This window comes from Vulpes lagopus, chromosome 20 (assembly GCF_018345385.1).
Source record: "Vulpes lagopus strain Blue_001 chromosome 20, ASM1834538v1, whole genome shotgun sequence".
Lineage (NCBI taxonomy): Eukaryota > Metazoa > Chordata > Mammalia > Carnivora > Canidae > Vulpes > Vulpes lagopus.
The window spans coordinates 6,752,454-6,896,632 of NC_054843.1; the positions used below are offsets into that span (position 1 = coordinate 6,752,454).

The following is a 144,179-nucleotide window of genomic DNA, read 5'->3' on the forward strand; positions in this document are numbered from 1 at the left end:
TGTTATTTCTGTCAGACTCTCACAGATTGATAAGACTATACAGGAAAAGTTGTGGGACATGCCACAGCTCTGTAAGAATGGGATTGGTGATGCTAATCACACATGGGAAGAGGATTTATAAAATGCTCCTTGGCAATATCTAGATTAGTCATGTGGTCTCAGGCTCCCTTTAGTATAGAATTCGACTACCAGCTTTGGTATCATCTGGGAACTTGTTACAAAAATGAGGGATCTCAGGACCCATCCCAAGTCTAGTGAATCAGAATCTTCATTTCAACTAGCTCCCTAGTGATTAACATGTACGCTAATTCTTTAATCCTATTTATTGTGGTAAAATTAAGATATAATAACTTCATTCACTTAAGTTGTCCTGGTGTGTGTGTGGGGTGTGTGTGTGTGGGGGGGTGTTTAGCTTATTGAGGTATAATTGACAAACAAAACAGTACACACTTAATGCATATGTCCATGAATTTGAACACGTGCACACACATGATACGAACACCACAACCAAAATTCTAAACATATCCATTATTTCAAAAAATTTCCTTATGTTCCATTTTGTGGAGATTTTTTTGTAAGACTATTTAGCCTGAGATCTATCCTCTTAAAATATTGTAAATTATAACAATAGTTTATTGTTATAACAATAACAATAAATATTTGTTATAACAATATTTATTTGTTATTTATATAAATATAACAATATTTATTGTTATAACAAACAATAAATATTTGTTATAACAAATAACAATGTTATTATAATAAACAATAGTTTATTGTTAATAATAGGTACTATGCTGAACAGTAGACCTCTAGAACTTAGTTTTGAGATTAAAAAAACTATATCATCACAACAAAAATTCTGAACATTTCCATCATCCTCAAGAATTTCCTCATGCCCTTTGCTTTCTGTTTCATTCTCCACCTTTGACCCCAGGTAGCATCTGATTATCCTTCTGTTACTGTAGATTATTTGGAATATTTTAGAATTCTATATGGAAAAAGCAGTATGTATTCTCTTTAGCTGTCTTCCTTTGTTCATCATAATGACTTTGAGATCCATCTATATTGTTGTCTTCATCAGTAGATCTTAATTTTTATTGTATCCCATTGTACAAGTAGATCACATTTTGTTAACCTGCTCACCAATTGATGAACATTTAGACTGTTCACAGATTTTCCAGCTATTATAAATAAAGTTCCCATGAACAATGATGTTTAAGTCTTTGAATGGATATATATTTTCCTTGCACTTGGGTAATGTCTAAAAATAGAATTGACTGGTTCTCTGCTTGGCTGTACGTTAGGCATTTATCATTATCCCCCAGGTCCCTGGGCTTTGTCAACTTTGTAAAGTCCTTTTTTTTCCACTCTTTTCTTTAGTTTGGCTACTTCTGATATATTCAATTTACCTATCCTTCCCTTTTTCACTTCCATTCTGCTATTCAACCCATTAGTAAATTTTTTATTGCAGATATTTTATTTTTTTTAGTTCCAAAATTTCAGCTTGGTTCTTATTTATAAATTCTATATTACTAGTGAGTTTTATTTTTTCATTCATCACCATTGTATTTTCTCTGTCTCATTGAGCAGTTTTAACATTTATGAGTTATCTCAGGGTCAACCTCTGTTAATAGTCTTTTCTCCTGAGTCTAGGTCACATTTTTCTGATTCTTTATATGTCATTTAATTTTGCACTGTATCTTGAAAATTGTCAAGGACTTGTAGTGTCCTTCTTATAAAGTGTGCTAATGCTTTTCTTTTAACAGGCAACAACTTGGGTAGGGTTAAACTTCAAACTTGATCTCAACCACGGTTATGCAGTGCCTATGTTCTTAGTTTGGACTTTGAAGTCTACCCCATGTGTAAATGGTTCAGTGGTCACCCACAGACTTTTCTAGATTTTATGCACAGAATTAGGGATTCCCATTCCCCTCTTTCTTAGATTTTTGCCACCCTCCAGTAACCCTGGTTGCCTTGGGCACCTTCCCTTTTATCTTGAGCTAGAATAATGATAACTTTTCATAGGAGTATTAGCTGATCTATGACATATCACAACTGCAGTTGTCTTAGGGCAAGACAACACAGATGGGAACTTCACCCATACTTGTTGATTCCCATGAATTTCAACTCTCTTTAAGAGAGTGTTTCTCTTTTTTCTGTAGAATCCTTGGGTAACTAATTTTATGTATTTTTTCCCCAGCATGCATAGCTATTATCTGTAGAAGGTTAAATTTGTTACTTCAAACAGAAATATTGTTCCTATATTTTTTATTTCATTGATTTCTGGCTTGTTTTTGATATTTCCTTCCATTTATTTTGGGTTCAATTTACTATTCTTATAACTTATTGAGGCTGGAGATTAAATTATTGATTTTAGGCCTTTCTTCTCTAAAATAAAAACCTAAAGCTATAGAATTTCCTTTGAGCACTCTTACTGATCCTATCTTTATTTAAATTTTTGATAGTTTGTCCATCATGGATTTTTTGCATTAATTTTGGTTTTAAAAAACCATGACCTCAAAATATTTGTCTTGATTACTTACCTTTTCAGCACCCCTTATATTTAGCACCCAAGGCAAATGTCTCATTATCTTACCTCACTCCACCCTAGTTTTATCAGAAGAATCCACGTTGAGTCACTTACCTAAGTGAATCAAGGCCTGGAAGCAGCCCAGTTGCAAGGCCTGGCTCTGGAGATATAGCTGGGCAGTTGTGGACTATTATCTATAGGCATAGTAAGCTCAATCACGTCAGGGAAACTTTCTGAGAGGTTGGAGCTGTGTGTTATGGGGAGACAATAGAGTGGCCAGGAGCCCATATCAGGGATATCACAGACTTGTCAAGAAAGCCGTTCAAACAAGGCATTCAGCAGCACTCTCAGGACTTGGCCAGGGACGTGCCAGACAGAGGGAGAAGCGTACCCAACAGCCTAGAGGCTGGAAAGAGGAGGAAGCATTCAGGGAATTCCAAATGGTTCAGGATGTATGATGTATGAAGACAGAATGCGAAGCAAAAGGAGGTGGTTGTCAGGAACCAGACCTCAGAAAGCCATCAATTCATGTTAGGACACTTGGCCTTTATTTTGAAGAGTCAAGTTCGGTGTGAGGATGTAATATGATCAGATTTTAATGTCATACATTCTAGAATGACCGCTCTGGGTACAGCATGGAAGGTGGACTGGAAGGGAAAAAGACTAGAGACAGTATAGCTACTGCAAAGCTTTTTGGATAAAACAGATGATGGATGATGACAACCTGAACAAAAGGTGGAGCAATAGAATGAAAGCCACGTCAGGGGTACTATGGACAGAGGGACTGGCAATGGGTTAGATTATGTTGGAGAGGGATCCCTGGATGGCTCAGCAGTTTAGTGCCTGCCTTCAGCCCAGGGCGTGATCCTGGAGTCCAGGGATCGGGTCCCGTTTCGGGCTCCCTGCATGGAGCCTGCTTCTCCCTCTGCCTGTGTCTCTGCCTCTCTCTGTGTCTCTCATGAATAAATAAAATCCTAAAAAAAAAAAAAAAAAGGAAAGGAAGATTATGTTAGAGAGAGGTAGGAGTAGCAAGGAGGAATTCAGGTTTCCAGTGCTAGGAGAGGAGATGGTTTGAGGATGAAAACAATGAATGAGAGCATTGTTCTCAGAACATATGATGCCACCTGATTCAGCAAAATGATGCAAGTGTGAGAACGCAGCAGTTGTTCCTTAGCTCTAAACTGTGGACCCTGCAGAGCTGCCTCATGGAGCTCTGCCTTAAGTGAAAGAAGGGTTTTTCTTAACCTTTGTAGTAGAGGACACAAGATGCCAAAAATTACAGGCACAGAATTATGAAATGCATCTAAAAATCAAGTACTTTCAAGTCTTGGGAAATCAGCAAGCTCTTTGTGATAGCAATTGCGGTGGCAAGGAGCCCAGTATGTGATGAACTTGTAGAGGCTACAGCTAGCCTCTGACTACATGAAAACCAGTGTCAAAAAGTCTTCCCATGGGGACACCTGGTGGCTCAGCAGTTGAGCATCTGCCTTTGGCTGAGGGCATGATCCTGGAGTCCTGGGATCGAATCCCACACTGGTCTCCCTGCATGGGAGCCTGCTTCTCTCTCTGCCTGTGTCTCCATCTCTCTCTGTGTGTCTCTCAAGAATAAATAAATAAAATCTTAAAAAAAAAAGGCATCCCATGTATGAAGCAGTGGAGAGGATTCCCAAGAAGACTTTTTGTTCTCTACACTGAAAACCAGAAACCCTTTCAGAAGGACTCTCTAGGAGTGTCCCCTGCCATGGTTTCCACAGAGCTATGATCAAATTACAACAGAAAATCTGCTGAAGATCTGCTTTGTCTGTCCATTATGCAGCACTGGGAGATCCAGGACAGTCACTGTAATTGAGAGGAGCATGTATCTCTTCCAAGGAGGAGAAGAGGAGCAGGATTGAGTGTAGACAAGCTGGTGATGAAGTCAATAGGAAAGAAGAGTCTTATATGTTGAACTGTCCCTTCAAAAAGATATGTGGAGGTCCTAACTCCTAGTACCTCAGAATGTGATCTTATTTGGAAATAAGGTCTTTACAGAGGTAATCAAATCAAAACGAGCTCATTAAGTGGTCCTTAATTCAATCTAACTCGTGTCCTTAAAATGGAAAGATACACATTGAGAAGAGATGATACAAAGACCCAGGTAGAGGGATCCCTGGGTGGCGCAGCGGTTTGGTGCCTGCCTTTGGCCCAGGGCGCGATCCTGGAGACCCGGGATCGAGTCCCACCTCGGGCTCCCGGTGCATGGAGCCTGCTTCTCCCTCTGCCTGTGTCTCTGCCTCTCTCTCTATCTCTCTGTGACTATCATAAATAAATTTTTAAAAAAAATTAAAAAAAAAAACAAAGACCCAGGTAGAGAGGCCTTGTGAAGACAGAGCAGAGGTTGGAGAGGTACAGCCACAAACCAAAGAATGTCCGGGGCTTCCAGAACCTGGAAGAGGTCAGAAAGGAACCTGTCTTACAGGTTACAGAGAGAGCACAGCCCTGAAAACCTATTTCAGACTCTTGCCTCCAGAACTGGGACAACAAATTTCTGTTGCTATAAACCACTAAGTTTGTGGCAATTTGTTATGGCAGCCCTAGGAAGAGAATATGAATAGTATGGCTCTTCTAGGAATCTGCTTTGAACTCCTTAGTACAAGGAACATTGCCAAATCAATATTTTTTAAAAAAGTTTTTTAAATTCAATTAGCCAACATTTAGTACATTATTAATTTCAGATGTGATGTTCAATAATTTATGAGTTGCATATAACACTCAGTGCTCATCACATCAAGTGCCCTCCTTAATGCCCGTCACCCAATTATCCCATCCCTCTCAAGTCCCCTCCAGCAACCCTCAGTTTGTTTCCTAAGGTTAAGAGTCTCTCATGGTTTTTCTCCTCTGATGATTTTCCATTCAGTTTTCCCTCCCTGGCTCTATGATCCTCTTCACTGTTTCTTATATTCCACATATGAGTGAAACCATATAATTGTCTTTCTCTCATTGACTTATTTTGCTCAGCATAATACCCTCTAGTTTCATCCACATCTATGTAAATGGTAAATATTCATCCTTTCTGATGGCTGAGTAATATTCCATTGTATATATACCACATCTTCTTTATCCATTCTTCTATCCATGAACATCTCAGCTCTTTCCACAGTTTGGCTATTGTGGACATTGCTGCCATAAACATTGGGGTGCAGATGTCCTTTGGGATCACTACATTTGTATCTTTGGGGTAAATACCTAGTAGTGCAATTGGTGTGTCATAGGGTAGCTCTATTTTCAACTTCTTAAGGAACCTCCATACTGTTTTCCAGAGTGGCTGTACCAGCTTGCATTCCCACCAACAGTGTAAGAGGCTTCACCTTTTCTGCATCCTTGCTAACATTTGTTGTTTCCTGTCTTGTTAATTTTAGCCATTCTGACTGGTGTGAGGTGGTATCTCATTGTGGCTTTGATTTGTGTTTCCCTGATGCCAAGTGATATGATACATTTATTTTCTCATGTGTCTATTGGCCATTTGTAAGTCTTCTTTGAAGAAATGTCTGTTCATATCTTCTGCCCATTTCCTGACTGGATTATTTGTTTTTTGGGTGTTGAGTTTATCAGTTGCATTTTTATTTGCCAAGTCAATATTAATGTGGAGATCACAGCACTCCAAGGACATGGCTTTGTAATCAGGTGATTATTAAAGTGTCCGGCTTGGCTGAGTAAATATTAAGTAAAGCAAGGAACTACTTTTTCTGTCCGTAAACTACACACCATGTCTGGAACGAAAAAGGTGTTCTTGCCTCTAGGCCTCCCAGCTTTGCTTTAGGGAGCTGTGAAGCATGAGCTCTGGTTTCCAGCTTGATTTCTACTCAGGGGAAGTGAAGATGTGATGGGCCATTGAGTCCTCACCAAGTCTTCCTTGACAAAGCAAGTTGTACTTCTTTCCAGGAAGAAGCCACAATATTTTACCCAGTTCCATTCTTATCTCAGCCAGCCTCTTTGTGTTGGAATTCTAGCCTCAGTTTTTTCTTTTTTCTTTTTCTTTTTTTTTGTTCCAGAAATAAGATCTCCCCTGCTTTTCTTCATGCATTCCTAGGGACAGGATTCTGCTCCTAATTTGGAGACCCTGGGACTGGAGGTGTGCTCCTGACACTTCACTCACTTGATCTCATCCTCTGTTGTGGATTCATGCCACCCTTCCCTCCCATTTGCCCACAAAATGGGGATATTTGCCGACCTGTCTTTCCTGGTGTCAGGACCTATCCATTAGAATTCCCTTCATAGTCAGCTTCTAGAGACCCCCTTGTGATCATGTGTTTCTAGCTTTTCTTGGTGTCTGGATCCTGATCACTCCCACTCCAGCCTTGGCCATTATCATAGCAGTGACAGTGTGTGCTGGGGCCACTCACTTGCCCCCAATAGCCTCCGTATATTCAGTACCAGATTCCAGAAAGCTCTGCTGATTCTGTAGTATTTGCTTATCTCTATAAAACTCTCTTTGTCTCTCACTCAATCAGCCAAGATCTTGAAGTGATTACCTACCTTGGAGTTTCACTAAAGATCCCAGTATCAATCCTTACAACTCAGGTCTTCAGAACACAGCAAAACAACCGGTTGGAAACATACCATGCCATCCAGAGTAGGAAACACTCGAACAAAATCCTTTATTATTTGTGTTGCTGTTCTTCAGCATTAATTCAGCCCTCATGGGCCAGGTCTGTGGTGACACAGCAACTCAACCATGCTTTTGTTTTTACTTGGCAAAAACACTTGAGGGCCAAGCAAATGTTGCTTTGCTCCAAAAACATCAACCACTAAATCCGCGAGGCTCCTTTGGATGCCTTGTGTAAGGGCCCACCCGGGATGCAGGATAGAGACTGGGGAAGAAGACAAGCTTTCACTTTGTTCAGTCTGGGCTTTACTCATGGTTCTGTCCCTTACTAGCTATATAGCTTTGGACAAGTTGATAAGTTTCTCTGAGCCTCGGTTTTATCTTCTGTAAAATGGGGATCCTAACAATGCTTACCTGTGTTAAGGAAATATGTTGCAATTATTCATTATGACAATAAATATAAAGAACCTTGAACCAAACAAAGTACATTTGCTTGGTCACCATGACTTTCCTTCCGGATTTCTTAATCCTGGCTACCCCTACATCTATTTTTTGACTATTTGCCCCTACTTAGATGAATAACAGGGCTGTAGACTCTGTTTGGACTCTGGTATTCATGCCCCTCTGTCCTTTCCTTCCAGAATGATTCCTATATACCTTTTCTGCCTTCTAGCACCTTACCCTGTGTGTTTTGGCTTCTGAATAATAGGCCTCTTGCAGCATGCTAGGCCCTCATGGAATTTATCTAGACTCCTAGCCTTATGCTTTCACTGGGTGATTCATTCTGCCCAATTTTGACCTATGTCACATAGAAATCAGCTCCATAATGCCATTTCACATTGTAAATTTAGGAGAATATAAATGAGAGCAGGAAGGAAAACTATAGATTGCTGTGCTGGCTTGCTAGGTCACAGTAGGTAAGACACTAACCTCAGTGAACAGTAGGGTCTTCTCCTGCAAAGTATAGGTGATCAGAAATGTCCTACCTCCTTTACCAAGTATATAATGGACTAATAAATATTTGACATTGTTGAAGTATTCAGAACCCTACAAGCATAGTATGGTTTGTTCTCTGCAAATTCAAGGTATGGCCAGAAATCATGAAGTGTGTGTGTGTGTGTGTGTGTGTGTGTGTGTGTGTGTGTGTGTGTGTGTTATGAACAGAAGAAAGGTACTAGCAATAAGACATGCTACAACATGTTTCACATGTAGAGGTCATCCAGATGCATGGGGCGAAGGGTTAAGGAAAACCACACACTGTTCTGTGTTGGTATAAAACTGTGAGTCTAATTGTTTGTAGCAGAGTTGTGGAAGATCTTTAAATCACATGTAAACAGAGTTTACAGAGAAGGTGTACTGTCAAAAGCAAGAGTTTCTGACAGCTTCAGAAAGTCTAAGATATACAGAAAGTGGTCCCGGGGTGAAAAATCATTTGGGATACTCAGATATATTACAGGCTAAACACTATAATGGATACGTTAAATTCAAGTAAAGATATAGGAAATTTGGCAAAAAATCTCAAATGAGTAAGAATTTCCAGGAAGAGTATGAACTTTTGCATGAGAAATTAAACCATTAAACTTGTTTGTCTAACATTTTTGAAGGCAGGTTACCAAAACCAAGGATTTCTGAGAAGAGAAATGACAGCTTCCAGGATGCCTTGTGTCTAGCCCAGAAGCAAAGCTTCCCGTGCTGCTGTGACAAATGCCCATATTCACTGCCCCAGGGATATGGTGTGGTAAAGGAAAAGCTATCTTAAGTCTTGGACATGGAGAGCTCTGTTCTTGGCCAAGGTGACCCCACAAGAGCAAGCAGATTCTTGAGATAAAGGGGTAGAAAAAAATATGGGTCTGAGAAATTCAGTGCAAATTGAAATTAATAAAATGTTTCCTACTCCTGAGCCTTATTATTGTGTTCCAAATTACTGTGCACTTTCTGGAAAACAATTTGTTTCCTTGCCCAGACAGCATCCTCAAATTTGACTTCTTAATATAGGCACCAGTCTTTTTTTATTTCCAATTGTCACGTTCTCACTCAAAGAACAGAGTCTTAGCACCACCGAGAATGTAGAAGTGAATGAGCCAGGATTCCAAAAGAGAAGATTCCAAGGAGACACCTGTAGCAGGGTTGGAGCTACTGCTGCTATTCTGTTGTATGTGTGGATGGTTTCCCCAGCAAGGTGCTTCCAGCACTACAGCTGTCCCCATTGCCTACCTCTGCTATGTGGATTTTAAATAGGTGTGTTGTTCCACAGTTACACCTTAAAGATGCCCTTAAGGGTTACATAACATTGTATTTTCTTTCTTTTAATCCATCAAAGTAAAAGGGCAATGGAACATAAAGGACTTTGATAAAGGATGAGGTGCTCAAAAGATGTTGTTAAATAGTTCATCTTTAATCAGTGATGAAAATGAAATGATCACTAGAGTATTGAGGCAAAAGAAAGAGATGAGACAGTGGTTTCATTTTCTTTTCTTTGACTGAAAAAGGAAGGGAAATACATTCTTTCAGGCCCTGACAGATAATCCCATCTTCACAAGGTTTTAGTACATACTCAGTCCCAAATTATTGTAGTTGCTGTCACTGGAAACAGCCTCTGAGCTCTCCAAGGAAATACTAGATCCCTCTCCATCAGAGTGCCACTGTGACACTGTTACCACTCCAATGAAATGAAAAGAAACTCAAGATTGTAAAATGAGCTTTATTGTACTTGCTATTGTTTCACAGACTAGAGAGATTCCATATATAAACAGGAAAAGGAGGAGATACCTACAAAAACAAGAAATGGCTTGACAAATCGAGGTGTGGGTTTGTAGAACATGGAAGTATATATTTCAAGCTGATTGGTCATGGTCTGATTGGGCTTGGTGGTGACATAGTATAGGAATCAGTTAGTATGAGATTTCCAACACCAACTGGTACTAACTCAATCTTGAGAAATGTAAATCATGATTCTGCTTAGGAAAATCCAAGCATAGAACCAGTTCAAATACCATAGGGAAGCATGGACACTCATCTTGTGGCATAATACAGGCAGCCATCAAATCCAGTGCTGTGTGTAACAAGAGACAGAGGCATGATCAAGATTTTGCTATGCACACATTGCCAGGGGTTCTTTTTTTTTTTTCAATTTTTAAAAAAGATTTTATTTATTCAATTGAGACAAAGAGATACAGAGAAAGAGAGAGAGAGAGAGAGAGAGTGAATGAGTAGGGGGAGAGGCAGAGGCAGAAACAGGCTCCCGGCTAAGTTGGGAGCTGGATGTGGGGCTTGATCCCAGGACCTGGACGAAGATCATGACCCAAGCCAAACGCAGACACTTAACCATCTGAGCCACTCAGGCACCCCACTGCCAGGGTTTCTAAGAAGTGGGACTGTTTGCTTGTAAAATCTGCATGTCATTTGGGATTTTGATCTCCATAACATTCTCGTGAATTTGATTAAGTGGTATTTTGGAGTGGGTCCTTTTGGAATGGAGATGTCTGTTTACCAAAGCATACTTTATGTAACTTACAATTCCATGACACCCTACAGAAATAATTCTTCCAAAATAGATCCAAGTTGGCTGTTATCCTGCCTTCCTGTACTGCCTGCTATTTAATACTCTGTCAGCACACAAACACAGCTTCCTCTGGTGATCTGGAAGTTTGTTTTTGTAAAAAGTCCCTGATACAGTCATACTTCCTGTAATGATTTGATTTAATACAACATCCTTAATCTTAAGATTTGATTACAGATGAAAGAATATAGTTAAATTATAGTGAATGAAAAAATCACTCCTTTGAACTCCCCTCCAATCACCTTCTTGGAAGCTTTTTACTTTTTCCATAATATTAAGGACATTTGCAGTAATAACAATAAGAGTAATGATAAACTAAGAGGTCACATTTCCTAGCTCAGAGTCAACAACTTCTGATTTTTTTTAATAGGTACTTGCCCATCAATTGTGGTCGCTTCCTTGGAGTCTAATTTTGAATGGGTTCTACTTTTACTTGAATAATTTTTGAGGGGTGAAATTGGGTATCTTCAGGGCATCGGAATGCCTGGATACTAGATACAGTTTGGCCTTGAATGAAGATAAGATCCTGGTGAAGTATAGTCACACCGTCGTCATGAGGTGGGAGGTGTGAAGCAAAAGCTTGGTGATGGACTTTTCAGTTGATTTCCCCATCTTTGGCTTTGCCCACTCACTGGTCATTGGGAATCCACCCTAACCATTGGCCTGATTCTCTGGTCTCTGGCGAGGGGTTGGAAACCAGGACTCTTGTATACCATGTGGCAGGAGACTTTGAACCCATCATTCTAGGCCTTTCCCTGATAGACATCCTCAAAGAACATGCTATTTTGTATTGTATGGGATGTATCAGAGGCCCTCTGTGTTTTGCTGAAATTTACTTTTACTAATGGGGCAAGCCAAGGAAATATTTTTCTGGAATACTCCCTTTATTGCTGGTTGTATGAAAAATGTTGCTTGCAAGTGAAGGGATATTTGTTGTTCTTCTAGAGCTGGGCATAGCTTGGGATGATGTGAATACTCTCTACAGGACTGTCAGATTTAGCAAACAAATTATACAAGACATTTAGTTAAATTTGAAATATTTTTCTAATTGGCTGTGCAATTTTGTAAATTTTCTAAGAAAAAAATGAATATAGAACATTTATAGCATCTTAATACAGGATGCTGGACAAAAATTAAATACAAGACATATCCTGTAGATACAGCATGTCCGACATTCCTCACTCTGGTATTATCAACCCATTCGAGTTATATGGCTTTTACCTACACATATGACATCTCTGGCTTTTGTGCTTCTATATCAATTATATCCTTTGACTTCTACAATCAATTAGTGTAATTTAATTAGGTTAACTATCAACTGCAATTAGCTGTTTGTTGGTTTTCTATTTCTTATGCACTGGCAACATAGCAACTGAAAAATAAAAATCTCTATCCCCAAATTCTGGCCATCTAAATGCCCCCAAATTACTAATTTGAGTTAATTTTTTTTAATCCACAGGATAATTTGACTTGTTAGAGTAGATGACAAAGATGAAGAAAAGCCAGTGAAGCACACATTAAGTAGAAAGGAAATTGAACTCAGAAGAATTGACAGAGGATAATGATGAAGTGGCTGAAGTCTTATTTCTGCTTCCTGTTTCTTTCTCATTAAGTATTTAGTGGTAAACTTCAGGAAACGGGATCCCTGGGTGGCACAGCGGTTTGGCTCCTGCCTTTGGCCCAGGGCACGATCCTGGAGACCCGGGATTGAATCCCACATCGGGCTCCGGGCTCCTGGTGCATGGAGCCTGCTTCTCCCTCTGCCAATGTCTCTGCCTCTCTCTCTCTCTCTGTGACTATCATAAATAAATAAAAATTTTAAAAAATCCATCAGTATTTCTTAAAGGCTAGGGATTGCTGTCCAAAGGCCCAAGGAAGGATGGGCAGCCGATTCTGATTAAAAATAACCTGAGGTTCACAGAGGGTTAAATGTAGGTAGTTAATCAATTATGAATGAAATGTTAAACTTTTAGACTTTCAGGTGTGTCTTCCCAGAGGAGAAAATTAAGTGCATCTTGGACCTATCTGGAGTCAAATGCTGGAATTCAAGTGCAAACCATAGAATATGGAAATCAGGACTTGAAATGCTAATATTTCATTAAAAAAATACCATCTCAGAAAGCTTTGATAAAATAACCTGCATTCAAAATGATGTGTTTCAAATGCTTAACAGGCAAAGAAAAGTCTAGCAAGAAGGAAAAACCAAGATTGAGAGGCTCGCAGTATTCATTATGCCAGAGCGTCAAATGTCTGACCCTTTGACTATAGTGACAAAATACAGAACTGAGCCCAAAGGTGGGGATAATCCTTTACTCAGCTACCAATGCAAAGGCCTAGTGCCTTCTTTGCTTTTCCCCTCTCTTTCCTTGTTTCTCGAGGTGATATGATATGAGGATCCAAGTAAGGGAGAAAGAATCACATAGGAGTAGAAGTGTCACTTATTTATATATCTTAATTTACATTCAATGGTATCAAAATCACTATCAATTAAGATTGAAAACTCAAAGAAAAATCAAATGAATAATTGTTTACAGTCATCTCAATATCTGCTCCACTTATTCATAGCATTTTTCACTTTTAGCCAGTTATTTTACATTTCCGGAGTCTCATCTAGTGCTATAATTTTCCCGAGTGAGAAAAGGAACTAATGTGTGACTCCAACCCGATTCCAAAGATGACTCCTTGGGAGGATCAATGAGTGAATCTTGGCTATGCTGTCTGGGACTGTTGGCTACCAGGTACCATGCACATACAATATATTTTCTTACTGAAATTAGACACAGCTTTCAGATTACACTGATTTGCTGTTATTTACTTTGTGATTTTTCAAATGGAACATGACATATTTGAGTGGTCTCACTGAGAAGGCCTGATGTATTGGAAATGTTTCAAAATACAAAAGACTTCTTGGGCCAACAACATTCCATTAGTTTGATTATGTCTTAGTTGGGTGTTGAGCTTGAATCTGTCTCAGTCAAAAGACTGTTTAGATATAATGAAATAAGTTTGCCACCTACATCTTTTGCTAGTATGCTAACACCAGAGTTTTGTGTAGAAAGTAATAATAAGTAGGGAATGCTAAACTTCTTTCTTTTTTTCTTTCTTTCTTTCTTTTTTCTTTCTTTCTTTCTTTCTTTCTTTCTTTCTTTCTTTCTTTCTTTCTTCTTCTTTTTTTTTTTTTGGAATGCTAACTTTCAAACCAGATACAAGTTTAAAACTATTTACAGGATATTCTATTACAATACAATTTATTGACTTGTACAAGTATTGGATTTTAAGATTTTTAAGATACTGCATATTTGTCTTGTGTATAGTGCAAAAGATCAAATGATCAAGTCCTCCAGATTGGCTGAAATAGATATGCTAAATGAACAAACAAAAGACTTCTCCATCTCATGCTACATCACTGTACCAAAAACAATGAAGTATGCAAGTTTCCTAATCTTGATCACATTCAAATTAGCATTGATGTAAATCCTGTGTAAAGAGTTTAATAGTGCAACAGAAAACCTGTAAACATGCCTGTGGCATTATTTTCCTGTCGATTATAGCACAATAGACAATAAAAAAACCACACATAATGACTAAAGGGCTAATGTCTAACTAAACTAACATAATTTCTTTAGAAGAATGAAGATCTAAAACAATCTGCCATTAAATTATTAACAGAAAGGAGAAAATATTCCTGAATAATAAAGAAAAAGCCTCTTGTGCATTGAAATTGCCCTTTAAACCTCTAGAACTAACTTTACCGCTGTTCTTCTTACATCTGTGTTAGATGTTTGGCTCCAGGTCAGAGATTTCAGCCACATCTTCTCTCCCATGGAAGGACATTTGAAAATGTGGTAGCATAAAGATATGACTACATTTGCTATAATCCATAGCATCATTTCACTGATCACCTGAATCTGGATTACTTTCTCCTTTTCTCTGAGCCCCGGTTTCTTCATTTTTGTGGAATAAAACATATGTGAGCATATTTGTCGAGGACTTGCTTTCTTAACTGTAAATGTCTTTCACTGATAATTTCCACAATCATGCTTGAAAAGCTAGAATGTGCATGGATGTGTGTGTGTGCGTGTGTGTGTCTGTGTGTACATGTATGTGGGCTCACGTGTATGTCTATATGGTGCCTACCCACTTACAGTCACATTTTTCTTGAGTGAGTACACAAGTCTGTCCTGGTTTGAATGAAATGAGAATTCACCTTTTGCACGTTTAACCAGTCCCAGCCCATGTATATTCTTTGCCTCAAAGAAATACATGGCCCCTAAGTTCTGCCAAGAGTAAAATGTTACCCTTGTACCACTCAGTTGCATGAGATTTATTTAAATATTGAAGGCATTCTTTACATGTCATCATATCATCCAATCCCATTCATGCTTCAAAGAGTCATCTGTATGTGAATTCATTATCCTCGGCTCTTCTTGTTCCTCATGGCCCCATCCAACCTTGTAGGCTTCGACATCTGAGCAAATTTCTGATTGAAATGCAGCTTCATTTTTCTTTTGTGCTAACTGTAGTCAACATGCATATGCTTAGCATGAGTGAGGCAACCACTATTCTCAAGTGATTTTTTTTTTATTTTGGAATATCAGTGGCAGTTCCTTAGGGGACGATTTTAACAGACAAGGAATGAAATGGCTGATAAGAATATTGGCCCATAATAATAAGCTGAAGAAAGAAGGACAGGTATGGAGACCATGTGGGTTTGGGACCCACGGCGTGCCATGGCTTTAGAAAGTTCCCCTGAAAACTTTCCATGTTTCAGGCTTTCTTTTGTATACAAATCACTTGGAGGTCTCGTGAAGATACAGATTATTTCTCGAAGTCCGGCTGGGGCCACAGAGTCTATATTGCTAATAAGCTCCCGGACAGTGCTGGTACTGCTGGTTTGTGAGCTACATTTTGAATAGAAAATGACTAGTATATTCCAACAAAAAAATTACTGTGAACAAAGGAGTCAACTCCATTTGTATATGTTTCACAGTCCTTAATACCTGATTGGTTCTATTTCACTCTGCACAATTAAATCCATTTCAAAGAGGTAAGAATGGAATTATTTTTGTGAGCACAGAGTCCCCTTGACTCCATTACCTGATAGCCTCCATTAAATATAACATTTTCTCTGCCTAAAAAGAGGGTGTTATAAAGCAACAGTATAAAGGGATACTGAACCACATTTCAACTCTTGGCCATAACGTCTTTGATACCTGTTTAGAATAAATACCTTGTGTTATAGCTGATATCCTGTGTAGAAATGCATTTCCTTTCAACAGCAGCATTGCTAACTGTCCACCCAGCCCGACATGATTTCAGTTGCCCTACACCAAGTTTTTGGAAATACAGCCCCGTCTTAGAAAATATGAATTTTGAGAGTTTGCTTCAGACAAAGCATGTTGAAAAGGAACCTTCTCAAACACAGAAATGCTTGCTCAGGTGCCAGGGAAAAACGTGGATTTTATATGTCTGTGCAGTGTTTTAGAGTGAATCCACACGTTTCCATTCTCATGGTGACCTTTGCGTTCGAAAGGAGCTCAGAGGTGAAAATAGCTCACAGAGTCAAACCAGGGGTGGCTGCCGCCATCAGACATTGCTCTGTTGTAACAGAAGAGTTCTCAGTTCCCTTTCCCTCTGATCCTCCTGCCTGTACTTCTCTTCCAGTTTCTGCTTCTCAGTATCTGCACAGTAAAAGGTGCAATCCGGGCTCTTCCGGATTTGTTCAAACTGGCTGAAATCAGCCACATACTTTCCATTTTTTGAGAGAGAAACCACAGGCACAAACTCGAAGCCCCAGTAGATCTCTTCTGGGATATAAGATGTGCGACTCTGGCAGACTGCGCTGGTGGATTCCACGGTGGCATTGAGGAGGACCACGAGTTCAAACTCCTTCTCCTTCAGGTTCTGGGGTGTGAGATCCCTCAGGGGGCTCGTCTCATCCAATACGTGGTAGAATGTCATGGGCAAGATGAGGAAGGGGCTCTCAGAAGAGGAGTCCACATGGAATTTGACAGTGGCTTGGTTGAGCAGAATCCGCTCCCCCTCCTTGGTGACATGGGTCTGGAGGAGCTTGCCTGAGAGCTGGCACTGAATCAGGAGGCTCTTCCTCATGTTCGCCACCTGGATCACCAAACACAGCTTCCCATTCTGCTTGGTAATGACAGCACAGTGGCTGAACTTGATGGTCTCTGCCCGCTTTTTGGGTCTGGCAATCTTGGCCAGAAAGGTGCCCGTGATGAAGATCTCAATCAGGGTCGTAATGACCAGCTGAGCAACCAACAAAAAAATGGCATGAGGGCATTCCTCAGTGATGGAGCGGACTCCATAGCCAATGGTAGTCTGGGATTCCAGAGAAAACAGAAATGCTCCAGTGAGAGAGTCCACTTTCATGATGCAGGGGGTGTGATTTGAAACATCCTCACTTGGTTCTAAATCCCCATGAATAAAAGCAATGGCATAGTAGATCACTCCAAAAAGGAACCAGGTCATCACGAATGTGGCGGCAAACAGGGTGAGCTTATATCTCCACTTCATGTCAATGACAGTTGTCCACAAGTCTTGAAGGTAGAGTAAGTATATGCCATCCACTTTGTCAATTCTCACATTGCTGTGCCCACTCTTGGACATGACTCGGGGCCTGTTGGCTTTGAGCCCAGCTCCTGCCGTGTGCTTCACCAGGGGAGCACTGGACATGCTGATGTGAATGGCATCCATCGTCAGGCTATTGCGACTACCTAAGGAAATGGCACAGAAAGATGTTCCGGTACTGTCACATGTAGTAGAACAACCAGAAAACAGAAATATGATAATCAAATGAAGTATGTAGGAATGTATATGTATCTATATAAGAAAGGTGGATTTGGCAGGCAAGACTAGTCTACCAGTACTTAAGGAAGACAGTAGGGTGGAGTGAGGAGCATGAACTCTGGAGATCAGCAAACCTGGGCTAAATGCCAACTGTCCAATTTATTTGCTGTGTGACCTTGCACGAGCTATTTAAGTTCTCTGGATCTCAGCTCCTTGATCTGCAAAATGGGAATATAACCTACTCCTCAGGTTTTTGTGATGGTTACATGAAATAATGCCTAGAAAGTGCCAAAACAAAGCCTTACACTCAAAAATGATGCCAGTTTTTCTCATTATAAAATCACCCTCACATGCATCTACCCCACTGAGTATTATGAATATTTATGTATAGTTAGTTAGCACAAATTTCCAATTCTAGAAAATTTAAAAATAAGTTGACTGAGCATAGGGTCAGCACTCATACAACTAAAATGCACCATCTATAAGATAGTTTTAATATAGCAATAGAGAATATTAATACATATTTTAAAAACTGGTAATATTAATAAAATTTTTTAAAAACTTACCCTTTTGTGTGGCATTCTCTGCAGCAGAAATGCATTCCCCCCCAATCCAATGAATACTTTAGAATTGATGACCTCTCCTAGTTCATGATTATATTGGGAAGGACTAAGTCATCAACCAACCAACAACAAACAGGTAGTGAATAATTATGCTTCATTAATAGCTTGGTTAATATGCTAATTATCAAAATGTCATATTAGGTATGCCATTTAGGTATGGCACAAAATTTTTGCCTTATTCCTTTAGAAATAACCAGAACCAACATAGGAATCTCCTGTAAAAAGCTATAGAACAAGTAGGCAAGGACAGGCATCTGACATTGTGGCAGAAGAGATCCACCTAGGAGAAGGACCAGGTTTCCAAGCTGAGTCCCCGGGAATGCTTCCCTCTGCATCAACAGACAGGAACAAGCTGAGTGTGAGGCCATATAGCATCTTACACTACCTGCCTGGCAACTGAAATAAATCATCCTATATTCCTTGAAACAGACAATGGGAGTAATTACAGGGTAACACTACCTGGTTGGCATGTGGGTTTTTTCCACCTCATTGGTATTTTAAGGAAGAAGGAAAAAAATCCCCCCTTTAAAAAGGAACTGGATACAGTGGTCTGTGATTCATGCAATAATCTTCGCTGTTAGGGCAGCATTATCTCAACAGAAGTTTTGGAAGTAATCTTCTGGGCAAATCCTTTCAAGGAAACTGAAACCATCCATCAGAAACTAACACTTGTTGAAGATGCAGGGATTTGTGCTTTTTAATTTTCCTGTTATATTAAGAGCGTGTCATTTACTGAATAACCCTTGAAATGATTTTTTTTTTCTTGGAAAGAAAAGTTACTTTTTCATTTTCATTGCAAAGAAGGGCCCTAAGCTATTCAGAATTTATTTTTCTTTTTGAAGCCTATTCCACTTATGTAGAGATTCATTTAGGAGAAAAATACAGGATATAACCGAAGAACATAGGCTTTATCAGCCCCTCAGCAGCATTTTTCCGTAACCAAGAGGAAAGTGACCACCACGAAAACTTGGGAACAAAACAACATGCCACCATGCCCAAAAGCATAGTCAAGCTCAGAACGTGAGCATCGCCCAAAGCAAATGAAGTTTATGTACAAGTAAATGCATGCACTTTAAAAAAAGGGAGAGAGAGAGAGAGAGAGAGAGAGAGAAACTGCTAAGGGAAAGTGCATGCCATTCAATCCACTGAAATAAAAACAGAGGCTTAAGTTTTCAAGTGTGAGTGACACACGAGTGTCCTGCGGGCACGAGCGAAGCTCCAAGCTCAGCTGTCTGCCAGATTCTGGAAAACTTGGCCCTGTTTACATGAAGGCAGTGCCATGAAGCTTCTGTTTTAACCTCTTTTTAAAAGAGGCAATGGGCCAGGCTTCAGATGAGCTGGATCTTTTCCCTCTTTCTGCTGAAAGCTCTCTTGTTACATTTCTGCACATCTAGTGTTGGAGGTAATGACACCAATAGCTACTCAAGATTGATGGCCTTAAAAGGGGGAACAAGACTTAGTGCCTCTGGGGAGGGGATTCTTGGTTTTAGCATCTCTCTGTGGAAAAGAGTGGCTGGTAGACCACACTCAAAGGGTAAGCACCTTTCCCCCCCCTCTCAACACCCTGTGCCCTCAGACTGTTTACTACCTGGTCACTCCCTCAGCAGGTCAGAAGGCGTCTTCTTCAAGGCAGATGGGACGTCCTCGCTCCCCTTCACCCACCTGGCTACCATGGGATTCTGCTTCTGCCTGAAAGAAAGAGGGACGCACAGGTGTTTACAAAGAGACTGACCCAGTGAAACTGACCCTTCACAATTCCCCCCAGGGCTAGGGCCCTAGCATTCACCTTCCAATCCCTGATAATCTGGCATGGTGCCCAGAATAGACCAAAGGCTCAAGGAATGTTTTAAGAATTAAATTGAAGCCCCAACCACAGCTCTCCCCATAGAATTCCCACCCTCTGGAGGGAGCTCAATAGTAAAACACCCTGGAAAGAGTGGGTTAACTCACCCCCATTGAGGCCCACTATCAACTGACCAGCAAACAGGGAGGCAGGAAGGGGAAGTGCAGAGGAAGTAAACAGTGAGCATTGGAAGGGAAGAGTCTAGAATATTTTTACCGCCTGTGGAAATGCATTATTACTGTTGAGTCACAGAACATCAGAGCTGAAAAGATTGTCAAACCCAAGGCATCTGACACACATTTTTCAAACACGGAGATAGACCCGGGAGGTTGGAGTGACAGGTCTTCATCACACAGATGGTTCATGGCAGAAAGAACAAGGTCCAAAGTCTTTAAAAGCTTGACCGGAGTTCTTGTCAGTACACCACAAATGCCTCTTCAGCCTCCAGAGTTTAATGTAATCTATTCTAAATTCAGAAGGCTCTTTCACCTCCTACTTTCCTGGAATACTTTTTACTAAGATATATATCTGTAGATCTACCCACATTTTTGTCTGTCTTACACACAGGGGTATACGTATCCTTCACACTTCCCTTCTGATTTACCAATTATTGTAAATGTGCTCTCTCTTCATGCCCGTGGCCCCAATTATCAACCTGGATAGCCTCTCATGCACTCGATTCCCCCAGTGTGTTTGCAGTGTTTGGCAAACCATCTCTTCATCACTGATCTATTACCACCTGTAATGATCATCTGTGAAGATCCAGCATCTCTTTCTTTGCACCCATAAATCTTACCAGTATCCTTTTTCATTTATACTTCATCATATGCTCTGAATTTTCAGTATTATATTCTGCAGCAGACTTCCTTCACGAAGTCTACCTCATTGTTTATACACATTCTCATTTCATAAAATTTTGTGTCACTTTCTTAGGTATGTTTTTCTTTAATGATTGTGCCATTTACCTGGCTTCACTTCTAAAATGTTAAGAAATAGTAGCAGTTTCTTAAAGCTCAAGATGGAAGGAACAATAAAAGATATTCTCCTCTAAGTTCCCTTCTCCTAATCCCACAAATAAGGAATATTCCATACAAGTCATTATAGTTTTCTTTAGTCTCTGGAAATTGTATTCTCCAGTTTTCATTATATTGTTCCAGCATGTGGGGTGGGATTGTAATCTTAGAACTGTGATATCTTTATTGAAGTCAAGTCCTTGAAACTACTGAATAAAGAGGTCAACATTCCTTTCCTACTTCAAGCCAATAACACACACATAGAATGAAGTCATTTATTGCCTATGCTGTGGAGCATTTGTTTTCTGGAGATAAAGGAAAGAAAAACATATTTTTGAAATAGAACTAAACAGTAGGCACATTGAAAGCGGTATTTAGCTATATGAAGAACTACGCTTCCAGTCTTGGGAGCAAAACAATGAGAATGGAAAAATGAAATATAGTTCCCAACATTTCCTCAGAGAGGACAAAATTCTATCAAATAGAGAGCATCTTATAAGAATGAATGATCAAAGAAGTTAGCCACACTGAGCTGGAATACTCATCCTATTAGAGAGAAATCAATCTATAAATGACCAGAAATCCACTGACCAATTAGAAGAAATATGCATGCAACTAATAAGCCTGAATAAAGTCAGAATAGAGTCAGAAGTGGTCCAATGTGGGAAAGATGCAGATGAATAATAACAATGACAATTATAAAATAAAGATTCAGATAAGTTATCATCATCATCATCATCATCATCATCATCATCATCATCATCAATAGATAACACTATATAGTGCTGTGTGCCAGCCATTGTTCTCCATGCTTTCCATGCATGAACTTAATTAACCCTCATACCAACCCTATGAGGCAAGTGCTGTCATTATCCCCATGAGGAGGAAATAGGGAGGTTAAGCAACAGAGGTTAAGCAACTCACCCATGTTCTCAACAGCTGGCATGTGGCAGTAGTGCCCCTGTGAAGCTCCCATGCCTACCCTCTCTGCCACCTTGACAAAGGTGCTCAAGCTTTAGCTGCATCAGAATTACCTGGAAGTGTTAGAGTTTCTGATTTCAGTAGGTTTGGGATGGAGTTTCTGATTTCAGTAGGTTTGGGATGTACAAGAATTTGTACATCTAACAAGCTCACAGGTGATGCTCCAGGAACACGCGTTGGAAACTTCCACAGCATGATATACAGCTCAAATGATATCAACAGCTTTTCTGCTCTTGATGGAGAGCCTTATCCCCTCACTTTCACTGAGAATTCTAAAATAACACTGTTGCACATAAGCGCTGGAAACATCTGGTTGTTAGTTTTCAGAAATGTCCAATCTCCACCATACTCATGGATGAATGCCAACTACCTAGTGAGCCAGTGATAAGTACTGATTTTTAAAGCATTGAAGAATGATTTTCCCCTACTCATTAGTACAACACTGATTCCTTCTAAATTGCAGAGTTACTTGCTCTGTTGAGTCAAATTTGAAGTTTTCAATGTGCCCATCCTGACAAAAACTTCATTCTGGGTTCCTCAGTGGGCAGAAAAATAACTAACTTTCACCTGCAGAAAAATAGTACAACACTGATTCCTTCTAAATTGCAGAGTTACTTGCTCTGTTGAGTCAAATTTGAAGTTTTTCAATGTGCCCATCCTGACAAAAACTTCATTCTGGGTTCCTCAGTGGGCAGAAAAATAACTAACTTTCACCTGCAGAAAAATAGCAATAACAAAATAGGGAGACAGCAGAGCTCCTCAGCCAAGCTCCAGTGATGTGATTCCATGTACCTTTAAAGGGGGTGGGGTGGCATGAAGTAATGAAATCCAAATCAAATCATAATTTTGGATTTCCAGATGAAAATTGCAGTTTGAGAGGATCTGACTTTAAAGCTCTATCAAAGCAGCTTTCTGTTTGTAGGGAAAGTTGCTTAAAAAGCTTCCTTGGACATCAAATATTTCTAACAAAACAGTTTTTGGATGATATGTCTCATAGCTATGAATCCAAAATACCTAGATTAAATTTCACTTTAAGGTTTGGGTTTAGCTAGTAAGTAGAAAAAGAAATGCTTGACAAGCATGTACTTGGGGTTCACTGAACTCAAAAGCTTTAAAAATAATTGAAAATAAAATCAGTGAGGCTTGGCTATCCTTTCTTTGGATCCTGTAACTATGGTCACACAAATACATGTGCTGGGACCTTTGGGTCTGGCCTCATGCCATATTCTTCCCTGCACTTCAAAGCAGTCTAGGACTCGCTTCAGTGGCTGATCTGACTGTTCTTAACGTAATTGTTGACTCCATCCATGTCAGCTGAGGACACAGTTGACCTTGTCCAGGTGGCCTCAGAAATGGGCATCTCTACAGAAAAAGAAGAAGGTGGATAAAGTTGGCTCTCAGCAGATTCCAAAGGGTTGTTCTTTGACTCTTATCTCCTGGGGAAATGATTATTTTCTTCTGCAAATCCATTTTTTCCCATCAAGCCATTGAAGACTGGGGAAGGCTGGAAGGAATGATAGCTTCCAGGAAGCTGTGGAATTGGCCATTCTTCTCCATAAGAATCTTAAGGATCTGAGGGGAAGTACCAGTTGAGATGATAGGAAACTTGCAGCTAAGTTTCCTCTATCTTGATCTATATTTTGAGGCTAAGAACTAGGATCCTAATTGACAAAGCTAGGGTCACTGTTGGTTGTTGTAGCTGATTGTGGCTTCCAGTTATTTGCTGCCCCTCTCTGCTGGGTCCATCTATAAGGAACTCTTCCTTAGGCCTCTCTCTAGGGGTTGGGGGATAGAGAATCTGTTTTCATCCTTTAGTGTCAGATGTGGCCAAGTGACTGTGTTGGCCAATGGGGTGTGAGCCGCAGTGACTCACCCATGCTTCAACAGAGGCATCAGACTCGTGTTGGGGTCTCAGATAGTCTTAGATGGGCTGCTCCTTCCTCTGAGGAATGGGAGGAGGGAGGCACCTCCAGCTGAGCCACAGCTGAGCCAAAGCTGACTTGCAACACAAGTGACAAATGACTCTGGTTGCTTAAGCCACTGGATTCTTAGAAGTGATTGTTACTGAGGCAAAATCTAGTGAAAGCCTGACCACAAGGACAGCCCTACTACATGTTTTTGTGTTTTAGGATTATAGGCCTGACCTAAAGGATACAGTATTTTAAAGAAAATATGGAAAGTCTTGAAATATCCCTAATGTAAACTCTGAATGTTGGCTTATGACTAAACAATGAATCAAAAAAGAAACCCAAATCTAACAAGATTCAAGTAGGAACAAAGATTTGCCTGATCTCAAGGACAACATAGAAAGGTGAATAAATTCTCATATAAATCGTTTCTAAATCAATATTTAAGTTTATCTTGACAAGTTTTCAGGATGAGGTAGAAGGGCCTTAGATGTTATCACTCTAATATTCTGTTGAACAAGACACCCTTAGTTAAGGTAGCCTCATAATCTGTAATGAGAGACACACATTATCGTTATACCACTGGCAGCTTTCATTTGGGAAGAGGGTACTTAAAAAGGACCAGGCACTTTCCAAAGCAATTACAGACGATATAGTATTTCACTCTTCTCTTTACCTTGCAAAGAAAGTATTTTCTCTATTTTCCAAATGAGGAAACGAAGTTTAGAGAGATGAGATAATTTACACATATTCATAAAACTAATCCATGGAGGACCTTGTTGGCAGACCAGATCTGTCTCCGTAGCTGTGTTCCTATCTAGCCACTGAGCCCCTCAGTCGTCAAATTCAGCTCAGAAGGAATGTTTCTATTCATGATGAACTTTGATGCAGCATAAGGTAAGTCCCTGCTCACTACATGTTAGTATCCATTACAGAATAAATAGCTATATTTGATTTATTGTTTTTTTAATTGAAGTTCGATTTGCCAACGTATACCAACCACTATTCATTCCATCAAGTGCTCTCCTCAGTGCCCGTCACCCAGTGACTTATTGTTGCTAGCATGCCAGACCTTATAGAGGTGCCATATAGTAATTTAATTTTCACATCAATTCTGAAAGAGGTACTGTTATTGTTCAAGGATTCTAGATTAGGAAACTATGAGACAGCATAAGGTTTGCTTGAGCCTATATCCATTTTCTCTCGTCTCGAAACCATGACTTCTCTAACCTCAGCGGGCATCAGAATCACCCAGAGGCCTTGAAACATGCTGGGTCAGAGTTTCTGATTCAGTAGGTCCAGAGTGGAGTCTGAGAATCTGCATTTCTAATGAGTTCCCAGGTGATGCTGACCTGCTGGTATTGAGACCGCACTTTGAGAGTATGATTTGCACTATGCACCGCTTAATGAATTATATATGAACTATATAAAATACGTAAGAAATTCACAAGCACATAAATCGGATCATCTCAAAGTTCAGTCTCATTACTTTCAAACAAAAGAATGGGCCCTTTGATGTAAGAAAGAAGAGAAAGTTGATGGGGTTAAATATATAAGTATGGTAGATGCCCGCTAGGGTATTCAATTGCCAGGAGAAGCATCCTAGGGGATAGAAGTTCAAGTATATTATCCTGGGGAAATAAAAGGGAAATTTTGGTGAAAAGGAAATCAATTTTGGTTGAAAATTGCCTGAAAGTTTCTTCCTTAGATGGAGGGTATCATCCTGGAGTGGATTTCAGGGTTCACTGGCCAGGAATGTCAGAGGCCAGAAGAATGAACCTGGACTCCATGGCTGAGTGAGCGGGGGCTGAAGGGTCTTAGCCGTCCCTTGTTAGATCTTCCCCCAAGTGTGTGGTGCAGGCATTCCACAAATAAAGGGATTTGTACTCAGATAATTTTGGGAAGCTTTGCTTCCAAACATCCAAACGGTTCCTGGTCTGCACCCATTGGAGATTGACATCTCATGGTTGTATATTACAGGGTCTGAGATATCTGGCATTTCTATAACATTTGAGAACACTTTAAAGAGTGCTGATCCAGTTTAAACTCTGCAATTTATATCTGGGGAAAAGGGGATCAAAGAGTTGCATGACTTGTTCAAGGTCGCTGAGACTGTGGCAGGATTAGGGGAGGAAGCAAGGCTTTGTGCCTCTCAATTTGTCTGACAGGCAGGTTTCTGTGTTTATTGTCACAAAATATCTTGAGATGAGCTATCCATCTCACTGGATGCTGACAACAGGGTGGCATAGAAGAGGGCAAACCCGTCCCCCCAACAACTGCAGCATCCATACCACTTGAAAGCTCATTTGAAATGCCAATTCTTAAGTTTCACACTTCAGCTACTGAATCAGAAGCTCTGCAGGTGCTGCCCAAAACCTGTGTCTTAAAAAGAACCCAACTTCCCAAGGGATTATGTGGCCAGAGTTTGTCAGCGATGGCTTGGTGGGTTGGCGAGCTCTTTCCTTTGGAAACCAACAAGTACTCTTTTAAAGACAAATCCCACATTTTGCATTGCATGTGAGCATCTGATGATCCAATTTGCCTCTGCGGTCAAACATTTAGCCCTTTCCCTATGTTTCCATTCCATTATTATTGTTTCAAATTCCATAAGTACTAAAAAAATCCTTTTCCATCTCTAAATGTGGTTTGCATAGTTATACCCTTTATTCCTCAATGCAGATTCTTTAAAAAATTTATTTTTTTAATTCTGTAGCACATCAACCTTTCTCTACTCGGCAAAAACAAGTTTAAACAGACACAGGGTTCAACAGGAGACTCATTTTCCATTTTCCATGGCAAAGAATCTGAGCACTGGAATAAGGCAGAGGTATCATTTGCAGAATATTTTTGTAAAGACAGTTTAATTTCAAGCCCTTTATTTGTGAAAGAGCTGGCTAACCTAAATAAAACATTATACATCTGTCTGTTGTTACAAGTGACCAACTTCAGCTGAACATTATTACTTAATAACAGCTAACTTTCCTATAGAGTAAGAATGTGCAGCAGCTAAACAGCAAATGGAAATTTCCTTTGGTTTACCACCCTTGGTCTCTCCCTGCTCCAACATGTGAAGAAGTTGGGTAATAAGCATACTCTCCCCTCTAATCACAGCATGGCTTGGACATGCATTGTTGTGGGATGACTGGTAAAACAGGAAAATTTATGTTTGAGGGGGGAAGAAAAACCCAAGGCGAATTGTGTTGCGTTAGCCTCCCTAGTGACACTGCCCCCGATTTTCTCTCCAGGGAAGAGATTTCTTTAACTAGCTCATGGACTCTCACTTACTATTCTTGTCTGCATCGGTTCAAATGCAACGGGGAGGAGGTGGCTCAGCATTGTCCCCTTCAGATTTTAGGTAAGGAGGAGAAGGAAATGGAGAGCATTTGGGTTTGTCTGACTGTAACCTGCTATAAATCAGAATGGAAGATATTGTCTTTGCAGATACTACTTGTAGAGAAACAACTATTTTATTTGGTATATTCTCTTTAATAAAACTCAAACTGAGCATAGTTGGAGCATTAAAAAAGGAAGGAAAAAGTAGGAGGCAAGCCAGGATATTCCTTTTCTCTAACCTTCATATCCCTGCTTGAAAGGTGGCTTGAGAGCAGAGAGCACTGTGTTGTTACAATTATCATTACATAATTTGCAAAACTTCAAGTTGACCTTCCCCTTAATAAATCTCTCACTCATTAAGACATTGAATCCACCACCTTTAACCCTTCACATCTTGCTTTGCCTCACAATTATATTTCCACTCTGATAAAGGCAAAGAAATATAGGAAGAGTATCACAGTATAAATATACATACCGATTTCAGGCTGGGTTATTTTTCTGGCTGCAAGCTACTTTTTCTTCTGTTTAGAATTAATTTGGAATTGCTGGTCTCTATCAACGGATGATTATTGGCCTCTGGTGTGATTCACCTGGACACCGAAGTGGCATTCTTGTCCTTGGTGATTTCCATGCTCATTATTATCATGATTGGAATCTCGTCCCAGACAGAAGAAATTAAGACTTTTGCTTGATTTGGAACCAGGTTATTTAACAATGGGACGAGTGTCAAAAGGTTTTGAAATTCAGCTTCACTGTCAGTCTAAACTTTGACCACATTTCTCTGATAGAGAAACTGGATATCACAGGACCTCAGGGGTATACAGTTTATACCCAAATTCTTGGATTTGTGGTTAGTTTACTTGAAGGACTGGTCATACTTCTGAGTTGTCTGCTTGTCCTCAAGTTGAAAATATAGATGCTTATGATCACTAAGAAAATCTCAAACTTCAAAATCTCTTCCACCTCTTCCCAAGGGTCTGAGACCCTTGGTGGTTAATGAATCTCCATCAGTAAGCAGTGTCAGGAGACACTTTCTAACCATCTATAGTTAATTAGCTGGAGGACCATCAGCCCAATTTTGGCACTTTTAGAGTTGCTAGGTTAAAATATGAGATGCCCAGTCAAAACCGAATTTCAAGTGGACAACCAATAATCTTCTAGTATAACTATGTCCCATGCAATGTTTGATATATACTTATTTATACTAAAAAGTATTCATTGCTAATCTAAAATCCATATACATGTACTAGATAGATGTAGCACAAACAAGACCTATATTTTTATTTGCTAAATCTGATATCCCTGGGGAAGAGCAAATGTACGCTCAAGAGTAGCTTAGAAGGTCAAAAAATTGTAAAGACAAGTTTTCACATACAGATAACACTCTTAGGAGAACAACCACCCAGACTTTCCCAGTACTAGGAACCCTGAAGACAAATACAATCATTGTGGGATAAGAGTGTGGCCATTTCATGCATGGTTCACCAGAAGGATCAGAAAGTCTAGCTAGCGAGTCTCATTTTTAATCTTTCAGCTCAGGGATTCCTTAACCATTTTTGTGTTGTGGTCCTTTGGGTTGGACTGCCTTCTCAGGATGGGTTTAAATAGATAAAAATAAGCTAAATAGGATTACAAAAGACACCAATAATATTAAAATGCACTTATTCAAGCATTAAAAAAAAAGTTGGGCTTCTTTTTCAAGCAATGGAGGTGCATGAGCAGACATGTTATTTCAAAGTCTCTGAAACAAATGCATTGTGAAAATGAAGTGAAAAAGCATGATTCCTGCTCTGACCAAGTCACAGTCGGGGCTGGTAGGATGGCAGTGTGTTCCCCATTCATAGTACAAAAGTATAGACTTTAGTTACAGGCGATTCAGAACAAACTGCTCCTCCCTCTGCTCCAGCCTTGATCATGGACACTCCTGAATTTTGCCCCTAATCTCTCCAGGCTCCGTGGACCTGGACACGGTTTCACCTGTCATCAATGAGGCTCTGAGGGACAATGCTTCTGATTCTGTCACAGAAGTACGGCCAACATCTTGAATCCTCCTTGACTGATTTCCCCATAGACACTTAACATTTGTAGCAGTCCTTGTTCCTTCTAGAAGAATATCTGTGATCCCTAACAATGAGAACCGCAGTTCATTCTTTTCCCCCGTGACATCACGGCATGGCCCGGCATTGGCAGTGACAGGGCTTGGATGCAGTGAGAACACAATGACAGTAGCCGTGGGGGGACATCCCAACACCCCTTACTCAGAAGCAACAGTACAATTTCTTCTTACATGGAAACAGAAGAGGAAAAGACAGCTCAAATTCACACATAACCTTCTGTCTGCAGAGCCTGACACGTTGCATTTCTCAGAATTGTGAAGCTGGGTTTTTATAGCAAATACACTGTTCAGTTGCACCCAACTTGATCTTACCATGATTTCCTTCTCATTCTTACCAGAAAGAAGGAAAGCTACTCATCTACAGAGCAATCATTCTGACAACACTCCCCTTTATAAATCCTCCGGCGGCCCTCCCTGCTGACAGGACAGGTCTCTACACTACACACCTCTACAAAGCTAGACTTGAGTTTTGTCTGGCTCTTGCTCTCTCTCTCTATCTTTGTTCCCTTCAGGATGTAGCCTGGGTGCATACTTGCCTTTTCCTTCTGCGCACAATCCGCTCAGGGTTCCTTGTCCTGTACATGCCATTCCTTCCTAAAGGTTCTCATTCTCCGTTAACTCAACCTGCACATTAAAAGTCAAGTTGAATATTACCTCCTCTGTACTTAAAAAAAAAGAAACAAACCTTTCTTCAGAAGGAGCATAAAGGTTAAGAGTACAGAGTCCTACTTATATTAATAGTAGCTATGTGACTTTCGATAACTTGCCTAACCCCTCTGTGCCTCAGTTTCTCACCTGCAGAATAGTGACAATAAGAACTCCTACGCTTGACAGGGTGGTGTGAGGTTAAATTTTTTTTTTATTTATGATAGTCACAGAGAGACAGAGAGAGAGAGGCAGAGACACAGGCAGAGGGAGAAACAGGCTCCATGCAGCGGGAGCCTGATGTGGGATTCAATCCCGGGTCTCCAGGATCGCGCCCTGGGCCAAAGGCAAGCGCCAAACCACTGCGCCACCCAGGGATCCCCTGGTGTGAGGTTATAATACATAAAGCACCATGGTGCTCTGCTTGCTTACACTAATTAGTATATAAGAGGTATTATCATTTTATGTTTACAATAAACAAAACATATAAGATATGACCTAACAAAGGGAAATTATGTTTAACAAAGATAACAGCAGAGGGTTAATATTTTGATTATAGAAAGTTCTTGTAAGTTAATAAAAAAACAAACGATGGCCCCCCAAACAACAACCTTTATAAACATATGCATCAAAAAAATTAAAAAGGTGAAAAATCTGAAGATATTTCGACAGTGTTTTTCATTCATTTGCACACCAAGAGATTATTGAGCACCTGTTATGTGCTAAGCCCTGCACTGCATGCTGGAGATCCAACAGTGAATAAGACTTGCTTGGCCCTTGCTTTTGTGTAGTTTATAATAGAGCAGGGAAGGGAGGTATTAAATAAATCATTAGGCGAATTTTTGAAGATATTTGTGAGAAGAATTAGGGAGAAATGCAAGAAAGGACGAGAGAATGGAAGATAGTGTATATAATATGTCCTTGTCAGGGGTCCCAGGAAGGCTTCCCTGGGGAGGTGGCATTAAAGTGGAGACATAAAGAATGTGGAGCACTCGGCAGGTAAGGAGGTGAGCTAGGATCAAGATGAGTGTTCTGGACAGAGGGACACATGTGTTTGCAAAGGCCCAGCTGGCATGGAGCTTCCACCTTCCAGGAAGTGGGAAGGGACATTGAGTAGATAAGGGTCAGGCAAGAGCTTGGGGCAAAGCCCTGCCATGCATGGGGGGCTCCATGAGGACCATTACCCTCATACTAGGGGAGCAAGAAGAATTTCAGGGTTTCAATCAAGAAAAAGGGGATCAGATTTGCTTTCAAAGCCATCATTTCTGACACAACATGTAGAATAAATTGGAAGGAGACAAGCATAGATGCTTGAAGTCTGGCTAGCTGGTGCTTTCAGCAATCCAAGCCATAAGTACCTACATATGGACAAGGACAGTATTAGCAGACTGAGGGAGCCAAGGGCTTCTGAGTTACCTGTTCAAGATAGCCAATAGACACCTCTAACAGATGAGTCTCAAAATGGCTCATGACCTCCTGGCATGAAAATGAAGTGGATGGGATGGGGGTGGGGGGTTAAAGTAAACATACTGATTCAGAGGGCACTGAATCTTCTGGAATTTAAAAATCATTCATATGTTCTCAGATCCCCATAGTGTGTGACGCTCACTCTGGCACACAATCTCAATCCAGTTGGAGGATCTAGCTCCTCTAGAGGTGAGGTTTGAAGGAGTGCTCTGGGGGATGCATAGGACAGAGCAGAGATAAGCAGAGATTAGACTGATGGGGTCTAGGCTGATGTTCACAGGAGAGGGTGGGGCAGGCGGGCCGACTTTGACGTTGAAGCCTGCAAATAAAATCTGAAACATATAAGTGGATGAGATTCTCCCAGAAATGGAGTGTGGGAGAAGCAGTCCCCAGTCTGAGCCTTGGGCAGCCCCAGAGCCTGGCGGGGTAGGAGGCCTAGGCACCACAGGTCCAAGAAACACAGCTTCTCACTGGTCAAGTCATCAAAGATTTTTAAAGACACGTCAATAGTCCGTACAGACAAGCATGCAGAAATGAATGGCTTCATATATGGCTTAAGATAGAATCATTTGTCATAGCTTTTTCTGGTGCTAATTGACAATATGCTTAAAGTTTAAAGCTATTTATTTATACTCTTTGATCCAGAGACATTGGGATTATGTACAAGAATGCCTTCTACATTAGTTACAATACTGAAATGTTCAAGTCAATCTGCATTACCAATAACATAGAAATGGTTTTAAATTTATAAAATATTCATAAGCTGAAATATTGTGCAGTCCTTAAAAACCATGGCAAAAATGCTAACCATGTCCATTAAAAATAGGGATTTGATAAAGCAGGGCATAGAGTGTATTTGCTCCATGTTTCCCTCTCTAGGTAAGATGAAAATGAAATGCCTCTAAAATGTTAAGAGCAGTTATCTCTTCAAAGGAAAACAAAATGAGGAAGGTTTTCAACCACACTTTCCATTTTTATGGAGTTAATCTGAAAATTCAATTTCCCTAGCACAGACCATTCCCAAACATTCCAGATTTTACTGTAAATGAGAAGTACTTACTGTGCCCTACTGAAAAACTTTCCACACACTGCTGTGGCCAAACCGTATGAAATAATTTATTTTCAGAGACGTTTAGATTGTACAACTCCAAGAACCTAGTGTTGGGGAAGCATTCAGGGTTGCTATTTCATATCAACTTGAGGCTTCATTTAGTTGAGTTCTATTTCACTCGAGTGAAATGCATGCTAATATAAAGCAGGTTTCCTGCCCAATGCCTTTGCTCAGGCAGGTCCTTTACCTCAAATTCCTTTCCTGTGCCCCCATGTGTGGCAAACTCCTATTCATCCCCCAAGGCCCAGCTCAAATATCACCTCCTTCAGCTTCCGGGGAGAGTTCCTCTTCCTCCTTTCTTCTGCCTTTTGCAAGTTGTTTACACTTCATGATAACATTTAAGCGTTGCTGCAGCACTGTGTTTGAGACTTCTGATTCTCCTTAAACCAGGCTTAATGGTAATTCCTCTTTTAACCCTCATGCTAGCACAAGTCCGACCACATGGTAGGGACTTTGTGTCTGAGAGAAGAACCAGGAGGACAAAGGTGTCATGCAAGTGAACTCCCAAATGTCCAGATTTAGTAACTGATAAAACTTAAAGACATGAGAACTGATGCTGTAGGTCAGAGGGGAGGTCAGTCCAAAGCTAGGCGCCTCAGAAGGAGAGGGGTACAAATACACCACTGACTTGAATCACCAAAGTGGAAATGAAGGTTTAGACTTCCTATTTTGTGCCATAGCTCAAAGAATATCCTACAGGATCCTGCCTTGTAGAGAAAATGGGTTTTATAGTTTTCACACTGATGAAATTGAGAAGCACAAGAGGCATCAATATATTCAATTTAGCCTAACAAATTACTTTCTACGGTTTCACGTTCTGTGAGGCTTCAAGCATACTGGCCATCATATATAAAAGGCTCTAAGATCCTTTCCAGCAATAGCTCTCTGTTTGCTTCCTTAGAACTGGAGTGTCTGATGTTTTGTGAGTCAAGAATCCAAGAGCAAGGAAGAAATAGAAGTATTCAAATTGAGTTTCCACTTCATCCTTTTCAATGTTTATATGTTGTGCATATTTTTAAATGTACATAGTGTATTAATGCAGAACAATACGTGTATGTATCGTGCCTGTAGGTCCCAAAGTGTCCGTGTCCGTGTGTGCGTGTGTGTGTGTGTGTATAGAGGGAGGCTGTATATTTTTCAGTCTGTTACTTTAGATGAGTGCTTATCAAATCTTATTGTGCAGACAGATTCCGTGGGGTTCCTGCTAAAATGCAGATTCTGATTCAGAAGTTCTGGGCTGAGGTCTGAGAATTTGCATTTCTAACAAGCTCCCCAGCGATGAGGCAGCTGCACTTGGGGGTTGCAATTAGCATTTTGCAACCACAATTCCTCATCTGAATGGCACAACAGAACACAGAAAATGGTTGGGGTGACTCTGTCCTCTCCCGTGGATGGCCATCCCCAGCTGTGGGAGCCAGTAAGGCTGATTTCTCTCACAGAACTGTTGCGAAAGGAGCTTTACCTATGGGAAGAAGTTCAAGATCACTAGCTGACTTCATTTAAAAAAAAAAAAGAGAGAGAGAGAGAGAGAGAGAACATTAAAAAGCATCACAAGCCAATCCAATCCTGTAGTCAGCAATTCTTTTCCCGTGTTGGCTTATATCTGGAAACTTCCTTTACGAGAAGCATAGCTAGAAACCAACGTTTTGACCACTCCTATTATCAAAGATCCCGTGGTGCTAACGTTAAGTTAAAGAAAGCCACGTCAGAAGTTTCTGACTAGTAAGAGCTACTTCCATACACTATCACTCTGATGGGACCCTGGTCCTGAGAGTCAGTGGGTTACAAATGTTCTTTATCCAAAGGAAGAGGAGAAAAATACATATGGTGCTCAATGAATATTTGCGAGTAAACACACACACACACACACACAAAACACACACACATTCATTATTGACAAACAAAATGATTCTTTTAATTCACAGAGTCTACTTGGCCATTTATGTTTGTGTGTCCCAGTACAACTTTCAAAAGACTGCTTTGGTCTAATTTGAACCACATGCCTTTGCTTAATTTCTGAGCCATATCGTACTCTGCACTAGTGGTAGTGAACCCATTTTCAAATATCTGCATCTTCTAGTGCAGCTAGTGTCAGGGAAAAGTGATGTGTGATTGAATTAGGATGATACCTCCTCTGAGTCTAGATTCACATCACACACAAACATAATGTAGCCCAAAAGAACTCGGCGCCTAAGAGCACATGTTTGGGATTGACAAGGACCATGGAGGGGGCAAAAAAGAAAGTTCTAAGTTCTAACTGACCACTTGACATGACTTGGCATCTAAATTACTCCTAGTTGGCCAATTCTTAGTGTTCTATCTTGAATCTGTCTTCAGCCCTATTTTCCACTAGAGATCCCATTTTCAGAGGGTGGAACTGAAAGTGGAACCCTAGTTGCAAAGCTGGGTCATGGTCCCTGTGCTCCCTGGGTGCCATCTCTTGCTTCCTCATGATCATTGGTAAACAACCCTCATGGAATGAGAAAAGCCAATTTGTTGTCTTTGGGTTGTGAGGAGAGACAAAAAGTTCAGCTAAGGAGAATGCGTTGCATCCCATAACCACGTTTGGAATACCTTTAGTTTATCTCAATATCCTTAAAGGTGTCCTTCTCTCTTGTCACCACCACCACCTTGGTGTAGAGGCACATACTTTCTTTCTCTGGTGACCACAGCAGGCTCATAACTAGGTCCCTGTCTCCAGTGGTTGTCCTTCTAAGGTATTCCCCACACTACAGCCTTTAAGAGCTCCTCCACTGCCCAGCTATGGGGCCCAGGTTATCCACAAACCAAGGCCTGAGCTGCTGACCTTCTGAGCGTGGTGTGTGCACCCTTCAGGAGCCACCCACTAACTCTGCCTTGGCACCAGCCACTCTGCAGCCTGTGCAAGCCATGCTGAATGACTCACAGTTGCCCAAATGGGTTGGTCCTCTATTGACTGATTCTATGCTTCCAAACATGCCAGACCATCTGCTAGAAAGCTCTCTCCCTTTCTTCGCCTGCTCTCTCATATCTACCTTTGAGACACTGTTCACTCTAGGTAGGTGCTTCCCCTGTTCTCATGGGTTCGGTGATTTCCCTATATGTTTCCCTGTCCCTGTGCTTCAGTCTCTTGGAATATTTACCTCAGTGTGGTGGAATTGTTTGTTTCCTTATGTATATCTCATTGCAATAACACTTACCAAGTTACCAACAACCATTAACTGAGAACATACACATGACCAGCACCGTGTTGGCACTTCCTATTCCTTAACTCCAAACGACAGTAACTGTGGTAGAACTCTGGTGAAAATAAGGGGCTCACAACAGACACATGAAAAATGCTCAACATCACTCAGCAACAGGGATATACAAAACAAAACCACAATGAGATCCCACCTCATACCAGTCAGAATGGCTAAAATTAACAAGACAGGAAACAACAGATGTTGGTGAGGATGCAGAGAAAGAGGAACCCTCTTACACTGTTGGTGGGAATGCAAGCTGGTGCAGCAACTCTGGAGAACAGTATGGAGGTTTTTCAAAAAGTTAAAAATAGACCTACTTTATGACCCAGCAATTGTACTACTAGGTATTTACCCCAAAGATACAAACCATTACAAATGTGGTGATCTGAAGGGGCACCTACACCCCAATGTTTATAGAAGCAATGTCCACAATAGTGAAACTGTGGAAAGAGCCCAGATGTCCATCGACAGATGAATGGATAAAGAAGATGTGGTCTATATATACCATGGGATATTAGCCATCAGAAATTATTTACCATTTACATAGACATGGATGGAACTGGAGGGCATTATGCTGAGCAAAATAAGTCAATCAGAGAAAGACAATTATCACATGGTTTCACTCATATGTGGAATATAAGAAACAGTGCAGAGGATCATAATGTAGGGGAGGGAAAACTGAAAAGTCATCAGAGAGGGAGAAAACCCATGAGTCTCTTAACTATAGGAAACAAACTGAGGGTTGTTGGAGGGGAGGGGGGTGGGGGGATGGAGTAACTGGGTGATGGGCATTAAGGGGGGCACGTGATGTGATGAGAACTGGGTGTTATACACAACCGAAAAATTATTGAACACTACATCTGAAACTAAGTATGCACTATATGGTGGCTAATTGAATTTAACTCTAAAAAAATTAAGGGTCTCAGACAAGTTAGGAAGATTGCCTAAGGCCATATGACTAGTCAGTGGTGGTGGCAGAATTTAGATCCTGGTCTGTCTGACCCCAAATCCGGGTCATTATGTGTCATACTCCATTGCCCTTCATTGGAATATAAGCTGTCATACCTTATATTGTATGTGCCAATGCCAAGGCTCTAGCAGGGGTTTAGTGTTGATAGATGAATGGATGGATGATGGATGGATGGATGGAGGATGGATGGATGGATGGATGGATGGATGATGGAAGCAAAGGCAGCTTAGATTCTTGCAGTGTTAGGGAAAGCAGCCATGGGTCTCAAAATGAACACTCTTATGCATTGGTGTATTGAACTGAGTGGAGAAAAAGTGCCTTTGCCTCGGTCCCCTGTAACACACATCCTCATTTACCTGCAGAAGATGCAGGAGGGGTTCTGTCCTCGAAGTCAGCGTTCCCTGTGCACTGTGCTGCCTTGCAGCCTCCCACTCCAATGCTGCTGCTACTCCTGTATTCTTTCTGTGAGTGACTCCACATTCACCCAAGCTTGATTCCAGGTCACCTTCCTACCCCCCTACCTTTATGACCACAACACATTGTCTTCAGTTCTGCCTCCAGAATAATTCTTGTGTCCATCCCCAGTTCTGCTGCCCTTTCAAGGCTTCATCCTGCTGGTGACATCTCTGGATGTTCTCTCCACTGCCCATGCTTCAGGGATGATGAGTTGCTTTCACTTCTGTGCAGGCTGCATACTGCCCCACATCTTTCTACCTGTCTCTGTTCCTGGCATCTTGGCTGCCTGAAAAGCCTATCCTAGTGCCAGATCTCTCAGCTGAACCCTCATGGTACCCTTGGCTCACTCCTCCCACTAAGGGTTCATTTAGGACCCTGCCTCTCCTTCACCACTGTAACTCAAACTATAATGCCCTCACTCCAGCACCATGATTATCTCTGAATGCATTCATCTCCTCTTCCAGTTGGTGAGTTTTTTGATAACAAAGATTGGCGGTGTTCATCTTTGTACCCACAGTAACACAGTCCCTGGCATCTAGAAGGTGCTCAAAACAAGTTTTAATGATTCGTATTCATCACTCTACAAATGAGTCAACAAATGAACCAATAAATGGATTAATAAGCAATCTATAAATTAAAGAATGAATGAAGGTCAAAGATGACCCAAAACACATGAGTACTTTTAACACATTTATCAGTACACAACAAGTTTTCTGAATTCTTTCTTTGAAGCAACTTACAGTTACATACTGTTCCACCTTTGTGGGAAGCGACTTTCCACTATGCTGCAATTCTCTGGGTTAAGGAACATTTCCTTTTGACCATCCTGACTCAGACGCTCCCGGAAGCTGGCTTGACCATTTCAGTTTCCTTTGCTGATGACCCTTATGCTGTGATTCACAGGTGTCCTCAAAGAATACAGAGATGTTCAGATACAGCTTTTCTTTCTGAGGATGGCTTCCTTTTTCAGGAATGATTAATCATACCCGTAGTTACTCAAGGGATTAGAGGTTTCCACTAAAGAAGTCTAATTACTTTCACATGTGTTTTGGTTCCTCCTTTATTTACCTCGCCCACCCCACACACATGCATACACACATACATGCACCCACATACAACATTAGCCTAGAAATTGCTGCAAAATCCTATTTGTCTTCATTCAATGTAGCAGGTTTCTTGAGAATATCTTTACGAAGCCCAAGGACTTAACTTGAAGACCACGGTAAGGTCAGAAGGAATGGAGGGAAGGCTCATGGATCCATAGGGTGGGCATCTATTCCTTCTAATCTCCTCTAGTTCTTCTCTTCATCCATTAAGCCACCACATTTGATCTCTAGGATTTACTTCTTAAGCTAAAAGAGCTAAGTATTATTTTGGGTAGACCATTACCCCCTTCTCAGTCATGATAAATAAGACCTAGTTTCTAATGCTAGTCCTATTGGCATTTTAAACAAACTATGGAGTGGATGTTTGAGAAAAACTGTAAAACTCATACATAGCCTAGGATTAAAAATGATGACGTGGCTTTTAAACTCCAGTGGGACAACCCCTCCATCTCGGCCACTATTTCCTGGAAACTGCTACTATTCTCCATTATTGCCTAATTACCAACATGTTACTAATTCACTCACTCAGTCACTCACTCATTCAGCAAACATTTAACTCTAAGAAAATTCAGTCTTATGTCTAAGAAAATTCAGTCTTATGTCTGATGTCCTGGTCCTCAAACGATACCATCTAAGAGGGGAGATGACATATACATGAATTGTTGCAACACCAAGCAGAGTAGAATCCATTATGGCTAAACACTATCTTGTGGACACTTTTAGACTTCTATCATAAGGCTTAATATTATTTAGTGGCTCGTGTGTTTCTCCTATCCCATGAGACTGTAAACAGTACAAAGACAGGGACTTTTTCTTATTCTCATACTCTATATTGTCCTTATTTAACATAGTATCTCCCCAGCTGACATGGATGAATGTAACGTATAGAAACATACAAAAACTTTCAGGAAAGGATTGATTCTTTCCAAATGAAAGAATCACAGAAGCCTTCATGCATTTTCTGTAGGAAGAGGATATAGAAGAAAGAGAATTGTCTGTGAAGGGAATTGCCCAGGCGAAAGTATGATGTGGTAGCAAAGTACTTTCTTGGGCACATTCATTTGATTGGATCATAGGTCATATCAATACTTCTCCACCGTGGCTGGCATCTAAGAAACATCTGGGGAAGTTTTCAAGTGCCCTAATACCTTGGCTTCCCCACATATCAATTGAATCAGAACCGCTCATCAGACAGAAGGGAAAGAAGGGACATATTATTTGGAACCTGAGTTTTGGTACTTTTTCAAAATTCCCTGTTTGTTTCTACTGTGTATTGATGGTTGAGAATCACTGTGGTACCTCAAGAAAGTTAGTATGAGGACAAATTTAAGGCTATACTGGCAATAGATTTTAAAAGGCCATGGAGATCAAACTGAAGAGTTTGATCTTTCAACAGGTAAAGAGAAGCCAGTAGCAAGACAGGTGTAGATGGAGAGAGTAGCTACAGAGACATTATTCGGGAAGCTGTTTTATTCACCTAAGCAATACATGAACTCAAGGGCATCACCACCTTGGCCTACCAACAGGTGAAATTCACACACCTATTAGAGGTAGAGTAGTGGCAGGGGAACAGGAGCCGGCAGGTCTCTGGGGTTGGTCCCCAGATAAAAAGGAGGATTTACATGAAAAGCAGAGAATACTGAAGACAACATGGTGAAGTTGGCTCTCATCTCAAGGAGCAGGAGTTAACCACATGAGTCAATAAGGTCTGTACAAAAGAAAAGCACTAAGGGCAGAAGGCAGTTGAGGACAGAATCTTGGAGACTGCCTGCATTGAAAAGAAGGAGAGAAGACTTTCAAGCAAAGCAGCTGGAGAAAGTGCCACCTGATTGTTGGACAGCCATATAGGTTCATCAGAAGGGACAACTAAGGAAATAAGATTTCAGGAGAGAGGACATGCTCTAAAAGTCAAAGATTTGAGAGAGACACTGTTCAGGAGGCATTGATGCTCCCAGGGGTGAGTCCTAGAAAGGAGGGGGACACCTATTTCCCTAAGATAGGAAGGAAAGAAGAAAGGTTATCTCCATTACACATGTATTTATTGAGCACCTACTACTTTCCAGACTATTCTAGACACTGGGGATACCAGTGTACAAACAAAGTGCTTGTTCTCATGAAGCTTCTGTTCCATTTGAGGGGAGGGGGAAGAAAGATAGGAAGAGCTATAGAGAAATATTAAGGAATAGAGGATGAAATTTGATGAGCTGTGCTTTTCATCCAGGGAATGATGGTATGGTCCTTTGGGGTAACATGAGCAGGGCTGAAGGATGTGGAAAGATCTGAGCTAGTTCCTGAGAAGCCAGGAGAGGAGACAGGAGATAAAGAAAGGAGTTCAACCAGCCACAGGGTCTGTGAGCCCCTCACACAGGACCTGGTCTTTAGGCTGCACCTGCTGTGACTTTGCCGATACTGGGCAGCCTGGGAGCCCTGGCTGAGTATGGAAGAGGGGAGGTGCCCAGAGCTGGGGACTGGCAAGACCTTCATGGTAAAGGTTACCGGGCCTTGGGATTACAAATACCACGTTAGAAACATAAACATCTGAAAACCACAGAATGTAAATGCTCAAGGTCACAGCACACTCATCAGCTCGTGGGATCCATATGGTAATTGAGCACATTAAGAAGCCTACTAACTCTGCTATTGAGTTTTAGAAGGGCTATAATTTAGTATTGCCAGCTATCAATTAGGCCTGTTTTCCTCATCTGTAAAATGAGAGGGTTGGACGAAATGGTCTCCAAGCTCTCTTCAGCATGGGCAGCGGTGAACATCAGAGCGCATGCGAAATTCTGAAACTTCATTTACTTCTTTAACGTATACATTGAATGTGTAACTATTGGTGCTCAACAATGCGGCTGTAGGGCTAACAGAGCTCTGGTGAATGAAGCCCTTGGTCTTATGGACCATGCTGGTTTTAAAAATAAATGGCCCTCTGAAAACACACAACCTAAATTCTGGTGGGAGAGATCTCAGGTGTCATGAGTAACTGATAATTTATCTATAGGACGTTGGAACAGACTGACTTGAAAATTATTAGAGATGAATAGGTTCTAATATTTGCAAGCTGAGGAAGTTGCTTTGTTAATATTGGGGAAAAGAGGGAGACAGTGGTTTAAAAAAAGCAAGAAAGAAAGGAAAGAAGGAAGATAGGAGGAGGGAAGGAAGAAGGAAGAAAGAAAAAGAAAGAAATAAAAAGGAGAATTTCCAGGACCAGAATGAATAGCTAGGGATATTAAATAAAGTTACACACAAGTGAGTCATCTCTCAGAGCTAAGATGTATTCACAGCAATATATGTAGGCTCTTTATCGCTCTCAAAAAATGTGAACAAGAGTTAATCAGGCCTTAAGTAGGTCACAAAGACCTAAGGTAAAATGTGATCAACTGAACAACCAGTAAGGATAGCTAGGCTACTAGCTAGCTACAATCATTTAATATTTTAAACATCACTTTTCACATGCAATGCAGTTTATGAGTAATATGGTACATGATATTGAAAGAAATAAACCTAAGGATGTGTGCTTGTTCACATAGCTGCATTTATCATATACCATGTCACTAAGATCTTGGTCACTAATTCTGTAAATTATTTATTTGTGCATTTAATTTGAATTAATAGCTAATTGCTATTTTTAGAATTATATTTGATGCATTACTGAGAGTTTAATTTTTTTATTATTTATTTATGATAGTCATATATAGAGAGAAAGGCAGAGACAAGGCAGAGATAAAGGCAGAGGGAGAAGCAGGCTCCATGCACCGGGAGCCCGACATGGGATTCGATCCCGGGTCTCCAGGATCACGCCCTGGGCCAAAGGCAGGCGCCAAACCGCTGCGCCACCCAGGGATCCCCATTACTGAGAGTTTTATACCCAAAGCCTTTGTTCACACAAACTGGGGTTTCAATCTTAACAGTATAGGTTACAAGTATTAATTACTCTTTTTCCTAATAAAGTTAATGCTTTGTTTTATTTGCAATCTCATACAGTCATGCTTATTCATATTTAAGCACTAGAAATGCCAAAAGTGGAAGTTTTCTTCAAATCAGTAAGATACATACTAGTGGAAATGAAATAGAGAGTAGGGAAAAAAATCATGCCTGAGGTCAAGATGAATCATTTTGGTTGGACCTTCCAGAAATTCCCTGGTGTTTTGAGGTTTCGGTGTTTTATTTTTCCCTTCCTTCTGTACCACCCTGTGTGACCAGCAGGAAGCACTCTGGGGGTCTTACCTCGAGTCCAGGTGCTGGGGCCCAACTCAACTGAAGGTCCCAGAGATCCAGGGCAGTAATGAGGGGGCCTGGCTCTGCAGGAAAGAATCCTGGGGCACTGGGAGGGTGTGTGCAGTCCAAATCTTAGGCTACATGCTCATGTGATAGCTAAGAAAATGGGCGGGAACCTGCCCTCTACCCCAGAAGGTGAAGCCAAGCATTCGAGCCCTCCTCATCCACTTCCGTGGTGGATGAACAGTAGAGCCCTTGGGCCACAAGGACGGCCAGCACAGGACTTTGGTTTTTATGGGTAAATGACAGCCTCCTTTGCCAAAAAAAAGGTATCTATATTTTATTTTGGGGGAGTGGAAAGTTGTGTTGTTTTATTTTTTTTTAATTTTTTATTTATATTCAATTTGCCAACATAGAGTATATCTATTTTTTTAAGTTATTTGACAACAGAAACTGCCAAGCAGAACTACTACCTGGAAGGCAATACAGCATTTTCTCATTCTTCATCGGTGCTGGGGCACACTAGGAATTTTTTCTCTCTCCTGAATTCTCTCCAAAGGGCTCTGAAACCTTGGAAAATTATCTGATCAAGAATCACATTTTAGGGGACACCTGGGTGGCTCAGTCGGTGAAGCATCTGCCTTCAGCTCAAGTGATCATGATCTCAGGGTCCCGGGAGTGAGCCCCAAGTCAGGTTCCCTGCTCAGTGGGGAGTCTGCTTCTCCCTCTGTCTCTGCTTCTCCCCCTGCTCATGCTCGCTCCCTCGCTCTCAAATAAATAAATAAATAAAATCTAAAACAAACAAAAGAAAAAGAATCACATTTTAGTAGCTCTCCAAGCTGTCAGGGGTTCATACTCTCTGTCATGAGCCTGATCTTAGTGTTAGGTCGCAGGTTTTGTAGTTTGTTTTTCAAACACTGGGCTAGGGGATCCCTGGGTGGATCAGCGGTTTAGCGCCTGCCTTTGGCCCAGGGTGTGATCCTGGAGTCCCCGGATCAAGTCCCACGTCAGGCTCCCAGCATGGAGCCTGCTTCTCCCTCCTGTGTCTCTGCCTCTCTCTCTCTATGTCTATCATAAACAAACAAACAAATAAATAAATCTTTTTAAATAATAAATAAATAAAAAATAAAACACTGGGCTACCAAGCAGCCCTTTGTGGTGGATAATTATTATAAACAAATGGGAACACACTAGAAATTTCCCTGACTGGATGGATCTCATGAACCTTCACTTTCGATGACCTCCACATGCATTCCTACAGATATTTCTTCTCTGCTAATCGGTTACCATAATGACCTCTGGACGGGATGTGGACTATCTGCATGGAATAATAATGACCAGGCCCAAAGCCAGGGTGTAGACGATTATATAGTATAAGCAGCGTAGCACACAGGCTTATTGCTTTCAGACTAGAAAAATAACCAAAATGGTGCTCAGCTCAGTCCTCAGGGATTTTCCTTATAGGATCAACCTTAGGAATAACAGTTCTGGGAAGGAACTACTGACAAACATCAACAGTTTAGGGACAGTAGGAATTGCTTACCTGTGTTAAACCTGACCTCTCTCTCTCTCTCTCTTTCTGTACACACTCACATATATACAAACACACACATACTCTGGTCCAATTTACAGAATTTTGTTATCTTCCCTTGGTCTTGACAAAACCGGATGAATGATCACATATGCATTCAATATTATTCCATGCTCAGCTTTGTCTTGAGCGTTTTGCTGATAGGAAAGGAACATGATATAGTGGAAAGATATAGGGTTGGAACCCTAAATCTCAGTCTCCTGGTATGACAGTGGGGGCAGTCCTTAAAGTCTGAAAGCTTATGCCAAGGCCAACCTGATGGGCACATCCTGAGGACAAAGGAAGATGCCCTGTGGAAGGTACTTGAGCTGGTGACTTTGGACAAGTATCCATGCTCCCTGGTTTTCAGTGTCCTCCTTTCAAACAAGAGAGATGATAAAGCTTACCTCACATTAGATTAGAATCACAGAACATAAAGACTCCTAACTCGGGGAAACGAACTAGGGGTGGTGGAAGGGGAGGAGGGCGGGTGTTGGAGGGGAAGGGGTGACGGGCACTGAGGTGGACACTTGACGGGATGAGCACTGGGTGTTTTTCTGTATGTTGGTAAATTGAACACCAATAAAAATTAATTAAAAAAAAAGATTAGAATCACAAATGGCTAGATGACTGCATCCAACGTAGGGTGCAAAGCAGGACTCTGAGAAGGGTAGCTGTCTGTCACTGGGTCATATGAGACGTTCCTCCCACCGCCACCACCAGGGGCTCATTATCTGATTGGGGCAAAGGGTGATGACACCTGTACTGAACAGATGCCCACACGGGGACCCAATATATGAAAAGGTCTTCATGGCACAGACACATTCTAGGTCTGGTTCTGTCTAGAGAAAAGGAAATTCAGGGAGTCCAAATGTGATGAGGCTCCATGGAAGGGAAAGCCAAGCCTAATGGGCCTTGAAGGAAAGTGTTGAGGGTGGATCACAAGACTGGAATGGTAAAGATTAGCAGCTTCGAGGAAAGAAATCACGTGGGCAAAGGCAATGAGATGAGGACAAATCCAAAGGAACTGAATAGGGGACCTTGGTAAGGAGAGGTGGGGGAGGAGAGTTGAGAAACTGAGGTCAGTGATGGAGAATGTTGGCTAACAGACACCCTGGTCGATGCTTTTGACAGTCAGGTTCCATAAGTCTGGGCAAGACCGTCCCTAACTGCAAACCTCTCCGACTGCCAGGGACACCTGGTGTTTTGGTGCCAAGCTTCCTTTCTGTCTCCTTTCCCCTGATTTTAGAGAGCACTGTGGTTGCTTTCCATACCAGCCTGTGCAGTATGCACTCAATTTATAGTTTACAGGGATTTCTCACACACCCATGTATGTTTTCCACTGAAGTCTGTACTTTTTCCTAGACCCACCCAAATTCCAGAGCATGCTTCATTTGTATGCCAAGTTCATAGTATTTCTCTTTGTCACTCTCCTCTCCTTATAAAACCCAAGAGAAAGTTACCTTTTTAACATTTCTATGTGGTTTTGACAGAAAAAAAAACAAAGAAAGAAGAATGTCAAAAAATAATTATGAGGGTATATTTTCTGATTGAATCTGCATTAAGAACCACCCAGTAAATCAGCCTCTACCAAATCTAAATCTTGTTTATCAAGATATGAGTAGCTATAGGGGTATAATCCCTTTTATAAGTAAAAGAATAAGAAAATTCATTTGAAGATTTTTGTAAGGGTGATGAGCTAGATTCTGGAATTCTGAGTTTCCTTACAAAGTAAGTTTTTGAAAAGCAGAACTGTATAAGAAGGGAGTTAAGTCCTTAGGGAGGAAAGCAAGCTCATTTTGGTCATTTGGAGAATGGTCGTTATCTATTAATTCCTAGAAGACAGAAGAGCCTTCCTGACATTTTCACAAAAAGCATCTCCTGGTTTCCCTGTGGCAGGAATCCCTCTAAGTTTACAGATGAGAAACTGAGAAGTTAGATAACTAGCAGAGGATCACACAGCCTTCCAATTTGGAGGGCTTCCACCCTCAGATCTATTCAATTTCTCTCCTCTCTCCAGCCACCTTAAAGAAAAGCCTGTGATCACCTTGGGTTGGGGCAGGGGTGATGCTGGAGAATCCACGCGGGAGGTGGGGACCTTGAATGGGAACAGAAGGAATCAGTCTCTACAGATTGATGGCTTCCCATGTGCCCCCAAATGTGCAAAGACACCGAGGCTCAAACGTCCATGTGCCTTACTCAAGGGCTCTGTGGCTGGGATTGCATGCCTGGAATTCACATCCAGGAATGCTGGCTTCCAAGTCCAAAGTCTCTTGTCATGAGATCAGCCTGTCTCTCTTAACAGAGTGGCAGCTTCCACCACTACCTACCAGGGGCTTTTTCTCGCTCATCTTTCGTTTCTGCAGGACTTCAAGAAATCTTATCACATATGTATGTTCTCCTATCCAGAAGTTTCCGAAATAGTATTGACTTGACTTTTGCTAAGAAAATGAAAGTTTCCATTCTTTTAATCCACCTATATATTTTTCAAAATGACTATAATATATAGCATTTATGTCTTGCTGAGTTTTGTTTAATCACAGCACAGCACCAAGAAACCAGAAAGTAGTCCCAGCAAAACAAACTTTAAGCTGTAGGTTCAATGCCAACAGCAACTAATTGTTCTGAGGGAACTGGCATTGCTTGCTCATTTTCTTTCCCTCCTTACGACTGTCTTTGTCAGATCCTGCTTGTGTTCAAAAGGTCGCTGATCTTATGAAAGAATAGACTTGAAAAGTCTTGCTTTAATCATTGCAGTAATTAGCAAATTTGGACACTGCATTATCTTTCCCCTTTTACTGGAAACACATTCAAGAACGAACTTGTCGTTTATCCAGAGTGTCTCGGGAGAACTGAAGCTCGTAACTTGCAAAAGCCAGGTATTCACCCAGGTGTGAAAGGGCTCGAGTTGCTAGAATCTTCCTTCAGGGGTACATGTAAGCTCTGCTCCACCCTAAGCCTATACTTTTAAAATTGTGATGGAGGTTAATTTATTGAATCACTTGGTTGGGTTTCAGGAGGAAAGGCATGGGCTAGCCACCCACAGATTGGGGCATGGAGGGAAGGAAACTTTCACCATCAGCAGGCTCAGAAGAACCTCTGAGGACTCTGACTTGCCAGCCAAACGATAATCTCTCAATCGTCTGATTTTTTTTTATCTCTAGTGGAGTTGGGAAGAGGCCACCAAGCCCTCTCTACTCTCTTTTCTTGTTGGCACCATCAGACCACCTGCAGCTTCTTTCCCTCAACTTCCAAACCTGCTTCTCACCTACTCTGATAAATGAGTCAAGGTGGTATCAGTAAGAGCGTCTCCGGAAAATTCCTACTGCCCATTGCTGCTTTGGGCCTCTATCTGCTTCTCTGATTATTTGTTCTCTTTCTGCACGGTAGACTTTCCCTTCTCTCAACCTCGGGCCCCCACCAGTTATGTTCCCCAAGGTCCGTTGCTCATCCTCCTTTATTTCTTTTTGTACTGTCTCTTGTGTCCTCCACCTGACCTTCTTGACCATGACTGGTCCCATTACATTAACTGCTGCTGACCAACAGCACTTCCTCTCAGATCTACTCTGTGCTTCCAACATCCCATGGGATACCTTTCCTAGAGAACTGCCCAGAACTGACTTGTGCCAAACAGAAATCATACTATTCATTCCCCCTAAATGCAGTTACTTCTCCTGACTTTTGGTTCCAAGCAACAGCATCCTCAATCTGCCACCTGCCTGTAAAATCCTTCCCTCCTGCTTAATCTAGTGGGAACCCAGAGACTCCGCCTTTTAATGCACCTTGCGAGTGCTTTCCTTTCCCCTTCTGCTGTCACTTTGGGCTCCACGTTTTCAGCCTCTCAAAACATCCTTCCGGCCAGTCACGTGGCCTTTATTCCTTTAAAGTGCAGCTCAGGACCCCCCAAACCAAAGCCTTCAAAGTGACTCCTCACTGCTTACCAAACTGAACCCCAAAACAGTCTTTGGCAACCAGCCTACCCTTGGGTCTCATTTCCAGAGGCACAGCATTTAAGGAGGTGGTCTCCAGAGGCCAATGACCCTGCTTCAAAGATGACTTCACCCCTTCTGAAGCAAGTTACATAACGTCTGCACCCTGCTTTCCTCCTCTTGAAAACAAGGCCCATAATACAGCCTGCCAGATAGGACAGACAGTTGTTGTCAGGATTAAGGTGGATCTAGAACCTAGTGGCCTTTGGTGAGCACTCAACCTCACCTTGACTACTGCCAGCCCTGCCCCTTCATTCCCTCCCCGGGGCACCTGCTATTCTCGGACTCTGATGGCTTCTCCTCCCGTCCTGACTTTCAAAGTCTTATTCATTCTTTAGTACTCTCTGGAATGCCCCAGGCCTTTCCTTACTGTCCCAAACATATATGGTCTTATCTCTTGACTATCTCCAGCTGTTTGCCATGGCTCCTCGTGCAGTTCTCGTGTTCTTCCTGGCACCACAGATGTTCCGCTCTTTGAGTGGTTTTTTACTATTTCTCCACCTCTGTTCCTACCCACACGTCCTCACAGAAGCAGACTGGGGGCTCCTTGAGATCAAGGACTGAGTCTTCTCCCACAGCCACCCAGCCTCCTGCCGAGCAAGCTACCCACACACATGTGCAGGACGAAGGGAATCAGGGCTGGAATCCAAATATCCAAAATCCTGTTTGGATTTGATTAAAAACTCATTAAATATTCATTTCCACCCACTTTAGGGCTGGTACGTCATAGGCCATTTCTTCAGATATTGAAAACTAAATGAGGTGTGCTACATAAAGGATAGTTTAGAGAACATCCCCCAAGAGACTGGACTACACAAGCTAATATCCATCATTATAAAATGTATTTTTAAATATATATATGCTCACACAGCCTTGGACTCTGAAACACTGAGTACTGGCACAGGCTGCTCTTGGTCGGAGTGAGATGTATTTGATGGTGATCACAGAAAGGTGGTTCCTGTAAGTTTTAGTCCTATCACCTTTCATCCTTAAAATGGGAAATCTTAGAAAATTCTCTTCAACTTAAAATTTAAAGCACATTGGAACCCAAATAACCTCATTGCTATAGGTATGCTAACACATGCCAGACTAAAACATAGCACTTGGGGACAACTTGAATGATGTGACAATATGGCCGGGTTCCCTGGATTGTCCAAACCATGGATCAAATCACCCTCTTCCTCCCCAGGATTGCAGCAAATGCCTCCTCTTCTTTCTTTCCCTAGGATCAAACTTTCAGTGCACAGACCCATGCCAAAGCCATGGAGTTCTATTTCAGTTTCCCTCTTTGCAAAATACTTTGTATGCTGCCTATTTTCTCTGTGTGGGGAAAATTTACTCAACTACTTTGTAGCAGGTATGGGGTGCCCTGTAGAAACTCGTAAAAATATGTCTCCCTTCCATAATGACCCCACTTAAGCAATTCTAGTAGTTGATCTATCACTTTGTAATGTACACCAAGAGAAAAAAAAATGCACCAGTAGGTAGTTTTCAGATACATGTATTTTTAAAACACTTTGAATAAAAAGTTCTCTGTTGGCATAAATGCATGTCGTGGTTCAACTGAAGATGTAATTATGGCAAAAATTCCACCTTCGTGTCAATGCGTGTCGATTCAAAAAGCATCGCCTGAGGAATTATTTGTGGCAAGCTCTGGGAGCACAGAGGAAGAATCATGTAAAATCTCCATCATCATGGACCTTGCAATTCAGTAGGTGAGAGAGATGAGTAGATGGGCTCTTGTAATGTGGGACCAAGTGGGATGAACCAGCTAATCCAGGGTGGGGAGGGATGTCGACAGAGGGCTCCGAGCCCAGGTGTGGTGGATCCTAGATGGCTTTCTGGTGCTGGTGCCAGACCTGAGTCTAAACCAGTGGAGAATGTTTGTCCCCTCACTTACAGACAATTAAATTACAGAGATAGATATGCACAAAAAAAAAAAAATCCCAAGAGGGAGAATAGACATTGTCTTTCAAAGGAATTATAAAATATGGTACATGATAAGACTAGACACAGCAAGGGCCCTGATTGATCTCCAGGTTCAAATATAAGGTGCATTTAAAACTCACATTTAGTTCTGAAGTCACAAACAAGATTCTGCTGCTGTGGGCCTGTGTACATTTAGTTTGTGTTTTTAAAAAATAGATGAAACTCACATAAAGGAAGCAAATGATTTAATCAAATTACCTCTTTGAGGCTTACCTGTATTTTCCTTTCTCATCTACTTTTATAGTCATGTTGTATTTGTGTGAAGGTATGTGGAAGTGCCTTTGGAAATCCACTTATATCTTTGGGGAATAAGTGGAATGTAAATCCACGTAGATCCTTAGGGAATAAGATGGATGTGCTTTTCACAGAAGTGAGAAGTAAATACATTCTTAGGGGCTGACTAAGAATGGTCTGTGGTCATGTCACAATTCCAGAAACTGGTCTGTGGTCATGTCACAATCCCAGAAACTGGCCAATCACCTGCAAGGACAGCTCAGGTCCAGAAGGTACAACCCACAGCCAAGTAGCACATGAACATTACAACATGTTCTTTCTTGGAGAACATGACACCTTGCCACCCCATACCGATTGGAGTTTGAAAAGGTGTTCCCAGTGAAGCTGCATGAAATATTGGTCAAAGGAGTAAATAATAGCTGTAAGGAAGTAGGAGGAGGTGGGAGGCAGATCTATAGTCCAACATGGTTCTACGACTTGGGAGTCAAAGTCAAAGGATGCCTCTGCTGTGGGACTTCTCAGAGTTTTAGCATGCTGACGATGATTGTGAAGGCCAAGAGGGAGTTATAGACTATGATAGATTCCAACCTAAGTACAAGCCACCTTATTTTTTGTAGGGCAAGAGTGACATGGAACCCCCCTTCAGGACTCATTGCTTGCCAGTAGAATGTCCTAGGACAGATGATGCTTTACTATCAAGTCCCACTGTGGTTCAGGATACCCCCTCCTGCCTTTTGGCTAGGGGAACCACTCCTACTCCCAGACCCCTGGGCCAGGAAGTAGTAGGCCAGCACCTAAGGGTCTCCTCTAGTTCCCAGGTGATGGAGTCATGGAGACCTGGAGTGGTGTCCTCACTTCCCCTTACCTCCCAAGGCAGCTATGGCCTGCCTGGGAGAAGCCAATTCTTCTGCCCATAAGAGCCAGGAAATGGAACCCTGAGTCTTTCTTGATCGGATTATCCCAGCATTCTCATTGACAACAATTGAGCCATGTGACATAATACCCAACTCCTTTGTTAAGGAGTGTTGGTAAACCAACATCACAGGGTGTCTGGGTGGCTCAGTTGGTCTGTCCTCTGCTCGGGTTGTGATCCCTGGGTCCTGGAATTGAGTACCCCGAGTCTAGTTCCCTGCTTAGTGGGGAGCCTACTTCTCCCTTTGCTCCTCCTCCCCCCACTTGTGCTCTCTTTCTGCTCCCTCTCTCTCTCAAATGAATAGATAAAATCTTTTTTTAAAAAAAGGAATAGATCTTTTTAAAGAAATGATTTTTAAAAAGTCTTTTTAAAAAATGAATAGATAAACATTTTTGTAAAAAATGACAGCATTTTTTGATGCTGCTTAGACAGCAATTTTGGGGGATGTTTCATCTTTAATATGGACCTCAGGTGGAAATTACAGATTTGAAATTCATTAAATAAGACAAAATGTTGAAAATAAAGCACCACTGTTTCGTGATGTTGTTAACACCGAAATACTCTGTCTATACCTACACTGTTTCATTATTAATGTTGCGTCTAAACGCAAACTCTCCTTGCATTTAAATAAAATATTTCCATGGACTTTTGAAAATATAAAGAAGACCCAGCAGGTTCTCATTCCTTAGTATTTAGAGAATTCTAGGCAAAGGAACAAGGTGCTCCAGAGCTTATATATTTTTCTTCAGCCTCTAGCAGGTATGTTGGGATGGGGTTTTTAGGAAGAGTACAGATGATGCCAAATTTCGTGATGTTTCAAAGCAAAGGATAAACTTCTCAAATGTGTTCTTAAAAGATAGGAATAAAGGGTAATTCAAGAAGTAAGAAAGACCGATTTGGGGAACTGACTTTGTGTTCTTTGGCAGGGTGGAGTAGGATGGAGCAAGATATCACTCTGCCAACGTTTGAAGGCATAAACATTGCTGAGTGAGTGCATTACCTGACCTGGTAGGCATGGGTTTTGCAAGCATTCATACCGAGAAATGGCACTGTTACCCTGCTGTCTAAGTGGGAAACAGCATTAACAGAAAGGAGGAAAGAGGCTGTCCCTTGCCAGACACATGGACATTTCACAGGGCAAACCCTCTAGTCTATTAGAAGAGAGGCACATTCCTGATGCCTTTAAATTCATTCTAGGTTCTAGGCCCATGGTTAGCAGGGTGTTCTTCTGGTTTTAACTTGAGTGAGGGCCTTTCAAATGGAAAAAGTGCACCATTAATTTCAGTGCCCACACACTCTGCTGTAGGAAAAACAGAACTTTGATAGCATCTTGCCCTTGGGCCTAGTTATGGCCTAAAGGTTTGGCCACAGCGCAAGGATCTACATTTCACGGCAACCTGCCAGTGAAATAAGAAACATTCTACATATCGCCCAGATCAATTTTCCATATATCACCACCGATCATTAGATATGTATAAGCACGATGGTATTTTTGCTTATCATTTTCCAGTTACTCAGAGGGCAGCCAGCAGTTAAAATTTACATAAGTGAATGCAACCATTCCTTCAAAAAACAAGCATTGGGCCTTTATTATGTATGACACAGAGTGGATTGATCATGAAGGTAATGAAACCAAGCTTCAGGGAGCCTCGCTTATACTTAGACCAGCCCTCTCCAAAGCTTTGTACCTAATTTTCTAGTCATGATTTTGCATTCCTTCTCCTTAAAGAGGGCCCTCCAAATTGTATATTCTTCAAGCTCCATGTGATCTTGATCAGCCTGTGTGTTGGTGCTGGAGAAAACACACAAGAATTTTCATAGTGATCACCCTGACATGGGGGCAACCCCAGCTGAAATAGGATGCGGACTGAAACCCAAACTTGACTACCCGGGTCCTCAAAACAACCTGAGGATTGGATCTCTACTGCAGGAGTCACCCTCCGAGTCCCCTGTGTATTCCAATGGCCTCAGGGTGATCTGTAATCCCAGGGACATGTCAGGTTGAGAACCCAGAACCCTGGATGAGGGCATAAATGGCCAATGGAACACGGTGGCTCTGCATAAACATCACAGTCCTCGTCCCTGAAGGAATCACTTGCTTTGTTTACTGTGGATCGATACACATCTAGATTGCCCTAAATTTGAGCTGCAGGGCTCAAATGAAAGAACAAAATAAAACTGTTCTTATTCTGTTACTAATTCTTTCCCACATTTCCTGTGGGTCCTCAGTCCCCTGGCAGGATAGACATGATCTTCCACTTAATTGGTTCCTATGGACAAGAGTGTTTTTGTACCACAAATCACCATCTTGTCCACCTCGTGTACCATCTGTCCAATGCTGTGAGCATTACCAGGCAGCCCTGACTTGTGTCTATACCATGACTAAAATATCTGGCATTTTGTGCTATAGGATTTTAGGTCTAGAAGCACAGACTGTATTCTGGAATCTGGCTCTATGGGACCTTCTAGAGTCACACTGGATTGCTATGACCATGGGTTTATTGATCTTTTCACCTGTTAAGACACCATGCCCACTGAAGGGAACACAGGTACACAGACCCCTCATGAGCTCTGATGACATTTTTTTCTAGGAAATGAACAGAAATATTTTTGGCTGAAAAGCCCTAGAAATATGGTAAGAATCCCTATGTGGTCTCGAGCTGCATCACACCAAGTGGAGAAGCCCTCACCCTTGTCTATATTAACCCAGAGAATATTTTGTCACATTTGTCAGACTCCAGTTTCTTGCCTTGTCTTACAGCAAGAATGTGCATTTGCTCATTTTTCCCCTTTCATTTCAACCAAGTAACACTTACAAAATAAAACTTGTTTTATTTAGATTGTTTGTTTTTTTAGATTACACATTATTTTCTCTCATTCTGTGCCCTCATTTCTCCCTTTCAAGGTGGAGAAGCAGGCTGCCTGTTTTTTTTCTTTAGTTGAGGGAAGGTTTGGCATTTCTAGGGCTGCTTGTTTCCGGCCACACCATTCCTTTTACCTGCCTGTAAAACTGGCACAGGGAACCTACCTGAACAAGCAGCAAAGAGCCAGGTGTGTTGGGTCAGAGCTGTCCCCTTCCAGAGCCCTCCATCCTTACACACAGAGCACAGCCCGGCTTGGTTCACTTTGCTCTTCTGCAACCCCTCTACCCAGCCCTGCTACACCCCACTCTCCACCTGCAGCCAAAACCCCACTGCCTAGGTGGCCCCCCTGTGAGATGGAGGTGAGGGACAGGGGAGAGAGAAGGATGGATAATCACCTCTGCTTGGTTAGTATTAAATGCCTCTTGCATTTACCCACTAACACGCAACAACCTCTTCTTTGCAAGCGTACAGACTAACATTAACACTTGCCATAGCTGCCTGACTATTTTTTGGAGTGAACTCACTCTGACTTGAAAGACAAATTAAAACACATGTGGAGACACCTCGTTTCCTCCAGCGTGACGTGCTTCAATTGTTGCAGGCAGAAAGACAGTAGCTGAGTCACTTACACATTGAAGACTGCGGGCAATGATCAGAATGATAGGGAGGCTGTGAGCCCTGCGCAGGGGCTCGCCATCTGGGCCCCGTCCTGCTTGGGGCGCCCCCCGAGGACTGTTGGGTGGGCTGGGAGATTCAGATGTGGCCACCGCGCAAATACAGTCTGCAAAATACAGTCTGGGCTCCTAAGTGGGGCAGGCGAGGAAGTCAGCATTGCTCCATGTCTCTAAACCAGGAGGGGGTGAGGCAGGAAAGGATATTTCAAGTGCTTGACACTTGCTGATTAAGTCTGGAAAAGTTTGCGCTCTGCTCGTTCAGTGCCACACACCAGTGGCTTTCCATGTATGAGCATGTGGCTGTGTGTCAGGTGGATAATTACACACGTGTGTACACACACACACACACACACACACACACCAAAACGAGAAAGCGCAGCCCTTCCCAGATTTCCTCCTGCAAGGGCAGAGCCAAGTGTGCCCGCTGAGCCCTGCATCCAGGAGCCCGCAGACCTGCTTTTGTTGGCTCTCAGGACGGCTGGCAGGGGGAAGCCTGGGGTCTCGCTCTCTTCCACCACCCCCCCAAAAAACGAGCCGACTGCACCAGTGTGCAGTGTGAGGAGAGGAAATTGGGGAAATAGCACTTTCCGTAAAATGACCACAACGGTTGGTGGAGGAAGCGGTGGGGAGAGGGTGGGAGGGCTTTTTAAAAATCTGTTTTCCTGGGCAGCCCGGGTGGCTCAGCGGTTTAGTGACGCCTGCAGCCCAGGGTGTGATCCTGGAGACCCGGGATCGAGTCCCACATGGGGCTCCCTGCATGGAGCCTGCTTCTCCCTCTGCCTGTGTCTCTGCCTCTCTCTCTGTCTCTGTCTCTCTCTCTCTCTCTCTCTATCTGTGTCTCTCATGAATAAATAAATAAATAAAATAAAAAAGAAAGAACCTGCTGGGGCACCTGGGTGGCTCAGTGGTTGAGCGTCTGCCTTTGGCCCAGGGCGTGATCTGGGGGTTCAAGGATCGAGTCCCACATCTGGGCTCCCTGCACAGAGCCTGCTTCTCCCTCTGCCTGTATCTCTGCCTGTGTCTCTGCCTCTCTCATGAATAAACAAATAAAATATTTTTTAAAAAATGTGTTTTCCTTAAACAACCAGATTCACAGCATTCAACCAAGCCCCTTCCTAACCAACCCCCAAGGTACGTCTGCCTTTGCTGAGCTCCGTGAAGACACGTCAGCTCCGTTATTTGATTAGCATTTCCGAGATAGGGACCTGATCCGGTTCAACTCTCCTACTCTAACTTTTCCTGAAGACTTGCCACGTGACCCCTGGGTGGCTCCCTGCACCGGCACAGATTACACTCCCAGCCAGAAACGCAGGGAAACTGCTAAACAAAGCAACACAAAACAAGAGGGGAAAAAAATAATAATAACACCCCCCCACCCCCACCCCACACACACACCCTGAAAACTCAGGGAAGAAAGGGTTGAGGGAGTCGTGTGTGGAGTAAGTGCTGCCTTGTTGTGCGGGTCACGGTCCCCGGAAGGTGCCCTGTGACTCTTTTCTTTGGATGCTTAGGGGGACTTGAAATGGAGAGGACGTGTCACCTAAGGCTATTGTTGTCCAAGCATTTACGAGGGGGGACAACGCAGGGTAGGGGTCTGGGATAACAGTCGATCGCGCGTGTGCATGAGTGTGACTCTGGGGCTTCCAGGCAGGAAAGGACTTTACAGATCATTTGCCTTTTTAGTTTTCAAGATTCTTCCTTTAAGTAAAAAAAAAAAAAAGAAAAAAAAAAAGAAAAAGGGAAAAAAAAAAAACAGCCATTAGAAATGACAAATACCCACCATTTGCTTTGAGGTGGATGGACCTGGAGGGTATTATGCTGAGTGAAGTAAGTCAATCGGAGAAGGACAAACATGATATGGTCTCATTCATTTGGGGAGTATAAAAAATAGTGAAAGGGAATAAAGGGGAAAGGAGAGAAAATGAGTGAAAATATCAGAGAGGGTGACAAAACATGAGACACACCTAACTCTGGGAAACGAACAAGGGGTAGTGGAAGAGGAGGTGGGCGGGGGGACAGGGTGACTAGGTGACGGGCACGTAGGGGGGCACTTGGCGTGATGAGCACTGGGGGTTATGCTATAGGTTGGCAAATTGAACTCTGATAAAAAAATTAAAAAAATAAAAAATAAAACAAAGAAAAAAAGGAAAAAGAAAAAGAAAAAAAGAATATGAAAAAAAAGTTGAAATATTTTCCATTCCGAAGAACTAAACCTACATGTGTGAACCGAGAGGCACGAGTCATCCTGGTCTTTAATTCCCCCAGGTGACCACTGCATTGGTCGACAGTGTCCTAACCTGTGGCTTTTGGGAGTTGGGAGGTCAAGAAACACCTCACCCAATGACAGATTCTTACTTCCTTCAGGCGACTACATGCGGAAGTACAGAGAGGAGATTAAAAAATAAGCAAAACAAAACAAAACAAACAAAAAAAAAACAAACAGACAAACAAAAACCTACTTCCCGGGAGCAGCGTGGAAGTGCCACTCAGAGGAACATTTCTCGGCTGCGAGCAGTCGAAACTTACAGGCGATCACACACAGGTTCTGAGACCCGCTTCCCCACGGGTTGTGAACAAAGGTTCATAATATTTCCAAAGTCAGAATTGTTTACCTTCCTTCCACCTACCGTGGAAAACTTACGTAACTTTTTTCCCCCTTCCTAAGCATAGGTAACAGATTTAAAAATATTCCGCTGAGGTTTCGCCTTACGGCAACCTGGACTGCCTTCTCCCCGGACAAAGGAAACTGACTGCCAGAAAAAGACCCAAGAACTCTATAATCACTGAAAAATCAGTAACAAACTTGCTCTGACAGCCACTGCGAGAGGAAAACCCTTGCAAGGAGAAGTCGGGGAGTCCCTCCTTCCCTCCACCTAGATCACTTACACCCACAGCAAACAAGACAACATCTGGATATTGTTTCACAGGCAAGAATAAAGCACTTTTTTTTTTTTTGCCCCATCATTAAGTAAAAAACCCGTTCTCCACATGCAAACAGCCCTTGTAAAGTTCCCCCAGATAATCTTGGAAGTTTTGAATGATTTAAGGGAGTTTTAAGAGAATCACCCCTCGTTCATTGCTTTGGAGCAAAGTTTGTTCAGAAACCTCTCCAGCCGGGCTCAGGGCTGCAGGGTTGACCGAAGCGCGTACCTCTTACCTGCAGAGACGCGGATGCACCAGACTCCTGCCTGGATGGGAAGTGATGACCCCGGCAAAGAAATGTCCAGGCGATGCAGGTTGCCTTGGGAAAGATAGGTGTTTAGGTTCTCTCAAAGTGAAGAAAAGTCTCTCGCCGTTCGCTGTCAGTCAAAAACAAGTTGGTACAAGTTGGAGTAGGATTTACCTGAAGGAACTGAAGAGAGGAGGAAAGAGATTGGGAGAGATTGAGCAGAGGGAGGAGGGACGAGGAGGGAGGAGGGAGGGGGAGAGGGAGAGAGGGCTCCATGATGTCAGCAGTATGCCTTAAGGAAATCTACAGACCAGCAAAAGATTCTAGTGGACACCGGGTCCTGAGCTCCCCGAACACCTGTAGGAAAGAAAACTGATTCCCTTTTAAAGACAAGGGGCCAGTTAATCTTTGAAGAAACTTTGGCCACTCTTATCAAAGCCTTTTTTTAAGGCCCCTTTGCCTAAATAAACCATAAATAAATAACCAGTTAACATCTCTGCTAACCAGCTCTCCGACATCCCATGTTCCCTCCTCCTCGTCCCTCTCCCCACTGCAAATGAATGTTAACAGAATCCCTGCCTCTTGGGAAAAGCAGAACAAACCCATACAGATGATACATATATCGAATGTACATAAGCAAAATGTCACAGAGGAAAACTCTTGTGTTTTTAGCTCAATCTCCCTGGAGCCTCTGTTTTCCCTAACCAAAAAAAGCTTAAAGAAGTTGCATAGATGTGGGTAAAATCGAGTTCTTTGGGATCACGGAAGCTGGGATTGAGGCTCCGTGTTGGAATCCGGTTTCCAGCATTTGTGCCCAGTGTCCGGTGCTTTTATGAGAAACGGCCAGACTTCATCCTTGAGGCAGAAGTCTAAAGGGAGGTCTCAGTCTCTGGAAGTGGAGGCAAGGTTTCTTTCTGGAATAGGGTTGTATGTCCTTCCTACGCCAAGTCATTTCTTGTGGCCATCATACCAGGGAGGCCCGTCCGAGGCCCGTGAGGGTCGCCAAACTTCTGGGGCTAGAGTGCACATGGAGCCCCGGGAAGCCCTAAGAGACAGGATGGCTTTCCTGCAGGTGCCTTCCCCAGTGAGCTCCCCCGCACGGGTCACAGGCAATGCTGTCAAGGGAAGTGAAGGCTCTCTGTCACAAAATGATGATGACGCACTCACATGTCCCCTGTACGAGCACCTCGGCAGGGCCAGGGCTCTGCAGGTACCTTAAGCTGGAGGGAAGACTAGATGACCCGGCTGATTTGTTGGTAGCAAATGGTACATCCCCTCCCCTGCATCCTGGGTCCACTCCTATGCATCTCCTTCACTTCATGCTGGATGCAGCTCTTGCTTTTCAGGGGGCTCGAACAAATGGGGGCAGGAAGGGATGAGGGGTTATTTTTTTTTAAGGGGGAAAGCCTGAAACTGCCTATTTTACCCTACCACCTTCCTTGACTCCAAGCCTTGGTGTAAATCATGCCCTTTTTCTGATTCCCCAGTGAGAATGATGCATCATCCTTCCATTTTGTCCCCTTTCCCAGGGAGCAGAGGCCTTTTCAGCCTGTGAAAGTAGGGTGGCTCCTCAGAGAAGATGCTGGGCTCCCCTGGGGGCTCAGAACTGGAGGGGATGAAGAAGACACGAGGGAGTGCAGATGTCTTCAAGCTGGTGATCCTACTCCAGACCGTAGAATCAGACGCATATCAGAGGAAGATGTGATGAAAGCCCCACATAAAACAGGGAAACACAGAAGTGCAAAATAGAAAGTGGAAAACCCAGCTTCAAGGCCTGACCGTATCCTACGTCAAGTGGTTTGCGCAGGCTGTCCCATTGGCCTGGAATGTTCTCCCTCAGATCTTCATTCACCCAGCCAATTTTGGTCAAGACTTAGCCCCGTGGTACCTTCTCAGGGGACCCGGGTCCCCCATCTCATACAGCCCCAACCCAACTGGATGCCTAGTTCTCCCTTTTATTCTGTAAGCCACGTAGCACTGTCCAAATTGTCCTGACTCTTTATCATTTGCTGTCGGTTTCGTTTAGTGCTTGACCACACCTGTCTTGTGCACTGTGTGTCCGTTGAGGGACACCTGGCACATCATAGTCCCTCAAACAATTAATTGTCAGGTAGCTTGATAAAAGATTATGAAAGGACAGTGCGGCTTGTCACAACTGAAATTTAATTCTTATTTTCTTACTTTTAATGAGTATTTCCAGGGCCAGCTTTAATTAGTAAAGTAACATTCGAATACTGTTTCTCAATGTATAAAGTTCGTTCAGATATGTTATTAATTTGGTGCTCAGACCAAAAAGGCACGATTAGTTTCAGGGCCAGGAAGTGGAAGTCAGAGAGGTTAAGTGACGTGCTCAGAGTCACAGAGCTGGAAGGGAGTGAGGCTCAAAACAACTCTTCTCATGCATTCTTCATTAGGCTACATTTTTCTCAAATTCGTCTGTTGTGGGCATACATTGCATGTGTCAATCCCTTTGAATATCAATTCATATACTACCTGAATGATAATCACAGTCTAATACTCTGGCAAGTTTTAGGTCTTGCAGGACCATACACAGCAGAGCTCGTATTCCTTAATAACACGCTCTTAAAAATGATGAAAGAAGAAAAGGAGTTCAAAATAGTATGAAAACATGGAAAGATTTAAAGGTTAAGACAATATGCTTCATGTTGGCGGTGTCCACCTGTTTTTGTTCATTTTCCTTTGGGGCTACACATCAACTATCAGATATGGAGGTTGTAGCTGTAACAATTCACAAAAGGACATAAGGCATTATAAATGCATGATAAAGTGATGAGATGTGTGTGGGATAGCTCTAGAAAAGTATCTATGAGATTTCCTTGGCACGCTTCAATAATTGAATGATCTAAGTATTTCCAGTGCTAAATGAGGGAGAGAAACGAGACAAATTACTAATCTTGACAAAAGCATTTTGTGTCACCAGTCTCCCTCCCATCCAGTGAGTGAAATCTGCTTTGCAACCCACTTCTATCAGAATCTACAATCAGATTACTTCAAAAAAACATAGCTAATCATCTTGTAACTGAAGATGGTCGATGTTACTGATCTTTTAGCCTAAAATAAAAAACAAACATGAAGGAGTATTCCGTAACTCTTTCTTCTTTCCTTCCTTCCTAGTTAATTGAAAGCAAGACTCTTACATGTGTCAAATTTTAATAGAGTATACATCTAAAGTCTGAATTTTTATCCAAAGTTTTAAATGATGTCTGAAAACTGGACAGAAAAGATCACAAGAACCAGCTCTTCTGAGGGAGCCATTTCTCAAGAAAAATTTCCAAAAAAGAAGGAAAAAAAAAAAAAGCTGTAGTGCTTCCAATTCTCATCTTGGCTTAAATTGAGACATAAAAAACCTTCAAGTGTGATAAGAGGAAAAAAGTACATTTTTACCTTTGAATAGATCTATTTACGTTGCTTTAGATATGGGACTATTTACGGAGGATTATGTCAGTTTTTAAAACTTCCTGGAAGCCGCTTATGACCCCATGGGCTTCAAGTGTCCCCCACAGGCCAGGCAGGACTTGGTCGGGTGCCTCATTTGTGCTCATAGCCCCTGGCCCAGAGGCATGTCAAACATCCCCCAGAAATGTAGGTGAGCCGTGGAGAATGAAGAATGCCCACCTCAATCCTTTCAAGACTCTGCAAAGCCAGACCTGGGGGCCTGCTTGCCTTTGACCTTGCCAGGGGGAGGCTTGTGTCAGGAAGTCACAATGTTGAAATCTTGTCTTGGAGTGGCTCTCTAGAAGCAGCTGTTGCGACAAAGATGCATGTGCAATTTATTAAAGTGCTCCTGGGAGAAATCTGAGGGAGAGGAGGCGGGGCAAGCAGGGGAGGGAATGAAGTTAAGAGGGCAATTTTACGTTCAGGCCAGTTCCCTGCCTGAATCTGGAGGGAGTTTTGGAGTGAAAGTCGCATATTAGATGTGGGAGCTGGACTGCCTTGCTCCTGCTCAGCCACCTTTGCTAGGAGTAGAAGGGCCAATGGGGCATCCAACTGTCCTGGTGCTCGGGCTTTCTGTATCCACAAGGAAGTGGCTCCGGTAGCACAGGGGCAGGCTTATGAAGGGGTGGGAGGTCAGGGGTAGCGGCTGCAAGGCATCAGAAGTAGTACACCTGGAAGGTGGGGAATGCACACCCAGGAGCAGGGAAAGAGATCTGCGGGGGATCTGGGCAGACCACCAGTGACATAGGCTCATCCCGTGAATGCTGGAAGTGTTCCTTTCCACTGGTACAGTTACCCCCCCTTACTGTGAACCCTCACTCCCAGAGCATCCCCACTCTCTTCCTCTGCTACATCAGTTTCTCAATCAAAATAAAATTGGAGTCAGGGGTGGGCGGTCTGGGTGGTTCAGTCATCTAAGTATCAGACTCTTGGTGTCAGCTCAGGTCATGATTTTGAGGTGGTAAGATCGAGTCCCACGTTGGGCTCTGTGGTCAGTGCGGGAGTCTGCTTGAGATTCTCTCTCTCCCTCTCCCTCTGCTTCTCCCCTCGCCCCTGCTTTCAGGCATGCGTGCTCACTTGTTCTCTCTCTCTCTTTAAATGAATAAATAAATCTTTTTAAAAAGATAAATAAAAAATAATAAAATTGGGATATCAGCACTAAAATTTGGAATTTGACTTAAGACGCACGTGGTCTTTCTATGCACATGGTCAGCTCCTCAAAGTGCCAGAAGGATCCCAGCAGAGCCTTCGAGCACCAATAGAACACTTCATTTTTGATACCCTGTCAATTTCATTTGATTCATAACTAAACTGAGTATCTCCTCTTTGCTGGGTTACAATGACCCGACAGTCCCAGGACTGGACTAAAATGCAGTTCAGCAGAAAGATCGGGAAATAGCTGACTATAAACTGTATGATAAGTACTATATGATGGAAATATTCTAGAAGCCCGCAGGAAGGGCAATGGACTCCACCCCGGAGTTTGAAGGTAGGCCTCCAGAGGAGGAAACAATCAAATTCAACTGACAAGGTTTTCATAGGTGGAGATAAAGAAGGGCTGTAGGCATTTCATAAAGAAGGAACAGAACAAATAACAGTGAAGATGAAATGAGCCAAGTGAGCTCCCCCCCGAGACGACCCAGCAATGCAGCTCTAACTTTAACCTCACGGAATCTTGTCCAGACAGCAAGAATCCACAAAAACAGAAATGGATTCAGTTAGAGAATCATTAGGGTGTTTCATTGACTAGGAAAAAGTATAGATCAAGTTGGCCCTAGAGTGACCTCATAAGCCTGAAAGTTACCCTTCTCTTAGTAACATCCAAAGTATAAAGGTGACATCTTTATTTATTAACATTAACATTTTGTTGATATTAATTTTTTTAGCTAAGTGATCTGAGTTCATATTCTTTACATTTCTACCTTCCATTCAGACATTCCCATCACCAAACAGAAATGAGCTTGAACTAACCTGTAAACCCCACTTTATCAGAGCAACTCACCAGCTCTCTGTGCCATCCTATACTTAAATACCTTATCTCCCCCCTTTGCAGTCTTGCCTCTCCCACTGAACATCTCTTCAATGGCACGGCTCTGAGGAAGAGGGAAACTTTCACTAGCAGTTATATCCCAGAAAGGAAGCAAAAAGAAGAATCAGCAAGGCTTAGTTATAGCTCAAAGGAACCTACGGGTCATTCCGTCTGGTCTCTTAATATTTCAAGTTAGACTCAGAAGACCAGAGAATGAGCTTTACAGTGTCCACAGAGCCTGAAACCCAGAATCTACACCAACATCTCATTAAAGGTTCTTATACACTGTGCTATACCACGTTAGTCCCTACTTTTAAACATGTTCATACCCATATAATTTCTTCAAGTGGTAGAAACCTACATCAAAGCCTGTACTGGTATAAAATGAGTTGTGGGTATCCAGTTTGATGCCATCAGAATATGAGAATAAACTGTTGGACTCATTTCCTACCCAGATTTGGCTGACAGGCTAGGAGGTTCAAGTGTTAGTAAAACAGTAAGAACAATGACTCCAAAAACATGGGCATGAGAAGCTCTCCTGGTGGATACTACACCAGATCAGGCTAGAAATAAAAGGGTGTCCCCAGGCATTTAATGCAGAAATGGAAGCAGGTGGCAGCCCTTATCCCAGAGCTCACCCTTTGCTTTTGGTGCTGATCTTTGGTGACACGTACAACATCTCTGAAGAATCCAAAGACAGAATGGTCTCATTTTGCCCTCCAAGGATGGTGGCGAGTTCTAGCATTCTCTCTGCTCCTCCTTCCTGTAACATGCCATATGGCCCAAACAAGGTCCCTGTTGCATTAACTTTTTCCTGCTGCCAGCTTACCTCAACCCAGAACTCACAAGTCACTCAATTTTTTTTTCTTAACTGAGGTTGAGACAGATAGAGAAGCAGATAAATACACGTTAGGCCCTCTTCTGTTGAATGCAATCATGACCAAACATGCCAAGTTTTAGGGCATCATTTAGGGTGAGGAATGTGGCTGTTCTATGTTCTGTGAAGAACCTGAGAGATTCTGAAATTATCGACAATAACAACAAATTCTGAAAAGGAGCTTAACAAGCCAACTACACAAGTCATAGGAGCTACCAACTAAAAGAATAAGGCAAAATAACAGTCTTTCTGTAAACCTAATGGAAAAGCTGACCTTGTAGGTAGGCTGGCTTTAAAAGCTTTCCCAGCCCTTGTGACAAGGCCACTTATTCCTGTCTGATGGAAGAAAGACCTCTTTCACAGAACAGGTGAATGGCCCTCACTGAGTTATCTAAAAGGTCATACATTCTTGAACTTCATATCATGTACTGGTTTTTAAACCAGGTCGTAAAAGGTGGGCACAGCCCCTCCAACTAAAATATCCTTTGCCCTATTCATTCTTCTAGCAGATTTCAAAAATGACCCATCTCCCCTTGTCCTTCAGGTTCCTATGGGAAAATCAGATGGAACCGAGAAAACCTCCTGTTGATCTGTCCCTGAAGTTTTCTCCATCTTCCCACCATTATTCCCAACAAAAAGAATTCCTCCTCAGGAAAACATGGAGGCTTTCTCACATGCTTCTTTAATGGAATCGCACAAAAATTACCCCAAAATGCACGTTACTTAACAGAAATGTAATCTGCAAGTTATTCCTCTGAAGGGTGAGCAATCATCCTGGTTTACCCATGATTCTCTGAGTTTTAGCTCAGAAAGTCTCATGTCCTGGAAAATCCCTCAGTCCCAGAAAAACAACTCTGGCTGGTCACCCTATTCCCAAGTGTGTCCTCAGTTCTTTTGTAGTCAACTGCTAAATTTTTAAAACTTGATTTGAAAATAAAAGTGTTAATATAAGCACTATATCCTAATTTGTGAGCACCAATCTGACTTTTGCTAGGGCATGTGTAAAATCCAATTTTGTCAAATGGGAAAATGCGTACTTAAAAAGTTAGATGCAAGGAATGTTCACTGCTCTGTATAGAAGCTGGACACCTTCCTTAAAACCTCTAGCAGAGTGAGCTGGAGATTCTAGGTCCCCATCTGTAGTGTGACTTGGGGGTTGGTGAGTTACAGAGCCCACTGACATGTACCCAACAGTGACCCAGTATCCCCTTGCGTTACTCAAGTTAGACTCTGTTGTGTTAGCTGTTGATGGTGCAACCTTAGACCTCATGTTAAAAACACACAATTTGTTTCTGGTTCACCTCAGAGCCACTTTTACTAAGTGAACAGTGGCAATTCACATCAATGCAAGGTATATCGTAATGTCTGGTTTTTAGTGTTGACAGTACGGGCTGATAGACAGAAATGCAACATCTACAGTGTAGATGGTAGAGTTACCATCCCCAGGTCATTGCAACCAATATGATGCCACCTTCCTTTCAAAGCTTAACCGTATCACTGATCTGGCAATGTGTTACATGCATTAACTCACTTCTATTGTTATCTTATTGTTTCTTAATCCTGAACCAATTATACAGGGAATCTTCTAGGCCAGACAGTGAGAGATGTGTGGCCATGGAACTATCTCCACCAGATGGCCAAATACAGTATTTTACACTCGGTAGGTTGAATCTGTGTCTGAGACTCCAAGAGCTACATTTAGAATATTTAAAATAGAATAGTACAGAAAATGCTAGTATCACCCTGAATAATTTCAGCGATCATTTGGGGAAGAAAAAAGCAGTGCATTATTCTACTTCTCCCCATTTTCATATTTTAGTGACTGCTCCTTAGTTAGTGATAAGCTGTATACTTCAGCTTTAAAAAAAAAAAATCACCAAGTTGACGATGTATCCTTCTTTTGGGGCTGGATATATCAAAGGACAAGCAAAGTGTACAACTCCATCTGCTGTTGAAGACACTACCCTTCCTCACCCTATTGCATCATACCGTCCCCTCTCTATAGGCCTCATTGTTCTGACACTTCTTGCCCTGATATTTGGGTTCCTGAACACACTGAGAGCTAAGTTCAGTCCCTGGCCTCTGGCACAGCCCACTGGGGGCACATTGCATGTTTTCCAGCCCTTTATTTGATTTAGCGGTCAATGATATTACTGTGCTGTAATGCATACATTTCTAATGCCCTGAATCACTTCCCTATGAACCCATATAGCCCCTATCTCTGATAGCCATGCAAAAGAATGTCATAAGACATTCTGCTTCTACCTCAATACCCCTATTCCTACATGACAAATGTAGGAGGGCCTAGGAGAATTCTGAGGGCTCATTTTAGGTATTTAATTATTAGCAGAACTGGGTAAACAACTAGGGTTTTTTACTTTGGGATCTTTCCCATTGCAGAATTGTACCTTTTGCCAAAATATTTTAGTTATTGTGGAAAAACTGAGTGATGCAAATTGGCTAAATTATGCAAAGTGCAAAATCCCAGCTGAGTTGTCATAAGCTCTGAAGGACTTCACACCAAAGATGTAGTATGAGTGTAGAAAGAGGGTGTTGGGAACTCTTAAAATTTCAGCTGTAAACCCCATTTGTTCCTTGTCAGCCACAGCAGAGGGTTCATGTGGTTCAGGTAACACTGCCTGGAGAAGGTGAAGCTCTACCCCCCCCTCCCCAAAATGGTCTCAATTAGGGAGGAAGACAAACCATGAGAGACTCCTAACTCTGGGAAACAAACAAAGGTTTGCAGAAGGGGAGGTGCGTGGGGGGATGGGGAGACTGGGTGACCAGCATTAAGGAAGGCACATGATGTGACGAGCACTGGATGTTAATATTGTATGTTGGCAAATTGAATTGAAATAAAATATTTTTTAAAAATAGGCTCAAAGAGAAGGCTGTCCATGGTCACTCTTGTCCTTGCATGGCACTTCATCTTACCAGGTACATCTGTAGGTATTGCTGAGTCACTAGCAAAACAAAGAAACAATAAAGAAGGCTAATAAAAGATTGCTTCTCTTCTCTTCTCTTCTCTTCTCTTCTCTTCTCTTCTCTTCTCTTCTCTTCTCTCTCTTCTCTTCTCTTCTCTTCTCTTCTCTTCTCTTCTCTTCTCTTCTCTTCTCTTCTCCTCTCCTCTCCTCTCCTCTCCTCTCCTCTCCTCTCCTCTCCTCTCCTCTCTTCTCTTCTCTTCTCCTCTTCTCTTCTCTTCTTTCTCCTTTTCTTTTCTTTCTTTTCTTTTCTTTTTTTTCTTTTCTCTTCTTTTCTTTTTCTTTGCTATTCTCCTCCTTGATGGTGCAGCCTGAATAAGAGAATCTGGAGAATTCTGAGGCAAGCCTGGGCTCCTGAAAGCCAGGTTGTGCCACCTTCAACTTCGTCTAAGGTTACTAGCACCTATCCAGGCTAGAAATGGCATGACTGAATTTGCTTAACTCCCCCACTGAGAAATATTCCTTGGGTTATTTGTCCCTCGTGCATTTAATTTTCACCATGTACTGGAGGACATTCGGTTCTGTCTCACTAGCTTTGGTTCATTTTTGAAGGTGGTCGCCCTTGGCCAGAGTGAGCATTGACTTGCTCCTCTTCACACTATTCCCATTGTCAACTTTCTGCTAATCACTGAAAACTTGCCTGAGCTCACTTCCCTTCTGAAATCTGTGTGTACTTACTAGGCAGCGGTGATTCCAAAGACACGGCATTATGATTTATCAGTCAGTAAATAGCACTTATCACTCAGTGAAGCATGCACACCAACAGGAGTACTTGAATTATCAGCTTAGGCTCACACTGAGCTCTTGGGCAAACATCGTCATGTTTTGTTTTTCAAATTGCTTAATGGTATATCTTATCTTACCCGTCAGTTCTCACTTTACAGTGTGAGACTAACAGAAAAACTGAATGCAAAATGTAATCCTTGCCTTGGAATGCTGAATTGTTATATTATTTCTTTCTGGTAAGCAGTACAATATAATGGGGAAAAGTATAGATTTAGTTCCAGACACGCCATCCAGAATGGCTATGCACTAACTGCATGACCAAGGTAAGTTAACTCACTTCTCTGGGCTGGTTTTTGCACTAGTGAATGGGGGAGCAAATTTACCTTCTGAGTTCTTGTGCAGTTTAGATGAAGGAGGAGACAGGAAGTGTCTGACTTCATGAGCACTCTGTCAGAGGACACTGGGGAGGAGAGTTCTATGGTGAAGGTGTCTGGTATCAAGACACTCTTCCTGCCTATTGCACTTGGCCACTGTGACAGGATACTCATTTGTTTTGCCGGAACTCACACCCACTAATGGTCCTGTGCAAATCCCTGTTCTAATACCTAGATTATCCTTTCTTCTTCTGTGTTCAAATTGTGGGACAGATACACTGGATACTCTTGATTCCTTCAAGATCTGCTGTTTTTACCAGTTCTTATGCAGAGACCCAGAGCTGGCTTAAAATACCTTAAATGATTTGCATTCCCTAGAAGTCCTGCTGTTTCTTCCAAGGATAGCAGTGTAGATCTGAAGGTTTTCTGAATATTCTCTTTTTTAAAATCAAAAACCACTTGAGTAGTCAAATAGTTTAGATTACTTGAATAAATAGAACTCAATTAGTTCATTCCTAGGAAACTTGAGTTTTGTCACGCCAATTTCCCTGAAGTGACTTGCATTGCAATGATAAGCCATACGGTTTATGCCACTTAGTTCAGCATTGTTTCTTGACTTTCATGGGACATTAGTATTCCCAGAAATCAAGCATGGGAAACTATCTCCTATCTTGGTTGTAGAACCTGATAATAGTTGACGTTGCTCAAACACTCCTTCTGTTCCTTGTTTGCTGCAGACATGCTGACTCCACCTGATGCTGAATCAAATACAGATACAACTAACTTCTTGATGTGTGTAAGCAAGGAAGGGCAGAGATTATGGGGTTCGAGTATATGGATGGTGTTCTTTTATGAGTCAATGTCCTCTTACCAGCAATATATAGAGGGAGAAAGTGGATTGTAGAAATCACGTAGGCAGGGTCAGCAGGGGTCAAATTTGGAAACAGTGATGCTCATCACTTCACTGAGTCCAAGAGATGGAATTTCGGTTAAGAGGGAAGCCCACACCAGCAAGATCCTTTCCGGTGTTTGTTAGGTGTTGGGTTCAATCCTCAGAGTGCAATGAGGGTGGCTGGTAATGGAAAGCTTCTTTTACGTGCAAAACCGTGTTCATGATGCATGTGAGGAAACCAGCACAATATGGAACACAAATGAAACAATGACACTGTCCTTCCACCAAGAGGTTGAGAGTACGAGTAACCTCGGAGAGCACAGTATGCAGAGTAACAGGGATTTCTTTTAACTCCAGTGTTTTATTAAATCTATCGTCTATCTATCTACCCATCCATCCACCCATCTGTCCTTCATTTTCTGGTTTTGTGATGGGACTTTCTCTTTTTCTTTTAAACTTCCTTGTTTCTTTAAATTGAAGCTCAGGATGGCTTCCCACCTTAAGTGTCTCCTGTTTGGTTCTCAAACATACATTTACACTATTATGAACAGCAAATCCCAGATGTGAAATTTGTAATGTAGGACTGGTTCTACCAGCGTGATAGAGAAGTAGGTAAATACATGCCCCTTCAACACACACACACACACACACACACACACACACACACACCATACTGGCCAGGTAGCAAGTACTGAGGTCACAAGGTAAGGCTACATGAAACATAATTTATCTCCTGCAGATTATGTTGGAACTCCACTTGCTTTGGAATATATTTCTGCTTTTTTTTTTCATAATTGAAATCAGGCATGGGGAGGTTCATACTTCATCTAAATGATTAACACTGATTTTAACCAAGATTTTAGAAACACTCCTTTCAAGTCACTGTAATTCAACTCTTAACCCCCAGCAGATAGTAGGGAATATGGAAATATCCTCATCCCTCGTATGAGTTTTGTGAATTCAAAGAAAATCAAAGACAGCCCTGGAGTTTTTTGTTTTTGGCTTGTATTCTGCAGAAAGATCTCTCCAAAAGTTTGTCTTCTTTGTATGCCGACAGTAACCAATACTCCTGGATCTGATTGAACTTGGCAAAACAAGCAAACTTTAGTGAGCTTACTGCTCAGAAAAAAATCAAGACTTTATTAGTGGACTTGATTAGTATCCTGGAGCCATTATTCCATATGACAAGAAATTGAGACTCTGGCCCAAACACGCAATTCATTTTGGTTTTAATGATAAAAACTGCCATTTGTGGAAGTATTACCATGGATCAGGAATTTGATTTAGGTGTTTTATAGCCATTATCTTGTTTAATTATTATTAACTATTAGGTTATTTATTCTAATAGTACATTCACTACTATATTTAACAAATCAGTGTCTATAACATAATTCTTTCGACTTTATAGAAGAAAAAACTAAACCTTAGATAAAGTCACTTGCCCAAGACCAAATAGCTAGTAATGTGAGGCACAGAGATACAAATCATGGTCTCATTCAAAGCTCATACTCTGAATCACTGTATTTTGCAGCCACCTGTGAGTTCACAACCCATGTGGGTCATCTCAGGGTTGAGCTGCAGTAATGGGTCACACCATGAAGAAAACAGAAATGGTAAAAAATGAACACATTACATCAGACCAGAGTCCTATTTGACTATTCTAGCTACAGACATCTTTCATCCTTTTAAAAGAATATATAGGTGGAATCATTTATAAGGTGATCTCACAGCCTAGTTTCAGATGAGGGAGTTCTCAAGTAAAGGGACTATGGGGTAACAAGTAGCCTTTGGTAACTTCTCCCAGTAGTATTTTTAGCATTATAACAATAATGAAATAGAACAGTGGTTCCTAATCCTGACTATACATTAGAATCACCAAGAGAGACTTTTTAAATGGCCAACGGTTTCAGATTTAGTTGGTCTGGGGTGATGGTTGGATATCAATATTGTGCTTGTAATCCTGGGATAATGGAGATAAAACCAGGGTTGAGACACAGAGAGGAAGACAGAGAGAAGATATTGGCACAGAACCAGGATGAGGTAAACTCAGATTTCTAGTCCAGGTTCCCAACCCACTATCTCCACTTCCTTCTGTTTTTAGACCCTCCCTGTGAAAATGGTACCTATAGAACCATTCTGTAGCCTGTGCCTTTCCCTGTACCTTTCCCAACCCTGAAAAGAACATCTTAGACTCACAATGTCCATGTGGCCATCTGCTTCCAGATGTATCCAAGTCCCATAGATGGCACTTTGGTCTGCTCCCAGTCTACCACTCTGGTTACTTTGATGACCTCTTTATTTTTTTTTTTTTTTTATTTTTTATTTTTTTAATTAACTTTTATTGGTGTTTAATTTACCAACATACAGAAAAACACCCAGTGCTCATCCCGTCAAGTGTCCACCTCAGTGCCCGTCACCCATTCCCCTCCAACACCCGCCCTCCTCCCCTTCCACCACCCCTAGTTCGTTTCCCCGAGTTAGGAGTCTTTATGTTCTGTCTCCCTTCCTGATATTTCCCAACATTTCTTTTCCCTTCCTTTATATTCCCTTTCACTATTATTCATATTCCCCAAATGAATGAGAACATACACTGTTTGTCCTTCTCCGATTGACTTATTTCACTCAGCATAATACCCTCCAGTTCCATCCACGTTGAAGCAAATGGTGGGTATTTGTCGTTTCTAATTGCTGAGTAATATTCCATTGTATACATAAACCACATCTTCTTTATCCATTCATCTTTCGATGGACACCGAGGCTCCTTCCACAGTTTGGCTATTGTGGCCATTGCTGATAGAAACATCGGGGTGCAGGTGTCCCGACGTTTCATTGCATCTGAATCTTTGGGGTAAATCCCCAACAGTGCAATTGCTGGGTCATAGGGCAGGTCTATTTTTAACTCTTTGAGGAACCTCCACACAGTTTTCCAGAGTGGCTGCACCAGTTCACATTCCCACCAACAGTGTAAGAGGGTTCCCTTTTCTCCGCATCCTCTCCAACATTTGTTGTTTCCTGCCTTGTTAATTTTCCCCATTCTCACTGGTGTGAGGTGGTATCTCATTGTGGTTTTGATTTGTATTTCCCTGATGGCAAGTGATGCAGAGCATTTTCTCATGTGCATGTTGGCCATGTCCATGTCTTCCTCTGTGAGGTTTCTCTTCATGTCTTTTGCCCATTTCATGATTGGATTGTTTGTTTCTTTGGTGTTGAGTTTAATAAGTTCTTTATAGATTTTGGAAACTAGCCCTTTATCTGATATGTCATTTGCAAATATCTTCTCCCATTCTGTAGGTTGTCTTTTAGTTTTGTTGACTGTATCCTTTGCTGTGCAAAAGCTTCTTATCTTGATGAAGTCCCAATAGTTCATTTTTGCTTTTGTTTCTTTTGCCTTCGTGGATGTATCTTGCAAGAAGTTACTGTGGCCAAGTTCAAAAAGGGTGTTGCCTGTGTTCTCCTCTAGGATTTTGATGGAATCTTGTCTCACATTTAGATCTCTCATCCATTTTGAGTTTATCTTTGTGTATGGTGAAAGAGAGTGGTCCAGTTTCATTCTTCTGCATGTGGATGTCCAATTTTCCCAGCACCATTTATTGAAGAGACTGTCTTTCTTCCAATGGATAGTCTTTCCTCCTTTATCGAATATTAGATGGCCGTACATTTCAGGGTCCACTTCTGGGTTCTCTATTCTGTTCCATTGATCTATGTGTCTGTTTTTGTGCCAGTACCACACTGTCTTGATGACCACAGCTTTGTAATACAACCTGAAATCTGGCATTGTGATGCCCCCAGCTATGGTTTTCTTTTTTAAAATTCCCCTGGCTATTCGGGGTCTTTTCTGATTCCACACAAATCTTAAAATAATTTGTTCTAACTCTCTGAAGAAAGTCCATGGTATTTTGATAGGGATTGCATTAAACGTATAAATTGCCCTGGGTAACATTGACATTTTTACAATATTAATTCTGCCAATCCATGAGCATGGAATATTTTTCCATCTCTTTGTGTCTTCCTCAATTTCTTTCAGAAGTGTTCTATAGTTTTTAGGGTATAGATCTTTTACCTCTTTGGTTAGGTTTATTCCTAGGTATCTTATGCTTTTGGGTGCAATTGTAAATGGGATTGACTCCTGATGACCTCTTTAAAAAAAAATTATTTATTTGAGAGAGAGAAAGAGTATGAGCAGCGAGAAGCAGAAGGAGAAGCAGACTTCCCACCAAACAGGAGCCTAATGTGGAGCTCAATCCTAGGACCCTAGATCATGACCTGAGCCGAAGGCAGATGCCCAACTGACTGAGCCATCCAGGTGCTCCCTTTGATGACCTCTTCTCAAAAAGAACAGATGCTGTTCTTAGTCTGGAGTACCTACTGGTTCCTGTTAATTCTTCAGAATAAGAACCTTAAAAGTTACAAGACTGGGGCACCTAGGTGGATCAGTCTGTTGAGTGTTGGCTCTTGGTGTTGGCTCAGGTCATGATCTCAGACTTTGTGCTCTGCAGGGAGTCTGCTTGAAGATTCTCTCCCTCTGCCCCTTCTGTCACTCACTCTCTCTCAATCTCTAGAAATAAATAAATAAATCTTAAAAAAAAGAAAAAAAGAAAAATTCCCACTGCCTTATTAACCACCAGTTTACATTGTCCCCAGGACCTGGATGAGACACAGCTTTTCCAAGGGTCAAAAGAAAATGTTTCTCTTCCCTCACTTCCGTAAGTCATTCTGAACTCTGGTTTGTGCAGGGATGGGGTGGAGCCAGAGGTAAATAACTTATTGGTTGGGTGTAGATCTGTTTAGAGGGGGTAGTTGGAAACTAGGAAGCTCCGGGTGTCCTCCTACTAAGGGAGTCAAAATTTCTACAATCTCCAACCTTCTCCAGTGTTTGAACAAAGTGTAAGGCACAGCTCTGCAGAGGGTGGTTGGTAAGCACCAGATGAGGAAGGACAATGGTCAATGGTCAGGTCCTAAGGTGCAGTTTAGGTCAAATTTCTGTACCACATTCTGGAATGTGGGCTCATCTCTGCTTTCTTAGTATTTTTAGGATCTCAACTAAGGGACCAAAGTCCATCCCTTTGTCCTTCCTTGTGTACAACTTCTGTATGAGAACTAGTTGTTGTTAGGCTCAGGGAGAATGAGGAGGTGCAGCCTGGTTTATATTACCTATCAATTCCTCCTCAAAATACATCTAATCTGGTACAGTCCTTTCTGTCTCCCTCCCGGACTCTGGTGGGTGAGAAACCAGTTTAACCACAAAGAGCTCAGTGAGCTAGCACCAGGAGCTTTGTCTCAGGTTCGGTTTGTATAAACAAGATAGTCACAAAGATGGGGTATTATTTACAAGAAAAAAGGAGGAGTTATTTAAAAGAAAAAAGAAAAGGCAGTGCCTTGGTGCATTTCTTAAATGGGTCAAGCTTCATACCATCTAAAAATGAAATAAATAAGGATTCAAGCTTGGGAGTCACTGAACAAGTCTTTATTCAAGTAACAAATGGACAACAATAGAAATGCAACAAAAATGATCTCACAGGGTTTATGTCCAATTCAACACAATAGAACCAAACAGTTTGACTAATGGTTCTTTTATGATAAGAATATTCTAGCATGGGGGCCAGCAAACCATAGCCCAGAAGTCAAATATGGCCCACCACCTATTTTTATAAAGATTTATTACAGTATAGCCATGCCATTGTTTACAAATTGTTTATGGCTGCTCTCATGCCATAGTGGCAGTGTCACAGAATTGTGAAAAGAACGTATGGCCCACAAAACAAAAAATATTTCCCATCTGGTCTTTTTGAGAAAAAATTTGCCAATCCTTGATCCAGCAGGTCAAACAGTATAAAATGTATCATTTGAAACAATCTTCCCTGTGCAGTAAGTACAGGAAGAAAAAAAAAAAGGATTCTTTCCAATAAGTAATTATTGAGCACTAAATGCAAGGTTTGTGCTCTGAATATAAGAAAATAAAAGGATACTTACTCTATAGTCCTACCCTTCAGAAAAGTATGGTCCAGTAGAAAAAGTCAGAAAGAAGATAAATAGTCCTCAAACATTATAGCTTGAAAAACCATCCAAAATCTTAACTTTCTAAAAACTTAGCCCAAATCTCACTAATGGTGGGGACAAGGGCAAGAGACATTCGATGTTTCTGAATTAGACATGAGCTATGGCAGATAGTTCAAGCCTGATTTCCATTGTTGGTCATTTGTTACTGGAATAAAGACATGCTAAGTGACTCTCAAGCTTGAGTCCTTCTTTATTTCATTTTTCGGCTGTGCTGAGGTCCAGAGCCAGGTGGACAGGCAGGGAATTGAATCTCTGCTCTTTGTTTCCTCCTCATATGCTGCATCATTTGGCTTTATAATTTTGTTTATTCAACATCCACTAAGTTTAGTGAAGCACCTGCTATGGGCCAGGTACTCTCCTAACAGCTTTGAGAACAGCAGTAAATAGAATAGATCCTTAGTGCAGTTGAATTTTCTTTCCTCTTCACATAGAGCTTCTAAGTGAGCACACAGATGCTTCATTTGTCAAGAGGAAAAGAGGACAAAGAAGGCAAGAAGAGGTCACGGGGCTCAAAGAGGTGGCTGGGAGGATGGGAATGTATGACTGAAGAGGCTCGTTTTGGACTGAGACCTTCAGGGATGAAGGAGTTTGCTGAGCAGATAGAGAGAGTCCTAGAGAGGAAGCGGGGGAAGGGATGGTTTGGGCATGTGCCGGGAAGCAAGGATGCCAGTGCGGCAGGAGAGGCGTGGTGGTGAGGGCTGGGCAAGAAAAGTTGTAGAGCCCACAGGCATAGTAAGAATTTGAAATGAAACTACTTGGGCACTTAAAATGATAATAAATGTTGGACGAGGCTCTTTCTCTTTAAACTTCTTGCCCTGGGTGTTTGTTTGGTTTGGACTCAAAGGGTGCATGTTCATGCGTGTGCGCCAATGCATGCATGCGTGCGTGCGTGTGTGCATGTATGTGTGTGTGTATACAGGGAGGGAGGCTTTTCTGCATGCAGCCCCATGTGAAATGTTGGTGCTCAGATATCCCCAGATCACTGTCGATATGGCAGAAACAAGTATCAGAGAAGCAGCAGTGGGACAGCATCTATTTAGGAGCAACTTTGGGTTGACTTGGGAAGCACATAACCATGGTAGTGCTGGCTCCCTGATCACATTTTATATTAAGGTAAAGAATCAAGAAATAGCACGGAAAATGCACCAGTTTGGTTCTTCCCTGAACAAGACAAAATAACCAATGAACACAGTGTAGGGTAGAGGCGACCAGAGCCCAGAAGGGCAGCCGTGGCTCCGGGGACTCTTGTGCCTATTGAGGATAATCCCTCTCTGGACAGAACAAAGCTGTTTATACACAACACTGGAACCAAGGAGGAAAAAAGAGCAAGTCTTTCTTGAAAAGTTTAGACTAAAAAAATGGGATAATCCATGGAGGGTGAAAATCCCATATTACTTTGCCCAAATTTATCTATGCAGTTGCCTCAACTGTACATCACAGATTTGCTGTTTGTAGCAGAGAGACTGGATCTGGAGAGTGAATTTTTTTGTACAAGATGAAAATTCCACTGGGCTATTCCCATCCTTGCCATTCACCGTGGACAAGGCATTGTCCAGCAGGCCTTCCCGCAGACTGTAGGCTCACGCTGCCCACTGGTGAGCTGAGCTCCAATACCCTAGCCTTCAATGAGACACCCGGAACTAAAGCAATGTCCCACTGCATAGAAAGGTGACCTGGCTGCCTTGTACTTGGCGAAATTGAAAACCTGAAAATTTTCAGCAAGAAAAACATGTCTTACCAAAGCTCAAACCAGACACTTGGCACCCACTCTCTGTGACGCAGGGCTCCCCGACTGGCAGGAAAACCACAGTAAAGAACTGATTAGGCTGCTAGAACACATTCCATGGGCTGTCCAAGGCTATTTTTATTTTACAATAAGGTACAATATGTTCCATGATGCTGTCTATCCTGGACCTTTTTTTTTTTTTTTTTTTTTTTACTGCATTTGCCATACTCATCAATCCTGGTAAATCACAGAGAATCTGTCAATAATTTGAATAAAATAACTAGTTTGGGTGTGTTTGTTAAACTCAAGAGCAGCAATAATATTCATATGTAACTTTTATTGTAGGTAATACACTGATGACTGGTACCACCTGTTGACCATGGAAATTTTTCATGGAAGATGGGCCTTTCTAGAAACTGAGTCCCCGGAAAACCCTTTTGAGTTTACAGACCAAATGCTTACATTTTTAAATCTTTTTTTTTTCCCTTTCTTTTAAGAGAAGTCAATTGTGAAAGCAATGTTTGGTCAAGTGTTATTTGGTCAAGAAATGTACTAACTCCTTGTAATAGAGCATTCCAAGAACTTTACCCATAAGAAAATAAATGTGCCTGTTTTCACTTAGACTCCATAAAAATTACAGTTGTTTTGGAAGAAGGAATGGCTCCCCTGTAACATAATGGATATTCAACAACTCAGATGCATTTGGGAAACGACTTCCCACCCACCTCTGAAAGAAAAACAGACAACCGGTATAAGATTACTGGTAAAGCCCAGACTGTGCATTAAGTCTTAGGCTCAAGAAAAACTTCCTTGCTAATGCTTAACTTGTTATCGTAACCACTTTTGATTTTTCAGAGCCTTCTAGCTACTTTTTAACCATTTTCAATCAGAAAAACTGGAAGAATGCACCCAATCCGGTCATCAGGCCCTCTGAAGAAGATCTAGCCTCGATGACCTTTGAGAATTCCCCATTCTTCTAACTTTTTGCTGACCTTGAAAAATCTAGAGGTCACAAGAGGTTAGCCATCTACAGTGCCATGGTGGGAGTCTACGTTTCTCAATGGCTGTTAAAAGAGAGGGTGGGACACAGCAATTCCCTTGAGAATGTGTATTTTAGTACAGTCGTCCTTGGAGATACAAGGGTGAGGGGAGGTAGAAATGACTAGTAAGTTTATTCATAACAGGGAGAGAGAATAGGGAATATATGCCAGAATGAGAAGCTCTTCAAGGGACTGCAGTAAAAATAATGCTCATATGTGCAAATTTACACCTGATAAGAAAACATACATACACCAAGAGTCCTGTTCTAATGTTTTAGCATCAGTTTTGCTGACAAGATCAGAAGACACGAGTTAAACATCTGCATCAAATGATAAAGTCATGGCAACAATATCTTTTCCACTGTTAGGCCATCACAGAGAGGCAGATATACAGAACGTTTGCTGCTTTCACCTCAGGTTGAGAGGAGAGCCCAAGTGAAGCTCCTATACTGCGAGCATTGGTGCTGGTGTTTCCCTTATAGCTCTAATTCGTATTTTGAGATAAGGTTGGAGGAGCAGACTTTTTTTCATACTTTGGTTTGCTCATTAGCCTGCGAAGGTCTTGCACATCTATGCAGTACCTCGTGCATTGTTTAACTATTATTTTTTATTTAGCTTTTATGGGGTACCAAAAATGTGGTTGGAGTTAAGTACCTTTTCTGTTTTTCCAGCTACAGTGGAAATTATTTTTGTTTGAAGCTCTTCAAAAGAAAAAAGCGGGGCTGGGGGAGGAGGAGGAAAAACATAAAAATAAATCAGGACCTAGAATAGGTTTTTCAGAACTCATGTGTTCAGATTCCCTGCCAAGGGAGTCCTGTGGGTTGCCCATGGGTTCTCTGGGAAAGCAAGATGCCTTCACACTGAGTGCCCTAGGTGGCTATTAAATTTGGTGTGCTTTCTGGCTTGGTGGCTTTGTGACCCTTGGGCTGGTCAGATAGCAATCTCGTGGGAACTGAGCAGTGGCTACAAATATTAAAGTTGTAAAGTAAATGTCAAATCAAAAATATTTCTGCTTGAATTCTTAGTAGTAAGTGTGAACATACCTCCAGGAACATCTGACTCCCTGAAATATTGAACACAAAAACAAAAACTAGTTCTGAATTCTTCTCCATCCCTGCCATGTGGATAGGTCTTTTTTTCCTCCTGTATCAGCAAGCCAGAAACCACAGCTTCTGTGGGTCAGTGGGAAATGGCTTGTTACCTTCACCCAGGAACACCCTAGATGTCCACTGTCACAGCTGAGAACCTAAAAGTAAGGTTTGAACTTACAGACCTTCCCCAGGGAGTTGCCTTCCAGTTGCAGGATTGTCTTTAACGAGGGAGTGACCTCTGAGTAAAAAAAATGCTTTGTAAGGGAAGGACAGGTAAGGAGATTTAGAGAGCCAGAGGGAGAAATGTTTTTCTCCTACACTCTTGTTTTTCCCTATTAAGCCCTGGACAATATAGTATTGGAAGACATTTTAAGCTAATTATTCTATTTCTCTCCTCTTTTCCTTCCACTGGGGAAAATTTCTTCCCTTTATGAAATATCTTTCAGAGGACTTCTTCCTTGAGTTTAAAGCATTACAGCCTTCAACTCAGAAGTCAGATTTAGGCTGGTTTTTAAATGATGTATGTTCATTTTGTCTTTGCAATTAACAAAGGAGGTATGACTGTGATCAAGCTTTAAGATGCCTGTGTTCACTCCTAACTCTGGGAAACGAACTAGGGGTGGTGGAAGGGGAGAAGGGCGGGCACTGAGGGGGGCACTTGACGGGATGAGCACTGGGTGTTATTCTGTATGTTGGCAAATTGAACACCAATAAAAAATAAATTTATTATTAAAAAAATAAATAAATAATTAAAAAAAGATGCCTGTGTTCATATGCTTGTATTTATAACTGAACACACACTATGGGTCCTACTATAGCCCAAAGGGTAGCTACTAGCTCCCTTCTCAGAGTTTCCCTGTTGCTCCTCTGAGAGCCTTGGGAAAGCCCAAGTTACTGTAGTTCACTGGATCTGGTCATCTACCAAATATAAGCAGAGTGCGTGAACACCATTGATCTTGATGGACAGCCAAGGTCACTTTTAATGTCCAAATGAAGAACAACAGGAGGAACTTTTCCTATGATTGTTAAATGAAGACAATAGGAGAGAAGAGACTGATGTTTGCCTAACTCACCAGCATCTTCAACTCTTTATACCCGAAGAGTCAAACGTCTATTATAGCAGCTAAAACATTACACTTCTCAGCCATCTATGAGGAATAAGCAGAAGATTACTGAGCTGGTGTAATAGTCTGACTCCATTTCTGATATCTGACTGCTTTCAAGCCCCACCTCCCTTCCTTTTCTGCCCCACATCTAGGAGGCTGATAAAGAAGCCAGGATGCTCCCTCCTTTGACATGGTGGAAAGTTTCAACCCCATAAGCTCCTACCCACATGCAGGAACTCTCACCCTGGCCACATTTCCTACCCTCAGTAAAGGACACAGCAGTCTCTGTTCTATTTTTGGATCATCTTGGGAGCCTGCCTTGCTCACCCCTTAAAGCCTCACATGTCAGTAGTAAAACTTGCCATACCCTTGGTGGATACATGTATCATGTCATCAGTTTCAACACCTAAACCAAATTTTGGGTAAGGTGTCCACGCACCTCTGGAAGATCTCTTTACAAGATTTTACTTAACAGGATGTGTCACTTTTTCCCTTCACCCTTTCTCTATTCCTGCTGGTGGTATAACAGCCAGCCCTCTTGCAATGTGGAGAAGCACACCTGTGCTAAGAATGTCTGAGTAGAAAGAAAGAGGGAACCTAGGTCCCTGATGACATTGTGAGTTCCTCTGCCATCCCTACACTGCCTGCTTGAGTCTCTCAAGTCATGAAAAGACAAATTTGCTCAGCTGCATGTAGCTGAAGACAGCTCCAAATACAGGACTATGACTAAGTTGTATCTTGACCTCCCAAGTGGAAATTAGTACTTTTGCCAGAATGTCAACAAGTCAATGTCAAAATACTTGAACCACACCTGGGACTAAGTCATTCTCAGTGGAGTGTCCCTGTAACTAAGAGAAATCACTGGATATTTTCTGGCCAGACTCCTCTGAGGAGGAACAAGCATACATATGTTCACAGAAAGAACCTGATTTTCATAGCCATAAAATAGTCTGGAGATTGGTCTATAATGAAGTTTGGAGAGAGGTTCAGAACCAAGCATTTTGGTTGAGAAACTATCCATATATCTAACTCATACTGTGAATGTACCTAAGAGAACCAGTGTCAGGAAGAAAAGGGACTGCTTATCGAGTACCAATTCTTCCACTGATAATGCACTAGATGTGCAGGGAGGATAATATAGGCTTTCTTCCCTTAACACCTGGTGGAGGAGTTAGTGCAAGCATGCTAAAAAGTCATAAAGGGAATGACAACAGGCCTTTTCAAATATAATTAAAATTTGGTTTGGATAAATTGACACAGAAAACCAGGTGCAAATGATGATGAAGAAAATCATGTAAGCCATATCCAGGACACTGACTAAAGCTAGATCCCCACATTATTGCCCTCAATAAGCTAAATGGTATGCCCCATCCTGACCTGGCAGATAATTCAGAAAGGGGAAAGAGCAGGCCTCCTGATGGTGTGACTTTTTCATATAAGCACTGTGATGAAACAACACAGCATTTATTTTTTGAGGAAATGAATGAATACCAAGTTCATATGCAAAAGGAAGTAACAATACAATTGCACAATAGAAAGTTTAACATAGTCTAAATCACCTATCTTTACAAAAATGACAGACTTATTCTAGAGAAAATCATCTCTGACTGGAGTTCATCAAAGATTGAAGTATTTTATCTTCACATTTCTCTTTGTTGCTGGTAAAAGTTAACAGACAACTTCCAGAGTGCATCACAGACCAATAGCCACTGATGTGAAGCAGTTTTTAAAAGAAGTTTTAAGTACTCAGTATCTTAGCATTTTTGACAGTCCATATGTCAAAGACAAAATGCTAAACGTTCATGTCGTTGATAGAGTGAGTACACAATCAGAGAAAACAAGGACAAAAAATACCCTCACAAGGCTCCCAACACAGCCCTACCTGGGATAGCAGTGGGAGTGGCTACAACTGCTTTTCCAGGAGTAACAAATAAGCTCAAATTCCAGCTCAACTCTTTGGGCATAAGAGGATAGAGTTGAGACAAAACCTGAAGCAGCTTGTTGACAGGTTTTCTTAAAAGCAAAGGCAAAAGGAAAAGGGAGGAAACTTCTTAAACTTCTTCAAGAAAGCCCCCAAACTAGAGTCTCTGTAGCCAAAAACCTGCTAAATCTACTGAAACCATTTGCTGAGCATATTGATTTTTTCTGGAAAGTGAAGGTCTCAGTTAAACTCCCAGCATTTCTTGACTTTAGCAGGAAACTACTTTATGTGGGTGTCTAGACATCACCCTCTGCTGAAGCATGGAGAAAGTGATCTAGCAACATGCCCAACCTGTCTGACAGGTACTGCTTTTACCTGGATGGCTTATTCATGAGTCAGAAAACACCTCTGTTGCCAATCTTGCATTTCATTTCATTCTTAAACTTGTCAGACTTGGGATGCTGAACAAATTTTAAAATTCAGAAATATGAATCATTGTAAAAACCAGTCACTCACTACTCAGCTTTCCAAAATAGCAGATGTCTTTATGCATAACCTCCTAATTATTGAAATGTTTATATAGGCAAGAAGAAACTCTATAATAATATTAATGACAGCACTCAAGCTGGGTCTCTATAACCACAGGAATATCAGACATGGAAGCCTTGGTTGTGATGGTTTCAGGGAATCGTTGGCCTATTCAAAAAAATAGTTGAAGTTGTGAAGCACTCTTTCATGGATTGGAGATCTTTAGACCCAGCCTTAGTCAGTCCTTCAAAGAGATCACAAAGTTATGAAGTCCCTTAACTGCCATTGTTATATCTTGCTGGAAAGAAGTTATTTCATTTGGGTGTTCCTTTTTCACCTACATGGGACCCAGGGCTGCAGTAACTAATCACTTCACCATATTATGTAGAACTTTATTCAGGGTATGATTCAGGGCTTATTACATATATTAATGTAATATATCTGACTATGAAAGCATAAAAGAGGTGGAAGGGAACAAAGCTGTGTTGCGGTGATGAGATGACACCAGATGGTAACTTGAATCTACAGGAACAAATGAAGAGAAGAAGAAATGAAAAATACAAAGATTGACTTAACAAAGTATTTAGATCTATACTTTCTCTCCCTTCTCATCTTAACTTCCTTAAAAGATATAAAATTATATAATGTAATAATTACAACAATTTATTGTAGGATTTGTAACATACAGAGAGATAATATGTATAACAATATTACAGGGATGCTTGGGTGGCTCAGCGGTTGAGCATCTGCCTTTGGCTCAGGTTGTGATCCCAGAGTCTGGGTATCGAGTCCCACATCAGGCTCCCTGCAGGGAGCCTGCTTCTCCCTCTGCCTGTGTCTCTGCCTCTCTCTGTGTGTCTATCATTAGTAAATAAATAAAATCTTTAATAATAATAATAGTAATAATAATATAATTATTATAATTATTTTAGATATTAAGTTAGCATAAGTTTAAAGTCAATTTTGATAAGTTAAGACATATACTATAAACTCTAGAAAATAACTTACTCTAAGCCACTGAGAAAATAACTAAAAAATATACTTGAAAAGTCATTGGAGGGATTAAAATATTACACTAAAATATGAATTCAATGCAAAAGAAAGTGGGTAAAGGAGGAATAGAGGAACAAAATGTGATAAAAAGCAAAACATAAAATGAAAGCTGCAAATTCAACCATATCAATAACAACATTACATGGAAATGGATTAAGCAGTCTAATCAAAAGACAGAAATTCTTAGATTGGATAAGAAAACATAATTCCACTATATGCTGTCCACAAGATACAAACCTTAGATTCAGTAATACAAATATATTGAAAATAAAAAGTGTGGAAAAAGTTATACTATACAAACAGTAACCAGAAAAATACTACTAGTATCAGGGAAAATAGATTTGAAGGCAAAAAAAAATATATTACTAGAGATAAACAGGACATTTTGTAATGAAGAAAGTGTCAATTGATCAGAAAAATATAATAATTGAAAACATATATGCAACTAACAACAATACCCTAAAACACATGAAGCAAAAACAGACAGAATCAAAGAAGAAATAGACAATTCAACAATAATTGGTGAGGACTCCTATATCCCATTTTCAATAATGTATAGAACAACTAGGAAGTAGGTCAAAAATATATAGGAATTGAACAACACTATCAACAAACAAAAACTAATGAACATTTATAGACCATTGTACTATATATATAATACAGTACATATATAATATACATATAATATAATATAGTACATATATCTACAAATGTATAATAAATAAATAAATAAATAAATTTACTATTTATTTATAGTACAAAACGCACATGAAACATTTTCCTAGATAGACTTTATACTTGGTTCAGTAAATTTCAAAAGTTTGAAATCATGTGAAGTATGTTCTATGAACCACAATGAATGAAATTAGAAATCTATAATAAAAAGTGATTTGAGAAATTAACAAATATGTGGAAATTAAACAGCACACTCCTAAATAATCAATCAAAGAATAAATCACAAAGGAAATTAGGATATACTACGAGATGAATAAAAACTAAACTCATCACATGAAAACATACAGGATACAAGTAAAGAAATGGTTATAAGGAGATGCATAGCCAGAAACACCTACATTAAAAAGGAAGAAAGAGCTTCAAATCAATAACCCAAACTTCCCCCTTAAGGCACTGGAAAAATAACAAAAAACTGGAGCTGAAGTAAGTATAGGGAATAAATGCTAAAAATTAGAGTGGAAAATAATGAAATAGAGATTAGAAAAAACATGCAAAAATTAATGAAACCAAAAGTTGGTTCCTTGAAAAGACCAACAAAATTGACAAAGCTTTGGCTAGACTGACTAAGGAAAAAATTAAAAAAACCCAAATTATTAAAATAAAGAATGAAAGAGCAGATTGGTCATCATTACCAATCTTATAGAAATGTAAAAGGAGGGGTGCCAGGGCAGCTCAGTCAGTTAAGCATCCAACTCTTGATTTCAGCTCTGGTCATGATCTCAGGATTGTGAGATCTTATATCCCTATGGCTCAGTGTTGGGTGTGGAGCCTGCTTAAGATTTTCTCTCTCTCTGCTCCTCCCCACCCCCCCGCAAAAATAAGATAAATAAATACAACTATTCAAAAATTATTTGAGCAAATAAAAAAGGAGGGAACAATTTTCAACTCATTCTATGAGACCAGTATTACAGATACAAAAACCAAATACATCCTAAGAAAACTCTTAAAACTGCCGACCAACGTCTTTTATGAATATAGACCCCAAAAATCCTCAACAAAATACTAACAAACTGAATCTAGCAATATGTAAAGAGGATTATTCACTATGACCAATGTAAAGCTGGTTTAACATACAACAACAACAACAACAACAACAAAATAATATACAACAATCAATGTAATACACCATATCAATAAAATAAAGGACAAAACCACATGGTCATTTCAAAAGAGCAAAAAAGCATTCGACAAAACCTAATACCCATTCATTATTTTTTTTAAAAAGTCAACAAATTAGGAAGAGAAAAAAATTTCTTCAACACTGATAAAGGATATTTACAAAAAATCTACAGATAACATTATACTTAATGATGAAAGATTGAATGTTTCTTCCCCAAGATTGGGAACAATACTAACATATCCTTTCTCACCATGTCTATTCAACATTGTATTGGAGGGTCTAGCTTGGGAAATTAGGCAAATAAAAGGAAGAAAACCCATCTAGATTGTAAAGGAAGAAGGCAAATTATCTCTATTTGCATATGGCATCATCTAGTAGAAAATCCTAAGGAATCCACTAAAAAATCATGAGTTCATCAAGATTGCAGGATACGAGATCAATTTACAAACATCAATTGTATTGCTATATGCTAGCAATGAACAATCTGAAAATGACATAAGGAGACTCTTAACTCTGGGAAACAAACTGAGGGTCATGGGGGAAGCGGGAGATGGGGTAACTGTGTGATGGGCATTAAGGAGGGCACATGATGTGATGAGCACTGGGTGTTATATCCAAATGATGTTATTAAAAACTACATCTGAAACTAATGATGTACTGTATGTTAGCAAATTGAATTTATATTTTAAAAATAAAATTCCATTTTTAAAAGCATCAAAAATATTTAGGAATAAACTTAACAAAAGTAATATAAGACTCTTACACTGAAAATTACAAAAAAAATTTTTGAAAGGAATTAAAGAAAAGCAAAACAAATGAGAAAGTATTCCATGTTCATGGATTTAAAGACTTAATATTGTTAAAATGGCAATATTTCTCAAACTGATCTACAGATTCAATGCAATGCCTATTAAATTCCCAGCTGATTGTGTTTCCAAAATTAACAGTTTATATGAAAATTCAAAGGACACAGAATACCTAAAACAATATTGAAGACAACCAAAGTCCAAAGAAGACTCATACTTCCTGATTTCAAAACTTGTTACAAAACTACAATAAATATGACAGTGTAGTACTGGCATAAGTACAGACAGATCAATAAAATAGAATAGAGACCCCAAATAAACTCTCACATTTATGATCAATTGGTTTCAACAAGGAGCCAAGACAACTCAATGGTGCCAGAAAAGTCTTTTTGACAAATGGTGCTGACACAACTGGATGTCCACTTGGAAAAGAATGAAGCTGGATGCCTTTGTTATACAAAAAAATTAACTCAGAATAGACTATTTAGAGCTAAATCCAAGAGCTGAAATTATACAACTCTTAAGAGGGAATATGGAAATAAAGCCTTAAATATGATGTAAAAAGCACAAGTAACAAAAGGAAAAAAAAATAGATAAATTGGAACTTACCGAAACTGAAAACTTTTAGGTTGCAAATCACACCATCAAGAAAGTGAAAAGACAACCCACAGAATGAAAGAAAATATTTGCAAACCACATATCTGATAAGGAACTTGTGTCTATACAAAGACTTTTTAACAAGTCAATAATAAAAAATAAAAAATATAATTCAAAAATGATTGATCTGAATAGACATTTCTTCTGGGGCACCCAGGTGGCTCACTGGTTGAGTGTCTGCCTTTGGCTCAAGTCATGAGCCCGGTGGGGTCCTGGAATTGAGTCCCACATCAGGCTCCATGCAGGGAGCCTGCTTCTCCCTCTGCCTATGTCTCTGCCTCTCTCTGTGTGTCTCTCATGAATAAATAAATAAAATATTTTATAAAAATAGACATTTCTTCAGAGAAGATAAGCAGCTGGACAATAAGCACATTAAAAGATGCTTAACCTCATTATTAATTAGAGAAATGCACGTCAAACCCACAGTGAGATACCACTTGGCACCCACTAAGATAACAATCATGAAAAAGACACAGAATGTGAAGAAATTGGAACCTCCTATGTTCCTGGTGGTGATGCAGAATGGGTGCACTAGTTTGGAAAACAGTATGGCAGTTCCTCAAAATGGGAAACATGACCTGTTAATTATAGGACCTGTTAATTCTATTCTTGGGTATGTGCCCCAGAGAAACGAAAATATACTTTCACATGATAACTTGTACCTGAATGTTCAACCAGCACTCTTCAAAATTGTCAGAGTAGAAATAACTCCAATGCCATAAACTGATGAATGCATAGATAAGATATAGTTTCTTTATATACCATATTGTCCATCAATAAAAAGGGATGAAGTACTGACTGACATCTGCCACAAAATGGATGAACCTTGAAAACATTATGCTCAGTGAAAGAAGCCAGACACAAAAGGTACCATATCATATAATTCCATTGATATGAAATATACGCAATAGGCAAACCTGCAGAGATAGCAAGTAGGTGGGTGGTTGTCTAGGCCTTGGGGAGGGGAGATGATGACGAAAGTGAATGAAAATGTAACTTTTGGGGCGGGTGATCAAAATGTAAAATTGACTGTAGCGATTGCACAATCTGCAAACAAACTAAACGACACTGAATTACGCACTCTAAATGTGTGCATATTTTGGTGTGTGAATGATACCTCAATAAAGGGGTTAAAAAATCTAACCTATGTAAATCAGTCATGAAGTATGAGTTTTTGTTTCCTTAGACAAGTATTACAGTAGCATTTTTCAATGTGTTGCCACTAGTGACATTTTGGGCTAAATCATTTGTTGTTGGGGAATGTCCCTTTGTCCTGTGCATAGGATATTTGGCTGTATCCTTGGCCTCTACCCTCTGGAAACCAGCAGCGTCCCTTCCCCCAGTTATGACAACCAAAACTGTCTCTGGACATTGACAAATGTTCCTGGGATGGGGGTGAGGAGGGATGCAAAATAGTTCCCAGTTGAGAACCACTGTGTGGAGCGCTTAATAGCAGTAATTGTAAAAATCAACCTGTCAGTTCTTACCGTCTTACCAACCATTTGGGCGGCTAGAAACTTTAACACTTGCCCCTTGTTTCTCACAATAAAACTGAAGAATAGAATGTTTTTGTTACTCAACTTTTGTCCTGGAGCTCAAGGGGAAGCCAGTGAGGAAAACAGTCTAGGTGCAATTATAACTTTCCACAGATGGGTGCCTGCACTAGGTCTCTATTCAACTGCTATACTCGGGGTTGTAATTTAGCCTGTGTCTAATGAAATGTTAAATTTGTTTACCACACGTTTAGTAGACTGTTCTTCTAAATAAGAGAATATTTAGAGAAGAAAAAAAATGCATCTATCTTTTATCCTATTACTGGTTATAGAGTAAATATCATTAATATCTATGCAAAGTAAGGAAAATAAAAAACCCAAGCAGGAATCCATGGAGATTTAAATAAAAATGTTTCACTTGAATTTAATTGTTTTTGGCAACTCAGCCAAGCGAACTTCTCAATCTGCATTCAGAGTCCCACAAAAACTCCAGTGATTGGAAAACATGAAAGTTGATTTCCAAGTAAAGCAAGAAGGCATGTGATTGCTTCTACCACTGCTTAACACAAAGCTGAAAAGGAACGAATGAGAGAGATTAATCATCTTGAAACCCCAGGAGAGGCCAGAATCAGAACTGTGAGTCCCGGGGAAAAAAAAAATGAGAAAAATGTGATGAATGTGACAAGAGGGTGTTGAATCGGTCACTGATAAAAGGGAACGGTCGCTCCCTCACAGAGTTGCAGCAATAGAAACAAACAAGGAAAGCCAAGAGCCAATGCAATGGGAAAACATCTCGGTTTTACGCACACATCCTCACAAACACATTACTCACCACGGAGTAGTAATGCTCATCCTCATGAGCTCACTTCGTGCTATGAAAATTGGATGCCTCACATTGAATGACTTTCCCTCCACAGCAAAATCATGCAGTCTTTCCACTACTGACCTCTCTTGCTAGTGAAATACCCGACCGTGTCCTCCGGGACAGTCAACAAAGGACATTGCCATGGGGGTGGGTGGGTGGGAGGTGGTCTGAGGATTGCATGCTGCCTTTTCCACATTGCCCAGGATCAGCCGGGAGCGCAGCCAGTATGTTCCAGCCCGTTTGTGTTAGTGATTTCTTGCCTTACCCTGCGCATATTTCTCTTTCCAATCTATCTGATCCAAAGAGACGGACACCATCAAAGTTGCACTCCCATCCTGCTCTTTCCACTCACACCTGGATCTGAATATTTGGCATCACCCTTTTTCCTCTTCTTGTGACTAAATCTTACCCTGGATTCTTTCATCTGCCGTCTCCTGCTGAGCCTCCAGTTCCTAAAGCCAGAATGACCCTGGCCACATGTTAGGAGAACAGAACAGGAGGCCTCTAGCCCCCACGTGGAAAAGCCGTTCTGCACCCCTCTTGGCTTTAACACTTACCACTCAGACTGGTCCTGTTTTGTTCCTCTGGGAAATCCTGGACTCCAGGGTTGGGGGCAGGAGAGGACGAGGAAGCCCTCCACGCAGAGTGTGTGTGAACGCTGAGTGTGTGCGCCCTCACCTGCATGTGTCTCTCTGTTGCTACATGTGGAGTGCGAGGTAGAGTGAGAACTTGGATTCATCTAAATGAAGGCACCAGGGCTGTGGATTTTAAAGCTCTTCTCCGCAGACTTTCTTGTCTCACAAGGAATTTCTTCCACGTCTTGGAGTTGACAGGAATTGGACAAGCCTTGGTCTTACCACAACCCAGCGCATTGGGCAATCTAAGGGCGGGACTCTCCCTCAACGTTGGGGTTGCCAGTTCAGTAGGGCCTGAAGTTCCTTTTCTGAAAAGGAAAGTCCATGCTGTGGCAAGAGTGACTAAATATGGTTTTTTGTTTGTTTTGTCTTTGGGGGGTTCCACTTTTAATCAACCTGAGTAAGAAAAAAAAAGGAAAAAGGAAAAAAAAAAAGTGTTACCATCAACGAAAGAATCACCTGGTGAAAATGTTCCATTAAATTCAGACTTTCCCCTACTTTGGATATTTTCCCCTCTTCATCCTTCTGATCTACTGTTGGGACAGCCACTTTTTTTGTTTTTTGGTTTTTTTTTAAGAAATTGAACAAAACTTAAATAGAATTGTCCTCGCAGAAGATATTTTTGTATATTGTTTGGGAGAGATTAAGATACTTCAACTTCCCTGATTGCCTCAAACTTCATACAACTTTAGCCCTCCATCAAAACTCTCTTTTTAGTGATAAATGGTTCTCTTGCTTCTGATTCTGAGCATCACTGAGGCCATTCCCTGGAAGCTGGTTATATTTTCGCCATCTACCGGGTGTTCATGGAACTGCATGTGTTTCTGCAAGCCACAGTATCCTTGTTCTGTGCCCAAGACTTCCAAGAAAACAGAGGTCTCAGCAATGATGAACGATTTAGGAAACACAAATGTATAATATATAATTTAAAACATCAAGAGGGACACCTAAGATGTTAATTTTATTTTTAGAAGTATTTTTTTCAGAAGAGGTTATGTTTCATATTTTAACTCTCCAATTCTTTGTGTTGAATCTAAGGAAACATCCCTGTGACCAGGTTGGATAATAATGTAGGTCAGATTATATACCTCATGCTCCAAATATTTAAAAATACGGCATAGCATTAAAAAAAAAAGCATACACACAAAAAGCACAAAAGAGATGCTAGAAACATGTGTCCTGATACTAAAGTAGATAGGAGGGAGTGGAGTGGATTTTGATTTTGGAACTACAGGAGCCTAAATCATCAATACCCATACAGGGACATAAGTTGAGGTCTTGGAACCAGACAAAGCAAAGGTGGGAACTGAGATTACCCGATTAGGACTGGATTGTGAAAGCTGGACCAGAAAATCACCTACTCATTAGTACAGGGTTGCAACAAGAAAGACTACCTCTTTCTGTCTGGATTTGGGTGCAAAGTAGGAACAACCTTAAGAATTCAGTAGCATAGCCCTCTCTGATCACAAAGTTAGGGTTTAAATTTTCACTCCCTCACTTTGTCCAGGAATTTCCTAGCTAAGAAATAAGCATAAAACTTGTTCCAGACAAATGTGCCCCTTTGGAATCTTAGCAGATAAGCAAAGATAAAAATCTCTCTTGAGAAAAACTCTGATAACCCAGACCACATAGAGGAAAAACATTAACCTCAATGAAGATTAGTTTCCATTTTTTTTAAATTAAAATATGCAAGGACACAATACACTCTGCAAGGGTGTAAGCAGGCACACAGTAAATAGAAGAATTGGAATTCTAGTAGTAGGGATATAAGAATACAAAAGAGAATATAAGATAAGTGTGTTTAAAATGATTGGAGATATAGGTTTTTAAAATGCTACTGAAAAGGAATAAACAGATTGAGAAAAACCAAGTTATATCTTTTAGAAACAAAACATAGTTACTGAAATTAAAATCTCAATTGGCAGGCAGAAGAAATACAGCTGAAGAGAATATTGGTGAACTGGAAGACAGATATGAGAAATTACTAACAAAGCAGTAGAGAGAGATAAAGAAAAGGGAAATATGAAAGGATAAATAACATGTTTTATAAGTGTTCCAGCAAGAAAATGGAAAAAGTAAGGCAGATGCAAAAATTCAAGTAAATAATTGCTGAGGATTTTCTAAAGCAGGCAGAGAAAGACAAATACCATATGATTTCACTTATATGTGGAATCCAAGAAACTAACCACCAAAACAACCACACAAGCACAGACTCAAATATAGGCAACAAACTGATGGTTACCAGAAGGGAGGTGGGGGGGGGATAGGTAAAGGAGAGTAAAAGGTACACACTTCTATTACAAAATAAATATGTCATGGGGATGAAAAGTACAGTATGAGAAATAAAGTCAATAATGTTATAATAAAGTGTGGTGACAGACATCATGGTGAGCACTTTATAATGTACAGAATTGTCAAATCAATATGTTGTACACCTGGAGCTAATAAACATTGTATGTCAATTATATTTCAATAATTTAAATAATTAGTTAAGGTCTTTTTAAAAAAGAAAAAAGAGAGAGGACACTCAGACTCAATAAATATACTGATCTTGGAGCAGGAAGATAGGGATCTAAATTCACCCCTGCACATATCGTAGCAAAGATAAAATAATAAAAAAGTATAAGAGAGAAAAGCAGACCAACTACAAGGGAACAACAACTAGTGTAGAGTAAAGCAGAGTTCTCAAAGACAATAAAAGAGATCAGAAGATGGTGAGGTAATATAGTTAAGGTGCTGGGGGGAAATATAGAATTTTATAAACAAATAAGCTATTCTTCAGGAGTAAGGATGGAATAACATTTTCATTATTTATTTTTTAAGATTTCGTTTATTGATTGATTGATTGATTTGTGAGAGAAAGAGAACACAAGGAGGAGGAAGGGGCAGATGGAGAAGAATCTCAAGCAGACTCTGCACTCGGCATGGAGCCCCATACTGGGCTCAATCTCACGACCCTAACATCATGACCTGAGTTGAAATCAACAGTTGAACGCTCAGCCGACTGAGCCACCCAGTCACCCCAATAACATTTTTATTTTTAACTCTTATTTATATAAATAAAAAATATACATCTATGATATACTTTTATTTACATAAAACCTGAGTAAGAACTGCAAACTTAATTGAATATGCAGATAACTACAAGTGATTTAGAGGTTCTTTAAAAATTGCAACTAAATATAAAGCATAATGATGAGGCTCAACTAAACCATGAGATAAACATAGCATAGAATATGAGAGGGAGTGATCTGGTCTTAAGTCAAACCTCTGTGTTTCTACAGTTCATGAGAATGGCTGAGACAATCATTAACATTAGAACCCAGTTAAGTATGCATACTAAATATTTAAGTATTACCAGTGAAAGACCAGAAGTACAGTATATAACTTAATAAGAATAGATAAGAGGGAATTTTAGAAAAAAAAAAAACAGCAACACAACAACAACTTAATTTCTAAAAGAAAAGGAAGCAGGACAAGAGAAGCAAAAAATTACGGTATGCGTAAAACTTAAATGGACATGGTAGAAATTAACTTTTTAAATGACTAAAATGGGCTGAGTTTACTTAATTAAAAGATAGAGATTTTCAATTTTGATTTTAAAAAAAATCCAACTATGCAGTTTAAGCTAAACAAAATATGAAGACATAAAGAAGATGGCAGAAAACTAATGTAGTTATTCATGCCAGACAAAATAGGCTTTAAGGTAAAAAAAAAAAAATGTTATTAGAAATCAAGAGGGCCAGCACATCATGAAAGAAAAATAATTCAAGAAAAAAAATATAAAAATTCTGAAACTCTATGTATTGGATTATGTAGCCTGAAAATAAATATAGTCAAGATGAGGAAATTATCAGGTTAAAACTGAAACATCAGCAAGAACTGCAAATTTTAACACATCCGTCTCAGAAAACTAGATGAGATAAAAAGAAATTATTAGATATAAACAGAATTTTTAAGCGAGAGAATTACCAATTTGATGTAGCTAGCATCCATGAAAACCCTATCTCAAAATGAGAGAACATAACACTTTTATGCATCCATGAACACACAAAAATTGACCTCGTAATAAACCACAAAGCAAATCTTTAAAATATCAAAGAACTTCTATAATGGGACCATGTTCTTTTGGCACAATATTTTTAAAAATAGAAAACAAAATAAAATAAAATAAAAATAGAAAACAATTATTTAAAGTTAATTTGAAACATATGTTTTAAACATTTGGAAATTTAAAAACACACTTCTAAATAAACCTGGCTCATAGAACAGATTAAAGTGGATAATAGTTAGAAGTGCATAAAAATACAACTACTACACCCCCAAAATACTGGAGCAGTCTTTCAAAGGAAACATATTGATTTTAGTAGGAATTTGTATCACCGTCATTAGGGGAAAAAGATAGCAAATCTTAAAATGAATGAGATATGTAGTCAGTGTGAGAAGTTAGAAAAAGGATAGACCTCACCATAAAGTAGCTCAAGAAAAAAAATGCCCTGAATAATGAAATGATAAATGAAGAAAAAGTAGACAATGTCAACTACATTAAAAGAATATTTTTAACACCAAAAATATATACATAGAGAGAGAAAGAGAGGACATTATGTCAGAATAAAAGATGAATCATGTAAATGAAAGAAATATCTTTATGAAAAATGATTATTACATTTTTCCTGTATCTCACATTTTGCCCTCGAACCTCGAAAATTTCTTTAGAGACTGGCCTGAATTTTTGAGCTGTTTTTTTTTTTTTTGGAAATGATTGCCTCATACCCTGAAGTTTCTTATTTTGATTGCATCAGCTCGATTTACTTCTAAAAGCCAAGAGATTTTTATATAAAATCACATTTTTATGACATGCACATAAATGAGTTAGAAGTTGTGTTTCATTTATCTTTGAAATATCCATAAGTTTAAAAATTAACAGGAGAAACTGTTTAGCTCAACATACCAAGCGTTTGGAAAGGACTTTGATGTGTTTAGTGACCCCTCACGTGGGGCGCATCTAGAATTTAGATCCTGCTCTCTTCTCTGACAGCCGCTTGACATGTGCTGCCAGCTGCATGTTAAAAAACTTCTCTTAATTCTAGGATTTTTGTTGCACATTTGAGGCCACCACAATAGCTAAACAGCATTTTATTCTTCCGTCAATCAAGGCACTTTTATGGTCCATCTTTTCTCTTGCTCCTCTTCTAGATTCCCTTTGCAATATTATCAATAGTTTAGTTTCATTAGAAAGTAAACTTACAAAACCTAGTATGGCCAGAAAAGTCTTTAGGACACCACATATCCTGAATTCATAAATGAAAGGCATGAATAAGATCCTCAATGCAAATTATGCTCATGTGGAGTCTTCTGGACACACAGGTTAGCTGGAAGACAAGTCAGAGTGACCTGTGTTCATACACTAGTTCTGTTTCTTACCAGTTAATGAGTTATCCTACAAGTCAGTTTTCTCTTCTGTGAAAGTAAAATAATAATGATACTTTTCCTTGAGGATTGCTGTGGGTGAAATTATGGGGCACAATATTCTTAGTTTGCTGGTGGTGCTCATTATGTATTAGACGCACTCCCTTACTTCCATAGATGATGTAGCAGCATCAGTGAAAGTAATAAAGATTAATAAAATGTTATTATTAAAAATGTTAAACGCAATGGTAGTAATTATTATATTTATGAAATATTATATAGCTAAGCAATTCCTATGCATTTAACCCAGCCTTCAAACAACCACATTGGAGATGGAACTGGAGGGTATTATGCTGAGTGAAATAAGTCAATCGGAGAAGGACAAACATTATATGGTCTCATTCATTTGGGGAATATAAAAAATAGAGAAAGGGAACAAAGGGGAAGGGAGAAAAAAGTGAGTGGGAAATATCAGAAAGGGAGACAGAACATGAGAGACTCCTTACTCTGGGAAACGAACTAGGGGTGGTGGAAGGGGAGGTGGGCGGGGGGTGACTGGGTGACGGGCACTGAGGGGGCACTTGACGGGATGAGCACTGGGTGTTATTCTATATGTTGGCAAATTGAACACCAATAAAAAATAAATTTATAAAATAAAAACCAACCACGTTGGGTAGGTACAATTATTATCATGCCCATTTTACAGATGTGGAAACTGGGGGACTCCAGAGGAGGTGGGCAGACCACTCACTATTACACCTTCCACATTTTATCCATGCCGATGTGTGTAGATCGCATTCATTCATTTCACTTCTATGTAGTATCCCATTGTGTGACTTTCCCACAAGTTATGTGTACATTCTGCTATTGATAGGCTTCTGGCTGGCTTCCAGCTGGAGTTATTGCAAACAATGCTGCAGTGAAACACATCTGAACAGGTCTCCTTGGACATATAGAAAGGTTCCCTAGTGTATATACCAACAAGGAGAATGGCTGGGCCCATGGCCTATTGACCTGTAGCTTTTACCAGATATCGCCAAACTGCTCTACAATGTACATGACATAATTTACATGCCCAGCGGGAATTAGGATAGTTTCTCGCTTGCTTTTCATGTATTTTAAAGTTTGCCCCTTGGATGGATATAAATGTCATTATTATTTTTTAAGATATTATTTATTCATGAGAAACACAGAGAGAGAGAGGCAGAGACATAGGCAGAGGGAGTAGCAAGCTCCCCACCGGGAGCCCGATGTGAGACTCAATCCAGGACCCGGGGATCATGCCCTGAACCAAAGGAAGATGCTCCACCACTGAGCCACCCAGGCATCCCTATTATTTCATTTGTTTCAAGAAATTTTGAAAAGACTGACTTGTATTCAGCCTATATAAAGAACCCTTCCAATTCAACACTAAAATGATAAATAATTCAAATGAGAAATGGAGAAAAGATGTCAATAGATAGTTCTCCCAAGAAGGCATAGAAATTGCCAATAAGCACATGAAGACATGCACAACTCCATTAGTTAACTGGGGAAATCAAGTACAAACCATGACAAGACTTGCCCTCTAGGATGCTTCGTTGTCCAATGCAGGCAATGACATGTGCTGGTGAGGGTGTGGAGAAATTACAACCCCCATGGATTGCTGATGTGATTGCAAAATGGTGAAGCTGCTTAGGAAAACAGTCTGGCAGTTTTTCAAAATGTTAACATGGACTTACCATATAACCCAGCAATTCCAGTTCCAGGTAGATACTCAAGAGGAATTAAAATGTATGTTAACCCAAATATGTGTACATGAATGTTCACAGCAGCATTATTCATAATAACCAAAAAGTGGAAACAACCTAAATGTCTATCAATGGATGAATGGATTCATAAAATATGGTCTATCCATGCAAGGAAATATTACTCAGGATTAGAAACAAATGGAGTACCGATATATGACACAGCATGGATGAATCTTAAAAACATGACGCTAAGTGGAAGAAGCCAATCACAAAAAGCTACATACTATACGATTCCATTTATATGAAATGTCCCGAATAGGCAAATCCAAAGGAACAGTAAATAGATTTGTGTTTTTCTAGGGGGTTAGGGGAGCAAGGCATGAGGAGTGACTGCTAAAGAAGACAGAGTTTTGTGTTGGGGAGAGAGAAAAATATCCTGAAATGAAATAGTGCAACAGATGGTTGCACAACTCTGTGAATGTAACAAAATCTACTAAACTATATGCTTTAAAAGGGTGAATTTGATGGTGTGTGAAAAAAGTCCAATAAAGCTGTCATTTTAAACAATCTAGAAAGGTAGACGATACTTCCCTATGTCATTCAGCTTTTCAAGTTGCTCATCTGTGATTTACCTATAAGTATTTGCCAAGTTTTATCGGCTACTTGTCCTCTTTTAGTTGATTTTAGGCATTTATTTCACATCTGGCTAAGTGAGTATCAACTCTCCTTCTTTTGGCCTCTGTTCTTCTGCTCTCCTTCTTCCTCTTCAAAGCTGTCTTGATAATTCCTGAACTCTTCCAGAGAAACATTGATATCAGCTTGTCATTCTCCACAAAATACTCCTGGTTGGATTTTGTGTGAACTTCGATTAAGTTCATAGATCAACAGAGAGCTCTCACCTTTGAGAAAGGAAATCTCATTTGTGAACATGACATGTCTCTCCACCTAGAATTCCTCTGTATGTCTTTTGGTGGGTTTTTGTTTTGCTTTGTTTTTTACTTTTTCCACAAGCACCTCTGTGCCTCAATGTCTTTTATTACATATATGTATATATCTGCTTATTTTATAAATATGTGTGTTTGTGTTCATGTGTATATGTACATACACATATATGTATATATACAGAATTGATCCTCATTGTTTACAGGTTCCATATTTGCAAATTTACCTACTTTCTAAAATGTAACTGTAGGAATGCCTGAGTCGCTCAGTGGTTGAGCATATGCCTTCAGCTCAGGATATGATTCTGGAGTTCCGGGATCGAGTCCCACATCAGGCTCCTGCATGGAGCCTGCTTCTCCTCCCTCTGTCTATGTCTCTGCCTCTCTCTGTGTCTTTCATGAATAGATAAATAAAATCTTTTAAAACTATATAAATAAATTTTAAAAATGTATCTGTAACCTCCGAATTTAGATCCATGGTGCCCTCACTGTTGTTTATAGACATGCATGTACAAATCGGTGAAAATTTTGAGATGTCCAGTTTTGATCTTAGTGAAGGCTTAAGTGAGACAATGCCCTGCCTTTTTGCTTCAGTGCTTGCACTTTACCTTCCTGCAGCCTGGTTAGTATGACATTTTCCACATTTTTGGCTTTCTGTGAATGATTTCACTGTTTATAATACCTTCCACCCCCAACATAGTGCTCAGGTGCTGGTGGGTTGATGTTCCTATTTGCAAAAAGGCCATAATGTGACTTTCCCTTAAACCTGAAAAGGTAGTGAATCAGATAATAGATTTCTAAAGTTAAACCATTAATACACTCCTGTGATAAATTTCATTATGATGTATTTTTATATAAGTTCTATTTGGTTTGCTAATATTCTTTAAATTTGGATTTTCATAAGTAATATTGCTTGTTTCTTTTTTCTTCAAAGATTTTATTCATTCATTCACTCATTTGAAACACAGAAAGAGGCAGAGACATAGGCAGAGGGAGAAGCAGGCTCCCTGCAGGGAGCCCGATGTAGGATTCGATCTCTGGACCCCAGGATCGTACCCTGACCCAAAGGCAGATGCAAAACCACTGAGTCACTCAGGCATCCCACTTGTTTCCATTAGTGACATCGGTCTTATAATTTCCTTCATGTACTGTGCTCGTCTGGGGGTGTTATCCAGGTGTTTTATTTCTTGGTGTCATAAAGTATGTTGTCAAACTTACTCTATCCATTACTCTTCTGAAAATATGATGTAGAATAAGAATATCTATTTCCTGAAAAGTTGACTTGGGTTGAACCGTGTGATAATGTGCCTTTTTCATGTGGAGACAATCTCACTGTTGATTTTATTTCTTTAATTGTTCTAGATCCTTTTTTAAAAGATTTTATTTATTTGTGAGAGACACAGAGAGAGAGAGGCAGAGGGAGAAGTAGGCTCCATGCGCGGAGCCCGACGTGGGACTCAATCCCAGGTCTCCAGGATCACACCCTGGGCTGAAGGTGGCGCTAAACTGCTGAGCCCCCCGGGCTGCCCAATTGTTCTAGATCTATTGAAATTTTCTTTTCAGTCAATTTTGGTAATTTATTTACAAAACTACTATAGTGTGAATTCCTTACGGTAAGTCATAAAAGACATCACTGTGGCTTCCCTCTTACTTACCTTGCATAGACCTGGTCAAGCCTTCAGCTACCTGCCATCCCAGCCAACACCCTGCTGGCAGCTCTAGAGAGATCTGAACTAGAATCAAACAGCCAAGCTGCTCTGGAATTTCCAACCTACAGAACTTGTGAAATAATTAATGTTTCTTGTGTTATGTTCCTATGTTTTGGGGTAATTTGTTAGGAAGTAATAGATAACTAATATAATCATATAATTTCTAAATGACTGCACAAAGCATTGATAGCATATATGAAACACCAAGCTATTATATTGTCGAGAGCTTCTACAAACACTAAGAAAAGCTAAGATCTGAATAGAAAAATAAGAGGGGTACACAAATAATTTAGAAAATGAAGTGTCAATTACCAAAATGCACATATATTCAACTTTCCTAAAAACTCAAAGAGGTGTAAGTAAGAGAAACTATGTTACAATTTTTACCTATCAAGTTAGCAAAATTTTAAATAACGTATTTAATATGAAGGAAAAGATGATAAAACTTGAACTCTACCTCAGTGATCACAGGGCTGCAAATCAGCACAATATTCCTAAAGAGAGAGTAAATTCTAGCCCAGGGACTTAAAACCATTCTTGAAACTAATATCCCTAGGAAACTCCCCTTAGGAAATTATTAAATCAATCAATTGATTAATGTGTCAATAATTAATAAATATACATTGAAAGAAAATACATTTCAACAATAAATGGTGAGTTTTACAAGGTGATTTGGGATGTTTCCTTAGAAATTTCTGTATTTTCCCACACTTTTCCTCTAATGTTATTTCATAGAAAAATAAGCAAGTATTAATTTTCAGTAAAAATGGAAAACTGTATATAAGTATGAAATGTGAAATTGTCGAGTGTTATGAAGTCAAAGAAAGAGTCAAGACACGCTCAAATGCACAGTGCCCCATTTTCTGGCTTTTTAAAGGTACATCCTTCTAGGTCACTTCAAGGCTCAACAAATAAAAGTTAAGTTCACTTAAGGGAAAATGAATTATGTGTTTCATATGGGCAAGGCACTTTCACAAGTGCCAGACACTCAACTCCCATGGGGGAGACTTTATTTTCCCAAGTTTCAGATTAGGAAAGCAGAACTCAGCAAAGTCATGTGATTATCTCAGGATTACATAGATTGAAAGCAGCACGCCTGGACCACTGACCTTGGAGCCTCTAGATACAAGGGTAGAGCCCTTTCCAAGACCCACAGACCCACCCAGGCCCTAAATCCTGCAGGAAGGGCCTCCATTCATAACTGCTGGTGGCCAGGGGCTAGACATCTTGCTGCAGTACAAAGGGAAAGCTTGAACTAACCTGGCATGAGGCCTGTTCATGGCAACTGCCAGGTGCCCCTCAGTTTTATGTTGCACCATCATAAATCAGTTTTATGTTGCACTATCACTCAGCTTTATGTTGCACCATCAGGGGCTTCTAATGCTGTTTAGTGAAGATTCCCTTTCCTGACCCCAGACTTGTTGCTGGGATTTGTAGAACATATATATTCTTTAAATTTCTTATTTAAATTCAATTTAAGTACCATATACTGTATTATTAGTTTCAGAAGTAGATTTCAGTGATTCATCAGTTGCATTAACACCCAGTGCTCATTCCATCAAGTGCCCTCCTAATACCCATCACCCATTTATCCCACCCCCCCACTCCCCTCCCCTCCAGAAACCCTCAATTGATTTCCTATAATTAAGAGTCTCTTATGGTATGCCGTTCTCTCTATTTTCATCTTATTTTATTTTTCCTTTCCTTCCTCTATGTCCATCTGTTTTGTTTCTTAAATTCTTCATATGAGTGAAATCATATGCTATTTGTCTTTCTTTGACTGATTTATTTCACTCAGCATAATATCCTCCAGTTCCATCCATGTCATTGCAAATGGCAAGAATTTCATTCTTTTTTTTTTTTTAAAGATTTTATTTATTTACTCGTGAGACACACAGAGAAAGAGAGGCAAAGACATAGGCAGGGGGAGAAGTAGGCTCCATGTAGGGAGCCTGATGTGGGACTCAATCCAGAGACTCCAGGATCCACGCCCTGAGCCAAAGACAGACAATTAACCACTGAGCCACCCAGGCGTCCCAAATTTCATTCTTTTTGATGGCTGAGTAAGACATGAATAGACATTTCTCCAAAGAAGACATACAAACACCCAACAGACACATGAAAAAATGCTGAACATATATTTTTTATTTAAATTTTATTTTATTTATTTTTTGAGAGAGAGAGAAAGAGTGCAAGTGGAGGGGGATCAACGGAGAGGGAGAGACAATCTCAAGTAGACTCCACCGTGAGTGCAGAGCCTGACATGAGGCTCAATCCCAAGACCCTGAGACCATGACCCAAGCTGAAGTCAAGAGTTGGAAACTTAACAGACTGAGCCACCCAGATGCCCCTAGAACACATTTTGTCACCCTGTCTGACTCTGAGCATATCTTTGGGCAGAGCCAGCACACACAGTGACTCTTCACACCTTGGTCCCTTTGGGCTGCCTGCCGCTCTCAGGTCTCTTTCCCTAAGCTATCACACAAGGGGACTCTGGGCTTAGTCTCTAATTGTCCCTGATGTTGAAGGAACAGTAACCAAACTTTTTCCAGATACATTCAGGTTGTATGCAGGGCTATCTCTGTCCTTCAATATACATGCACACATGTACGTGTGTGCACACATGGAGTCTGGTTAAGAAGCATCGCGTTACTTTGCAGATGGAATAAATGGACATGACTTCTTGGAAATGAGTCTCTCCAGTAAATCTGAGTGTTTTAAGTGAAGAGAGCTCACCCAGAGTGGAGGCCATCATATTTCAATTTGTGCCCTAGAGAACATATCTAACGCCACTGCTAATAGAGCAGTATTTCCTAATATTTAGGCAACAGTAAGCACATAGCCCTGTGTTGGAATCCTAAACCTAATGCCTGTTGCTTTAATGCCTTGCTGCCAAATCTGTTTCAGCAATGCCCTGGGGCACTGAGAACACCCTACCTTCCCAGGCTACCAAGAGTTGAGCTGTGGCCTTGCAGTGCCAGAGGAGGTCCATGCTGGCACCAGTACTGATGGAGCCAATGGCTTCATCAGCTGGTCCTTCTGGGAAAGACTTCAAAGGAAGTGTGCTCAGTACTCTTGGACATGAAGAGTAATACTCATAGGAAGTATATCAGGTACCTTATGATAGGTGGGAAGTTTCACCTCCAGTGAGGACTAAGAATCCTATTCCTCTTGGTTTCCTCTGAGGTGACAAGTAGATCATTCTTCTTTTTCTTTTTGATATATACAATTTTTTAAAGGTTTTATTTATTTATTCATGAGAATACACAGAGAGAATACACAGGAGAGAGAGAGAGAGGCAGAGACACAGGCAGAGGGAGAAGCAGGCTCCGTGCAGGGAGTCCGACGTGGGACTTGATCCTGGCTCTCCAGGATCACGCCCTGGGCTGTAGGCAGCGCTAAACTGCTGAGCCACCAGGGCTGCCCAATATATACAATTTAAAAAAAAATTACATCATAGCATCTTAAGGATAATTGCTGTGGTCACTATTATCACCTTAGGTAAAAATGGTTCCATGGAGAAAGTGAACTCTTCGATCATTAGGTATTTGAATTTTAACCTTTTATTGGGCAAGACCTGGAAGCAAGATCTAAAAATCCCTCCAGAGAAATGGGTATAATTTGTTTCTAAGATTAGACAAATTAATAATAATAATAATAATAAATAATGATTTAATAAAAGTCACAGTAAGGAGAAATCTGGTAAAATTAAAGTTGGAAAGACCATCTGGGCCTCACTTGTCAATTTCCTAGCTTGTTGCAAACGTCTGGGTTGAGCTCTATTTCTTTGTGTCCCTGCTGTGATTAGCTGCCTTTACTGGGCTCCCATAAGTCACTGAGGAGTTGCTAGGATCCTTCATGGAGCTGTGGGGGCACTAATGAGAGGTGTTTGCCCAGCTGCTCAGAACAAAGTAGAGAACCAGGTGCAGGACCAGGTGCTGTCCCCAGCCACCAAGGGCACAGAAATGCATTGCTGAGACAAACCCGAGGGAGAAAAGCAGAAGGCTTATAGGCCAAGTTGTGTCCCCGAAAGATGTTGAAGTCCCCAGTACCTGGGAATGTGACCTTATTAGGGTATAGAGTCATTTGGTCACAAATGATCAAGTTAAGATGAAGTCATTAGGCTGGCTCTAATCCAAGATGACTGATGTCTTTATAAAGAGGGGAAATTTGGACACAGAGACAGACACACAGAGGGAAGAAAGTATGAAAACACAAGGAGAAGATGGCCATCAAGCCAAGGAATGTACAAAGCCACTGGAAGCTGGGGAAGAGGCCCGGAACTGATCATTCTCAGACCCTCAGAAGGAACTAACCCTCCTGACCCCATTGATCTCAGACTAACCTCCAGAGCTGTGAGATGATAAACCTGTTGATCAAGTCACCCCGTGTGTGGGTATTTTGTGATGGCAGGCCCAGGAAACTAACACAGGAGGCAAGTACCTCCTCCCATCACTGGCCTCTGACCTGATAGGTGAGGTCAGAATGGGTTTAAAAATAGCTGGTCCAGGACCACCCTGCTGGGGCTCATGCCTGCATGAAGGATGGAACTTCAGGGTGAGTGGGAAGGCTTAACTTATGCCATGTAAACCCCTCCCTAGATGAACAGAAGGAGACACAAATGCTCACATATTTGTTTTTGTCTTTTCACAGGACATTTATTCAAAATATACAATTATCGTACCCTCTCTGAGAAAGCACTTGATAGAAGACCACTCCAGGAAAAATCGGGCTTATTCAGTGCCCTGTGTAGACTCCTCTGTGTCCCTCAGTGAGAGTCACTGAATCACCCCCAGAGATCATTAAATGTCTCCTCTGATCTCAAGAAAGGATTCATGATTGCACTCATAAGTTTTTAATTATTAATTAAAATTTTTATTTATTTATTTAAGAGAGAGAACAAGCAAGGAGAGAGACAGAAAGAGAGATAGATAAATAGACTCCCCGCTGAGCAGGGAGCCCTATGCTGTACTCTATCCCAGGACCTCAGGATCATGACCTGAGCTGAAGGCAGACACTTAGCCGACTGAGCCACATAGGTGCCCAATTGCAGTCATAATTATCGGTTCTCAGATAGAAATCTCCTGGAGGGGCTGAACTTCAGATTCCAAGAGCCCTCCACAGAGCTACAGAATTAGAATCTCTAGGGGATGGGCTTAGAAATATTTAATTAACCATGTTCTACCTCTCCGCCCCCTTCCTTAAGTTACTGATAAAGGTAATTTGATCACCCCTGCTTGAGAAACACCGTGGCAAATGACTGACAAAAGTGTACGGCTTCCTGCCTTGTTAATGTTCCCCATTCTCACTGGTGTGAGGTGGGATCTCATTGTGGTTTTGATTTGTATTTCCCTGATGGCAAGTGATGCGGAGCATTTTCTCATGTGCATGTTGGCCATGTCCATGTCTTCCTCTGTGAGATTTCTCTTCATGTCTTTTGCCCATTTCATGATTGGATTGTTTGTTTCTTTGGTGTTGAGTTTAAGAAGTTCTTTATAGATCTTGGAAACTAGCCCTTTATCTGATACGTCATTTGCAAATATCTTCTCCCATTCTGTAGGTTGTCTTTTAGTTTTGTTGACTGTTTCTTTTGCTGTGCAGAAGCTTCTTATCTTGATGAAGTCCGAATAGTTCATTTTTGCTTTTGTTTCTTTTGCCTTCGTGGATGTATCTTGCAAGAAGTTACTGTGGCCGAGTTCAAAAAGGGTGTTGCCTGTGTTCTCCTCTAGGATTTTGATGGAATCTTGTCTCACATTTAGATCTTTCATCCATTTTGAGTTTATCTTTGTGTATGGTGAAAGAGAGTGGTCCAGTTTCATTCTTCTGCATGTGGATGTCCAATTGTCTCAGCACCATTTATTGAAGAGACTGTCTTTCTTCCAATGGATAGTCTTTCCTCCTTTGTTGAATATTAGTTGACCATAAAGTTGAGGGTCCACTTCTGGCTTCTCTATTCTGTTCCATTGATCTATGTGTCTGTTTTTGTGCCACTACCACACTGTCTTGATGACCACAGCTTTGTAGTACAACCTGAAATCTGGCATTGTGATGCCCCCAGATATGGTTTTCTTTTTTAAAATTCCCCTGGCTATTCGGGGTCTTTTCTGATTCCACACAAATCTTAAAATAATTTGTTCTACAAATGTTGGAGAGGATGCGGAGAAAAGGGATCCCTCTTACACTGTTGGTGGGAATGTGAACTGGTGCAGCCACTCTGGAAAACTGTGTGGAGGTTCCTCAAAGAGTTAAAAATAGACCTGCCTTATGACCCAGTAATTGCACTGTTGGGGATTTACCCCAAAGATACAGATGCAATGAAACGCCGGGACACCTGCAACCCAATGTTTATAGCAGCAATGGCCACAATAGCCAAACTGTGGAAGGAGCCTCAGTGTCCATCGAAAGATGAATGGATAAAGAAGATGTGGTCTATGTATACAATGGAATATTCCTCAGCTATTAGAAATGACAAATACCCACCATTTGCTTCAACATGGATGGAACTGGAGGGTATTATGCTGAGTGAAGTAAGTCAATCGGAGAAGGACAAACATTATATGTTCTCATTCATTTGGGGAATATAAATAATAGTGAAAGGGAATATAAGGGAAGGGAGAAGAAATGTGTGGGAAATATCAGAAAGGGAGACAGAACATAAAGACTCCTAACTCTGGGAAACGAACTAGGGGTGGTGGAAGGGGAGGAGGGCGGGGGGTGGGGGGGAATGGGTGACGGGCACGGAGGGGGACACTTGACGGGATGAGCACTGGGTGTTATTCTGTATGTTGGTAAATTGAACACCAATAAAAAAATAAATTTATTTTTTAAAAAAGTGTATGGCTTGAGCTCTTTGACACTTGCATCTTTGTAAACAATACAACTTTAGCAGTCTAAAGCCAAAAGTACGAAGATCCAACTGTGGAATGTTAGGCTTTGGTGAGTTGGATGGTGGGGATATCTCCTCAGATAGCTCCTGATCAGCAGAGCTGGGCTCATTTGTAAGTCACTGGGAAGGAAGTTGTTTCTCCATCTTTGAATCCGTATTTCTGTTGTCCAAATATCTGATTTGGGTGGTCCCTACAATGGTGATAAAATGGGGAGTTATGACATTTTGGGAAATGAGTCAGGAAATATTGACACATTTAATTCCATCTTAGAAGCACCATGCCTGTGTCTGGAAAGAATGTGATTTTATCATCTGCAACATACCACAGCAACCTGGAGAATATGAGGGAAGCAACTTGTCATGTCAAGCAGGAAGGACATGTTTATGGCTCATCTTTTGCCATGTGGTGACTAATTTCCTCATAGGCCAGCAAAAAAATAAAGAAGCCCAAACTGCATGACACTTAGTGGAAGAAAAAAAGTTTTAAGATCTTATTTATTTATTCATGAGAGACACAGAAAGAAAGGCAGAGACATAGGCAGAGGGAGAGGCAGGCTCCCTCCAGGGAGCCTGATGCGGGACTCCATCCCAGGACCCGGGGATCATGCCCTGAGCCAAAGGCAGACGCTCAACTACTGAGCCAGTCAGGTGTCCAGTGGAGAAAATTTTTAAGTAAAAAGTTGTGACCCATTGATTTTATGGGGTTTTTTTCTGTAAATTGATAAATTTATGCGTAGTGAAGGGGCACCTCAGATCAACTCTAGAATTGGGTTGGAGAATCAGTTTTCCCGAGGAAACCTATTTCTTCCACACCTTGAAATTATGGCCAAAGAGTCCCTAAATGCATATTAATTAGTCTCTAAATCAATATTAGAGTATGTGTTTGTGGGGTGGGCAGGGTTACATATAAAAATTACTAATGAGCTTTTTTCCAGTGACATAGAGTATTTTAAAGATGCTGCCTAAAATTAAGCAAAAAGAATTCCTAGGTGTGTGGTAAGTATAAGTGCTTATTTGTTTGTTTGTTTATTATTTTCAGGAATTTTTTTTAGTAGAAGTATTTAAATGGCATAACCTGAAATATCTAAGAGCACAGGAAAACAGCAGCTTTCATTTACATAGAATGAAGCATATTTTTATATATTTTATATTATATATTTTATATGTTACAAAATATATTACATTTTATACTTTATAGATTATGTTTATTTGCCTATAACATATTTTACATTTCATATTTATATGCTGCATATTTATATAAAATATGTTTTAATTTATATTAAAACAAATATAGGTATGTTTTAGAGTAGACAGCAAAGTTCAAATAAATATTTTAGGAAAAAACTTAGATTTCAAAGAAATATTATATTTGCAATGGATGTCCTAAGGATTCAGTCACTCAGATGCTAAAACACAAAAAATAATTAACTTAAGTGAAAAATCACAAGACAAGTATAGTGCATGAACATAATTTTGTAGAAAAAGAAAAAATATATATGTGTCTCAGAAAATGGTTATCTTTCATGGTGGAATTTGGCAATTTGGATGATTTTTATTTTCTTTTATTTGCCATATTTTTGTTTTTCATATTTTCCACTAAGAACGTGTATATTACTCACATAATCATAAAAAATATATAAATCTCTGCCAAATTTTCCATGTAGTTCTATATTTACTCAATTATATTTATAAATCTATTTTCTACGTGATGTTGCAAGCTCCTGGTGAAACCATGAGCAGAGCTTTTCAGGATTCAGCAACAATGACTACCAGGGGACACCACTTCCCATCTTTAGAGCTGCTATTATGCTCCCACTTATGATCTGGCTCTCAAGCTCTGTTTGCACTATTCCCAGCAAACACTCCTCCAGCTAAAAAAAACACTCACGTATGCATGGCCTTTTCATCATATGGTAAGTAACTGATATTAATTCCAAGGAACCTTGTGAAGCAGTCTTGGAAATATTTGCTCTAGCATTTCATAATAACAGTTCTTGATCTCTTCTAAGCTTTCCACACTGTGGGACGGACTGCAGAGTTCAAGGGTATCTCTCTCTTTGGCAAAATGCAAAAAATATGAGCTCACCCAAAGAGTAAAGTGAGTTAGTTGGAACCTCCAAAATTCTGGTGTCTGTTAGTCATGTCAGGTGCCATGTCTTGATTCTCTGCACCTGGAGAACTTGCTAGAAGTAGTGGCAATGGCCATATTTCACTAAAGCATTATGAGGAAGGTACCACCAGGGACAGCCTCCTGCTTTGGAAAAGATGGTTAAAATCAACTGGAAAAACAAATTCCTTTTTACCTCCTCTTAAGACTTTGATTAAGAGTGTTTATTCTTGGATGATGGGGATTAAGGGAAAAGGTATTTTCAGATGTTGATGTGGGGCTGGATACAGAGATGCTGGCTTTCAGCTTAGGACAAAATTATATAATACACACTTTTGTAAGAGCCGCTTAATCCCTCCTAGTTAGGGATCTTGCTAACTAAAAGCAGACTTCCTTATTGATATTGATGACTAATGCTTTGGTAGTCATTACTTAACGTTTTTGTCTCAAAAAAAATTTTTTAGAACAACCATTTTCAACAATTCTTTACAGTGGTATGATGGAGAGATGATTTCCTTCCATTTGGAGGCCATGAATCCAAGCACAAAAAGAGAGGTGAGTTTCCGGGAGGCAGACCATGGTCAGGCTTGACCGCTTAGACTATAGCCCACCCCTTTCTCCCCAGGCATTCATTCGTATTGTGCACACCTGCCCCACCCCAGCATGGCAGAGCAGAGTGCTTGCACACTGGCTGGAAGTTTGTGTAGTGTCAGCATTGCCACTGGAGCCTGGTGCCAACTCTGTTTCAAGATCAGAGTCTCCCAAGAGGGGAGAGGAAGACTGCTACCACTGGACACATGTGTTCTGTGAGAAGCTTCAAGTCTGTTGTGCGATGCATGTCCTTTCTTCAATCTCCTCAACTTGATTTTGATGTTGACATTACAGGTGAGTAAATTGAGGCTCAAGGAACTAAGGCAAGAGCCTGACGTCATGTTTGTAGCTGACAGAAGTGAATTCAAGTTGAGTTGTTCTGCAGCCTGAGCTACTCCATGCTATCTTGTTTTTTTTCTTTTTCTTTTTAATTTATTTTTTATTGGTGTTCAATTTGCCAACATACAGAATAACACCCAGTGCTCATCCCGTCAAGTGCCCCCCTCAGTGCCCGTCACCCATTCATCCCCACCCTCCGCCCTCCTCCCCTTCCACCACCCCTAGTTCGTTTCCCAGAGTTACCTGCACCCCGATGTTTATAGCAGCAATGTCCACAATAGCCAAACTGTGGAAGGAGCCTCGGTGTCCATTGAAAGATAAATGGATAAAGAATATGTGGTTTATGTATACAATGGAATACTCCTCAGCTATTAGAAATGACAAATACCCACCATTTGCTTCAACGTGGATGGAACTTGAGGGTATCATGCTGAGTGAAATAAGTCTATCTTGTTGTTTTTAATTTGACTTTTTAAAAAAATGTTTTATTTATTTATTCACGAGAGACAGAAAGAGGCAGAGACACAGGCAGAGGGACAAGCAGGCTCCTTGTGGGGAGCCTGATGTGGAACTCGATCCCTGGACCCCAGGATCATGATCCGAGCTGAAGGCAGACACTCAGCCACTGAGTCACCCAGATGCCCCTTAATTTGCCTCTTAAAGAGAAATAAAAGGAAAACAGAGACGGATCAAGGCAAGAGAGGAGTTAACTGGGCAAGACAGTTGGTATTCTTTTACACAAAGATTAAATTCTGAAGATTCTTCTTTGACCTTTGGAGAGGCTTAAAGTTATGAGCAAATTGTTTGCATCCATGCCCAAACTATGTACATATAGGACCCATGCAAGAATCTAAGCAGCAGGGCCATTTCCTCATCTGTACTTGAAGTTGGCCCATCCGTATCTCATGGTGCAAAGTTCTCCCGAGACCAAGTCTGGAACAGATTTGTTGATGACCAAGTACCAGGATTACTAGTACCATCACAATTGTTTTTACAAGCTCTGACCTTTGGGTAGGTGCAACAAGAAAGGCAGCCAGAACTTCTTCTCTGCAACTTGAATGTGAAAACCATTAATTTGGTTCCTCTGGGCAAGTAGTCCTAATTGATCAAGATTCAAAAAATACAGTCTGGATTTTTTTTTTCAGTTAATGAAATGTGCAAGTAATTAACTTCTCTTTATTGTAGAGCCAAAATAACTAAAGTGAGGGTGAACAGAAAATTTCAGTGATTCTGAGTAACTCAGCAAGGCATAGTTCTCTGTGAGGATCAGAGAACCTGGGAGCAGGCACCCCAACATACCCACCATGGCCATACTGTAACCTCCACAAACACAGCCACACAAATCTTTCATTTTTCAGGATCCTGTGTAGAAGCCACACGTGAAACATGGGTTCTGTTTAATACACCCCGGCTGTGGAAGCCAGTGCTGGGTATGAGGGGGACATATCCGTCCCTCTGGGCTATGGAATATAGAAAAAAGAAACCGAAAGAGGCATGGGAGAGTTTCCTGGGGTGGGGGAAACTCTGAGAGGTAGGTAGAGGGAAAGAGCCCTATGCAAAGGTAAACTCTAGAATCAAGAGGAGACCAGACTAACTTTATCTTGACAAAGTTGAAGCCATAAAGCCTCTGACCCCCCAGGCATTCTAGTGTATTCCCCACTAGAGTATGATGACCAAAATTGGAATTTAACAGGGACACAATGTTTTGGCTATTGTGGACATTGCTGCTATAAACATCGGGGTGCAGGTAACTTTGGGAAACGAACTAGGGGTGGTGGAAGGGGAGGAGGGCAGAGGGTGAGGATGAATGGGTGACGGGCACTGAGGGGGGCACTTGACGGGATGAGCACTGGGTGTTATTCTGTATGTTGGCAAATTGAACACCAATAAAAAATAAATTAAAAAGAAAAAGACTTTTCCTGCTTCTTGAGGAAGACCTGTATTGCTCTATACTTTCCTCTTCTGACCACCTTTGCTGTGTCCCAAAGGTTTTGGACAGTTGAGTTTTCATTTTCATCTGCTTCCATGTATTTTTTAAAATTATTCTTTAATGTTCTGGTTGAGTCATTCTTTCCTTAGAAGGCCCATATTCCCTTTTTTTTTTTCAATTTATCCAATACCATCACCTCTGTTTCTTTCCTGTGGCTCAGGATTTATTCCAGGATCATACCTTGCATTTAGTTGTCCTGTCCCATGAGCTTCTTTGAATCTGAAATAATTTCTCAGGCCTTCTTGGTCTTTAATGACCTTAGAGTTTTGAAGCAGATGGGCCACTCTGCAAAATGTTCCTGACTTCAGATTTGCTTGGAATTTCTCCATAATCAGAGTCCAGTTATGGACTTCTGACAGAGTACCACAGAGGCAACATTGTGTTCTCCTCAGTGCATTGTATCGGTAGACACACACAGCAGGTTGGCCTGTGCCAATGTTATTTCTACTGCAAGCAGATATATGAGCTCCATATGTGAGATTCACAATCTCTACAAGAGGATGGCCCAAGACCTGAACCAAGAGCTGGAGAGAAACACCATCCACTATCACAGGAGATCCTCTTCCATCAGGACAGGGCCACAAAAAGCTGGGTGGCAGCTGTGTCCAGCAAAGGAAAGTTCCAGCAGCTAAGGCAAGAAAATGATCCCAAAAGGCAGATGCTGGCCATCATGGAGGAACTGCCAGCCTTTCCTGACTGGTCCTCTTTCTCCTGCTGCTCTCCTCCTACAGAGGCTGGCAAGTGTGCGGGGGGTCCCCAGGGTCATCATGCCCCCAAGAAGGAGAATGGTCCCACTGTGAGGGTGCAGGGATCCAGGTGGGACTGGACACAGGGCAGCCTTTGCCTGGAGTTCTGTGAATAATGTCTGATTGCTCTTTCTTGAGGGAAGCTACTATTATTTAATGCCATGACTGCTTTCATTGAAACTTCTGGTATAACTTAAGTTGGTATTTTTAAAATACAGATTCAGTGATATAATTCTCATGAATGCATGTTTCCTTATCATTGGACTCTATGGAACTAGATAGTGTTAGTATTGCATTTTGATTAAAATGAAAGGTCCACTAGGACGTGCCATCATCTCAGTCTGACATGAGAAAGACACTTAAAACAATGAAGTCCATTTCTGTGTCATTGGAAGCTGCCAGAAGGAATTTTGATTCGTTTTGGAATTTTGATTTGTTTAGAAATTTTTAGGAATGTAGCCCCACATTCTTTGATTATTTTAGGGGAGTTCAGATTTTCAACCACCATTTCTTATTTTCTCATTTTTAAGTCTTTGTTGTTTTATTTTTTATTTTTTGCCTTTGTTGTTTTAAAATATTGTTTGTTCTTTAAATGTTTCTAATATTTAGGAGTTAAAATAAAAGTTTCTCTTGATAAAAGTTCCCCCTTGATGGCAAATAAACACACACACATTCTCACACACGTACACATGGGAGGGAGCACAGCTCAAAGGTGACCCTGCAGTGGAAAGCTATGAAACCTCTTTCATTCATTATTTTATTTTATTTTATTTTATTTTATTTTATTATTTTTTTAAGATTTTACTTATTCATGAGAGACACACACAGAGAGAGAGGCAGAGACACAGGCTGAGGGAGAAGCAGGCTCCATGCAGGGAGCCTGACATGGGACTCAATCCCGGATCTCCAGGATCATGCCCTGGGCGGAAGTCATTCATGATTTTATTTGGGTCCTTTCTCTTTTCTTTTTGATCAATCTGGCTAGAGGTTTTATCAATTTTGTTAATTCTTTCAAATAACCAGCTCCTAGTTTCATTGATCCATTCTGTTGTTTTGATTTCCCTAACCTTTATTTCAGATCTAATCTGTATTATCTCCCCTCTCCTGTTGGATGGAAGCTTTATTTGCTGTTCTTTTTCCAGCTCCTTTACTATGTGTCAGGTTAGGTTGTGTTTTTCCTGCTTCTTTTTAATTTTTAGAGATTTTATTTATTTATTTATTCATGAGAGTCTCACAGAGAGAGGCAAAGACATAGGTAGAGGGAGAAGCTAGCTCCCTCCACGGTGCCTGATTCTGGACTTGGTCCCAGGACCCCAGGATCACAACCTGAGCTGAAGGCAGATATTCAACCACTGAGCCACCCAGGTGTCCCAAGACTTTTCCTGCTTCTTGAGGAAGACCTGTATTGCTCTATACTTCCCTCTTCTGACCACCTTTGCTGTGTCCCAAAGGTTTTGGACAGTTGAGTTTTCATTTTCATCTGCTTCCATGTATTTTTTTAAATTATTCTTTAATGTTCTGGTTGAGTCATTCTTTCCTTAGAAGGTTGTTCTTTAACCTCCATGTATGTGTGGTTTTTCCAAACTTTTCTTGTGGCTGACTTCAAGTTTCATCATATTGTGGTCTGAAATTATGCACAGTATGATCTCAATCTTTTTGTACTGGTCGAGGCCTGATTAGTGGTCAAGGGGCACATGGACCCTAATGTTTGTAGGAGCAATGTGCACAATAGCCAAAATATGGAGAGAGCCCAGATGTCCATTGACAGATGAATGGATAAAGAAGATCTGGTCTATATATATACAATGGAATATTACTCAGCCATCAAAAGGAACGAAATCCTGCCATTTGCAAGGATGTGGGTGGAGCTAGAGGATATTATGCTAAGTGAAATATGTCGAGCAAAGAAAGACAAATACCATATGATTTTAGTCATGTGTGGAATTTATGAAACAAAGCAGAAGAACGTTGGGGAAGGGAAGAAAAAATAAAAGAAGATGAAAATAGAGAGGGAGAAAAACCATAAGAGACTCTTAACTGTAGAGAACCAACTGAGGGTTACTGGAGGGGAGGGTGTAGGGAGGGATGGGGTAACTGGGTGATGGGCATGAAGGAGAGCATATGATGGAATGAGCATTGGGTGCTGTATGCAACATTAAATCACTAAATTCTACCTCCTAAACTATTAACACGCTATACGTTAACTAACTTGAATTTAAATACAATCCAAAAAAAGAAGAAAAAGAAAGAAAGAAGAAAAGCAGGCAGCACTCTGCATGGAGGGGATGCTGTGAACTGCTTGGCCAGAGAAAACCCAAGAGGACGTACAGCCTGTACTCTGAGTGCTGTGACCAATGGGTGGAGGCTGATTGGGGGCAGGGCTGCCTCTGTCTGGGGGCCACAGGAAGCAGCTCACTTGCAGGGAGACAGACCTCAGGGGACACTGTATGATCTGGGTGATAAACCCAAACCTGAATATGTGCAAACTGTAAAGAGTTAAAGATTATGTAGGTTGGTACTTACGAGATAAAACTTTTAAGAATATATTTTTAAAACAACAGAAAAAAAAAAAAAAGAAAGGAAATAATAGGATAAAACAACAGAGGAGAGGAGAGGAGGACAGGACAGGAGAGGCACAGATACCAGCGATGAGGAAAGGCTCCTCCTGGCTTCTTTAAATTCCCCTCCACAGATGGGAATTGGGAAAAGGCTACCATTCCAGAACATTCTCTGAGTCCTCTTTCTATATATTTTCTTGCACTTGGTTATTTCAGTCCATAAAATATCCTGGACTTCTCTAAGGGTCAATACTTTTAATTTGATTTTACCTCTTCAGACCTGGTTTTTGAAGAATACTTTTTTATTTTTTTTAACTCCTTTTCGTCACTTTTAAAAGACCAGCCAGTTGTAGTTGCAGAGTACCTCTGAAGGTATGTGATTTCACTGGGGAGACACCACTGCCCCCATACTCACACCTTGTCCACTGATGATTTTCTGGCACCTTCCAGGATCTGCCTACTGGGCTGTGATGACAGGTGCCTTGTTCCCTTGTCAGTATTGGGTTCGGGGAACTGCCTCTCATGGCAGAGTCCCAGGGGATGGACAAGAGGACTCTGAGCCTGGCTCTGCCACAGAGATACTAGGAAGCCACCCACTGTTTAAAGTGATAAAAGGAGGCAAAATGATCCCAAAAACAAACTGCTCCATCCTCAGGGGCCTACTTCTGAAGATGCCTCACTGGAATGGGTACCTTCCCCTGGACATGAGGGGAGACACAGGCTGGAGATGGAGGGCCCCATGAGGGAAACAGACCAGATCACTGTATCACCCTGTAGCAGAGTCATCCCCTTCCAGGAACACCTGCAGTAAACAAGGACAGGCTGGCCCCACAGAGTCCATGAAATTCTAACACCCTGGTTGTTCTAATAGATTTCTCCTGAGTTGTTAGGACTTCTGGGGACACCCAGGGTCTCAACCCCCAGTGACCAGCCTGCCCACAGGAACCACACCAATGAGGGAGGGAGCCTCAGAGGAGGGATATCCCTGGGACCTTGACAGACAGGACAAGGAGTCCCAGCAGCAGAGGGAACATGAGATCGAGGATTGGCCTGGTCAGGGCAGGAGACCCTAACTCTCTGCCCTGACTTCTCTTGTGCCCAGAAAGAAACAGGGCCTGGCCCTGCCTTGACCCCCTAGGTTTGCTGGAAGACCCGAGGGGCCTGGGTGCCTCAGCTCCAGGCTGGGATCCACCCTCTTTCAGAGCAGTTAGGGAGAACTGTTTTCAAGACACTGCTGGGCTCCCCTCCCCCAACCAACTGACATGCCCTGGTTGCCTGGCACTTGTTTACTTTAGAGATGGAACTCTCCACGGGGTTCTGAGTGGGCAGTTGTGGCCCACAGGACGCTGGCACTAGGAGCCAGAGCTATGGAGCTCTACACAGCCTTGGAGGGCCCGGCTTCGGCCACCGGATCCACTTTCCAGCTGGTCCTGGAGTGCTTGTGGCAAGCGCTGCTGGTGATTCCTGGCAGCTGGGGACACAGCCCATGTGGCCCTGTGTTGCCCTGGGCCATGCTGCTGTGTACTGTGGGGCTGGTCTTCCTCATGAAGAGACGACTCACTCCACGAAGAGGGAAGGCCCTGGGCACAAGCTGCTCTGCCCCCCACGGAGTCTGTGGAGCCCCCAGTGAGAAGAGAGCGGCCACCACACAGACAGATGACACCCTCAGGCCTCCCAGGAGGGAGGTCAGCCCGCCCAGGTTACAAATCCTGTGCTTGTTGGCATTTAATAGAAACCTGGACACACTGTTACTTTGGAACACTCTCAACTTTGTGAAGATGGCACAGAAGAGACAACGTCTTCAACGTCCCCAAGCTCCTGGGGACAAACCCATCCTAAGATCATCAGAGGAGGATGGAGACCAACTGCCGAGCAAAGCCCAGAAGGACGTGAGGGAGGATGTTCACTTTCCAGAAAGTCCAGATCTGCTCCACAGTGAAATTTCGAGATGCAGGCAGAGAGGACAGGACAAGGAGCGAGAAGAAAGGCTGGAGCAGGGGGAGGCAGGCACGGAGCTGGTCCCGAAAGGTCCAGCCAGCCGGTCCCCATCCAGTGTAGACCTGAGCCTGCATGCCGTCCCCTCGCCCAACCTCCCTGAGGATCTCGGGGGGGCCGAGAACGGGGGGGTCCAGCCAAAGAGAGAAGCAGGACGTGGTGATCACCCCGTCCAGCGGGCAGCCGTTGACCTGAAGGCTGGCCCTGACGGTGGCGGCCTCAGTGTGTCTCCTCGACGACCCGAAGGGGAGCCTGGGGACACAGCCACACAGCCCCGGGCAGAAAGGCCGGAGATCCCAGAGCTCGTCCGACAAATACACAGTCTCCAAACCCAGGAGGCATCTTTGCAGGCACAAAATTCCCAGCTTGAGAGTCAGATTCAGCAGCTGAAGCTCACCCTTCAGAAGCAGGAGGACGAACAGGACCAACACATGCGGCAACTTCACCGCAAATTGTTTCAAGAGGAAGCTCAGTGCCTGGCGGTAGAGAAGCGCCTGGCCGGCCTGTATAGAGACCTCAACTGCACCTACCAGGTTCGCAACCTCCACAAGAAGATGGCCCAGGACCTGGCTCAGGAGCTGGAGAGAACCACCGCCCACTATCACCAGGAGGTCCTCTTCCATAAGGACAGGGCCGCCAAAGGCTGGCAGGCAGCTGCGTCCAGCGAGAGAAGGTTCCAGCAGCTAAGGCAAGAGAATGCCCGCAAGAGGCAGAGGCTGGCCGTGTTGGAGAGGACCTGCCGGCCTTTCCCGACTGGCCCCGCTGCTCCGCCCGCAGCCCCTGGAGGCTGGCAAGTGTGCGGGGGGCCCCGGGGTGCTCAGGCCCCCAGGAAGGAGGAAGGTCGCACTGGGAGGGCACAGGGATCCGGGGGCCCCTGCCGGAGGGACGGGGCTCGGGGCAGCTGGGTCCTGAACAGCCACCCCCCCGGCGCAGCCCCGGCCTGGAGTTCTGCGCATCAGGCCTGATGCCCTCTCTCCAGCGAGGCTGCTCTTGCTCAGCTCGGGCCACAGTCACGCTGAGCACGACAGGATTGTGACCTTCCTGCTGTGCTGTAGCCGCAGAGCTTGGTTCCTAGTCTCCTAAGTACTAGTTCCCCATCAGATGCTTTAGAGTCTATACTATAGGTATGATAGTTTGATTTTAATTAATCCACTATGACTTAAGTCAATATCCTCTTAAAATTGGCGTGGATAGAGACGTTCAAAACAAGACCACTTCTGTGCACTAGAAGTAACTCAATATTGACGTGAATAAAATGTGGTTGGTTTTCAAAACAATGTGAGAAAAAAAAACAAACACTCAAAATGTGTAAAATTGTTAGTGTAGTTCTAGACTCCTGTTGTAGTCCTGAAACTCATATTTTAGCCCTAAATTCAAATTTTGGTCCAAAATTCATGGTTTAGTCCTAAATTCATATTTTAGAGTTAAACTCATATTTTTGTCCTAAATTCATATTTTAGTCCTAAGCTTAAATTTTAGTCTCAAACTCATATTTTAGTGCTAAATTCATATTTTATTCCTAAACTCAAATTTTAGTTCAAAATTCATATTTTTGTCCTAAGCTTAAATTTTAGTTCAAACTCATATTTTAGTCCTAAATTCATATTTTATTCCTAACTCAAATTTTAGTTCAAAATTCATATTTTAGTTCTAAATTCATAGTTTTGCCCTAAATTCATATTTTAATCTTAAATTCACATTGTACTTCTACATTTTTATTTTTTTAGTCCAGAATTCATAGGATTAGTGCTGGATTAGTGCATAGGATTAGTCGTAAATTTATAGATAGGAAAACTTAAGAATTTACAATAATTTCTTTATTGTTCTGTAATTTCGTTTCTTAAACTCTATTGTTTTGCTTAAGATATTGTTTGTTGTAAAAAAAAAAAAATACCCTTTGTTGTTTCACATTGGTGAATTGGATGCAGTCCCAATTGCTAAGCTTTCTCCTCGTGGCAAACACACACTCCCCTGCCCCTGGGTGTGCACGTACACACCCCCAATGCAGAATCTAGACAACCTCATCTGCTCTGTGAGTCCCAGAAAATGTAAAACCAGAGTGGAAAATTGTAAACATTGCTTATTGATAAATAAATAACAGGAAAGAAAAACCGTGTGTGTTTACTGTGTGACTAGAGGACAGACTCCCGGATCTTATTCCCAGGGAGCAGAGGCCCTCGTGTCCCAGCACAGACCCCAGCCGGGAGCTCTCCCCCTACAAGGGGCAGAGGAGACGGAGGCCAGGGGACAGTCCCGAGCTGCGGCAGGGAGGAGGCCAGGACCCAGGAGGGGGCCCCCAACCTCCAGGAGCAGGGGTGCTGGTCCCAGCCCTGGGCCTGCAGGGAGGACAGGGAGGTGGCCCCGCTGAGCCCCGTGAGGGGCTGTCCCAGGAACGGGGAGATGTGCCCCTCAGTCATCCAGTCCCCTTGGGACAGTGGGAGCAGGGCAGCCACCCTGGGGCCAGGGAGAGCAGCAAGGGAGTCAGCCTCGGGCACAAAGCAGCACACAGGGGTCCAGAGCGATTTGGAGAAGGACCAGCACCCGGGACTCCGTGGATCCAACGTGTGCGTGTGTGTCACTGTCTCATCAGCGGCCACATGTGCAGTGAGCATCCAGCAGCTTCTCCGATGGCTTTAGCACTGGTGGAGTAGGTGGGGTGCGTGTGGGATGGAAGCCACAACCCAGGGAGGCCCGTGGACCCCCGAGCTTTCCTCCTAGTGACTGGCGAGGCCGGGGAATCAAGAACAAGGCAACAAGGAGGATTGTCTGCCCTGCAGAGAATTCCCAAAGGGTGGTGGCTGGTGGGGTCAGGGGCCACACCTGGAGGGACATTCAGGCTGAGATGCAGGGGACAGGAGGTGGTCTGGGGGTGGGGAAGGGGACAGAGGTCTGCATGGAGCCCAAGGGTTGGCCCTGGCCTGGTCATCATGGAGATGCAGGAGGACAGACTGGGACCGAAGTTGGGCTGTTGGGCGTCTCAGAGGAGAGGCAGGAAGAGAGCCTCAGACCTTTTCTGAGAACCCCGTGTGTGGTCTGGGTGTCCCCACGTCACCCTTAGCAAAATCTCTGCAGGGGGACCCTGGGGAAAGTCAGCAAGGCCTGGACCCATCCCCCCATGAGAGGCTTGGCCTCCAGGGAGGGGACCGTGGAGTAGGCGTGTCCTCGTGGGCTCCCCCCAGGCCCCACCGTATCTGAAGGCCCCTGAGAGCCGGTGGTCTCACCTCCCAGCGGCCCCCACAACGGGGACCCCAAGGGCAGCTTCCGGAGGGCTCCAATGAGGACCCCCAGGTGGGCACACGGACTCCCTCAGTCCAGCCAATGCTCCTACATGTGGGAACCACGACAGTAAGAAATGTCCTCCTGCCAAGTCCCCCGCAGCAGAGGGGAGAGACTCAGGGACTGCAAGTGCTCGTGAAGGGGGCATGTGCACCCATCGCTGGGCTCTGGAACTGTCCCTCTGCGGGTGGGGTGAGGAGGCAGGGCAGGAGGGCTCCCCGCAGGAGGCGGCCTCTGAGCTGAGGACTGAGGGTGAGCAGCACTTACCAGGTGTCTCCCACTTTAAAGAGCATAGGAATTTCCTGAAGACCTTGGGTATAGAAGGATTCTGATTCCTCGGGTCGTGGAGCTGAGACCCTGCACTTCCCGTGGGCTGTCTGTGCTGGGAGCAGACCTGGAGTGGCAGGGTCCTTAGATGAGGATGGTTCAGGAGCGGGGTCGCTGACGGGAGGGTGGGCCTTTCTGGCAGAAGGCACAGCACAGGCCACAGTCAGGGCCCCTCACAGCCTCGTCTGGGTGAGCAAGGCCAGATGTGCAGTTAGCTCCCAGGAGCCCAGGGACTCCGAGCTGGGAGGGCAGGGGCAGGAGGCAATACAGACGCCGGCCTGTGCACCTGTGCCGTGCCCACTCAGCCTGTCCAGGGCCTGTCCTACATGGGACATCGTGTCCCTCTAGAGAACTTGTCTCTTGAAATCATAAGCACCTGGAATCCTGGAATCCTGGGGGGCCAATGACCATCATATCGTTTGAAAATCCTCTGTTGGAGAATTCAGCTATTGCCGAGAAAGCAGTAAAAACATAGGACATAGCCCTGGTGGCCCAGCGGTTTAGCGCTGTCTTCAGCCTGGGGTGTGATCCTGGGGCCCCGGGATCGAGTCCCACGTCGGGCTCCCTTCATGGAGCCTGCTTCTCCCTCTGCCCGTGTCTCTGCCTCTCTCTCTCTCTCCCTGTCTCTGTCATGAATAAATAAATAAAATCTTTAAAAATAAAAAAATAAAACCATAAGACAGATAAAGCCAGAATCCTGACACCTGGACCCTTGATCCAGCTTATCCCAGTCTCACAAAGGACCCGAGCTGAGCCCCCTTTGAGGCTTCAGGAGTTTGAGATGAGTTTCTGCATGTGCACATGAAACTATCCTGTTGGTTATACCTCGTAGTAATGTCTTGAAGAACAACCACTGTCTTCAGTGGGAGGCTCTGTCCAGAGTCCCAGAGGCCACCAGAAGCCACACAGTGGAGCAGCTCACAGGTTCAGGGGCCACACTTAGGCTGCTACCTTACAAGTAGAGGCACAGTGAGAAGCTTCCCTGTTTCTGAGATTGCAGGGCCTTCTCCTGGGGTCCCCCACTGTCCATTCCTCTCCTGGGGGCCATGAGGACATTGTTCGGCCCTGCTTCCAAACCTCCCCAGGCGTCACAGCAGGGACCATGATGTAAGGGCTCAGCCTGGCCGCTGACCCATCCTGCCCACAGTGAGCCCCTCCTGGGAGCAGGGCCTGGGCCTGGGGCTCCGAGCTGCCATGTGTGCAGGGGGCACCTCCATCCCGGGCCAGCTCCTGGGAAGTGCCGCCACAGCCTTGGGGAGAAGGAGGCCTCAGGGCCAAGACCCAGGCCTCTGTCCCCAGCAAGGGCTCGCTGCATTTCTGACCCAGGCTTCCTCCTGGGCCTTGGAATCCCAGGCCTGAGGCCCCGCCTGCCCGAAGCATCCTGGGGCTGAGTCTGGAAGGGGCTGCCTAGAAGGGGCTGCCCACACACGCTGCACACATGCTGAGCACGTCTGCAGGGCCAGGAGGGAAGAGGGGAGTTGGTCCTGGCAGGAGCCCCCAGCCTCTGGCTTCCAGGAATGGCACCCAGGCCTGAAGGAGCCGGGGTCTCATTCAGCAGGTCCATGGAGCGCTCACCTCCCCCCTGAGGGCACCTCTGCACCAGGCCCCCCGCACCAGCCCCTGGACAGCCACCTTGGCACAAACTCCCTCGTGCAATTTTATCTGTCCTCTCCATGGAGGCCCATTTAGGGTTGGCTTCACAGTTGAACTTTCTTCCCTGGCTCGGTTGCTGATGAAATTTCCAGGCTGAATCGTCAGGTCAGGCTGAACAAAACCTGACAGATGAGAGTATTTGTAGGATCGAAGCTCACAGGCACTTCTGTTCCCCACACCTCCTAAATATCTCCTTTCAAGAACTTTTCTCCTTTCCAGTAATGATGATGCTGAGTTCTATTAACTAACTTTGTGAGAAAGATGAAACTTGCAGGACAGAGTATTTGTGGAATTAGAGAGATGCGGAAGGCCCCAACTCCCAAGCACAGAACAGACTGTTCCACCACACATCCTGCTGGAATACAGCCAGTGAGATGTTCCCAGGTGTGGATCTCAGTGCCAAACCCCTTCCAGTCCTCAGGTTCATGACCTTAGAGTGAGGACACTAAATCCTGAGGCCCTGCAGTCCATTGACATAAAACTCCACCAGAACTCTGGCTTTGCCACCAAATGCTAACCCCCCGGGGAAGCTGTGTGAGTGCCTGTGCCCTGAGTTAGGATTTGAAGGGTCCTCCATGCACTGCTAGGGTGACAAACCGAGTGGGCTCCGTCTCCCAGGACTCATGGGAAGCACACCCTTCTGGAAGGGCAGGTTATTCTTACCCTTCCCAGAGTGTCGAGGCTGCTCCAGGCTCCATCATGGACCCCAAAATATCAGATGAGGAGGAAAGGCTGCTGGTCACCCACAGGCCCTGTGTGCATTGACAGTGAATGGCCCAGACCCATGGGTTGGCCTCTGGGGCCTTCATTTCTGGCCCCCTGCTCTAGTGTAAAGCATCTGCTCATTTGCCCATTGCTAAGTAGGTTTGTTTGAATTCTCTTATTGATCTGTACAAGTTATCTATAAGTTCTGGATCCAAGTATTGTACTACTAATCATTGATCATGTTCTGGAAATTAGAAGAAATCATGTATTATACCAGAGCATTTCTATAGCTTTGCTTCAATGTATCCACCACGGAGCCCCAAGGGATGAGATGACAGTTGTCGCATGGAGGCTTCCTCTTGACATGGGGACTCAGGAGACCTGTCTACTGTCATATCATCCAAGTGACAGATGGTGCCGCAAAGCAGCCAAGAGCCCTGTGTCCCTCTGCACCTCTACTGCAGATCGCTGTGCCACGACGGGCTGCCGTAAAACTGGCCCTGACTTGTTAAAAGGCACACATTTCCCGAAGAGAACAGAAACTTGGTGTGGATAATGAATGTATCTGCCACAGGACATTTTTCACCTGAAGGAAATTTTCTAGTCTTTCAGACCAAAGATGGTGGAAGTGGGGGAAACTGGTAGGGACCCCCTTTCCACTGTCAGCCAACAGCTTTACAGGCTGGGCACCAGCTGACACAGGGCCGGATGGGAAATGGGCCCCCATGTGAGGATCTGGAAGGGCTGCTGCTGGAAGTCTGGTCACAGTCTCCCCACCAGGAGGAGACCTTGAGGTCTGGAGGGCAGTGGGGTGGGTCAGAGGACTCATCACTCAGGCCCCACAAGCCAGCTGCACAGCTGAGATGAGACCTCAGATTTCCCAAGTCCAGAGTCTTCCTCACATCTTCTCTTTGTCTAAATAACTTTGACTTTGCCAGATGAACCATACAAACTGCCACATATTTTGTCTTTTTCTCCATCATACTCACGTCAGTAAGAGCATCGAACGACTGAGGAGCCCCATTTATAGAACAAACCGATCATAAGGAAATGAGTAGTAGGTGGTTTGATCCCGTCCTGCAGAGACCTTTTGGTGCTGGTCCCACTCATCACTCCCTCTCAGTGTCTCCTCAAGACAGACAGACAGGGTGGCTCAAGGCCCAGCATCAGTCAGGACCTGAGGCCCAGAGGAGACTCACGGTATCAGGCCTCTTTCTCTTGTACATTACTTACACCGTGGAGATAGCACAGTGTGTGTCCTTCGCAGATGCTCTAATCACAAAGAGATAGATCAAAATATGGGAACTTGTCTCGTCCAGCTCGGCCTTAGATGGCCAACTACTCTTATTTTCAGTTTTACCTGATTCCAAATACACAGCTCCTTAGGAACATAGGGAAGCTGTTCCCAGCCCCAAAATGTGGGATTTATCAATCATGTACTGTTTATTCTTGCACAATCAGCAACATCATTTCTGGAAATGGACTTTTGAGACCGAATTAATCTGTGTCATTTTCCTAGCAGCAACTCTGCTTCTTTGGGCAAGTCCTCCTTTCATACCAAACTTGGGTTACGGGAAGTTTGGGTAAACAAAGCTCTTATGAGTAATTAGTATCCAATTAGGCCAAGGTTTCATATTTGTGGAAGTCAAAGCCTCTTTCTCCAACCTCTGGGAAGAATTAAGTAGATCAGGCCTCTGTTTAGAAGCAAGGTTCGTACTGGCTGCCCACCCATTTAGCTGCTGTTAGTGGCTGGATGTCCACAGAAAGCTACTCAGTATTTTTGTTGGCCTTCGCTGCCAATGGAAGGTCAAGATTGGCCACCAGGGACCTAGGTCCTTCCTCTCTGTGTCTGCCTTGTAGGAGGTTCCCATATCATTGAGACACTTCATCCTGACCCAGAAGAAAGGTCATGACATTGCTCTCTGGGTGAAAGGTCATGACATTGTCCTTCCCATCATGAGCCTGTTTCAAATGACAAAGCGAGAGCCTCTGTACTGACAAGCATTTGTACCTAGTTTATCCTTTCCAACTTTGTATTATGAAAATGTTCAAATATACAGAAAAAGTAAAAGAAAAAAAAACAATGAACATTTGTATACTCTGCCATTATATTCACCAATTGTCCAAATTTTGTAGCACCATTTGAAAATGAGCTACACCATAAAGACTTCTGCATGTATCTCTGAAGAATAAGTGCATTCTTTTTTTTTTTTATTCATGGGACACAGAGACAGAGAGAGACAGAGACACAGGCAGAGGGAGAAGCAGGCTCCATGCAGGGAGCCCAACGTGGAACTTGATCCTGAGTCTCCAGGATCAGGCCCTGGGCTGAAGGTGGCACTAAACTGCTGAGCCACCCGGGCTGCCCGAATAAGTATATTCTTTAATAAAACCAAGGTAACATTATTACAAAGAAATTTTATATTTCTTTTAAGTTATTGATTTAATTGAAGTAAAATTGCTCAGAATGTTTCCTTCTTATCCTTTTAAAGTCTACAGGATCTGTAGTGATGCTTCTATTTCATTCCTGATGTGGTAAGTTATGTCTTCTCTCTCTTTTTCTGGATAACTCTAGTTAGATCAATCAATTTCATAGATTTTTTTTCTCAGAGAAACAGCTGTGGGATTCTTTTTCTTTTTTAAATTTTGCATTTCATTGATTTCTCCTTTTATGTTTATTATTCCATCTTTTTTGAGAGGGTTAACTTTTTTCTTTTTTGTCATTTCTAACATCTTAAGGTAAAAGTGCAGATTTTTAAAAACTGTGTCCTAAAAATTTTAATATATGTGTTTTATTTTTTTACCTAGTTCCAAATATTCTTAGTCCCCTTCTGATTTCTTCTCTGACCCATGGGTTCTCTAGAAGTATGTTGTTTAATCCTCAAATATTTGGGAGTGTTTGAACTATTTCACCATATCCTTCTTCAATACTTGTCATTGTCTTTTCTCCTTTTACATTAGTCGTTCTAATACCTGAAGTACTGCTCATGGTGGTTTTGATTTGTATCTCCCAAAAGACTAATGAAGCTTAGCATGTTTTTATGTGCTTATTTCCCATTTATTTATCTTTTTATAGAATTGTCTATTCAGGAACACCTGGGTGGCTCAGTGGATGAGTGTCTGTCATTGGCTAAGGTCAATGTCCCAGGATCCTAGAATGAAGTCCCACATCAGAGTCCCCACAGGGAGCCTACTTCTCCCTCTGCCTATGTATCTGCCTCTCTCTGTGTGTCTCTCATGAATAAATAAATAAAATCTTAAAAAGAGAGAGAAAGAAAGAAATGTCTATTCACTGAGGTTCCTGGGTGGCTCAGTCAGTTAAGCACCTGCCTTCAGCTCAAAGTCATAATCTCAGGGTCCTGAGATTGAGCCCTGCATTGGGTTCTCTCTGCTTGGTGGGGAGTCTGCTTTTCACCCTTGTTCTATCTCTGTGCTCGCTCGCTCTCTCAAATAAAAAAATAAATAAAATCCTTTTTGAAAAGTCTATTCACCTCTTTTTTAATTGAAGTTTGTGTTGCTCTACTGTTGATTTGCAAGTGTTCTTTGTATATTCTGGACACAATATTTTATCAGATATATGATATATGAATATTTCCTTCCATTCTTTGGGTTGTCTATCCACTCACTTTCTGGATTTCATCCTTTGAAACACAAACTTTTTAGTTTTGATGAAGTCCACTTTATTTCATTCTTTTGTCTCTTGTGTTTTTTGATATTATATCTAAAAAAACTATTGCCTAATTCAAAATTACAAAACTGTCTTATATTTCTTTCTAAGAGTTTTATAACTTTAACTTATATCTAGTTCTAATTGTGAGCTAACTTTGGTGTGTGGTATAAGGAAAAGGCCCACCTTTATTCTTTTGCATGTAGACATCCAGTTGTCATTCATCATTATGCCAAGAAAACAAATTTTCTTCTAATATACAAATGAAAAACTTGATCATTCATCATTATGCCAAGAAAAAAAATTTCTTCTAATATACAAATGAATAACTTGATCATTCATCATTATGCCAAGAAAAAAAATTCTTCTAATATACAAATGAATAACTTCTTAATTTTTTAAAACCATGGGACATTACCTCTAGAAGTCTGCTTATAAGTACTTAGTCCAAATGTCCTCAAACAGGTCAACTGATTTATCGAAGGCCATCCATGCACCAATTCTGATTGGTGCACCCAGGATCTGCACCAACCCTGATCCTCATTGTGGTGGTATTTGGAGATGGGGCCTTTGGGAGGCAATTAGGTGGAGAGAGTGGAACCATTGTGATGGGAATAATGATCTTATAAGAAGAAGCAGGAGATCGATCTCTCTCTCTCTCTCTCTCTCTCTTCACCATGTGAAGACACAGTGAGGAGACCACCATCTATAAATCAAGAAGAGAGCTCTCCCCAAGAATCCAACTATCCTGGCACCCTAGCCTCAGACTTTCAAACTCCAAAATGATGACAAATAAATGATTGTTGTTTATGCCACCCGTTCTGTGGTCATTTGTTATGGCAGCCTAAACTGAGAGCCAGCTATGTAAAAATGGCTTTGCCTTTCTTAAAGCCTTTTTCCTTATCTACAAAATGGGATAACTACATTAACCCAAGGTTTGGGGAGGATTATTTAAAATGAGTTATATCAAGCCTTGAGTACACTGATGTGCTCGGTCAATGGAGCCTAATTGTGGCATGACCCAAGGGTGAGAGACATAGCTCATGAATTGGATGACAGACCTTCACTCACTTTTTAGCTCAGGGGAGCTCTTTCCTGAAGTGTGCACACACACACACACACACACACACACACACACACACACACAGACAGGGGGATTTCTAAAATCAGCAAGATCCCTATCTTGGATGATAAAGCCTGAGGATTCCTAAGTCACACTCCCAACCTGGAGACATAGGTAAATAACCCTGAGACATAACATTTTAACCCTTCTTCTGCTCTCCCTGCTGGAGAGGCAGCCCAGTCAGTCCCACAAGGGGTGTGAATCTCTCTTCTGCTGCTCCACGTGGGCCACTATCCAACTCTGCCACATATATTCTCCTGTCTGTCCAGAGTCCCTTACTCTCCTGTCTGTCCAGAGTCCCTCACATGGCTGAGACCAGGCCCAAGCCATTATCCACCTGGTCTATTGTAATCACCTCTTATTTGGTGGCTGCACCCCCAGGTCCTCCCCAGTTTCTAACCCCTTGTTACATCCCCACTTGAGCAACCTTCCAAAAGTCCATGTAAAGTGTGATCCTGATAGCTTCTGCTCTCAGAAGGCCCCACTTTCCATTTCTACCATTGGAGGTCATTATGGGACCATCATTCTGAGAGAGAAACTCGAAAAGTTTATCAGGGGCTCCTTTTTCCTCTTAATCCAAGTTTTGTGGTATGTCTTTCAGGTGATCTACTCTGGCTGGTGTTGCAGCTCCACTGCTTGTCACCCCTCATGGAATTTCAGACTTTCCTCAAACTAAACTAGATGGACCCTCCTCATGCACCTAGCTATGCCCTGCCTCTGGGCCTTCCCTCGTCACTTTCCCTGCACCTAGTTAATCCTTACCACTCATCTTCACCCACATAGCACACATGCTATTGTCTCAGCTCAGGGTCTCCTGTTTTCAGAAGGTCCTTCTTGGGGCCCCACCAGACTTAAGTGCCCCTGTCGTGATCCCAGAGTTTGAGCCTTTGACAGGTCCTTACCAGCTGGCCAACTGCCTTATCAGAGGACAAGCTTCTTGTGCATTACTACTCACTGCAGCCTTAGACTTAGCACTGCACAGTCAGTGAGTACAATTCTTCTTAAATGTATGTTGGTAGGAGGGAGAATCTCAGTTTAGGAACTAGCTGGGTAGAAAGTAGACATGCTCACTATGTCAGAAGAACTGTTGAGTGGGCGAGAAGGCAGCCAGGGGGACAGATCAAAAAGCCTCCTGGGAGAAAACTCAAACTGTGGGAGAGTTTCCAGCGACAAGCTGTTTTACGCCATTGTTTGTTGAACTGGTCACCTTCTACTTTCCAGAAATCTCAGATAAGAGCCTGGGAGAAGGAGGGGGTAAGGGACGGCCCTGGGAGGAAACTCATGGAATGGAAAAGCACTGCATGACTCCTAAGTTCTCTGAGGATAAAGGTTTTCCCGCTGGGTCATTCAGCCCACGCCACACACACCACATGCCCACACACGGCATGCACCCTCTGTTCCAGCACATTCCCAGCCAGGTTGCACAACCTCTCCAAGTCCCATTTTCTTGACTAGCATGGAGTGACCAACATAGAGCCTAGAACATAAGCTCTCATTAAATAGCATTATTGTTCTTTTTATTATTATTATCTTACTTTGAGGACCCAGAGGCATTGATGCTCACATGATGAGAATCATTATTTGTTATGCAACAGTGGAAGCAGATGAATAATGTATGTGCGCAGATATGCCCAGCCACTTGGTGTAACTGTAGGGAAAGGAACACTAAGACCACACCAAGGAAAGATCCTTTGAGGCACCTACATCAGTAAAAGCAGCATCTCATCTCTCTCCAGGAGGCTGCTGCTATGATAAAGTGTCCTTTTATCCAGGTCAGTACAAAATCCAATCTCCACTGATCTCTTTATGACAGTCTTTGGGGGAAGGCAGTGGTTGCTGCTATTTCTGCTGTCAGAAGACATGACTCTTCATCTCTACCATTAGGGATTATACATGAAGCTATGTCTGAGAGTGAATACTTAGTAAGCTCTGAGAACAAGAAACCGTGCCATAGAAATGCCAAAAATGGCATTCCACTTTCTCATCAACACTCCTATCACTGTATTAGCCAATTAAAAGGCAATTCCTGGCTTAAAGTGTGATTCTTGTCACCACTTTTCAAAATTTAATCTATTTCACAGAAAATCTTCTTTAAAGTAACAAGGAATTTCATTATAGGAAAATTCTTAAATTAAGTTATGCTGTACAGGGAAAAATAACACTATATGTCCTTCAGACAATGAAGAGAAAATTATTGCCCACATTTTCATTTTTAATGGCATTTTGCTTTACTATTTCATTGCTTTTTGACATCAGAAAAATTGTCCTTACTTAAAATTTAAAATAACTTCTTTGTCTATACAGATATTCAAGAACAGATTCAAAACAACTTAGTCTTCTAATGGTTTGTTTGGTTCAGCCATCTGAATGCGATATTTGTGTTAAAGTTTAAGTTTGGTCATTTTATTTGGTCATATTAACTTAATAAATAAAAATACTGATTAATATTTTTAGCTATTTTATTAAAGATATCACAAATGATTACTTTTTTAAAAGAAAAAATAAGATTATTTGAATAAATTCCGGCCAATAATCTATAAATTCTAATTGAATGAAAACACAGAAGTCTTTGCTAGATTATGTCATATGAAGGGAATAACTGTGTTAATATTTATGAACATATATCATACTTTTACATGGAATTATTTTGTTTGTTTTTTATTTATTCCTCATAGCAACCCTATTAGATGAGTAGTATACATACTTGTTAGCATTTTATAGATATGAGAAGTGAGAGTTAAAAAGTTTAAGAAACATATCAAAACTTACAGGTAAAATAAATGTATTGAGTACCTATGTAATGTTCTAGTCATTGTGTTGAGCATTTAAACTTGCTCATGCCTCCTTCTCTCCATGCCTTCCTACATCATACCTCATCCTTCCTTCCTTCTCTCTTTCATTCTAGCAAATATTTATTGAGGGACTACTATGTGCTGGGCATGTTTTCAAGCACTGGATGTTAGTGATGAACAAGACACACCCAAGGCCTTGCTTTCATGGCATTTATTCTTTTACAGAAGATGTCGTATATATGTTTAAGTAAATCAATATGAACAAAGAAGATGGCAACAAATGCTGTAAATCAAGCATATAACATTCATTGGTGCCTATTTTATTAGTCAAGGCTAAGCTTTCTGAAATAGTGACTGTTGAAAGATAGGAAGAAACCATTACAACATACACAGGAAGAAAAAAAATTCAGACAGGGAAGCCATGTTTAAACCTCTTAGTAACCTTATGAGATAAGAATTATTATTCCCATTGAAAAGAAAAATGGTTGGCCAAATATATTAAGATACCCAAAATTATAATCATGAAACCAGTATACTGGCAGTGTTGGCATTAATCACAGACCTGTGTAATTCCAAAGTGTTGTTTTGGCCATAATACAAAACTACTACCCATTTCATTGATTTGAGGATATCACACTTGTACATATACACACACATGCTACACAAATGAGGTGTGTACACAGAAGGGGGTGAGACACAGATATAGTTGTGCATACATAGGGACATGTGTTTACTTATATCTGTAGAAGTTAACGGATGCTTAGTTCTGTGCTAAGAATATTTGTAAAACTTTTAAGCATTCTTTACCTTGCATATATTCAAGTGGTTGACTGCCTCTTAGAGAAAATATCATGCATAGATCAAGCAAAAGATGCCAATATGACTGGAGCTATTAATAAAAAGAATAGGACTTTTACAGGAATAGAAAGTTAGCAATAAAATAATTTATTTACAAACACCTACTTTTACCTTCTTTGTAAGTCTTTTATTTTATAAGCAAAAAAAGAGTGTAGTGCTCAATCACTTGCTTAAATATTTGTTTCTTGAGAGGAAATGCCTAAATCATTAGCTAAAGAAGGAAGAGTTCACTTTTCTCTTAGAAAAACAAGGCAACAGACCATTGGTATGTTCCTGGAGTTCAGGAATGTAAGGAAGGTTGGTCTGAAAGCATACGGTATAAAATTAAGCATCAAGAGCACTGTGCATGGCCATTCCAGGATTCAATCATTGCAAAGGCATTAACAAACATTGTATGAAGCATCACTTATTTCCGTTACCTCTCTGAATCTTTTTCACAAGTGGATATTGGCTGCCGGCAACAACCAGGCATTTTACATGGACTTCTGCCCATTGTTCTGTTTTGTCTGGAAAAACCTTTCCCATTCTTCTATTTTCCTCTCAGCTTATACTGAACATCTGTAGGAAGGGAAAAAAGCCAAGGTGTGCTGGTTCCCCTTTGTTGAAGGATATTTTATTTCTCTTTTTTTTTTTCAAAATTCAATCTGGGTCAAGATACATCATATGCATTTAGCATTTATACTTCTAAAGTTTGTAGAGAGAGGCACCTGGGTGGTTCAGTGATTGAGCATCTGCCTTTGGCTCTGGTCATGATTCCAGGGTCCTGGGATCCCGTCCTGCATCTGGCTACCTTCAAGGATCCTGCTTCTCCCCCTGCCTGTGTCTCTCACAATAAACAAATTCTTTTTAAAAATATATTATTTTATTTTTAAAAATAAAGTTTGGGGGGAATCAGAGGAGGGCCTATATAAGAGAAAATATAACAGAAACCACCCTACCAGTTTGTTGTTGCTGTTACTATTTTTAGAATAGTTTAAGGTTCACAGCAAGCTTGAAGGGAAGATACAGAGATTTCCCATATACCCCCTGCCATTACATATGCATAATCTTTCCCATCATCACCCCTACCACCAGAATGATACACTGGCCCCAAATGATGAATCTACAGAGACATCATTATCAATCAAAGTCTGAAGTTTACATTCGAGTGCATTCTTGGTGTTTTACATTCTATGAGTTTTGGCAGAGGGCATAATGACATGTATCCATCATTATAGTATCATACAGAATAGTTTCACTGCCCTAAAATTCCTCTGCCTATCACCTATTTATCCTTCCTCCCCACTTGACCCCTGGCAGCCACTAATCTTTTTCTGGGGTTTCCAGAGTTTTACCTTTTCCATAAAGTCATACGGTTGGAATCATACATTATATAAGCTTTCCAGACTGGTTTTCTACACTTAGTGATATCCATGTAAGTTTCCTCCATGTCTTTTCATGGCTTGATAGCTTATTTCTTTTAAAAGCTGAGTAATATAGAATTTATCTACTCACCTATCAATGTCCACTCTGCTCACCTATCAAAAGACATCTTTAAAAAAAAGGACATCTTAGTTGTTTCCAGGTTTTTGCAATTATGAATAAAAACTTCTATAAACATTTCTGGGCAGATTTTTGTGTGGACATGAAATTTTCACCGGTTTGTTTTAAAATGTGGTTTTTATTATTATTCAGGTATCAAAACATCAGGAAATGATGTCTTTTGCAAAGATAAGTTGTTATTTATAGTTCCCAAGAAGGGTGGGCATGCCATGCCATGCAGGGTCACATGAGGAAGCACCAGGGTCTGTTAAGATGTAGAAAGAATGAGGGAAACACATGGGCAGAAGACTTCATTGTGGCAAGGTTAAGTAGGTTTAGGATTGGCTAGTTTGGATGGCTTCATTGGGTTCTGGGGTATAGGGACCATCTTCTGTTGTCTGGTGTCTGGCTCTGGGGATGATTAGGGCAGAGGAATATTGCCTCCTAAAATCTAAGAGCCAGATAGAGCAGGTGTTTGGAGTATGGGTTCTGCTCTCCACTGGTAGGTTTGCCTATGAAAGGCACACTCCCAGGCAAATTCTTTGTTATCTGATTTCCTAGCCCTGGGAGAGGCAGCCTCTCCCCAGTCAACAAGGCCGCATATGCTAGAATATCAAGAAAACAGAAAATAAGAGCATAAAACACAAAATGTAGCAATAAAATAAAATGAAAGTGTATTTGTTTTCTATTGCTATATATCTAATGATCACAGACTCAGTGACTTAAAACAACAAGAGTCATCATTTCACATGATTCCGGTTAGGAGGGTAGGTGTCTCCACAGGCCACCCTTGGGTCTACCTACAGGGACCTCTTGACAGGACAGGCAGCTCAAACATGGCTACTTGCTTCTCCCAGGCCAGCAGGAGCATGTCTCACTTTGACTTCTTTCTCAGATCTTATGACCCTAAGAACTTATCTGCTTAGGCAAAGCCCACCCAAAGGAATAGTTTTTTCATTAACTCAGGTGTTTAGGGACCTTAGCTACAGCTGCTAAGGTCCACTCTGCAATGTACTGTTACACAATCACTGAATGATAGTCTCTTATATCCACAGGTTTTACCCACACTCAAACTCAAGGATGTAGGTCAATGTGGAGTATCTTAGAATTCTGCTTGCTACAGAAGAAAATTACTCCTTTGGAGGAAAAAATTTAAATGTGCTCAGGAATATTTTCTCCTTTCCATTTGAGATATATTCTGCATTTGAAATGAATTTGTCAGGGCACCTGGGTGGCTCAGTGGTTGAGCGTCTGCCTTCTGCTCAGGGTGAGATCCCGGGGTCCTGGGATCGAGTTCCACACTGGGCTCCCTGCAGGGAGCATGCTTCTCCCTCTGCCTGTGTCTCTGCCTCTCTCTCTGTGTCTCTCATGAATAAATAAATAAAATCTTTTAAAAATTAAATGAAAAAAATAAAAATAAATAAAAAATAAAAAATAAAATGAATTTGTCTGCTGAAAATGAGTATCAAGTAATATATGGTCTCTCAGCAGACAGAATGGACATTCCCTTTGAAAGATCACCTAATTCCCATGACTCATCGTTGAGTCTGGCCTTAGGACCACCAAAAATACAAATATCCCAGAGCGTTGGTGATGGCCCTCAGAAAAGTTTACCCAATAGCATCTGAACATCAGTATCTAAGCAGCAGATTAAATGTTCTCCCTTAAGGGAGTTGGGTGCTGCTATGAATTAAATGTTTATCTCTCCCTCAAATTCATATGTTGAAGCCTAAGCCTCTCAATGTGGTGTCATCAGAAAGTGGGGCCTTTGGGCAGTGATTACGTCATGAGATCCTTCTCTGCCACATGAGGTTACAGACTAGGAAGCAGGCCCTCACCAGACACTGGATCTGCTGGTGCCTTCATCTTGGGCTTCCAGCCTCCAGAACTGTGAGAAATAAGTATTTGTTGTTTAACCCCCACCCCCACCCCACCCCCAGCTACAGTATTCTTCTGTAGCAGCCCAAGCTAAGACAGGTGTGAAAGGTGGACTTAATGAGACAGACATTGGATGGCACATGAAAGATGTGGTCTTCCCCCACTCTCTGAGGTTCCCATAATGCATTCTCAGATGCCTTAAATTATCCAAACTCTGGGATAATTTGATGGTCAGTCACTGGGAAGACTGCTGCTAAGAATACTCTAAAGGTGGTAAGAAAAAAAAGTATGGAAGGAATGGGGAGCGGTAGCAGTCTGTGTCCACATTTGTTATGCAGGAGATTTAGAGTTTCACTCTTTCTCAGCTCTGCTTCCAGAAATCGAGGGCCTCACTGTGACTGCTACATTCAAAGTGTGGAATGCTATTGTAGGTTATTTCTGAAACCTCCCATAAAGAACACTGGATGTGGTAGAAAAAGCTGTGTTCACTTCCTGAGCATGTCTGAATGGCATTGTCCCCTTCCCTACGTCCTTGAGCCAATCTGAGAGGCCATTTCATGATTAGTATTAAATAATTGGGGGATATTAGGTCAATGCTGGGTTGAATCCAGAGGTCTAACAGGGTTGAATTCAATTGAAAAAGTTTTTATTGGTTCTGGAATTGTCAGACTAAACCAATGGTTCTCAATAGGGGATACTTTTGTCCCCAAGGGGACATTTAGCAATGTCTGGAGACATTTTGGGGTATCACAACTAGAGAGGTGTTCCTGGCATTAGTGGTGGAAGTCAGGGTGCTGCTAACACCCTACAGTGCACAAGATGGTCCTAGAGACAAAGAATTATCCATTCCAAAATGTCAATAGTGCCAAGGTTGGAAAACCTCAGGCTAAACCAAACCCCTGGGTCTTCCCAGCACTGTGTTACCCCCACCAGGGCAAAGCATGTCCTCTGATGCAAGGGCATGAGAAGGCTGAGTTCCCAGAGCTACGGATGCTTCTGCCCCTCCTCATCCCCCTGCCCCAAGGAGGCGCAAATGCTCCCTGCTCCCCAGAGTTGGCTACCTAAGAGCCTACCAAGCAGAAAGCTCAAGACCGTACATCTAGAACCCATCCCATCAGAGGAACTCCAGATAGGGCATAGACAAGGCTGAGCAGGGGACATCAGTACTACTTTCACCCCAGGTCTGCAGGTGAGAAGGAAGCAAGAGCCCAGAAGTTGAGCTGATTATCATCTTCTTTGGGACTGCATTTCCTGTCTGTTGGCAAATTCTGAATAAGCACGGTATACATTCCTGATTTGTACTTTCAGGAGAAAAAGCTACAGATCAGTCAAATGAACTGATAGAAGGGATTCTATAAAAGGAAAGAAAATGTACTTCTATGTTATGACAGAAGTGAGTCGATGCAGGAGGCCTAAGCTTGAATCCAACATGCCTTACAAACAACCTTATTCTGTACACTTGTGTTAGGCAAGAAAAGAAATAGGTAATATTTAACTTTGGGGAGGAGGGCGTGGGGAGATTGCAGACGGTGAGAGCACAGATCCTGAGTGTTTGCATTCATACACATCTCTGGGTAGGGGCAAGGCTCCTAGCTCTGTGACCTTGGGTGTGCTGTACTGGCTTGCGTGATTCCTTATCAGCTGTGTGTCCTTGGACATGTTGCTTCACCTTTCTTTGCTTGTTTCCTTGTCTGTCGATTGGAGATAATGATAGTATGTATGCATAGGGTCATGGAGGGAAAGAAGGGAAATAATTTATAAGGTGCTTAGAACAGAACCTGACCTCTAGTTAAATGCTGTGTCAATGTTGTGGTTTCTTTTTCCCAATCATAACACCTTGTGTATCAATTATCTTTTTTCATTGCTGCCTACAATACTATGTCATAAAAATTCTGGCCCCAAATGCTGACCCTGGAGACAGTGCCTCATTCAGAACCAGCAGACACGGAGCTGTTATATCCCCTTTTCTGGGCTTTCTAAGCAGTCTGCACCTGTAAGGATTTTCATCAACAAAAGTGAAATGCAGAAGCCTTTGATTAGGCTGAGCCTTGCCAGAAATTCAATTCGCTGGACTCTGGTCCAACGGATTTCATCAAGATAAAAACCTTCTGCATAGTGAAGGATACAATCAACAAAACTAAAAGGCTGCCTACAGAATGGGAGAAGATATTTGCAAATGACACACCTAATAAAGGGTTAGTATCTAAAATCTATGAATAACTTATCAAACTCAACACCCCCCCCAAAAAAAAACAAAAAAAATCAGGTCAAGAAATGGGCAGAAAACATGAACAGACACTTTTCCAAAGGAGATATCCAGATGGCCACCAGACACATGAAAAGATGCTCAATATCACTCATCACCAGGGAAATACAAATCAAAACCACAATGAGATATCACATCACACCTGTCAGAATGGCTAAATTAACAACAGAAGAAATGATAATTGTTGGTGAGGATGTGAAGAAAGTGGAGCCCTTCTGCAGTAGCACTTTAGATGAGATTTTCCATCAAGGTATTCATGGTTCCCAATAGATGGAGCGTCACTTTCTTTATTTGTGCTTCTTCTTCTTCCTATTACTCTTGAGTATAGATTAATACTCTTGTTTTATTTAGGGGAAGGCTAGTGTTGGAGAAGTTTCTAGGAGTGTGCAGATAGTGAGTGATATTCAAAGCCCCATTTAGCCATGGGGAGACAGAAGCCTGGGGAGGTGAGGCACTCATCCAAGGATTGGCCAGCCTGGTGTGGTGCAAGCAGGGCCCTCCACTTACAGGCCAGTTAACCTCTGGACACACAGAAATGACAGGTTGATGGTGACCAGCCATTGGTTCTGCTCTCTTCATGGTAAGAAGAAAAGTAGCCCCACAGGAATTGTTGAGGATGGTTACGTACAGGCAGTGGAAAGAAAGCACAATTTCTTTCCCGTCCAGCTCATTCTGCAGGTCAGGTGCTGCCAGGACTGAGGACTGTCATCTTCCACCCTCTCAACCACATAAAACTAGGTTCCAATTTGTCTGCCTTCAAAATACTTGGTGCCTTCCCCCTTACTTTTATGTTTGTGATCTCATAGCCTCCTCTGCTGGTGGGAAATGACAGGAGTTTGTCCAACAGGGAAGATGATGTACGTCCAGTTTCCACCTGGCACGGTTATTAACAGCACCCCTTTACTTTCAAAAATTCCCCAGTTTAGAAAATATTATCTTATTCATATCATCACACTTAACATCTCCAGAAATTCTGCAGCTGGGATACATCTTGGAGTATGAACTTTGGGGATGTTAAGTGTGGCTATGGGGAGGACGTGCTGAAGCCTGGATATCTCTACCTGAGTAAGATAACAGAACCAGTCTCTGCTCAGACTGTCCCATGTGAGCCTGGCTGTGGGACCATCCCTGACACCCCCCTAGCCTTATTTCCCTGTCCAGTATTAGTCCACTGATGTATCCAGAAGTGGGTATACACACAGCAGGTACAGGGGGTTGGTTCCCACTAGTGAGAGAAGGATGGTAGGAAGGGCTGGGCACTAGGTGTTGCTCAGAATATGATGACTAAGGGGTTCCTGGGTGGTTCAATCAGTGAAGTGTCTTCCTTAGGCTCAGGTCATGATCTCAGGGTCCTGGGATTCAGCCCTAGGTCGGGTTCCCTGCTCAGCAGAGTCTGCTTCTCCCTCTGTCCCTCCCTCCACACTTGTGCTCTCTCTCTCACTCTTGCTCTGTCTCAAATAAATAAATAAAATAAAATAAAAAAGAATGTGATAACCAAAATTCCATGAGAAAAAGAAAAGAATGGGAGCTCCGCCCTCAGGCAGACATGGTGATGGCGGTGGTAGGGAATTCTGATAGATCTCTGAGGTGTTTAGGGGAAGACTAAGCATGAGGTACATATATCATGCCTTGCAGATTCCATAGCTCAGCGCCTCAGTGGATTTACTGCAAGGCAGCTTGCATTAATATCATTGTACCATTAATATCCTTGCACGGCTGAAAATGGGCTCTAAATCTTTGAGATTTGGGTGGGACTTTAGGGGGTCCCTACATGGGAGCAGTGATAAACCAGCTCCTGCAGCAGCCAAGCCAGATTTCTGTCCAGAAAAAAAAGGGGGCTTAAGTGGGCATTAGAGTGGTCTCTCCTCAAATGAGCCGTCTAACTGCATGTGTACAAAGCAAATGCCTCCTCCCAAATGCCCACTTCCATTAAGTACTTTCATGGGGTTGAGGCTCCATGGAATGAAAAGCTTTAAGCACATTTTAAATTTCAGATTCACTCCAACCTGTCTGAGGGGTGGGCAATGTCCACAAACACGTGCTTCAGGAGAGATAGATGCAAGGGATCGGAGGGTTTGAGACAGAGCTGTCCAGGAAGGACAGGGGAGTCGGGCAAGCTTCCCCAAAGCCAATGCAAAGCCCTAAGGATTGGAAACAAATGGTATTTCCCCCAGCTAGAGATAATGCAGCACTCAGTTGCTAGTAATTAGTGGGTATTTTGGGTACAGTCCTTCCTCTACCTGGCCAGATGGCCCATGGGAGGCAGGGACCCTGTGTTCTGTACCACATATCTCCCTCACCTAGTTAAGGGCCTGGTACCTGGTATGCAGCAAGAGCACTGTGGGCTGGCTGCCTGGGTCCCACACATGGGCAGGAACTGATAGCTTTCACCTGCCTCCCTGGCCAGGTGTGTGCCCTCCAATGGAGTGGATATAGGGAGTGAATTCAGATGACCAGGGTCTCGCTGGGGGCATGGTACAAAGGAATGTCTGGGAAGACCACATCACCAGTGCCAGATGGCCGAGGGGCCTGTGTGGACCGGGGCAGGAGCTTCCCTGTAGGGAACTGTCAGCCATTTGTGCAACCATATTTGTCTAGCTGCATGTGGCAAGTAGCCCTGGAGATGACCAGAAATATTAGAACAGCAGGCCCTGAAGAGGACGAAATTTCCGCTGAGATTAATGTGACACACCATGTGATAATCATGTAATATATAGTGTTACTAATGTAATATGTAATGTGTGCTAACGTGATATATTATCCACGTAATGTGTCATGTAATCACGTGATGGGTCATTAACATAGTATATAATGTGTATAAATGTAATGTGCTAACCACGGAATGTGGAGGTTGTTAGTATAATATGCAAGGTGTGTCACTGAGATATGTAATGGGTATTAGTATAATGGATAATGTGCTTGTGCTTGTGTGTGCATGGGTGTGCATGCATGCATGTATGTGTGATTGGCTCCCATTTCACGTGGATGAATGAATCATGTAATATGAGATGAATGAATCATGTTATATGTAATGTGTTAATGTAAGATGTAATCGATATTAACAGAATGTGTACTATGTTGATGTAATATTGTTACTGTAATATGCAATGCATATTCATGTTATGTGTAATATGTAAATACTGGAATGTGGGACAGCCCGAGTGGCTCAGCGGTTTAGCACTGCCTTCAGCCCAGGGTGTGATCCTAGAGACCTGGGATTCAGTCCCACATTGGGCTCCCTGCATAGAACCTGCCTTTCCCTCTGCCTGTCTCTGTCTCTCTCTCTTTCTCTCTCTCTCTCTCTGTCTTTCATGAATAAATAAATAAATAAAAATATAAATAAATAAATAAATAAATAAATAAAATCTTTTTAAAAATTTAAATACTGGAATGTGTAACCTGTTAATGCAATATGGGAAGTGTAATAGTATAATACAAAATGTGTATCGGTGTGATATGTAATGTGGTTGGTAGCATGATAGGTAACGTCCATTGGATGTAGTTACAATGACTGAAGACCCAGCACATCCCAGATAACCTATCTGGCCCAGGTCTTTTCTCAAAGACTGGATGGGGACAAAGTCACAGCTGCAAGGTCTCAGGGAAAGAACTGGACTTTCCATAGCCAAGGGAAAGTCCACAGGATGTGAAATGGGAGCCAATCACACAGACATGCATGCATGCAGACTCATGCACACACAAGCACCATCATATTGTCAAGGAACAATAACTTGTCACTTACTTTTCTCTCTTTGATAAAAATTATTTTTCAGGGTTTTCAAAATAATGAATACTTTAAAAGCCCTTTCAAAATACTAGACTTTCTAGTTGTCTTCTAAAAGCAGAGGGAGGACATAGACAGGTGGTTGAGAGACAGTTGGATGAATAGATAGAGGAGTGGATAGATAGATTGATAGATCAATCAAGATAGATAGATAATAGATACCTTATTTATGTGTCTGTGACATGTGTGTGTCCTATGGTTTCTCTTTATTAGGGTTCTCACCATCAGCATTACTGACATTTTTGGGGGCAGGTAACCCTTTGCTGTGGGGGTGTCCTGTGCACTATAGGGAGTTGCCAACCTCCACCTCCTAAATGCCAGGAGTACTCCTCCGGCTGTGACAAACAAAAAGGTCTCTAGACAGTGCCAATTGTCCCCTGTCAAATTAGTGGTCAATTAGTGGTCAAACTGAGTTGAGAACCTCTACTCTGCATTCTCAGGGAGAGCATAGCAACAACACATTTAGGAGCATAGACCCCAGAGATGGCAGATTTTCTCGTTCAAATCCGGACTCCCTCTGGAGCAGCTTGAGATTTTGGGCAAATTAACCATTCTGTGCTTCGATGTCCTCATCTATAAAACGGGGCTGATGATCCCAGCTCCAACACCATTCCCTGGCTCTCAGCACTCTATGAGTTAAAATGTGTAAAGCATGGGCTGCACACCCTGGCACAGAGTAAGAACTTAGCTCTTGTTATTCTAAATCCCCAAAGAAACAGGAGAGGAAAGTTAAGTGTGTTCTGCATCCATAAACTACCAAGAATAAGGAGCATGGGAACAAGAAGATCCGGGCATGTACTTTGATTCTTAGCCAGAAACCCCTTGTGTCTGCAATCTGATGGAGTTCATGTGAAATGAAATCTTCCTTGAATTAGAACAGGATTTATGAAAAAAAAATTAAAAAAAAGAACAGGATTTATGAAAACACGAATATTTCAACGACAAGAGAGTGCCTAGCAGACAATAGAGGTACAGCGCTTGGCAAATAGCTGATACTGTTCATGTTGAGTCTTTTGATCATTTTTGTTATAATTACTGGCGTGGCATTTACTGCAGGGTTTTGTCTTTACCCAGACCTTTCTCCTACCCACTCTGGTGGAGGACCTCCACCACCCTCCCCTGATAACTGTTAGCAGAGTCAGACACTGAGAGGAATCATCCTCAGCTATGGGATGGCTTCAAGGCTTCATTTTTACTGGAAAATTGGAGAAGTCTGATAAGGTAAGAATGTGGGTTCTACGTTAAGGTCACCGCTTTCTTTTTCTGTTGCATTCTTGTGACTTTGCAAGGGAAAAGCCAGCATTTGGTGGATGCTGAGTGACAAGGAAAGCATCCCCAAGCCTGCGAGGTGGCTGGGAAGTCACAGAATCCAGGCCTCCATGAGATGCACAGAGGTCTCCTTGGTGCTGACTCCTCCTGTTTCAGACCCCAAGGAGGAGAGAGGGCTCTGTGAATGCCCTGTCCCTGGGGAGGCTGAGTGACAGAAGCATAAAGGATTGTCTTCCTACACAGAGCCTTTGTTTTCCATTTGGTACAAAATTACAACCCTCATTATTATCATTAGATAGGAGCAAACAGGATGTTGCAGGCTGTGTGTGCGTGTGTGTGTGTGTGTGTGTGTGTGTGTATTAAAAAAAAATACCCAAATTCCCCAATTAGTGATAAAAGCCTTGACTTTTCCTCGAATATACAATTCCTAGGAAGAATGAGGAGCTCATCAAAGGTCAATGTCACCGTCTGGACTCTGACTGACTTGGCAAGTAAAACATAAAGAATGCCGGTCTTTAATACAATCCACCGCTTTGGCATGTAGATGAAAATTAATTAAAAGGATGCAAAATTTATCCTTGTTGGCAAATCTGCTGGTGATCAACTTTGAAACTTTTGTGGCTCCTTTCTTTCCATTTATCACCATTTGTCATATTCTGCTTCCCATGTTTTTGGAAAGATGACCAGATGGAAAACAGGCTGCAGCCATCAGGCAGGTGAGAAACAGATGGAAGGGATAGAAACCAGAAAGCCCGTGGGCGAGGAGCCTGCCTGGTTCAGGCGCCAGGGCCCAGGTGGCTCCAGAGGACTGTCCCTATGCTGGTGGGAGCTTCACTCTGTCCCTGTCACATTATCCAGAATGGGCCACATGTCACCTTTAGCTAGGGAGAAGGGTGCCAGAGCCTTCAGAAAGGGAGGGCTGTGAGCTAGGGCAGGCCTCCGGCTGCTGGCAGAGCTTCCAGGTGAGTCAAGGTGAACTCACCGGTCTTGCTCAGGTATTTGAACCCTATCTGCTCCCTTCCGTCTACTTGTCTACCTGTTGTCTTTTGTCTTTTCTAGAAAGAGAAATGGGGTTCTCTGTATCCCCACTTCTTTCCCGAGTGCCTTGGTGGTAAATATAGACATGCCCATTGAGTCACAGCAAGGCAAACATCAAAGGTGTCCCTCATGCCTCTCAGTACCAGAAGCCCACCACGATGGCTCCTCCAAAGGCGAGCTCCTGGGTGTAGCATGAGGCAGTTTGCCTCACTCTCAGTGGGTCCCCGGCAAAGTCTTTCTGGATTTGATATCGTTACTTATCAATATCCCATCAGGAAGAATTGGCTCTGATGAAATGAAATTAGGGCCTTGTGTCTCAGGAAAAACATCTCTGAAATGCAAAACTGAAACTCAACTTCTCCTGCGGTGCCGGGTTTCTTCTCTCTCTACCCAGGGGCCAGATGCTTATGTCCTAGATCAGAAACAGTCTCAGGTCACACAGTGAATTGTTTTTCTTCGTGTCATTTCCTTCCTTTGAGTGGGGCAAGAGGTGCTTTCAGGTCTTCCGTGACCAAGGGGATGGCAGGATATAGGGCTGGGAGACACTGTTGGCGGAAATAGGGTGGAGACAAGAGAAGCAAGAAGGGACAGAGCCGCAGATCCAAGACGAAAGGGGAGGGTGGATGACGTGGACCGTGGGGGGCTCTAGAGGTGGCTGCAGGGTCACAGGGAGATGGTCCTCAGCCTTCTATTTGCAGGGGCAGATTTGAACTCTGAAAACCTTTGTCCAAACACCAGCTCTGTCCTTCCTAATTGTGGGCTCTTCGGTGAGTTACTTAGTCTCCTAAACCCCAGGCTTCCGCACCAGGCACTCTCAGGCCCAGAGGAGCACACCATGTCCTGGAAGCCCCTCGACCTTGCAGCTCCCAGCTGTGGCAGCGGCTGCCCCGTCATGATTACCAGTGTGAGGTTGGCCCTGAAACTCAAGGCAGAAAGAGATTCAAATTGGCTAAT

At 41.8% G+C, this 144,179-nt stretch overlaps 1 protein-coding gene across 9 annotated transcripts; it reads right to left on the reverse strand.

Annotated features, from left to right (window-relative positions):
- Positions 1-9,799: 9,799 nt before the first annotated feature.
- On the reverse strand, positions 9,800-90,256 carry KCNJ15 (potassium inwardly rectifying channel subfamily J member 15). Of its 9 annotated transcripts, none has more exons than XM_041734828.1 (4): positions 89,990-90,256; positions 57,888-58,082; positions 19,696-19,796; positions 9,800-17,411 (listed from the first exon to the last, which is right to left on the reverse strand). In XM_041734828.1, the coding sequence occupies exon 4, from the start codon at positions 17,389-17,391 to the stop codon at positions 16,264-16,266; it is 1,128 nt and encodes a 375-aa protein (XP_041590762.1). In that variant the 5' UTR covers positions 17,392-17,411; positions 19,696-19,796; positions 57,888-58,082; positions 89,990-90,256; the 3' UTR covers positions 9,800-16,263. The 9 variants fall into 9 exon arrangements, with proteins under 9 accessions (XP_041590762.1, XP_041590764.1, XP_041590761.1 ...); XM_041734830.1 differs by lacking the exon at positions 89,990-90,256 and adding an exon at positions 58,211-58,285 and having other exon boundaries at positions 57,888-58,029; XM_041734827.1 differs by lacking the exon at positions 89,990-90,256 and adding an exon at positions 58,211-58,280.
- Positions 90,257-144,179: the final 53,923 nt, after the last annotated feature.

Excerpts from the sequence above, each read along its gene's own strand:
- KCNJ15 (XM_041734833.1), bottom strand. The coding sequence starts at position 17,391 with ATGGATGCCATTCACATCAGCATGTCCAGTGCTCCCCTGGTGAAGCAC.